The sequence below is a fragment of the Haemaphysalis longicornis genome, unplaced genomic scaffold, assembly GCF_048455015.1.
Source record: "Haemaphysalis longicornis isolate Haplotype H1 unplaced genomic scaffold, Haemaphysalis longicornis Haplotype H1 scaffold_10, whole genome shotgun sequence".
NCBI lineage: Eukaryota > Metazoa > Arthropoda > Arachnida > Ixodida > Ixodidae > Haemaphysalis > Haemaphysalis longicornis.
Genome location: NW_027526204.1, coordinates 122,380,599 through 122,524,777, shown reverse-complemented (window position 1 = coordinate 122,524,777; position 144,179 = coordinate 122,380,599). Strand labels below are relative to the sequence as shown.

At 47.9% G+C, this 144,179-nt stretch overlaps 2 protein-coding genes and 1 pseudogene across 3 annotated transcripts; 2 read left to right on the top strand and 1 right to left on the bottom strand.

The window, feature by feature from the left end:
* Positions 1-23,946: 23,946 nt before the first annotated feature.
* On the top strand, positions 23,947-71,799 carry LOC144160061 (calcium-activated chloride channel regulator 1-like). Its single transcript, XM_077691677.1, has 10 exons — positions 23,947-24,102; positions 25,677-25,957; positions 29,275-29,285; positions 30,740-30,846; positions 42,793-42,966; positions 52,325-52,449; positions 56,473-56,587; positions 69,854-70,078; positions 70,822-71,121; positions 71,788-71,799. The coding sequence occupies exons 1-10, from the start codon at positions 23,947-23,949 to the stop codon at positions 71,797-71,799; spliced, it is 1,506 nt and encodes a 501-aa protein (XP_077547803.1).
* LOC144159201 (calcium-activated chloride channel regulator 2-like) lies at positions 71,747-142,142 on the top strand. 2 transcript variants are annotated; one of them, XM_077690542.1, is made up of 6 exons: positions 71,747-72,273; positions 94,689-94,907; positions 95,079-95,355; positions 133,004-133,198; positions 134,533-134,823; positions 140,640-142,142. In XM_077690542.1, the coding sequence occupies exons 1-6, from the start codon at positions 72,097-72,099 to the stop codon at positions 141,341-141,343; spliced, it is 1,863 nt and encodes a 620-aa protein (XP_077546668.1). In that variant the 5' UTR covers positions 71,747-72,096; the 3' UTR covers positions 141,344-142,142. The 2 variants fall into 2 exon arrangements, with proteins under 2 accessions (XP_077546668.1, XP_077546669.1); XM_077690543.1 differs by lacking the exon at positions 134,533-134,823.
* On the bottom strand, positions 115,734-117,188 carry LOC144159202 (uncharacterized; annotated as a pseudogene).
* Positions 142,143-144,179: the final 2,037 nt, after the last annotated feature.

The following is a 144,179-nucleotide window of genomic DNA, read 5'->3' as shown; positions in this document are numbered from 1 at the left end:
ACGTTGATCCAAAAGCGAGCGAAAGGCGGATGTCGAGCTAAAGAACATCACACAATTTTTTTACCGTATCTATTTTCACCGTAGCTGGGCTCTCTGCTTCAATGCAAGCTTTGTTGCGTTATCACCTTCCCTGCCGCCACCGCCGCCACGATATCGTCTGCTGCTATGTTACAGTTTATGGCGTGATCACAGAAAAAGACGGCGGCGACCATCCCTTCTATGACACAAAAGAGCAGCGAAGCGCTACGCCTGATAACCGCGGAGCGCACCGATGTCGCCGATTCACTCATTCGTCAAGCTCGACTGCAATCAGCGCTGTAATGAACCAAATAGTCACTTTTCTTTGTTATTTTTCTCTTGAGTTCGATCATGTGACCCAACAGATTACTAGGACGAGTATGGACAAATTCCATGCATTGGGTTCTCTTTGTCATGGATAGGCTTGTACTGCCCTCTTATGTTGCGGTTACGCCAAACAAATATTTTTTATTTTATTGCCAAACATAAAAGCAAAATACTGCACGTTATTTGTATGCTCCATGATCGCTGACTTCGAAGCAGTTGAAACTATAATTTGTTTCAGTAGGAAACATGCTTTAAACAGCGCGCATGTGAAACTGCGCCTGCTGCAAATTGCCGCACATTTCGCGGCGCCGTAAGCCGGGGCAATATTGTGCCCTATTTTTCTTGTATTTTGCGACAAAAACAGCCGCCATTTTCAAGCTGTTACGTAGCATTACGTCACTTTTACGCAGGCTGAAGTTGCCAATGCATGACGTAATCGTTCCCGCCAACTGTTTAAATTACGTCACGCCTTCTCAGCCAATCACAGAGGGGGTGTGTATTACAAGCAGTATTGTTGTTGAATAGCAAAGACAGGCTTACGTTGTCATGTCCGCTGCATTTAGTCTGGTTTTTCATTGCCGGCCAAGAATTATGCGCCTTTAGTAACGAGAAATAAGGCAAACTTTAGAACTGGTGTCCGTAGACGACATGAAACGTCAAAATGACGACAGCACACACAACCCCTTTGTCAACCGGAAGCACGTGACCAAAATTGAAAGCCAATCAGAAAAGACTTCCGGAAAATTGCCTGAATTGCCGGCAATTTGTGCAGTCGAGAATAGGGCCCCAAGTTCGGATTTTTGCGGGCCCGCCAACCTAACGGCCCCGGCTGCTGCGCCACTCCGCGTGGCCCTTGAGAGTCAGGCGGTCTCTGTAAAATATGCATCCAACCATACCTGTTTGCGTTCGGGAACAAAATCATCACTTCAGCGGTAAAAAAAAAAAAAAAAGCGCTGTTGAGAAGCAGCGCGCGCCAGGCTACTTTGAAGGTGATAACGCGATGCAGAGCGGTGCATTTGGCAAAACATCCCTGCCGCACGTTATCCAGGCCCTACACAAAAAGTAATACTGCAGTCGTCTGACTTTTCTTTCCTCCATGGATATTAGGCTCGTTTTGTTTATAAAAACAGCGCGAAGTAAAAAAAGAACCTCCCCTGGCAGCACCTGTCGAAGTCTAAGGCTGTTGAATAGGAGTTTTCTACAGAATAAAAATCTGAAGGAGTCATCACTGCTGCTGGGGTGACAAAAATCAGCAGCAGCAATGGCTGAAGTCCCTCAAACCGCCGTCCGCTTTTGCAGAGCGCGCAATGAAACAGGACGCCATTTTCGGCCTACGCGCCACTACCTTGGGTTCAGATTTCGCTCGCGACGCAGCCTACCCATACGATATGTAAACAAACGGCAACGCAATTGAAAAAGGGTTTCCAATAAACCCGCCAGATGGTGTCAGTTGTCTGCATAGCGCCGTGTTTAGTTATTGCGGGAGGTCAGACAATCATCGTTCACCCGTGAACGATGGCCTATGGCCTGGTCACGAAAGTGAAGGTAAGTAAATACCATATTTACTCGCGTAATGAACCCACTTTTTTTTTCAGAAAATTTGCCGTGAATTGGGGGGAGGGTTCATTATGCGGGAAAAATTGCAACAGTTTTAAAAGATGAAATTTTATACAGTAAAGTTGCTAAGAGAAGCGCTGTTAGAGCCTTGCCATTTTCGTAAAAATACGTAGGTAATTATGTAATCAAATTATTTTTTATTCCCAACATGCTAGTGGCATCCTACTCGACATGGAGCTGTCCTCCTTGCGCCTCACATTTGTTGTCAGCCCACAGCGCACCGTCTTCCGTGTCATCAAGGCACTACAAAACTTTTCCCATACCCGGAAACTTCCCTTCTTTTGGGCCCACGAAACACACGGTGATCCCTGTTCAGCGCCCAAAAACCTCGTTTTCACGCGTAGCGGACACACAGTGGGTCGACACTGAAGTGCCGCCCAGCCGCGCGGTTTCCATGTGCATCAATGCATGCTCCATAACCTTTAGTTTAAATCTGGCTGTGTAGCTCATGTACTGGCCCATTGTACGGCGCGCACCAGGAGGCGTCGCCATTAACGGACGTCGCCATTACGCTCCATGGCGACGTCGCAGAACAGCAAGAGCAGAGGAGTGCGGAGTACATTTAGTGCTTTGTTCGCACCCTGCCAAAACCAGCCGGAACAGCAAAGAGCAGGGAAAGAGTGCGGGGTAGATTTGGTGGTTTAATCGCACGCCGCAACGTTTCTGTTGCATTCAGGAGCCAAGGCGGGCCGAGCACCCCCCCTGGAAAATGGAAACTCTTTGCCTATGGAGGCTGGTATACAAAATTTTGAGGAAAGCTGGAGTTGGTCGTGTTTTTATTTTATTAGGGTTTTTTGTGAAAATGTGCCGTTTCATTATTTATTTCATGAATTTTTAACTGCTACAGGAACATTAATTTGTAGATGCAGTTTTTTTATGTATTTGGTTTTCTATATTTATTTATTCAAGATACCCTTATGGCCCTTCGGACATTAATGAGGGGTGTGGTACCTGAGCAGATTGAATGGAGCATAATAACGCAAGATAATTCTGCCACGCGCGTACAAGGAAAAAATAAAAGAAAACTGTACAGCAGAAACGTCAGTGTCCATACGCATACTAAAAAACGTACACGCAAGAAACACAATAATAGTATAATTTGTTTAAGCTATTTGGTCATTTGAATTTTGAATGAGAGGCTATTTAGGAAATAAGTGTAGTGCTTGACCAGTTTTCAAATTGGTATTTCGTTTTTAGTTTTCAGTGACAGGTCTCAACAAGCATCTGGATGCACCTAAAACATTTGTGCTGGGCGTCTCTTCTATGGCTGTGAAACTGGGAATAAACAAAACTAAGAACTGTCTCCTTCCTTTGGTATATTCCTTTTACATTTTTAAAACAAAATAGTGCGGGAACGTGGAAATAACATGGAGGACAATACACGAGCACTTGAACCATCCCCTCATCGCTTATCTGGTATTTGTGCTGCAGTTTAAACTACAGGTAGTCAACATTCACAATCATTTCAAGATGCACCTGTCGAGCTGAAAAGTTGTAATTCATTTGTCCGAGGAACATTTCAAAGGTCATCACAAGAGGAGATGGCAACACCAGTTTACGAAAATTTTGCATATTTTAATACTGGCCTTCACGTATCTGCTCTTGAAGCCTGTAAAAAATTGGAAGCAATCTAATGCTTGCTTTACATCGGTTGTGTCACAGCTATGACACTACTCCTTGATCCTGCAATAACACAAACTTGCATGGTTAGATCATCTATCGCCAATAAATGTGCATGCTGGAATGACCAGATCTGGAAACTGTCTTGGAGGGGCAATACCAACGTGTTCTTTGGTGTTTTTTTTTTAGTTTAAGAGTGGCGCAAGTAAAACCGCTATTGCGATTACTGTTGTTACCTGGTACACGGTTCCCCTCCCCTGAGCACTGGGAGAGAGCACTGTCCAGCTCGGACCCTGATGACCAGCTTTGGCTGGTGAAGAGAGCCCAAGAAGCCGGACGGTCTCAAGGGGTCCTGGAATAAGGACTCTTCCCCAAGGCGAACTTCTTCATAGGGACGTTTATTCCTCCTCCTCCTTCTCCCTGGTACACGCGCGCGCGCTTAGATCTTCGAAATCTCGCAGCTCTGCACGGAATTTTCTTTTTATTTTCTCATCGTTCTTACTTGAAAGAAACAAGAAACTTAAACGCAAAGGTAATTCAGTGTCATATAATGAAGACAACGTCCTCCAAGTCTGATGATTGGTTGGTGCGGCAGCAGTAATAATAGGGTCACACGAAGGGGGAAAAATGACGTTATAAGAATAAAGGAACCAGCGCAGGACAAACTCGGGGCAATACCATGGACACGGTCTAGGGTTGCCATCTTTCTCCCCCAAAAAACCGGCCTTCGGGCGGGGGAAGGGGGGGGGGGGCGTGGTATATAGAATGTTTAAATTGTATTGAAAAAAGAAGCCATGTTTTGGAAATGCAGTGTCATTTATTCTAGCATCTTCTTAGAGAGAAATCAGCAGCAAATTTGTACTGAAAGTGATTGAGAGCTTGGTAATTGCTCTATGTGCTTCACTGAATAGTAACCTCAATTGCCGACCGTGGCGGCAGCATTTCGTTGTTTTGTTCCTCCCTTAGGTCCCCCTCCATCTCAGGTAGTGCGCTCGTACGCGTATTTTCTCCGCTTGCGTGTCTTTGCACAGCTCGTCGACACATATTTGTCGTCTTCGTTGTTGAACTGACGCTTATAAAACGCAAAGACGGACATAATCATGGCATGAGGGCCAAAAAACCGGCCAATGACGGCCGGTTTTGAGTACGGACCGGTAACCGGCCCGCTATTTAAAAAACCGGCCGGGCCGGTCCAAAACCGGGCAGGTGGCAACCCTAACACGGTCAGGCAGGCTCGCTCCGCATTTGTAATATATATATATATATATATATATAGTTAAGGGCAAAGGTTCCTGGCTGTGAGGTTAGCTGTACGATAGAGAAGTCAAACGGAAAAACATAACATTTATTCTAACGGTCGGTCCCCAGTCGAAACGTTAGAATAAACGTTGTTATGTTTTTCCGTATGACTTCTCTATCGTATATATATATATATATATATATATATATACATATATATATATATATATATATATATATATATATTAAAACAAAAGCAACAAAAACGCGTCAAAACAAATAATTACGAAATTACGAAATGAAGCCTCCGTTCCAGCCGTTTCTTGCGTCGTCTGCTGCTAGACGCCGACAATCAGCTTCTTACAGGGATTTCCCACCTGACGTTCAGGAACGGTGGACGAGCCTTACTGCGCATGCGTCAACTAGACATAAAAAAACAAAGAAAGCGACCTTTTTTTTTGCCGGATGTGACGTCATGATTTAAGAAAAATGGCAGCTGTTGTGCGGTTCACGACCGTCTATATTTTGTACGACCTGCGCATGCCGCCGCTCCCCAGTGCGCGCAATTTGTTTTTGCTTGTCTTGTTCTTTTTAGTTCAACGGAGTGCCACTGCAAGCTACGGCGCTGCGTTCGATCCTCAAGTCCATGACCGCATGCGGATAAAAGGAGGAAAATATTCCACGTTTTGATTGGCTCCTGGAGCCGCTGTCAGTTGGGGACAAAAGTTAGGGACATTTAGGGAATGTGTTGTTGCAGCGAGTAGGTTTATTGTGGCCTCGCGCGTCGTCTTCTAGGGAATTCTAAGTGCCGGCGTCTAGCAGCAGACGACGCGAGAAACGGCTGGAACTGACGCTTCCTTCCAGTTTTGACGGGCGTCTTGCGTAACGATATTTTTTTTATGAATGCGGAGCGTGCCTGCCTGACCGTCTGCAAGGTATCGCCCCGCGTTTGTCCGGCGCTAATTTCTTTATTCTTATAAGCTTCATTTTCCCCCTCCGTGTGGCCCTAATATTGCTGCTACCGCACCAACCAATCATGAGACTTGGAGGATGCCTTCTTTATTATTTCTCCTACACTGAATTACCTCCGCGTTTAAGTTTCTTGCTTCTTTCAAGAACGTGAGAAAATCAAAGAAAAATTCTGTGCAGAGCTGCTAGATTTCCTAGAAGCGCGCGTGTGTACCTGCCGGGGAGAACAGTCATCGCAATAGCACTTTTACTTGTGAAGTGTGCCACTTTTAAACTAAAAAAAAAAACAACGTAGGATGAGATATTGCCCCTTAAAGTCAGTTTCCAGATCTGGTCATTCCAAAATGCACATTTATTGGCGATAGATGGTAGCGTAGGTTATTTAGTGGCTCTAAGTCTAAACAAATTAATTTGTGTTATTCCAAGATGCTTGATTGCTATGACACTAGCCCTTTGTAGTAACCGATGTAGAGCGAGCATTAGATTGCTTCCAACTTACAGGCTTCAAGAGCAGATGTGAAGGCCAGTATTAAAATATGCAAAATTTTTAGAACCTGCTGTTGTAAGTGAATCTGCAGTGTAGCATCTCAATCTTTAATCATGTGCTCTTGTGAAGACCTTTAAAATGTTCCTCAGACAAATGAATTAGAACTTTTCTGCTTGAAGAGTAGAACTTGAAATGGTTGTGTTGGCTACCTGGCAGTTCGTTGTTTAAACTGCAGCATAAATACCAGAAAAGAGACCAGGGGACGATGACGTGCAAGTGCTCGTGTATTGTCGTCCACATTATTTCCACATTCCTGCACTATGTAAAAAGAATATACGAAAGGAAGGAGACAGTTTTTAGTTTTCTTTATTCCCAGTTTCACAGCTAAAGATGATGACAGATATAAGAGGTGCCCAGCACAAATGTTGTGGTGCATCAACTTGTTGAGCTTGGTTGAGCTTGTTGAGACCACCATCACTGAAAATTAAAAATGAAATACCATTTTCAAAACTGGTGAAGCATTTCCTTATTTCTTTAGGAGCCTCCCATTCAACATTCAAATGAACAAATAGTTTAAACACAGTATACTATTATTGTGTTCCTTGCGTGTACGTTTTTTAGTATGCATATGGACACTGACGTTTCTGCAGTATTTTTTCTTTTATTTTTTTCCCTGTACACGCTCGGCAGAATTCTCTGATGTTATTATTCTTCGTTCAATCTGCTCAGGTACCACACCCCTCATTAATAGCCCGTGGGGCTATAAGGGTATCTTGAATAAATAAACATACAATACCAAATACATGGAACTACTTCTACAAATTAACGTTCCTGTAGGAGTTAAAAATTTATAAAAGAAATAAGAAAATGGCACATTTCCAGAAAAACCCCCAATACAAATAAAAACACGGCCAACTACAGCTTTCCTCAAAATTTTGTGTACTAGTGTCTTTGAACCAGGCAATAAAATTGTAAACATCATGCGTACAATTTTGTTTGCACATAAACTGCAGGCAGTAGTGGTCCCAGAGATTGGTTTTGGAGGGGGTGAATTTTGGGGAGGCGAATTTTTTTGTGGGGGAAGGTGGTGGGGGGGGGGTTGGGGAATAAAGAACCGCTCCCCTCCTTGCACCAGTTTTTCGGAGGAGGTGATAACCATGCCGGCATGCACGCGTATGCAGAGTAACCCGCTTGCGCACAATCACTTAGCGGCACAGTGGTTTTTGGCCCCCCTTAGGCGGTACAACGGCTGGCTTGAGCCCACATTTGTGACGGTCGCAACACGTTTGTGACCTCGCACAAGCGGGATTCTTAAAAAAAAAGTAAAAACCTGAGGACCCCTTTTTTTTTTTGGGGGGGGGGGGGGATTGCCACTGATTGCAGGCAGCTTAACTTAGGTGTCGCAGAAGCTGTCGTTCACTGATGACTTACTTGCTCGTCTCTATTTTTCTGATTTTGCCCCTCTACAAAACAAGTCACATCCTACAGTCGCCATGAGGTTGGTCGACATGTTCCAAAAAAAGCTATTGTATAGTGCTTTTTTCTAACAGTATTTTAAAGTTCTCACTCTCACTTCTGTGACACCTAAGGCTGATTCGGCTGGAGAGCACTCCTCTGTGGGCAGCAAGTTCTATGGTGGTCCTAAGTGGCAGACTCAGCAAAACAAAACCCTTTCTGATGTAAGGATGATCCTCTGCCAGGTGAGTGCAAGGGTTGAGATTGCTTGACTTTTGCACAATATTGCCTTAATCACGACTAAGTTCAGTTAGGTGTCCTCAACATTTCAGAGAAGTGCAGAGCAAAAAAATGTTTTGAAGAATGACTTAGAAATACTGATGGCCAGAATGGGCGGCCAGAATGTGACGGCCTCTCTCCTAACTCCAAACTCAAAACGTCAGCTTAAAACGACTAAAAAATACCTTAAGGAGTAACACCACTATTAAACGTCCATAACATGATTAGGCTTTAAAGGAGTACTGAGACGAAATATCAAAGCTGAGATAACTATGCAAAAAGTTTCCTCTGTATATGAAGATTTTAATAGCAACCGTTCAGTATAACATATTTTAAATCAATTGTAATCTTTGCATCCATCAAAAAGCTCAGAATATACACCCTTTTGACACTGGCGTAAGCAAGACGCGTGGGCTGACTCACCATGCAGTTCTCCACAAACTGCCGACATCAGGGCTCCAGTGACTTAAAGGAGCCGTGAGGACAAAACACAAGTTCGGTTCATTCGAAAGATTGCCTCGATAGAATCATGCTGACACCACTGTTAACGCCCACTTCGCTCAAATAAGCTACATAACTAGGAAAATAGAGAGTTTTCGCATAGCGGCTAGCGGAGGCTCACGCTACGGCGGCAGACTACCAGGACCCGGCGGCGTGTTTTCAAACGCTTCGCTGTACAGAGCACCCACGTGACACGTGTGATGTCACTGCGTGCGCTATCCTTTTGAGCGCCTGCTAAAACGAGCCCACCATTCGAGCTCTGCAGCCTCGATGTAGAGTACTCAGGCGCTCACGGCTTGGGTTCGAGCCACAGCAGGTCTGTCTGTTTCTTTTTCATTGCGTAATTTTGTTTTTCTAAATTTTTTTTCTAAACTCAAATTTACAAGCTTTAGGTTTGGGGCGCAGCACCTGACCACGTTGAATTGCTAATTCTTGCTAATTCTTCGCAACAGGGCAAGTGCCCGCTCCCCCTTCGTCGTAATGTGCTTTATATGATGCCGCCAATCAAGCTTATTCTCATAAATAATACCCAAGTATTTTAAAGTTGTCACTTGCGGAAAAATTCCCTCGCACTTCCCCGAGGGGGAGAGTGTGTAAGTGCGAATGCACGGTTGTTGATTGCGCGATTACGGTGGATATCGTGATCTTGGAGTGGAGAGGAGGCGCCCAACACCCGCAGTCACTGAGCGGAGAGAGGAGGAGGAGAGTAGCGCCCGCCGTTACGGCGAGGGCTACACGAGCGCCCTCACGCGTCGGAATGCGGAGCGCCCGCTACGCGAGCGAGAGCTCTCCCGCCCCAAGTGGAGAGGAGGCGCCCAACACCCGCAGTCACTGAGCGGAGAGAGGAGGAGGAGAGTAGCGCGCGCCCATCTCCCCCCGTTGCTAGGGAAGACGAGGAGGAAGACGAGGAGCGCGCGCACCCGCAGCTGTTGCTATGCGGACGACGGCGGGGGACGATTCAGGCTCGCTTAAGAAGTGCATTCGCACTTAAAACGGAATGGCCATGCGACCCACTAGCTCATTTCCCGCAACAGAACCTATGATGTCACATGAGCCCAGCTGTGCGATTGGCTGAGGACGTAAAAACCAAACGCAAATTAGGCACGGCTTAAAAGCTTTCCGAACGAACTATTTGCGCTTAAGTGTAATGCATGTTCATTTTACAGCAGTAAGAATGGTGCGGTAAACAATGAATGTTACGAAAACGCACGCAAGCATAGAAGTACCGATGCGCACTGCTGTTGGTACTGGGCGCACTATGCTTGTTTTAGCTGCACAGCACTCCGCCGCTTTAAGGTTGTTTTACAGGACACTGGCCGATTGGCGTAAGCGGCGTTGTCTTACGTGACCCTGTTTGTCGAGGATACCCCAGGTTTCACGAGATGATCACTTTTTACAGTAAGAAAAACAATCCAGGTGCAAATACGCTCAAAAACAAAGCAACGGCGGACAACGGTTCATGTTGATGATGATGATTAAAGGCCTCCCCTTTGAATCGGGGTGACGGCATGCGCGATCTAGCCTATCTTAGTAATTTAAATTTAGTAAGCCCTCAACTCGGATTTCTTTTTAACTCTGCCCTGCCGCTACCCCTGCCTGGGATGACACTTAATTTTCACCAATACTCCAGCCGCTGCTTAGTAATACCTACTGCTGACCAGTCAACGCTTCCATCAACTGCGAAGCCCAGTGCCTCAGGAAGTAGGACTTTCCCCCCAATTCTAGCCGGCTGAATCATTTGGCATTATATTACTATGTGGTCGATTATGGCAAGGATATGTGGCAAGGATAAAGAAACTTTATCCTTGCCACATCCCACACATGTCTCATCCTGGGACGACTATTTGCTCATGTAGGTTCGAGTTCTCAAGCAGCCAGCCCGCGCCTCAAAGAGCAACGCGCTACCTTTATTGTTGTCATGAAAGTTCTCTTTCCGGATCTCTTGTTTGCTTGCTTTATAGATTCCCAGTGATCTCTTCTTTTCCATCCTCTCTATCCACATGAGCGTCTCTGTTTCCTTCACTTGCTTTTTAACTGCTCCCCCTTGTTTATTCGCCGCGGTCAAGTTATATTTAGTCGCCAGCTTTCGCGTCATGTTCCGCCATTGGGTGTCCACACTTTTAAGGTACAGGTACCTGTGCACTCTGGCTGCCCAGTTCTTATCATCTAAATGTCTAAGCCGCTCCTCAAAGCGTATTTTACTTTGCGCTTCCCTCGCCTCAAATGAAGCCCAGCCCATATCGTCTTGTACCGCCTCATTTGTAGGCTTACTGTGAGCTCCCAGTGCTAACCTGCCGACTGCCTTTTGGTTAAGCTCCAGTCCCGCTAGGACATCTGACTTTAAGCATAATACGGCATTAGAGAACGTGAGCGCCGGCACCATTACCCCTTTCCAGATGCCTCGCACTACCTCGTACTTACTGTATCCCCAAAGTGTTCTATGTTTCATTACTGCTGCGTTTCGTCTCCCTTCAGTTTGAGGTGTTCTTTATGGGCATTCAGGTAGCCTTTTCCGTCATTAAGCCAGATCCGCAAGTATTTGTACTTATTTAATAATGGTATGGCTTCCTGTTGAATCCTTAGTGGTGCTGTATGCGCTTCCTCGTTAAACACCATGACTCCAGATTTCTGCGGGTTAAAATGTAGGCCTAGGTACGTTGCCCGGTGTAGACGCAAGCCTTGTTGCCTTGTTGTCCAACTATCTCCTTGACCGGTCCTTTTATGTAGATGTTAACTACCAAAAATCTAGTGTTTACCCTGCAACAAGTGGTGTACCTCAGGGTTCCGTGCTGGGTCCATTATTGTTTTCTATCTTTATCAATGATGTGTCAACAGTGTTAACAAACTCTTCTTTTCTTCCCTATGCTGATGATAAACTATTTAGGCACATTAGCGGTGTTCAGGACTGCTGTGCCTTGCAGAGGGATGTGTCGGAATTATCGGTCTGGTGCAGGAAAAACTGCCTAATTTTAAACCCCGCTAAAACAAAGGTTGTCACCTACAGCCGGAAAACCCACCATCTGCTGTTTTCCTACAGTATTGAGGGAGCTCCTCTGCAAAGGGTTGAGGAGATTAGGGACCTAGGGGTACTTTTCGAGAGTACCCTCTCTTTTTCTCCTCATATTAGGCTCATCACCCAGCGAGCGCTCCGAAGTCTTGGAAATGTGTGTCGGATTACAAAGGAATTCTCTTCTCCAGATCCATTTCTAATGCTATACAATGCAATATGTATACCACAGTTAGAATATGCTTCTGTTGCCTGGAAAGGCATCTCCAAATCTAGTAGTGAATTAATAGAACGTGTGCAGAAGAAGTTTTTATCCATATTCAAGCACCGTCATCACAATCACCGTTTTCATCCTGATTCTGACTTACCCATAGTCCCTTCCATCCCTTCCTTGAACTGCAGACGTATGCGTGCAGACCTTACATTTCTTCACAAAATTGTTCATGGTGACCTTTCTTGCGCAGACCTGCTTAACTGTTTAGAGTTTAGTGTACCACAAAGGCCCACCAGGTCGCATCGCCCGTTCTTGACCGCTGCGCGCAACTCCAATCATTCTCCTGTGCGCAGAATACAGAATTGTTACAACCGCTTCTTTGAACGCCTTGACATCTTTCAGAAATCCTTTATAATTTACCGCACAGCGCTGTTGAATACAGTATGTTAAACACCTATGATATGTCTGTCGTTCTTTTTTTTTTCTGGAATTTGGTTTCTCTGCGGTTGTGTCTATCCAACTGATAGTTGCCTATTTTTGAAACTGTTTACTGTCATTTGTTCGTCTTATCATTTGTCTCTACAATCTTGCCGTTGTTTTTGTTGTATTACTCTCAAACTTTGTTGCTCTGCCTGTCATGCGGCCTTTACGACAGGCAGAGCAACATAGGCATCTTCTTTTTTATTTTTTACCTGTACCCAGGCTCCGCCTGTGCTTTATTTCTGTCATTTTCACTACTTCAATTTGTGTGTGTCTTGTCGCTTGTTTGTTTCTTGCTATATGTTTCTTGTATTTTGTTTTCATGTAACTACCCGTGCGCCAGCACTCAGGCCTCTGGCTGTTCCTGGGCACGTAAACATGATTGATTATTATTATTGTTATTATTAATTTTATTATTATTATTATTATTATTATCGCTTGGAATGGAACCTGCCAGTCCAACCACCAGTATCTTGAACGAGTGCAGTAAAAATTCCTGTCAATATATAAACACCGGCTAGGACGCGGTTCTGTTTCGTCCTGTAGTCAACATCAGCTTCCTAAGCTTATTCCCTTTAGTTCTTCTAGGCGTGATCGAGCTGATCTTCTTTTTCTGCACAAGCTACTACACGGAGTCATTTCCTGCCCAGAACTTCTGACCCAGCCTATGCTCCGAATTCCCCAGAAGCGCACGCGATCGCGCTATCCATTCCATACTGCTGCAACTAGTAGTCGTCACTCGCCTATCCACCGACTGCAAAACCTGTACAACTTTCTTGGTGACAAATTGGATGTTTTTAATGGCTCCCAGGCCCAGTTTCGTGCAGGGCTGAGTAGTACTGTTTGTAGCTAACGGTATATGCCTTACTCCGTTCACACAATCTTGCTATGCCTCCTTCCTTTGTTTGCTCGTTACTGCATTTTATTCAACTTCTCGTTTGCATAGTTTTTATTCTTACCTCACTATCTTCTAATTGGCTGTATGTTCAATTAAGCAGTACATTATCTGTGGCTAACTCTTCCGTCCACAGAGTCTGATATCATTGTTATTACCGTTCTTTCTGCTTTTATTGGTGTGGCATACTTTTAGTGATACGTGTTGTATGTATTATGTCATTTTGTTTGTTTTTGTTTGTTAGTGTACCAGCACAAAGACATCACCGTCGTTCCGGGGCACTGAAAATAAATTGATTGATTGATTGATTGATTGATTGATTGGTTGATTGATTGATTGATTGATTGATTATTATCGTCGTCGTCAATATGTTGAGAAAAGGCCATCTGGCTGTTTTGGGAAAGCGAATGAGTGATTTTTTAATTGATTGTTCGCTACAGTGGAAGATAGTATATGTATTCATCGTACCATAAGCCAGAAGTCCAGAAGGCTCGAAAGAAAAGGGAAAAAAGAAACGGACCTTGTTGGTCCCCAGTTCCCGTTTCGCTTTTCACAAAATAGGACCATCAAATGTATTGCTCAGTTGAATGCCAATGATGCATTAAAATACTCATCCCGGTCATCCCTGCTGTTTCCTCGTCGCATATCACTGCCGTTTTTGACGCCAGTGCTGAGGCTCATGGTCAGGAAGTTGCCAAGAAAACAAAAATTGTCTCCAATCCACGCTGGGAAGGTGGTTGGAAAGCCAAACTTTAAAGGACACCCACAACAATTGCCCATGCGACGTCACTTCGATTCACACACGTGGCTCTACAAAGAGTGAAACCAGAGATTCTACCAACCGTTACCTAAAATTCGCTGGGGCAGCGTCACGAACGCAGCAGCGTCGGCCACGGCAGGGCTAGAGTGGCGGATGCCGCCGCTGTAGCTCAACCCTGAGTCGGAGGAAAGAAAACGGCGAGGAGCGCCTTTCAAAGGGTGAGACATCGGAACCTAGCCATCCTGATGTGCTAGCTCGGGGCTGCGGCGGGAAATAGAACGCAACCGCGCAAGCTCAGGAACGCAACACCTTCCACTGAGCATTCGCGGCGGGTATAGTTTTTGATGGAACACATATAAAAGAGGATACCTAAAATCTACTGCACGTGGTTCACTTCGCCGTGTAAGAATACGTGCAACGAAATAATCTAATTGTAAGGGTGCAAATTTTAAGAGCGCCACCCACCCCACCGCCCGCTTCTGGAATACAAACGAAAACAGAAAGCACATGCATGCATACATGCAGCACGCACACACACTGGGTATCATCTGGGCCTGCCTCCTGGACTCCGTACCTAAGTATTCACACATTAGTGGCGCCGCTTCGTGACAAGGAAAGTAGTAAGGAAAAAAGAAAGGGAAGCAGAAAGGAAAGAAACTGCTTGAACAGCCACATTGCAGCAAAAGAATAGTGCTGAGGAAGACTAGGACGGATACAGGGGGACATATACGGGGCCCTATGCCTGAAGGTGCGCGGGGCGCTGGCGCCCCGTGTGCGTTCTGCGACATTGCGTCCCATGTGTGACACCCTCTTGTCGTCCTTGTCTTTCTCAGCGCTCTTCTTTTGCTACAATATCGTGCCAACGAGCCCAAACTGACGCTCTCAACAGCGACTTCTGCGTCAGTGCCGCCCCGCTGCAGTGACATACGGTAACCCGCTGCCGCTTTTTTCCCTCGGGCAGATGTTGGGAGGGCTCGGCTCGGTGCCCCCTCCCAAGTGGCGCCCGGGGCACTTGTACCCCCTTGCCCCCCCTTAGTTATGCCACTGCCCTCACGCGACCTGGAGGTGATTGTAACGAGCCTTCGATGTCGTGTGCCCCAGTTGAATTGATACCTTCACAGGTCTCGTCTGGCGCAGTCTGCCATGTGCAGTTACTGTAATGAAGAAGAGTCTGTCGACCATTTTCTTTTGTCCTGTCAACGATTTTCAAGCCTCAGACGCCAGCTCCTTGAGGTGCCGTTTCATCGCCTGGGGTTGGCATTATCAGTGCCGGCTCTTTTATCATTTGTGGCTTCAGAAACGGGATATTGCCGCCGGGATGTTTGTTCTGCTCTTCTGCGCTCCATAGAAAATTCTAAAAGATTCAAAACCTAATTCGTATCTTATTCTGGCACCTCACCAAAGCCTTCCAAAAGCATCCATTTCTGAATATTTCCCTTTTTTTATAGTTTTCCTCCTCCTCCGCCACATTCTTCTTCTTCTTCTTCTTTATTTATTTATTTAATTTTTTGTTTTTGTTTCAATATTGACTAGTTTCCAAATTCGATTCCTCAAACACAAGAAGACAAAAGCTTCAAACTTTTTCTAAATTTCCTCTAATCATCCACCTAGGCAGTAATCTCATTCGAATTCACGACTGATGTTTGGCCGATCCCCTGATTGGGTATGCGCCAATAATGGAGGAACAACAACAACAACCTAGAACAGAGCATTTGCTCGCATTTATTCCCCGAAACAATCGAACATTTTTTTTCTCGACTGTCGCCGTTTCTCAACAGCTAGACAACTGTTTTTGAAGGAACCGTTTAAGCGGTTGGGGCTGACTTTATCGATAACACTTATATTATCTATTGGCGCATCAAAGCTGGCGTTTGCAAATAGAAATATATATAATTGCATTCAAAATTTTCTTTCGGCCTCAGGTCGTTTGAATTGCTAAACGGTGCTGATTAATGGGTAATTCGGGTTTCATTCACAACTAAGTTTCCTTTTACAGCCTCTTTCTGGAAATAAGTATTTTGAAGTCCCCACTTATTTAACCGGTTTAGCCCTGGCCAATCGCCCCTTGTGGGTACGTGCCAAAATATTTGAGGACATCATCATCATCACCATAATTTATTGTGAGAGAGATACTGTCTAACCAGGAATCTAAATTATTCAGATATGAGTGCACTAATACATACAGTTCGTGTATATCAGAAGTTGACGCGAAAAACGCGATATCGTCGGCATAGACGTAAGTATGGACACCCGAGACCACAGGGACTGAGCTTAATAGGATATTAAAAAGAGCCGGCGAAAGGACAGCTCCCTGTGGTACACCTTTTTTTCTGCTAGTGCGGAGAGGAACAAATGTTGCCTCTCACACACCAGAACTGCCTGTCCTTTAGGAATTCACACAGCCCTGCTATAATGTATCTAGGGAAATTTCATTTCTGTAAGCGAGACATTACACAGGGTACTCAACGCTGTCGTATATCCAAGGTCACTAGAGCCACAACCTGTTTATATCGACGGGCAAGTTTTATACGACTTTCAAGGTCGATGTGGGCACTCAAAATAGAACAACCTGCGCGAAATCCAATTTGACTTGGGCTGAGGATATTATAACTAGACAAAAATTCTATAATGAGCTGAAGCAAAATCCGCTCAATTAGTTTTACTACGTTCGAAGTCAGACAGATAGGCCTGATATTATCAACAGCGAGGCCCTGAGCAACATTCTTCGGTATAAGAAGTATTTTAGCTATCCGCCACACATCGGGTACCCATGCATTCCGGAGAGAACAATTGATCATACTCGGCAAGTCATCCGGTGCATGATCGTGTAGTAGTTTTAACATTTCAGTAGTGATGTCATCCGGACCAGGGGCCGCAGCTGGAATTTTCGACATAGCATCAAAAAGCTCCGCATGCGTAACTTCTACGAAGTCCTCTGCCACTATAGATGGAGGAGACGAGGTAGCTATAGCAGACAAAAAACGAATTTGCAGACCTCTAGCAATCAGCTCTAGAGACTCTGAGATTTCACTGGAAGATAACACTATAGAGTGAATTATCAGATTGGGGGACCACGTTCCTAGACCGAAGAAATCGCAAAAGGGCCCGCTTATTAGTGGGTTGAGAAATAATGGAGCAGCGTGACAGTCATAGGCATGTTTAGCATTAGAAACTGTTCGTTTGAACATCGCGGAATGATGCATAATTGCTCCAGTTCAGCGGGCAATGGTTATAGTAAAGCTGCTTCCAGGCTGCCTTCCTGCGTCTAAAGCTGCGTGTACATTCTTCGTTCCAACAGGGGCTATATATATATAGGTGACACAGCTTCCTTAGACCGTACTTCAAATAACGAGGACTGCGCCGAAGGGGCTAGGGCAGCAAAAGACCCGTCGCCCGTTCAGTTGTGTCTTCTACGGGCAAAGAAGATATGGCCTCCTTCAGAGAGATTTGGAATTTGTTATAATCTACAAAACGCAACTTCGCACTGCTCGTATCTTCTTCTTCACCTTAATGAATTGGTTCGTACTCTCAGTGTGGCGGAGGGGGTGGGGGTCGAGATTTGCCAGGGGCTTGGAAGCGGCAGCAATCTAGTTAAGTACTAAAATGGTAAATACGGGAGTAAAAAATAAATATAACCGCAGTTATTTCGTAGGGTAAGGTGAGAGGAAATGAAATCATTGTTTCATATCTCTGTTTTATTTCGTTCACATCGTCGTTGACATCCGGAGATAGATCTTTCGCTGATCTCCTAATTGCCGTTCGAACTCATAATAAGCCAGCTCCGAACAGCAGAAGAAGAAAAAAAAAACTTCGGCAAACAGCCACGAAATAGTCTTAACAATAAAGCCAAAAGCAAACGCCCATTGGGCAAGTGGATTTGGCTTATTTTGATGTGTGAAACAGCAGGATCTAGGTCATTTTATATACGTACTGTGGTGTCGCGTCGGCGACGGCCCCGGAGGGCGAAGCAGGAGACAAACGCCCGGTGAAAGTGTCAAGCCAAAAGAGAATAATTTATACAGTGACGTCATATATATAGCCTGGGGTTAGCTCCCTGGTGGTAGAACTACCGAAACGTCGAGATGCGAAAACACCGGATACTACATACTCCTTCCCTTAAATTTTTTTTTGTACTTCAAGCCGTCACTACTTGAAAATAAAACTTGCGGCCTGTTCGGCGGCTTACATGTTACTGCAGGAATATCGAGCGCTTACATTTCGGACGGTTCTTGAGTCGGCTGCGCCATTGTGGTGTCGCGTCGGCGACGGCCCCGAAGAGCGAAGCAGGAGACAAACGCCCGGTGAAAGAGTCAAGCCAGAAGAGAATAATTTATTCAGTGACGTCATATATATAGCCTGGGGTTAGCCCCCTGGTGGTAGAACTACCGAAACGCCGAGATGCGAAAACCCCGGATACTACACGTACTAAGCGTTTCCAGGGCGTTATCTCAACTATTTTTTTGCCACCAATTTTCAGAGGAAAGTTGCCAAGTTGTTCTTGTCACTGCAGTTTCATCTGAGTTAGTTTTGGTTTCTGGATATGGCTCATTTCGAAAAAAAAACCCCGCCTAAAATGGCTTTAGCAATGGGCTCAACCAATAGCCAACCATCAATTTTTCCCGTCTACCACAAAGACAATTTCGGTATTTATAGACCAACCTGGAAACTGTAGGCTCCGCCGCGCAGAGGCGATCATGGTCGTCCCAAAGAACAACTAGTTCCTAAGATTACACTCATCCTGATAAAAACGCGTCGCAAAAAAATTGTAGCCATGAATATGGATGCTCAAATCATTGGTAAATACCGATATTCGTTGCCACTTTTTTACACGAAAAGGTTGATCGTGCATTTTTAAAAGAAAACTGTAATTGTGCCGTCGCTTTAGATTACGAGATATTGGGGCTACGGTGAAAATATGGCTGTAGTGGCGTAGCGGGCGCCGTAATTTTACGGTTTTTTTTCTAACAGTGTAGAAACCTGTTCTGTTAACCCATTCAGAACGTGGTCTTTCCTCTATTCTCCCAACAATCATCTCTACTGTTATTATAGACTCTGTAGTCGTGTCCCCACTTCAAGTCTAAGCAATGCATTTAATATTGGTATGATGAGGGTGGTTTAGCCCCAGAAAGCTGCCTGCTGTGTTGGTCAATCCCCCACGAGTGTATGTGCCATCAATGGAGGAGAAACAACAATAGTCCGAGACACTGACGTGGCGCCAGAAGAAGACGACGATGGGAGCGTGAGGCGTGACAAACCAGAGAGGGAGAGAGAGAGAAAAACTTTATTGTCCCAAGCAGTTAAGAGGGCGGGGTGGCCGGTGGCATGAGCCTGGCGGCGACAGCGGGGGCACTCCATGTGGGCATGTCCTAATGACAAACCAGACGCACAGTTCATTTTCCGTCTGAGGCCTGATGTTTTTCAAAGCATTCAGTGGCCGCGGTTCCAGAGACCCCAGATGGATCTAGTACAGTCATGGCTTCAGCCACTTCACACAGACCTTTTTCGGCTCCCCTCTACGTGTATTAGTGTGTCATCTGTTGAAATAAACTTTGATAACATCTTCCCCCCGAATGCAAAGATGTTGCCAGCCCGAATTCTCAATGGATTGCTGGAGGATCATTTGTCAACCCTCCATTCCCATATCGTCATTGCTACCGATGCCTCACAAGTTGACGAGAAAGCTGGAGTCCGGATATTCTCCCAGTACCTCAATTGGTCCTTTTCGATCAGGTTACCTGATTACACAGCTATTTTCCAGGCGGAATTATTGGGAATAATTTTGGCTCTCCAAAAACTTCAGCATAGATTTTCCCATGTAGTTATACTTTCTGACTCCATCTCTGTGTGTTCCGCATTAACATCCCAAAAAGATTCTCCAATTATCCGCACATTCCGATCATTTGTTCCTCATCAGCTTTGTGAGGTTCGGCTAGTGTGAGTTCCAGGACATGCAGGAATCTCATGCAATGAAGTGGGTGATCAATTAGCCAGCATGTCTCTTGGTGGCCCTGTGGTCGTGCAATGTCCAAATGATAGTTTTCTATTGGGGGCGAGATTTAAACGTCTACAGCTACTCCAGGCTTATAAGCAAGACGTCCTTCTATCTTCTAGAGATTATAGCCACCTTCGTCATGCATGGAAGCGGATGTTTTGTGAAGCAAGGCTATGCGAGGTAGCAATCACTAAACTTCGGTGCTAAATTCCCCCACTAAATTTTTATCTTTATAAATCTCGTCTGGCTCCATCTCCGCAATGCCCTTTCTGCGACGAACTGGGAAATATAGAACATTTCCTATTTAATTGCCGCAGCTTCTCCCCAATGCGACGCACGCATCTGAAGTCAACCTTTAGACGCCTTAACCTTCCGCTATCTAGTTCCGAGATCCTGTCACTAGGCGCTTCCGCCCTAGGAGTCTGCCACAGGGATGTTGTGTCTGCCCTCCATTCTTATGTTGCGGCGACAGGCCGGTTTTCCTGCTAGTCAGCTAAACGTTCACACTTATCTCATTTTTCTTCCTGAATCTACTTTCATATTACACATATTTAAAAAATTCTGTTAGGTATTTCCTTTTCTAAATTTTGGGATCTAAAATAATATAGGTCACATCCTCATTAGGTACAAAACTTCTTGGCCAATCCCCCGCCTGGGTATGTGCCATGGTCTAAGGCAACCAACCAACCAACCAACCGACAAACCAGTCTCGTGCCGAACGAACGAGGCTTCGGAAGGCTGCCTGCCAGGTGCCTGCTGTGCGGTAGCGGTTGTGTCCCGAGGTCGTCGGGAGCTAGAACGGCCGGAAACTCACCCAAACGGCGTGGAAGAACCTTCGGGCGCTTCAGCATCGCCTGGAACCAGAGCACGTGAGCCGTTTATCTATCACAGGCATGTTTCGAATCTGAGCCGGAACCTGCTGATGCTTCTTGTTTGTTTGCTAAACTCTTTGCGTCTTGAGGTTGGGGCCTCCTCAATTGTCAGTCCCGCATCGTCCGCGGACTGCCCGAGGCGCGATCTGGTGCTCGATTTTTCTATGTATGGGGCTCCCTGTCCGAACGCAGTCTGCGGACCATCCAGGACTGGTAAATCGAGGATGCCCTTTATTGTGGCCGCCGTAACGTCAGCCTCTGTGATTTGTCTCGTCCCGATAAACGCGCTCGTCTCCATTTTCTTCGCCTGTCTTATTTTTGCAACGCGAATCCCGAATCCCGACTAATGCCATATTAGACTGACTTTATATGCACGACGTCGTGTGGTCTGGCGGAAGCCATTATACGCACGACGCGACTATGGCGCCAACGCGGCAGTTGCTGAAAACTGAAAGCGCCCTCATCCTATGCCTCATCGTACGGGTCGGCGGGTTCCCCAAGCCCCTTGGCTGCTTCGACGGAGGCGGCATGGCATTCGAAGTTGGGGCACGATTTAGTTGCTTTAGCGATTTCGATCCCACCTTTGAGAATTTCAGCTCCGGAACAACGCCTTTTTTCGTAGTGAAAGCTACAAAAACAGTGGACGTCGTCCATTCGCGGCTAAGTGTACGACTTGAACGACTGCAAAAGAAACTGAAGTACACAAACGCGACAACAGACTCGGACATCACGATAACAGAATCGGACAATAGACTTGGAAATCGCCGTGAGTGTTAAAGCGCCCTATTATTTTGGTAAGGATCGGTGCAGTTTGTTCAGTGTCGCGGTTGCTCGCATGACTGTTATGTTACACGCTGACACTTCTACGCATGCCGTTTTGTTTTAAACTGGTTCTTTCTGTTTCTTGCGTGTCGGCGTCATTTCGTCGAGGGGGGTCAGGCTCGCGAACCCTTCGCACATGAAGGAAGTTCCTTCACGACGTATACATAAACCAAGCAGTTCTTGGACCGTTCAGCGCACAGTTGGTTTCTAACTTTTAGTGTACGTAAATGGATAATGCCCAAAGCAAACAAGCTGTTATCATTGCTCCACACATGTGGATGTGCTTTAAATGAAATATCGTGGATATTCATCTCGAAATGGTGAAAATTGGCTTGCATGTGATCACTGAAATCCGTTTAAGAATAAAATGAAATGGGGGCGCATCTGACTTCGTTTTTTAATAATTTGTTGCAACTGAACTTGAACCTGTAACTTTCTTAACGCGCATGAGTAGAACAATTTGCCACATCGTTTAGGCTATCGGTCAACGCAATCCTCCATATACGTGTTAATTCTAAATATAGGACAGGTGCTTCCGCCCCGCGTACTAATTCGGAGGCTGGATAAGAGCACCGCTACCCGTTGTGGGTTCGATGCGATCGCAACCCGAGCGCTTCCGAACTGCATTGACTATGCAGATTGTAAGCCGAGATAAAAAATACGTGAAAATTATAACCTAGGTTATTTTTAGGGAGCTGAACGTTATTTAAAAGCCCCAAATTTCCCATCGGTAATTGGTGATATGGTCGGTCTGTCAAGGACGTAATGTGGCACAGAGCATGTTAAATAAGTCGCATAGCTGCAATCGTAGGTGAAATAAATGCTTTATCCGGTTCTATGTATTGCTTTGGATCCATAACATCAGCTGCGCTTTTTTTTATTGCGATACGGAGCGCGAAAGCTAAACGAAAACCCATTTCGAGGAGCGTTGTACGGCTGTCATTTGAACCATCGGCTTCGCGACCCGTGGCATGGTACCCGTGGTGCGACGGAAAAGGGCGATAGAGCCGCTTGGAAACAGTGCGGCGCCGGTTGCTTTGGCTGCCGCGTTGGCGCGTCACTCACGTCGTGCGTATAGTGGCTTCCGCCAGACCACACGACGTCGTGCGTATAAAGTCAGTCATGCCATTACGGAGTACCGTCTTGCGCAGCAATATGCGTGGTAGAATAAGAGAGTCGGGCGCAGTCCCAAATTTCGCACTACTCTTTCAAGACCCCTCTAATATCGGTTATAGTGTAAGTTGCGAAATTGATAAAGGTAGTGTATTATCCCGACAACCGTTAAAATTACCGTCAGGAATTTCTCATGGCAGTCGGCTCCGATTAGAGTTCCTGTATATAGCTCCCCTAGGGGAGCCGAGTTGCTCGTCCATTCGCCATCTTGAGCTCCAGGTCGTGCGGGAAAGCCACGCGTCTCGCATGTAGGAGCAGGGCCGGACTGGAGAGGCGCGCGCTCCTCCAGTCAGGCCGTGGTAGGAGCTGCCGCCGGGCCGCCGCGCCAGCGGCAGCGGCGAGGAGGAGCGGCGAGAGCAGCAGGGATACCATCATAATTAATATTCAAGGGATCCATTGCCGAGAAGGGATCCATTGCTGGGTGTCAGACATATACGGCTTCGCAGCAAAATGTCACTAATTGACGAGAGTGTTCAGAACCGTGCCAATGCCTTAATTTATGCCCTAACGTGTTAAAAGTAATAATTGTGATTTTAATGGCCCATATTCCTGTTATTTTCGGCACAATAGAAGTGGAAACATCATTTGTAATCACCACTCAAGATTAACAAGTTCAGTGGAAAGTGTGAATACTGAGCACTCAATAATCGTACTAATAATTTTGAAAATATTTGCATCAACCTTTATTATTATACGTAACTTCAATTGTACACACAACAATAAAGTAACCAGTAGTGATACATTATTACGTAATTATTATGACAGTACTAAATAATTTCAATAAATCACTTATTAGTAGGAATTAGCTTTACACCACAAACACCAATAGATGGCCGTCCATGGCTTTGTTTGAGACTGTTCTTTTTTTTTTCGGCTCACACTCAAAATATATCTGTTTATGTTCCAATATCGAAATGAAAACCACGGGCCTTTCTTTGTTCAAAACATGAGTAACCGATAGATGAATAAACTGATTCAATTAATCGCATTTAGTCGACAGCCCAGTTACAGAAACCGTTAATCATCGCATAAATATACTTGCATGTTAGGCATAATTATTAACCGGCCCATCAGCAGTATTCAGAATTGTGCACTTAATTGCGCTTTTAACTTTTCCTGATCATTTTGGTTGTCTACTTTCCCCATTTCCTCAGCACAGTTACGTCGCCACGCCCTCGAGCAGCTCACGGCCTTCAGGTCTCCTTCCTGCTGGGACACAATGGGAAGGGCGCTGGTCGTCGCGATTGCGTTGCTTTGTTTCCTGAGCACTGCCTCATCTATAAAAATCAACGTCGCAGACGGCGGCTATGAAGACATCCTGGTCTCTGTTAGCCCGGACGTCCCGTACAACGAGTCTATCGTTGAAAACATCAAGGTGAGCGCAGGACCCGTGTTCGGCGTGGAACTCGGGGGGTGAATAGTAGTAGAGCCACTTAATTTTACACTGGGTTCAGTGTAGGGGGGTGGAGGAGGCCCAAAGAGCCCCCGCGACGTCCAGGGCTGCGAGGTCAGAGCTCCCCAGAGCCTGTTCCCAGTGAGAAGGGGAGAGGAAAGGGGGGAAGGGGTCACGCGGACACTCACAGAGCGAGTGGAAGAGAGTGTCCAGCGCGCCACATGAGGGGCAGTGAGGGGAGGTGAATTGGTGTGGGTGAGTGCGCACAAGGAGAGTGCGGTGTGGGAAAGTGTGGGTCTGTAAGAGCCGCCACATGTGCGCTGCCGGCGGAGTAAGTGAAGGGTGCGGGGGAGGTAGGTTCCTGCGGAGGAGGCGGTAATGTTGAGTTATGTCCCTGTACGTAAGTAGGTACGCGGGGTGAAGAGACTGCGTTTTGATTTTTCTCCTTATGTGACGCCGCGTGGCCCTTGTGGCATCGAGCGTTATACCCCGTGTCGGTGCGTTTGAAAGTGGGGACATCCTTGCTCACGAATCAATAATAAATGTGCAACGGACCGTGCGTCTTTTAATTCTAGTATGCAAAAAAAAAAAGCGTGAAAACGCGATGAAGAACAAGCGTGGTTTATAGAGCAAAGGGGCGATGGAAGGGGGTGTGGTCAGCCTCCTATATGCCCAGAAGGCCGCGAAATCACGCAGCCGTCACCGCCCGGTGTACCAGAATAGATTAATCTTCGCGGTCATCCCTAGTGTGAGATGCAAAATAAGCACTGCAAAGCGGAATAAGGCAGATGGGAATGATAGATGAACACCTAAAAGGCAGATAAAACACAGGAGTGTGCAACTGAGGCTATAGGAATTTAACTTTTGACCAAATACACTGGGAGGAGCACTCCTCGCCCCCCCCCTCCCCCTCATGTAGTCGGCCTTTGTATGTTGCGGGATATGAAATATTCTTCCAAGAGTAGTGCCGTGAATGCGGCCAGTGCATTCGTGTGACTTAAGTATGTTCGGAGGCTGTCCGTATTTCATAGAGCAGATTCGTGCCACTTCTACTGCGCTCTCCAGTCCACAAAACCTCCAAAATTGCATGAGAAATTGGGAAGCCATTGCAACTGTCAATCTACAGGTGCAACTTTGAACAAAGGCAAAGATCCTGAGACGTCACGGAAATGTTCATCTTTGCAATACAGTGCGGATGAGAACTGACACACTTAGACATTACCGCTTGCAGAGCTTTCCGTTGTAACCCCTGGCTGCTTTTTAACGTGCTGGGAGGGTTCACAATGCCCACTTCATTGCCCATGTAAGCGAGCCACGTTGTCCCAATTCTCTTTGTTTCGGCTGCTAAAGGGCTTTCGGGCACATATCAAGGTGGAACAGCGCTCTGACGGGACACAGGAGGAGAAGACAGGCTCTGTGTCCCGTCTAAGTTTGGTCCCACCCTGACAAGCACCTAATCACCGTAGTTCAAACTCTCCTGCTTTCAGGTAGCGCACCAAAAAATTCAAATGCGTGGTTACCCTATTCCAGCTTTAATATGTTTCCAAAACGCGCAGGCCCTTTTCGAGTCGTCTTCTGAGTTCCTTCACAAAGCCACTCATGGACGAGTCTACTTCAAGAAAGTGATCATCGAGCTACCTCACACGTGGCCCAAGAGGGCCAACGCGCGGGCAATATCTGAGAGTACGTTCACGAGGAGCGACGTACGCGTCGAGTTGCCCATTGCAGCCTGTGGAGACAAGCCGTCCACATCACAAGTGGATGGATGCGGCTATCCCGGTGATTTTATACATCTTACACCAGGATTCCTGGCCAAAACACAAAACATGGCGGCACAGTCCAAGTTGCTCGGAGGCAAGTTGGAATATCTCGCGCTTTGTGTATCCTAACTTTATTTAGCATGTGAAAGGAAGTTTTCTTCTTAAACAGTGGTTGTACTTTGCTTGGGAGTTTCGCATTTCAAATTTAGCGGCGCTCTTCGTTTACAACAAAACTTGCATAGGGCATCTGCACTTATGTGCATTTTACAATCTTGGCACACAAGCGCAATCGTGCTCTTTTTTACTAGTACCTTACGTTCCCCTCTCCCTCCTCGTTGGTGTGACTATACTCGGTGGCAACTTAAGAACAGCACCGATGATGATGATTTGATGATGATTTCTATTGGTTTCCCCTTTGTATCGGGGTGATGACATGTCATTTGACCAAAAAGGACTAATATACCTATGTTTTACACTTTTGGTTCAATACTAGCGCTGCTTAGGGCAGGCACAAAAAGCTTATTAGGCACAAAATACTTTTTTTTTTCCTGTTACAGGTGGTAACTGTCCTAGGCAATATTCCCCTCTCTGCTTTTCGTCCACCAGCATTCTAATCTTCTTTTCGTCCCCTCGACAGCCTTGAAGTTAACTTCCTCTGTGATACCCTTAAATCCTAGGGCTTCTGAAAGCCCAATATTCCCTTCATGTAGATTTGGATGGATACCCTCACAATCTAACACGATGTGCCGCATAGTTTCTGTTTCTTTTCCGCAGACCGGAAGTTGCCGCTGTGCCTTATCACCGTAGCCGGATGTTTCTCCGCGCGGCGCAAGTAGGGCGTTACTGGGAATATTTTGAACATGGCGTGAGCCGTTCTCGTGATTTTTTGGACTTAATATGCTTATAAACGACTCCAGTGACGACAAACTGCGTGAGACAAGGCAGACGATATCACGCATTCATAGCAAACCCCTTTCAAAACTCGCGGGCACTGACGTCACGGGTCTGGCGCTTTGGCGGAGTGATACACTACATGAGGTTGTGCCGTTCTTGAGTTGTAACCGAGTATAGAAGCCCCAATCAGTCGCCCGTGCTGAGGCTTAACATTTTGGCGCCAATGCTTTCATCCTAAAGACTGGACAAACCAACGGCAAACACAGTATCGAGCAGCGGGCGCAAGTTGAGGACGTAAGATCCCAAAGCAAAACGTTGGACCCAGCGTCCGTCGCATACACGGCAGATGATTTGGGTGTATATCTGTCCTTGTCTCCTCCACCCCTCCTTAGTTACTTCTCCAGTCACCCTTTTCACTCGGATGCCTAATGGCCGGCAGGCTTGAATTTAGTACTGTCGTGTGCATAACAACGTGAAACCTATTGGCGTCTATCTTCGGGCGCCGGTTTACGACGTAAGACTTCAAACTAAATCATTACGCCTAACATCAAGTGTGCGGTTGTTTCCGCCTTGGTATGAAGGCGTTATTACCGGGCAGCACTATAGGTTTTACTCTGGAATCACGGAATGCTGCCCAAATAACGATTTCGCGTGCACGTGGAAAATGTGGTACGGTAAATTTCTTGGTCCTAAAGCCCCTGTTTGAGGTCTACCTGCTATTTCAAGATTTTTTTACGTATACTTGTTCAGTTTGTTCTATCCTAGCTGTTTTCACGTCTGAAAGAGTTAGCAGTGCGTATCCATCCCGGTTCGACAGCAGTTTCGAGCTTACTGCAAAACAAAATTACCCCTGCCGACAGTTGTATCTAGAAGCCCGGCCCGCGTCATTCGTAATACCACACGGAAACGTTTCCCCACACGGCCAATATTCCTCTTACGAAGTGGTTCGGTACCTAACCATCCGCACTTTCCTAGTTAGCCTTCCTGGCTGTCCCGCTAATGACCCGTGTCTGCTATGAGCTTTCGCCGCAGGATTTTGTTCCTGAGTAGATATCCTTCGAGCGCAAGGGGGAAGACACTGACCGTGACTCATGGCAGCATTGCACTGCCCGAAAATCATCACAAATTTAATTTCGCGTTGGCGTGGCTGTTCCTGCCATCCTCTGCAGTTTTGTGGATTGAGGCACTGTGCAAATAAAGAAAAGGTGGCTTCGAGGATGATGTTTTTACCGCATTCCATCCGTGCAGTTTTCCAATTTTCTTCGGTGGTGTGTCTAACTGCAGTATTCCACAAAGGTAGGGTCATACCGATTGACTGACTATACAGAAATCAATGAAAATGCAGAAATCGCGCTACTTGCAACACGCACCGTTAGGTGAAGCAGCCATATATTATTCTTGTAGAGACAACCGCCTTTTGAGTGAGCCTGAACATGTGGGAGCGAATCACACCGAGAAAATAGGACGGTCTGAAAGGTCCGAGCCCCTGTCAACAGCGTTCCCCCATTGCTCGGTGTCAGTTGTGTGGTTTTAACAAAACCTTGCAATTAAAAAGGTTGTCAAAGACATTTTTTTCCATGCAAATTGACGGGGTCGACCCAATGAAAATACAAACGGGGTAAAAATAATTTCGGCTGCATAAAGTTGCGAAGGCGAATTTTGCTTGCCTGGTTATTATTTCTTAATTAAGCACGAGGAAAAGCGGAAGATAGGACAAGCCCGACGGGAGTGCTCGCGCCGTCATGTTGCTTCTCTGTCGTTGTGTCTAGCGCGCTCTGGTTGTCAGAACAAGGTTTTCTTCAAAGTTGAGCCACCATGTCTTCCGCAATCGCCGTGGTAATTTCTACTTACGAATTGACCAACGTAGTGAGTGTGCCTTGTCGTATTATAGGAGGAAGTTCGGGGCACTTCATCATTTTGAGCGAGTTCTAAATTATCAGCGCCCAGCAGTAAAATTTGGCTCGTGTGTTTTCTGGCTAGGTAACCCCAGTACAGCACGCCCCCATGAAACCTGTCTTTTTTAAAAAGGGTCTCAGACGCCAAAGCAAAAGTTTCAAAAGCCTGTGGGCGAATGTTTACAGTTTCAACGCCTTGTTTAGCGACACGAATTAGGCTTGTAAGCAGATCGACTACTAATACGGGTGCCTGTACTTGTGTTAAAGCTCAGTCTTCATTCCGAACAAACACCTCAACGCAATGAGCACTTATTGCAATTCGCATATAGTTTTTGTGAAAAGGAGGACATTAAATCCTCCGGGCACACAGTGGCAGATGAAATTACAGAACTCTCTCTGCAACAAGTTGTGACGCGCATGATTTCAAGCATTAATACCGTTTCTCTGTTTATTGGCAAGTGATTGGCGGCTTACTAGAACAAGGTAACAATTCAGAGCGAAATATTTTCAGTGGATCACTATTCTCACTCAGTTCCATGTAGGCTCGAAACCCGTATTCATAAGGCAATCGAAGGCTGCGTTGTCTTCTAGTTGGTCCTCGCGAGGACGTTTCCTGGTAGTCATTTTACACAGCTGCCAACGAATACGCCATCTTTACACACTGTTCAAAAGCATCAAAGTTTAAAATACTATCATATTTAGGCCTCGATATAACGAACTTGACAAAAATTCGCAATTTTTTGTTACATGCAGGTTTCAAGTTAAGGCTCGCGTGAATGAAGTAGAAACGAAAGCGAAATGCTAGACATCCCTTACGGTGAACTCACCCTTCAAGGATTTATTTCACTGTGAAAACTGCGTGATTTCCGCCTACTGCTTTCCCACGAGCTCAGTCGCTACACGGCACTCTAAGGTACAAGGTTACTTACCCCCATATTACCCAAAGTATCACTTCTGCTTTCGGCACTTTCCGGTGCCCTAACACGATTCAAGGACCAAACCTATGCTGAAAGGACGCCTTTTCGCGAACGTGGTGCTTTTGCCCGCACTCAAAATTGGTGAGAGGGTACTAGCTGGGAAAATGTGCCGGGCGGCGACGTTCTTCTCTCTCCCCGGCGGAGACGGCATTTACACTTGCGAGCTTGTCTTGGAAAGACAAATGTTTTCGGTTTCTGCAGTAGAAATCATCACCGATGGTCCGACAGCACACATAGCAGGCAGGCGTAGCACCTAAACGACTCCCGCACTCACCCCTAAAATGCACGGTATTTTTCGGTGCATGCAAAATTCCCTAATTTAGTACACTTCAACAGCTGATTTTCCAGAAAAAGTGCAAAAAACAATAGCTCATAACAATAGCGTAGCGAATTTGCCCCATCAAGGTTAACCATCGCAAAGCCTTCGTTACATAGAGGTCACTAACGTACAGGTTTCAATGAAGCTGGCAAAGGGGAATTGAAAAACTTCGTTAAATTTAGGAATTCATCACACAGAAGTTCGTTACATCCAGGTTGACCTGTATTTAGGTGTTTTGAAAAAGCACCATTAAAATGTAACTGCGCTGGCAAGAAATGTGTCGTACTTAAACCGCACCGTGCGCTACGCTGTCGAAACAACATTGAGAATCAGAATTCGGTGTTGTGCCCGTTGCAAAAACGTCCATTTCGACTTAGCTTCGAGACTTAAGTTAGGGGCACTCGAGAGGCCTGACTGCACCACTAAAGAGAAACCACCGCTCGCTTTTCAGCCTTGCAGCACTTGCTTCTCCTCTTCACGGAGGGAGTGAATCAGAACTTCCTTGCAGTGCATACCGTGTAAGGGTCATGGAATGTACAAAACTGAGAATCCCGCCGCAAGCGAGTGACATAAAATGGCATGCGGAACAAAGTGACGAACCTATTCCCTTTTTAGTGAGTTCATCGTCAAAGGTATACCACTGGAAGCCTGAACCTATTTAAAAATGCATTGTTCCATTGATTTAGTCTATACATTTTCTTTCCAAAAAGTGCAAAATGTCAGTAGGTGGAGCTCAGCGAAGTGTTCTTTCTGACTCTGTAATTCACCTTTCAGCTTACGTCTTTGTGCATGAATGGGCACACTTCCGGTACGGCGTGTTTGACGAATACGGAAGACCGGGTCACAGCAAGTATCCTCTCACATATTGTGTCGGCGGGAAGGTGAGCAAATATTTTGAGCTGTGTACTTTATCGGGATACAAAACGAATGAAGCATACGAGTCCGTTTTTGAAATGGAGCTTAAAGGTAACCTGTACGGGAAACTTCACAAGGCAGTTGGAGGATATGAACTGAGGGAAAAGAAAATTCAGCTTGGCTAGGTCAGGTGAAGAACATTTCTGCTGTGAGTCAACTACCCAAATCGCCCTGGCAGAAAAATACAAATTAACCCCACGCTTCGAAACGAATTAGGATAATGGCAGAATGACTAAAATGAAAGTATTGTAAGCTGTATTGTATTGTAAAGTATTGTAAACCTGTAAAGTATTGTATTGACTGAAACCTGTTGTAAGCTGTCATGCTGGAGTCTTTCTTGGGGTCGAAGCTTGAGGAACGAAGTGCGTATATTCAGAAACATTTCGGTAACTTTCAATGGAAAGTTACTGTGAAAGTTACCGGAAAATTACAGTGAACACCCGCATCAGTCTCAAACTAAAATTGATAGCTTTTGTTATCACAAGCGACGAAAATGACCACACAAACGGCCATTTTTTAACTCTACCGTTGGAGAATCGAAGTGGAGGTTTCAGCTTCTTGATAGAAGAGAGCGTTAAAGTCGAGTGAACACTTGGTGTCTTTCTACTGATAGGAGCACTACAGTAGGCACAAACTAGAGTCTTCGAAAACAAACGTTGCCGACATTGGTTGTAGACATGGAGGAAATAAACATTATGTTGGAGCGCCACGTGATAATCCTGAAGCCTAGTCAAAAACAAAAAGGAAAAACCTATGGAAAGTGCCCGCCGCAACGTGTCAGGCAAGCGGTAGTTCTTTGCGCCTAACGCGGTCTCCCGCTGGAGCTTCATGCGTGCATCTGTAGGGTGCACGCATGGATGCACGCATGCAGCTCACGGCCTGATTTTGGTGTCAGTCGACGCCCTTCCGCTTTCGGCTCACACCGGGATCTTCGTGCTATGGCTACTTTCGGCGGAAAAAGCGGTCGCACGGGTGATCTGGCCCCGCTAGGCCTAACCCCGCCACTTCGCCTTTCGGCACACCACACTTCCCGACGCACACGTGCTTGTGCTCGTCGCCGCCAGAGCCAGTGCTGCAGCCAGCGCCCAGCGGGGGATCCAGCGTCGGCCATTCACAGCTCCGAGACACTTTACAAGATGCTCCAATTACCACGGACGCCCGAGGTGGCCCCATGGACACCACGGCCGAAGGCGATATCGGCCTTACCGGGACTTCTACCACTACTGCACACGACAACCGGTGAATAGAAGTACGTCGACGCTAACGAGCCCTTTGAACCCGTACTGCCGCCGATCCTGAACGCTATTCACCCACCGCCACACCGCGCAGCAACCACCTACGATATGCACCGCCACCAGCCCCGCTTCCGCCAGGAGACATCAAGATTGTCTTTCGACCCCAATTGGACTGGACCTAAGCTCCCACGACCCCATCACCCTAGCCACCCTCCTGAAAACGCAAGCCTTCCTCCCTCCGCATCCGCAAGATCGAATCAGGCTACATCTGCGTACCCACTTCTTTGTTATCAGCACTCCTCTGGAAGACCGCGTCCGTCAATATGGGGCGCTCAACAATCTCCGCATCAACAAGCATTTATACCCATTTGCAACACACGTGGCAGCATCAGCACACCCAACTGCCAGAGTACTATCAGATCTTCCATTGAACAGGAACGCTAATGACATACTCAGCGACCTGATACACCTTAACCCCCATCTTCTCATCCTCGATGCGCGATACACGAGCTCCTCCACACTCACACAGGTTACCTTCAATGGAATCAGGGTTCCTTACTGTACACGCTACCACATGGTAACACTACGCTGCACTCCCCTGAAGCGCAAGATTGAAGCCTGCCTGCGCTGCTGGGCCGTTGGACACCGGGCCGACGATATGCCCCTCACCGGCAGTCGACAATTGCTGCCCCATATGCGGCCCTCTCAACCCTTCCCCGCAACACACGTCCCATCCTCGCTGCATAATTTGCTCTGGCCCTCACCCGATTGGCGACCCAGCTCGCCCACAGCGGTAACGGAGATCCCCGACCACCCACCGCCGAATCGTCGTGGACCGCGACAACCCAGCGTTTTCGGCCACACAAGGCCATTCCTCCTCTACGAAGACGGCTAACTTGACCAGCCGACCACCCCAAACAGACTTGGGAGCCCATTTCCAGCCAGCCACCTTCATGCCGGATACCAAGCCACCCCCACGGACATCGCTAGGGCGCGCTATTTCCCAATATTCTGCAACCCCAACCTTCGCACAGGTGAGCGCGAGAAGGCAGACACCACGCTGGCCTTCTCCACCCCCCCCCCCCCCCAACCCGCAGCACTTCCCCCCATTCTTACTCCCTCAACACCGATCCTCTCTCACAGAGAGATACGAGCAATGCGAATGGACCGTTACTCCGAACTCGAAGTAGTGAACTCAAACAGGAACTAATGAACCCACCTATGAACGCACCACCTAGCTGCAAAGCGCCAGGCCACCGACCCCACCACTCCCTCTTCCTCCACCATCCCACAACTTAACCTCTCGCATAGAAGCTTTGGAAGCCCAGTTAAAATCCCAAGCCTCTACCATCACCGCCCTCAAAGCTTTAGAGAACCTCTCCTCCCAAATGTCTCACATGCAAGCCAGCATCCAAAGCCCTCTCCCTCCAATCCTCGCAGCCCCAACTTCTGTCTACCCATGATGACTCGATCCTCCCCAAAACATTTAGGTATCTAGCAGTAAAACTGCCGAGGCTTTAAGTCCGAACGCGCACTTCTCACAACATACATTGACCACCACGCCACACAACCCCACATCATAGCTCAGCAAGATCCGGGACCATACGTCAAATGCACGGGATATAAGACACTCCAAAAAGAATCAGAAATAGCAATAATGGTCCACCGCAATCTTACGGCCAATATTGTGGAGCTTAACACTACTTTCCCTCCCTACACTATCGTAAAAACTATCGCCAACGATTCGGCCCGAACGATGCTATACATCAACATTTAAAGCACCCCACGATTGCAACACCGCTTTCCTAAGCTCTTCAAAACTGCACTCGCAGAGGCAGCTAATGTCCCTCTTCTCACCGTAAGAGAATTCAATGCACCCTACACCTCAAGGAATTACCCGCGCACCACCCGAAAAGGCCGCCTCCTCTGGCAAGACATTCACACTACCCGCCTCGCCCTAGAGAACGAACCACACATACACACGCGCCTTGGGAATAGTGTACAACGCGACAGCGCACCGGACCTAACGCTCACACACAACATCAAACGAACAACACGGCAACGCCTTGAAGACACCCTGAATAGCGACCAGTACAACATACAAATTCTTTGCCCCCCCCCCCCTTCCCCCACGACCATGCAGGCCCACCTCATGCACCCTTGTTAATTGGCCGCACCTTATTTCGCACCATAATTCCACACCTTAAGCAGTGCGACTGCTCAACTAACTTTCCTCTCGCAGACATTTCACAGCAATGCTTGGAATGAGATCCTCAAAGCCGACATCAATGCATACATGACACAGGCTCCCATTACAGAAAACTGCACCGAACCCAGCCGTGCACACGGTTCACCTCCTGCAAGCACTTGCTAGTCTAACCCAGCACTGAAAAAAAAACAACGTTACATCCGCCGCCTACACCTCCGAATCGCAATACTCAAACAAGATGCAGGGAAATACGCCCAGCACCTCCGTAATTCACGATGGCAAACCGTCTGCGATTCATTACACAATGAAAACAGCCTGAAACGCACCTGGAACCTCCTTCGCCACCTCCTCGACCTCACGACGACCAGAGCAGAAACCGCATCTCGGCTAGTTACGCTAGCACCCCACCTATCGAACTCCCTCCCGAATTCCCTTGACACCCTGCGCGACATCTACATTGGCCAACCACAACCTCTTTCCGCCACTCACCCGCAATACCACGCACCGCCTAACCCCAAACTAGACGCTCCTTTCACAAAAGCCGAGATTACAGCCGCCCTGCACCACCTAAATCGAAACACCACCCCAGGCCCAGACGGTATTAATTATTCAGCTCTCGGAAACCTCCACACCGCGTCCATCGATACTTTGCACGAACACTTCAACGACTGCTGGACTCAGAGTGCGCTCCCAGAAACCTACGCACAGCCACTGTTACCCTCATCCCGAAACCACATGAGTTTCTAAATGCTCAAAATCTCAGACCCATTTCCCTGCATCGGCAAACTCCTAGAACAAATGGTCCTCTCCAGATGAACTCAGCAACTTGATGACATCGATGCTTACCCCCACAACATGTTCGGCTTTCGACGTCACCTCAGCACCAACGACATTCACCTCGAACTCCACCACCACCTATTATCGAACCCAACCAAACGAGACACTTCAACTATACTAGCCATAGACGTAACTAAGGCTTTTGACAATGTTCAATTATTTACAACCTGAGCTCTTTGCAAGTCGGAGAGCGCTGCTATGGTTACGTACGAGCTTTCCTCGCGGACCGCACAGCAACTCTCTTACCTGGTCCTTTAACGTCCTCTCTGTGTCCATTACCTGCCAAAGGCACCCCACAGGTCTCAATACTGCCCCCCACTCTTTTTAATGTAGCCTTAGTACAACTTGCTCGGGCTCTCCTACAAATACCCACACTACATAGCGCTTTGTACGCCGACAATATCACGATATGGATGTCACGAGGCAGTGACGCGCATATCTAACACACACTCCAACTAGCGGCCTCAACATTCACAGTGACAGCGGCGGCAGCAGGACTATCCTGCTCCCTCCACAAATCAAAGCTCCTTTTACTCCCACAAACCCACCGACCCAAACAAAAGACACACAACATCCAACTCGCTTTGGCGGGCTCTTCAATAGCACTAGCAAACCAAATCAAAGTACTAGGGATCTCTATCCAACAAAATCGACTCAACACACACACCATCCACCTACTCAAGACCCACGCAGACCAAATACCGGGACTCCTACGGCGCGTCACCGCTCAACGACATAACCCTTGGGAGCCAGATCGCCACCCACGCCCTTTTCACCCCACGCATTACGTATACTCTACCATATCTGGCCATGACCCGCACTGAACTGACGCGAACCGAGACCATAAAATGCCGACTATATCGCCGTACACTACAGCTGCCCCCCAGCGCTGCTGCCGACGCTCGCCTCCACACGGGCACCTTTAACACACCATCCGAGCTTATACAAGCACACTGACAGGCCCAACTATACTGCCTTGCGCCAGCCCACACGGGTAGAACCGCCCTATTCTCCCTAAAAACTCACCCGCCCATCCACCACTCTCCAGCAATCCCCATCCCTCCAGAATATCGAGAGGTTCTCTATCCCCTCTCTATCACCGCAACATGCACTCCTTTTATCACACAAACCGTCGCCGCGCACGAGCACAATACCATGCCCAAAACGTCCCTCCCTCCTCGGACACGGTATAGGTTGATGCTGTAGAACAGCAACCCCGCCATACATACATCATAGCAGCAGTGAACCACACCCCGACCCCCTCTATCACAGCCCCCATCCGCACTGCCCATCCCCACGATGCGGAGGAAGAAGCAATCGCCCTGGCCACCACCCTCAACCCTACCCTTTACCTTATATTAACGGATTCACAAACGGCTGTTAGAAATTTCTACAGGAATCATTTCGACCCTCGCCTACAAAATTCTCTGCTCCCACCATCCTCCCTAACGCACCATCTCTCTTCTGGGGACTCTTGACCATATGGGCTTTGGCGGCGCGGATAAGGCACACGAGGCGGCCCGAGCTTTGATACACCGCACCCCTTACAACCCCCTCCTCACCTAGAGCCACTGCTAACCTTCTGTGAAATCACCCTCCATCACAGGCTATCACGCCCCACCCATCCACCCCCTCACCCCTCAGTATCCCCCGTTAAATCATCCCTCTGGAGACAGATCCAAACCCATTCCCTCCCCACTCGATCCATCCTCACCCACATATCGCCATCCCTCTTTCCCACCCCGCTTGTCCACACTGATGGGACTTCGAAGACACCCCCACGCCATCTGGCACTGCCCCGCCGTGCTTCCTCTTCGCCTACCCAAACTTCCGACTCCTGGCTGTCTACCCTCGCGCTCTTGGACGCCCAGTCCCAGTGCGCCGTGGTCGACATGGCTCGGGCCTATAAAGCTGCGCTTCTTCGGCTCAACCGCCCGTACCACCTGGCCAAGAATAAAACGTGTTTCTCTCTCTCTCTCTCTCTCTCTCTCTCTCTCGATGGCAGTGCCGCGTGTCTCCACCCTGTGCAGCAGAGCACGTGAATCGAGACGCCCTAGCACCTGTGCGATGTAGCGCTGTCTCGAGTCACAACCATATACGCGCAGTGGTCCGATCGGCAGACCCAGTGGCCGGACGGAGGGGTCGAAGGTTATCGCGCCGCGCCCGTAGCGAAGTGTTGTGTGCCACCGCGCAAAAGTGCGATGACAAGTTACGACAGCCACGCCGTTACTTTTATTTCAAAAAACTCACCCCACTTATTTTGGTTTTGGTCATTCCACCTTTTCAAATTCCCGCTCAGGAGGTTGGACAGTCCAGAACAACCGTCCCTCCCAGGCACCTATCTCATGGATGGAGCACTCCCCTGACAACCACCCGCGTACTATATACAGGCTGTTGCAGCTTACTTTAGCCAGAGTTCGGGAATATGCCAACGCGCTTTAAGACGACTCGACCAAATGTGTGTTACTCACTCTTGTACGCGGTATGTCACGCGATTTTTATAGTTTTTCTAAGTAGATAAATAGTTCAGCTTAATTCGTCAACTTCTGAAGCAACGAAGCTAGGAAAAAAATTCTAAATAGAAAAACTAGAAAGTTGCAGAGCTGTTTGCAAAACGTTCGAATACACAGTGTTTGTCTTTCCATCTATTAAGCATTAGTGTTTTTCAGCTTACTGATGATGCCTTAGAAATACAAAATACATCACGTGACATGCCCGCTTGTGCGTCGTGATTGCAGTGCCCACAAATGCTCCGCTACAGCGTACAAACCGCCACAGGCACGCTGCCACTTAAAAAAAATTACGCCCGCCTCCCCTTGCGGGAACCCTGGTGTGATGCGACACTTAGGGGGTTCAAGCGCACGCGGTGAGCAACCGTCGACCGAAAGGCCGCCGGAGAACGGCACACCGGTTATATGCGCAGCGCGCCCGAAGGAGAGGAGACCGCGGAGAGAGAGAGAGTACTGCACATGCGCAGCACCGCGCTCAGCGCCGCCCACCGGCGGAGTGAGAGCGCGCTGGGCCGCACACCCGCAGATTTGAGAGAGTGTGTTCCTCTCACCTGGGCACGCGCCGGCGCCAGTGCGTCTGCCACGGCTATGACGCAACGCAATCCAACACAATCCACTTTAATCCAATCCAATCCAATCCAAGTCACGCCAAGCCAAGCCAAGCCAAGCCAATTCAATCGAATCCAATCCAATGCCCCTCACGAGAGAGTGTTCGCTATCGGAGAGGAGAGGGGGAGAGTGGAAGGCTGCGTACAACAACGGACGCACGCAGGAAGGACAGACAACAACGGACGCACGCAGGAAGGACAGGGCCGCCGACAAGAGATGCTCTTAGCGTCGCATCTAAAAGGCGATATGGCTGTGACGAAGGCTTTGGCTGTGGCATTTGCGCCAGCGATGTGCAGCTGCGTCTGCTTATCGCCATGTTGAAATGTCGCAAGAGGAGCTGTAGCTGGAGTTATCAACACAAGATATACTCCTACGCCTAAGAGGACGTCCTTGACTCTAATTTCTGCACCCACGGGCTGTTGTTGGAGTGTACATACAGAATGCATTTGATGGTGTTCCGCACAGTACCATCATGACGAAACCACATGCCCTTGACACTAGAGGAAAAACGTACAACTTCATAGCGGGATTTCTAGAAGGGCGAAGCTACCAAGACGAAATTGGCCAAGGCGCCAGTGCTGTAAGAGTCAACCAAATAGGCATTCCGTAGGGCTCGGTGATCTCACCCAATCTGTTTAATAAAGCTATGCACCAGCTACCAAGACGCCCTGCGGACGTACCGGGCCTCAAACACGCGGAGTATGCCGACGATGTCACTGTGTGGACGCATCAAGGATCCATCGGGGAGCAGGAGAACGTCTTACAAAGAGTCCTCAACTATATTCACGACTACGTGACGGAAACAGGTTTACACACAGCCTCAGACAAAACCGAGTTCATCGTCATTCATGGTGGCCGACCCACCCCTGTCAATCAGGAAGAGAAGCGGTCTTTTAAACTTTACATCGGTGATCGACCCATAACTCGGAAATCTACTATTCGAATACTCGGTATGCACCTTGACGAGAACCACACAGCGAGCACTTTGTTCGAACGCGTTACGAGGACCAGCAAACAAATCCTGCACACATTACGCAGAATCTCTAATCGCACTCGTGAAGTAAACGAACGTGAAATGCGGCAGTTTGCCCAAGCATTTCTCGTCTCCCGTATCATGTACGAACTGTCATATCGTCCGGTTAGGCGTACGCAAATGCTCGCGCTCGATCGGCTACTTAACGAGGCCAAACGCATCGTTACTGGACTTCCAAAGTACACACGCCTCGATGCGCTCAAGAGCTGTAGCAAGCTCAACAAGCTGTCTGAGCTCGACGACATGCACATCCGTACACAGGAGACAAGGCTTCGCGCGACAAATGCCGGGCGGTACGTGCTCATGCTCCTGGGGTACACAAATTGCCTACTTTGCCCAACAAAACGCCGCCATGTTACGTCACTGTACTCACCAATGACAAGCCACTTTCACTTAATATGGACCCTACTCAGCGAGTGCGGTGCCTTCCCTATGCGAAGAGGCAAGCTATGGCTATGATCTCCGTCCCCGTGAATGAACGCACTGTATACACGGACGCTGAACTTTCGGTAGACGGTACCAGCAGCACTTGATATGTAACTGCGTGGTATGACCAGACAAACGGATGCCAGAACAGACGACATGATGTATAAACAGTGGCGATGTACAACACCTGAGAAAGCTAATGACTATTGTAGATTATTTGGAGTGGACCCTCGAAACTTCATCTGAAACTGACCCCGTTCACCATCGTGTGTACACTCATTCCCAGGCTGTCCATCGGGCATGCGCTAATGTTCTTTACATAGGTCATGTACTGCGGAAGATCCGGCACCAGGCGTGCTTACTCCATTAACGCAGTCATGACGTTACCATCTTCTGGGTCCCCACGCATTGTGGTATCCCCGGAAACGAGAAGGCTCATAGATTAGCACATGATCACCTTTACACCACGCTAGCCAGAGCCTTCGATACTCCTTTTCCTCTCCTAGCTACCCCACGCGAGCTAGCTGATCTTATGGCAGACAAGCATTTGGCCAAACAACAACGTACTGCCTACTTCACAGCAGTTGGCAACCCACTCTCGATACCATCGCTCCCTTTGAAGGTATTAATGCGGCGTGAGTCTGTCCTACTTCGGACAATTCAGACAGGCACACTTCTTACTCATTTTTGGCTGAACCGTTTTCACAAGGGAGACACACCACCACCCGTAACTGCCACCTGCTCCACGTGTAACTGCCGTGCTGATCTCTACCACCTGTGTTTGGAGTGCCCCCTCTACATCTCACCTTGGCTTCGTGCCCCGGCCACAATAAAACTGGGACCCTGGCCTTATTCTCTCCAAAGATGGGCCTGTCTGGATCCCAAGCCTCCGGATCAATCCACCGCGATCTGGCGAGCTCTCCTTTTGTTCCTTCAAGAACCGGCGGTGCCACCGGTTGGTGATGGGCTCCGCGACAGCCACAAGATTCAAGCGGCCGCCACTTTGCTGCTTCCTAAACGTCCGTTAATAAAACGGAGGCATCTTTACCCTTTCCCTCTGCTATAACACCATCTTCCATACCACCGCAGTGCCTTCGGGGCATTATACGTGGAATAATCGTTGTTTCCTTCATCATTCATCGCCGGAGTGAATGGCACAGCCAACGCCTACGTCGCTGCCCTTTTGCCATGTAAGTGGCAGCGTGCGTATGATGTTTGTGCGCAGAACGTTTGGAAGCACTGCAATCACGACACGCATGCGGGCAAGTCACGCGGTGTTCTTTGTATTTCGCGTTTGTTGTTCAAGATAACAATGGCATCCACAGAAGGAAGCCAGGAGGTTAGGAATTGGCCGCGTGTCTGCTCCGTTCATTGCAAATGTCGACGAAAGACGACAGTTGACTGGCGCCCCTGCCAAGTAAATGCCTCCCTTCTCTTTCCCGCTCACCTCTCATGCAGTTCGTCACCAGTCTCGTTCCTCCCAAGATAACAAGCTAGAGGTTTGCTCAAGTCAGTTTAAATTTACCGCGTTTCACTGCTCCAAGTAGGGTATATCGATGCCAGCGCTGCCGTACGGCGGAGACACGCGGGAATCGAGGCACCCTACTACAGTGTTTATAGAATCACGTTGCCCTACTCCACGAGCGTTCCAAGTAGAACGTGGAACCTGTTTATGGAACCTTTCGCTGCTGTTGCCGTTTGATTTGTTTTTGTCGCCAAGTAGCGCGAGCAACAACAGGCGACGGTTTCTGCAGTTGATGTAGTATTTTATTTGCTATCGCCAAAACCAAGCATCCATGAATATTTTAATGAAGGAACACTGCAAATATCACTCATGTATTAATTTTATGCCTTATATTTGCGTAATGTCTTGTTCTTGTTCAACAATGTTGAAAAGTATGAACATTAGATTTGGCTGTGGGTGTATAAGACAATTTCGCAGTTTCTGCTTCTCATTGGCCGGGTTTCTGAATCGAGTCAGAGACAGACATCAGACATGCAGACAGACCAAAATTTCTGGGTCTAAGTAGCCCAAGAAAGAGTATCGCCTTCAAAAACCGAGAAGGTACTGGAAAGCCGTGAGTAGGGCTGAAAAACACTAATGCTTGAATTTTTCTAGCTTCGTTGCTTCTGAAGGTGGCTAATTAGTTTTGACTAATTATCTGATTAATCAGAATACAGACAGACAGACAGACAGACAGACAGACAGACAGACAGACAGACAGAATAACTTTATTTGGCCGCAGCTCGGGCGATTAAGCCGGAGACGTCTTCGCCGTCGTCCGTCAGGCAGCAGGGCCCCTTTTAGGCAGGGGTCCGGCGCCGTCGGACGAGCAGACCAGGTCTTCTTGTGTATGGGGGTTTGGGTTACGCAGGGAAGCCTCTTAGTGCCAACACCAATCTCCGCAAACCTCCCGTGGGCGGACCGACATAGCAGGGTGGTAGCGTAAGAGGGAGGGCGGGATGAGACAGGATGGCCAGCTACGTGGGAGGGGCTCCGAATGTTATCGTCATTCGACGACATTTGCAGCAACACAAGCTGATGCGTGGCCAATTTTTTTTTCTTTACCGAGCATTCTTTACCGAGTCCACTCATAGCCAGGGCCGTGTAACGCCATGCATAAGGAGGAACACCTTTGATTGTTATAGTATACCTAAACGAAGAAAATTGGCCGGACATAATTTTTGAAAACCATAAAATAGGTAAAAGAGAATAAAAAAATTGAAGTACAATTATAAAACATTTTATTGATATTATTTTTAATAAAACTAAAATAAAAATATGAACCTCTAAAAGAATGTTGGAAACCCCTAAAAATGGCGTAAGCTGACCAACTCTGCAGTAGGCCTAGCATCTACGGTTAAAAAAACGTAATTAGGGAAGTAGAGGCACTTCACTGCTATAACGATATAAATGTACGTACTCGGCGGAGCCATATTTGGCTGTGAAGAACTCGCACTATAGCCAAGCTGCATTAGAATGCTACGCATTAGTAGACAGTTCCCTGAATTTCTGCACATTTTTTTATCCAAATGGCTCTTTCTCTGCTCAGGTTTCCCTCAACGCCTGCTCAGGGAGGATTTATTTCACGGCTAGAAATACCGACGGCGGGCGATGCTCTGTAGACGGCAACTGTCGCATCGTTGGAGACTGCACGGTCGAGATCTCCCAACCTGCGGGGACACCCGTCGAGTCCTCCATTATGTTCGTGCCCTACGTTGCCAATGTGAGGGCATTTCTGTGCTTTTTATTTGAGTGATCCGCGCACACTTTACTGCTGCAAGTATGACAAGTAAATAGATGTACAGGTAGTACCCCGATGAACCAAACCCGCATAACAAAGTTTTCAGATCAGCCAAACAAGCGTTCTGTTTACTTGCCCTCAGGGAGGTGTATCAAAAATGCATTCTCCTCTCTGGACATGCGGTCAATTCTTTGTTGTTGAGTGTTTATTTAGGCACGTGAAGACAAATTACAAGTTTAGTTCATTAAAAAAAGTGCGTTGCCCCGATAACATTGATACCAAATTTGTCGCAAACATCAAATAGGAGGGATATTAAGGAAAACAAATGGCCCGTGGCGACGCCCCAGCTACTCTTCGGTGATTTTTCAATGGCGCCACAGAAACTTGTTTTTGCATTAGCAGCCGCCAAACCAAGCCACCGCCAAAAAAAGGTCACTGGGCAATTGCAGTGGCGCCTGTCTTGTACCACTTCTATAGGGACCGGGCGGCCGTTGTATGGCACCACCGTCGTTTCAGCGAACAGCGCCCCCCGTGGCGAACTGCTCGTCAGTGGAATGCCGGTGGCGGTCAGCGCAGCGTAGTTGTGCATGGTTTTCTGTCGTTTTTCTGCGGTGCGGCTTGCAAAGCGTACGAAACCCCACGTGCATTTTTCAGATCGGTAAATCTGGAGCGTGGATGTGACGTTTACGAGGCATGCCATGTGTGTTATTTACGCCCATACTCAGTATTTACAAATAGCAGACGACGCTCAATGCGCCAAGCTGGAAGTCAAGCTGGAAGTGAAAGTTCGTTGCTTCATGCAATTTTTTCATGCCTGCATGCAGTTTCGCGAATCGAGGAGTATATTGCCGCTAAATGATCCCACAAAGCCGGTGTGTCCAACCGATCTATGAATGCTGCGGTGCTGGCCTTTGGCAGTTGATGACGAAACGACGTCGACGTCGTGCACAAACGAAATACAAAGTTGGGGGGTGTCTTCCAAGATTTACCTCAAAACAGAAATTGCGACGGACGACGCTTCCGTAACTTCATTACCTACTGCTGAAACGTGTTTAATTTCACAGAAATGCTCTTACTACAGTAATCGGGAATCGTTGATAGAATAAATACCGCATGATAGTAGAACGTTATTGCTTGTCGTGGAGAAACATTGCTTTACAAGAATTGCAATGGTTGCTGGCTAGTTGGCAAATGGTTTTTCAAAAACCAATTCCTGCGTGTCTGAAGGACGCAAGACAGGAGGGTGCCCGAAACGTGTGCTCAGCTTCACAACTGAATGCTTCGGTCGGTTTACAAGCTGCCACCTACGCTTGAAAAATCATGCACACCTTCGTCTAATGACGATGATGGTTATCGCAAAGCTCTCTCGTATGGGTTTCCTTGGTTGCCTTCTGGATTTAAACTTTGACTAATTGAGCGTCGGATTTGACCAGCACGCAGTTTGGTCTTTTGATCGCAGCGTCTTCGACTTTGACGATTTCCCATTCAATTTCGCACGAAGAAAGCTTTGTGTTCAACCATCAAAATCATTAGAAAAAGGGCTAGATGATATTGCTGTTTAATTTTGAACTTCCATGACCCTTCTTCAAATCTAAACTTTTTCTAGCGTGTCGGAAATGTGTCTGTGGTGGAGGACTCGGGCTCATGTACCCATATTTGAGGCAACTATCGCGCGTTTTTGGTGTCTTCACCAGGCATTACACGATTTTTTAGGTACTCTGTAAATACTACTTAAGCATTAAAAACACCGGCTGACGTTAACACTGCGACATTTTTTAACTATCGGTGCCAGCCTTTATTCTACGCAGGTGGTAAAACGGGATGAGGAGGAGGGATGGTTTGTAGCTTGGGCTGTTGAGTTGGTGAATAACTTTGGCTCTTGCTAAAATGACCACCACAAATGTGGGATTTCCACTTCGGCTTTCAGGCTCCCATGCTGTCACAGTGTCGCTCACCAAAACCGAAGGTACAAAGCTCACGGTTACAGAAAGTGTAAACTACTGCAACATTTCTACACGGTAATCCATCTCGTATACAGGTGCCTTGCTATTTAAAGCACACGTATCGAGGTATCCCAGCGCTAAGGCTGGCGTGGAAACCGTAGTCATTGAAACCAGTGAAGATAATTTAAAGTGGTAAAAATGAATTCTAATATTGCTAATAGTTTTATTCCTACTCAGATCGCGCGGAGCCAGGCGTAGAGCGCTGCAAAAAGCGCTCGTGTCAAAGTAGCCCTTCCCCAACCTTACAAGCATCCAATGAGTTTGCGTAGCTGTTTGTGCATTTAGGAAGGAAATAATACTACTAATAGTAGTTTTATTCGTACTCAGAATGGGTGTAGCCAAGCGCAGATCGCTGCAAAAAGCGCTGATATCATTGTAGCCGATACACAACTTTAGACGCGTCCTACACGTTTACGTAGTCATTACTGCATCTAAGAACCCAACACATCTGTCTAGACTTCGTTTCATCTCACATGTCTGCTCACAACGCCACCAAAACATACAAAGCACCGAAGCAAACACGACAAAAACAACGGGAGGCTGTGTAGTCCAATGCACCGGCTCATTCCACTGACGAGGGGAGCGCCGAGTGGTGGCGCCACCCGTCCAGCTGCCCGGTCCCTATTAAGGTCCCTGAAAGAACTAAGGTAGCGCCAACTGCTCCCTCCTTCTCCGCTGCCCTCCTCTTTTTTCTCTCCCCTCACCCGCGGCGCCGCCGTCCCTTTAACTCCGCGGCGGGGCCGCCATATTTGTTGGCCACTTGAGAGCAGACGCCCCTCGCTACGCTTCAGGGCGCTCGCTGCAGTTTGCTCTTGTTTTCGCGCCGAAACCGCTCTTTGGTAGCATTTATAGGATTTCTAGAGCCCCGTTAATTTCTAGAGTATTTCTAGAGCCCCGTCTAGAGTTAATTAATCATGTAATACGTTTTTTCACCGGGCGCGGTCGTTTACAGCCGTTATTAATGGAGGCGCCTGGACAGAATTGTTTTGTGCTGGGATATATTCTGGCAGATTTGCACATTGCACTAACACAGGGATACACCCGAAAGAAATTCGAAAGAGGACCAATGTCACGATGATTATCAAGAGAAAACAATAAATCACAAAAATGAATTGGTGCCAGCAAATAGATATTTTATTGGAACAAACGTCCGTAATGACATGGTGACTAAACAGCGCAGAAGACGAAACACAGAGAAGAGCAAAAACAGGACGAGCGCTGACTATCAACTGGGGTTTATTGGAAAAGAAACATATTTATATACAAGGTCACAAGTAAAAAGCGCGTGCACTCCGTTGGTATCACCTCAGACAATCAGAAAAAGAGTGAACAAGCAGAATCAAAACCTTTATCGGCAATCAAGAAAAGCTACTTCTTTCTCTTGCAAACATACTGAGGCATGACTAATGCAAGCGTCACCGAGCTTTTTTATGTGTGAAGCCTCTATTATTTCACGTTTACGCTGATTAGAATGATTAAAAAGAATGACAGTTTTATCAAGTATGGGCTCGCATGAAGGCGTGGCGCATGACCGACAGTGTTCTGACATGTGGGACGTCGGCGTTCCCTTCAACGCATTGAAGTGTTCTCTTAAACGTACATTAATACAACGGCCCGTCTGGCCGACGTATACCCGTCCACATGATAACGGTATTTGGTAAACAACACAAATACAACAAGTGACATACTTATTATTGTGTTTAACCGAGCAATCTTTGTAGTTATTGGCGCCGGAACCTTGCTTCTTTCGGTTAACTAAAGCACACACTCTACCGAGTTTATTTGGGGCAGAAATGGCAACCTGCACCCCATATCTAGACGCTATCTTCTTCAACCTATGGGTGGTCCGGTGAATATACGGAACAACAGCATACTTTTTTCGTTGATCTGGTTCCCTCTGAGTGGCGGGCTTTTCACACCCTTTTACTACTTTGACCAGTTTATTACACGCTGAGGCCAAGGCACAGTTTGGAAAACCCGCCTCCGTAAGTTTTTTTACCTGTTCTTTAAAACTGGCGCCCATTGAGTGCACACAAGATTTAAACAGGGCAGAACGTAGGCTAGAGAACGCTATAGAGTTTTTCACAAGTTTACTATGGCCTGACTTATAGTTTAACAAGGGCTTAACTGATCTGGGGGCGAATTTCCAGCAAACATGTTCTTCGCCGAATTTTAGGGAGAGGTCAAGAAATTGAATGCAATTTTCTTTCATTACTTCAAATGTGTACTTAAGTCCCATACCATTTTCTTTAAATAACAGGTTTTAAAGGTTTTAAATAACAGTTTTAAAGAACAGGTAAAAAAACTTACGGAGGCGGGTTTTCCAAACTGTGCCTTGGCCTCAGCGTGTAATAAACTGGTCAAAGTAGTAAAAGGGTGTGAAAAGCCCGCCACTCAGAGGGAACCAGATCAACGAAAAAAGTATGCTGTTGTTCCGTATATTCACCGGACCACCCATAGGTTGAAGAAGATAGCGTCTAGATATGGGGTGCAGGTTGCCATTTCTGCCCCAAATAAACTCGGTAGAGTGTGTGCTTTAGTTAACCGAAAGAAGCAAGGTTCCGGCGCCAATAACTACAAAGATTGCTCGGTTAAACACAATAATAAGTATGTCACTTGTTGTATTTGTGTTGTTTACCAAATACCGTTATCATGTGGACGGGTATACGTCGGCCAGACGGGCCGTTGTATTAATGTACGTTTAAGAGAACACTTCAATGCGTTGAAGGGAACGCCGACGTCCCACATGTCAGAACACTGTCGGTCATGCGCCACGCCTTCATGCGAGCCCATACTTGATAAAACTGTCATTCTTTTTAATCATTCTAATCAGCGTAAACGTGAAATAATAGAGGCTTCACACATAAAAAAGCTCGGTGACGCTTGCATTAGTCATGCCTCAGTATGTTTGCAAGAGAAAGAAGTAGCTTTTCTTGATTGCCGATAAAGGTTTTGATTCTGCTTGTTCACTCTTTTTCTGATTGTCTGAGGTGATACCAACGGAGTGCACGCGCTTTTTACTTGTGACCTTGTATATAAATATGTTTCTTTTCCAATAAACCCCAGTTGATAGTCAGCGCTCGTCCTGTTTTTGCTCTTCTCTGTGTTTCGTCTTCTGCGCTGTTTAGTCACCATGTCGCAACACCAACTCGCCCAACTTTCCATCCTGCTGCAGTCCGTAATGACGTCGTGCAGGTGGCTTGTGCTGCTGACGTGGCTTCCCGTGAGAAAAAATGTTTGGAGTGGCATTTGGGTTTAGTTTTTTTAACGCCAAGCTTCTCCAATATCCGTTGCTCAAATTGATCCGTGAAATAATCCTATTGAGAAGGGAAAAAAAATGTCGCCACCGAGTTTGAGATGCGCCACAAACACTCCGCAAATATAGGCAATAATGCATTGCAGAAGGGAGTTAGTGACTGTTCTACCGTAGATGGTCAAATTCGTGTTCGCGCATCTGCTCAGTGCCGCGTCCGCTCAACTCGCTACACTAAACCCGTTTAGCAAGCGCTTTGCTGGACAAAAATACGTCTGCTGAAAATAATATAGTCGCCCAGTGTGTTTTGGTTCAAATCGCAATGACCGAATACGCTGCGCCATTGACTACTAAGATGAAGTAAGCGCGCACACTGCAAATGTACGGCATCGCGTGTAATGCAAACGTAAGTCGTAATTAACGTTCCTCTGTGCATACACGGAAGAAAGGGCGTACAGCCGTTACGGTGCGAATATGCATTTGAAGTGCTCATTCAAACGTGCGCGAATTTAATAAAGCGATAACAGAAATTGCGCATCAAACGTACGTCAACGGCGCGGTCACTATATTAGCTGACCTTAAATTGTTTTACCTAGCCGCAATTTTTTTTTCTCGCAACAGCCTCAATTTGCGCCGCACCGACCAAGCCCATATTACGCAGCAAATCACTCCGATGTCATAACAACGGGATTATAATACCACCCGGGTAGCTAGCACACAAAACATGACTTCACGCCAAAAAGAGCGTACACGCACTCGGAACGCGCACGATACATGGTCAGATGCAAGCTGCCGTCGGCCAAAACAAGCATGAATTCAGGTGAACAATTCTCGCGTCACGAAAACCTTACGACAACTGACTGAACATGCTACGCCGCTGATATTGATGCTGGAAGTTAAGCGCGCACATGACAAATACACGGCCTCTTATCCAAACCAAAGCTTACGACGGGACGAACTCGGCGCTGCGCGCAATGCCTACTCAGAACAAAGCGTGGACGACGGTCGCGAAGGGAATACGCATTTATTCGTAAGTGACCGCTCAAGCTCGCGCAGAATTTAACAGAGCAAGAACAAGCATTCAGAAACTTACCTCGCAAAAGAGTGATGGTAGCGTCGGCCTGAAGTATGCCCGTTCAAATCTATGCAACCAAACTTTTCTCCTTTCTGCGTCGCGTTTCCCGGACGGAATAACGAAGTCTTGTGCCCTGCCTGACGATATTCGCGCTGCCTAAGGCACAACACATCGACACCGAGAAGCAACCTAAAACGACACCGGTGCGACATTTTTTCGAAACGAGCAGCTAATTCTTACTTTGCTATTAGCTGGCGCCTACGATAAAGCCGGTACTGAAGCACGGTGGCGACGGTGGCTCGGAAGCCAGCAATGGCGTCGCAGCGGCGGCGTTGCGCAATGTCCCAGCCGGCGAGGCATCGGCGAGGCGACCCGGCGGCGGAGCAAAAAAAACAAAACCACGTGACTTTTCCCTTGGCCAATGGCGCGCGGCGTTCGCCGGCGAAAAAGAAAATGGCAAAAAACGAAGTAAGAGAGGAGCGCAGGCGAGGGCGAAAGGCGGCGAGATCTAAAGATGGCGCTACCTTAGTAATTTTAGGGACCTTAGTCCCTATACGCCTCGAGCGCGGCCTGTAGGGGCGCCACTGAAATCCCCCTAGCGGCCCGTTTCGAAAGCAGGCGCGGGAGTCCCCGGCCCGCTCCCCCCTGTCGCCGTTGCTTTTGGGGCTCGTTCAAGACAGCGATTTACCGTTTGTCCGCGTTCGAAATACCGAATAACGTGGAGCAGGCACTCTGTTTGCAAGCCTGGTGTGTTCACGAGAGTATAAACGTTCATCACGCGATCTTAGGAAGATCTATATGAGAGCCGGGCGTGTGTCCCAGGCCGGCGTCCTGAAGCGAGCATTTGCATGCAGCTGATTGCAATTCCGCTGCCCTGAAATTTGGTGGCAGTGTCTCCGTAACCAGTGTTTCCTCCGATGGTCATATTGCGGCCATACGCACTATGATGTAAATCGACTTTGTGCACTACAAAATCCAGCGGAGCACTCATACCTGACAGCACGCAAGTTACGCCTGCCAATATCACATATCAGATATTGATCAGTACCCTGAACAAGCCAATGCGGCATAAATTTCGCAAACATTGTACCAAAGAAGTACGATGGATTATGCAAAATTACAGTCCGGAGTCAGCACACGACGACAAATTTAATGCTGGATCGTCTTGTCCCGAGGTGAGCGCTCGAAAAGATTCATCTGTTACATTTATCCTCCACGAGAAGCGCGAAGATGGGCTTATAGAGTAATCCGCGTCCGCGACCAAACTCTTCTTCGAAACATCGTCGTATGACACAGGGAGAGAATCTAGCATAAACCAAAATCAGAAACCCTTATCAGATATACGACACTATTCCAACGAGCCCGTGTGTACGAGATTTCGGCGCACGTTAAGGATCTCCAGGTGGTCAAAATTAATCCGGAGCCCTCCACTACGGCGTGCCTCATCGTCTCCGTTGCGTCGGCGCGTTAAGCCCTGCAATCAATCAATCAACTCTTTCAACGACACCTCGTATTTCTTGTGAACTGCCTACCCTGTATGCTTCAAAAAATGCGTCCGCCGAGTGATCAGCCGTTCGTTGAAGGCGAAAAACAAACGAAAAGTGAACACGCAGCTTGTGTGTGTGATTACTAAAACGTTAAATTTCGCTCCGCATTTGTAAACAACGATAGTTGAGCGTCCTCCTCCTCACCCCCCCCCCCCCCCCCCATGTCTAGCGAAATACCACTGAATTTCGCATCCAGTTGGTCTGGTGAATACTACCTTGCTCAAACAAACGTCTTTAGCATTTCAGAAGCTGCTCTCGGCTTTTTGTTTTCATTCCCGTACGACTATTCTATTTATTCCTGACTTGCAGACCATTCATTTTCCTGTGGTTTCATCACCTTGGTTCTTACTATAAGGCATGAGTGGGCACATATCTGACAATTCACAGTTTTTGAGTGTACTTAACATTTTCCCGTGGCTTATATTCCCATAAAAGGCACAAATTTTTGTCAGCCATTGGGTTATCACATCCCCGAAACATATTTTTCTACGACGTACATATTCGAAGCAAAGCCGCATTTGTTGCTGTGCTGCAAAACGAACCAAGCTCTTACAGTGCCAATGTCAGGTCTAAACGAGGTGACAATAAATAGAATTCACTTGTGCTGACGTGTTCGAAGGTGACAGCGGTGATATGCTGCTGCCGTCGCCGACGACCGCAAGAGCGGCCAAGAAGCGCGCAGAACCGCCTCCCCGGGTAGCTCTTGTTGGCGTTCGAGCGCTCTACCAAGACGCAGCTGTTTTTTTAAGCGCCCTAAACATGCAGTTAGCTTACAGACGTCACCATAACAAGTTGTTTAGTGCGCGGAAAGGCAAAGAGAAGCGAAAGAGAACTAAAACACTGCATGACCACCTATCAGCCACGCAGGGCCAATCCCTCAAACGCCGCGGAGAAGCGGCGGCAGGCGGCGCAGCGATCGCGAATCTCGAGGCGTATACAAACCTGCAGTTGAGACACTGATAACTGCGTTTTAGTTCTGGCCCATATAACGTCCCTCTTGCCTACATTACGTCACTGCTTCGCAAAATTTGAGCGTTTTAGTCCTTCTTCCTATTTTTTGGTTAAAACAACGTCTTTCACACCTTTGTCTTCATGGTCCCACTAAGCATCTCCCACTTTAGGCGCTAGGGAGCGAAGTAAATACTTCTTGTGGTGGCAGCTACCACTTATGATAAGCCGAGGCAGCTCAAATTGGTAGAGATAAACAAGATAGTAAGAAAAATCTATGAAGTACAACGCTTTAAAGCACTAATAATATATTGCCGTCATGTGAGTTTTTCATAGGAGTTTCCCTGGAAGCAATTTTGTTGCCACTTGTATATGGTGGATTTGTGACATACCAAAAATTTGGTTTTTATTTTATTCTAGACAGTGATTTTGACCGTTCACTACCGATTCTTTATTTGAAAATTTCAACACACGGTGAAGGTGTAGCTTTCTTGGGGTTTTGCTATTATTACAGGTGAGCAAATTTTGTGAAAAAGACGGACATCGCCGCCATAATCGATTCGCCCCTAACATGCAAAACGAGATCTGCAACCAGAGGTCCACGTGGGAAGTGATCAGCGAGAACAACGACTTCGAAGGGTACGTGAACGTCATTGAGGTACTTAATCCCGCAATACGAACTAATAGTTCAAGTGTAGTTTGACAATAAGTACGTGGCACTTTCTTTCACGCTGCTGGCATTGCGAGGAAAATACCCGCTGCACTATCACAAAGTGCAAAATAAGGATATATTCGTGCTCTTTGTGGTACGATAAACTGCATAAAAATTGGTGTCCTTCCACGTTGTGAAGAAGGATGACCTGGGAAGCTGGACGCAGTATACTCGAAACAAAACACGTTTGTTTGTAATTGGCGATCGAGCAATTAGCACTTAGCCCAATGAAACTTTGAAGGACTCTGGATTTATTCCAGTGGACAAACATAGAGCTGTCTATTTCCATTCCGGGTAGTAGGCATCTTACTGGTTATGTTGCACACCAACCCAATCCTCTCGACCACTGAGGACAACGGAAAGTTCGCATTGTACATGTTCGTACACGTTTACACCTCCCGCCGGCACAACGGTCGTGCAAGGCGTGTGATCAGTGAGGGCATGAAACATATAACTGCGCGTGCACGCCCCCCTCCCCCTTCCCTCCACTCGCAACTCGCGCCTGCATTGGTACTCCGGCAACCAGTTATGTGCGCGTGCTCAGGCGGTAAAGGCACCGCCAAAATTGTCGCTCTGAAAGCCCATCAAGCTGAACAAGAGATACAGTTCTAACTATTCGAAGTGGAACTTGCGGCGAAACCGAGGCGGCAGCGGCTTTCTCTTTTCGCACCCATTCGTGCTTCTGTTCCGGCAGACGCTCTTTCGATTCCAGCAGTTCTTCCTCCAAGCGAACGGCTCGCGTCTGGCCAAAGGCAGTTAAATCCTGGAAGGACTGGAGCTACACGGGCGAAAATGTCGCGCGGAAAGCCTTTCATGCCGAAGAACAATGGGATCCCGTCGGCGTTCAGAACGGGCAAGTCGCTCTGGTAACGCCTGATAAGGGAGCTACCGCCGTTATCAGCCCATTGCGCACCTGTTGAAAGAGGCATCGGTGGTGGCAAGAGGAATAACAGTTGTGAAAGCGGCGTCGGCGGTGGCGAAAAGGAGCCCCTGAGCAGCGCCGAGTAAATCTGCTTTACCGGATTGAGAAGAAGGGGAGGTGGATGGGGGTAAACATATACTGCTTTGGAGTAAAACATAGTGCTTCGTTTTGATATCAGGCGCAACCGGACGGCAGTAACAGCGTATGTCGGCAGAAACGTAACGGTCCAGAAGGCTTGCTGTAGCCCCACGAATGCAGAAGAGATCTTTCACAAATATGCCTTGACGCTTGCTTTTCAGTTCGTTCACAAAACGCGATCTCGCTCCCTGGCGCAGAAATTGATTGATTGCGGGGTTTAACGCCCCGAGGCTACACGGGGGCTGTGAGGCGGGGCTTATTGAAGGGCTCCAGTTTACTTTTGGCCAAAGGGGGACCTTTAACGTGCACCGAAACCTCCTTACACGGGCGTTTCGCTTCTCGCCTAGCGCTGAGATTGAAAATTTCGGAAATGGTTTTGGGGTTTACTACTGAAACGCTGTTGGAAAAACCTTGTGGTGCTTAAGTCGTGTGCTCGAAAACGCTCGTAGCCGTTCCTCAGTGTCCGGCCAACTTTAGAAATCGGGTACCTGTGCTATAGGCTCGTTGACGTGGGTATAGTGTGCGATTTCTTGTTTTGTCGTCCACTTCCTTCTTGATTCAAATGTAAGCGGGGTTTAGAACGGCGAACTGAGCGTTTTACCAATGGCTGGCGTGGACTGTTTGTACAAAGTCGTCCTCAAGACCAACAGCTTTCGAACGCAATGACTGCGAAGACAAACGGCCAAACAAAACTGTAGTATAGTAATTATCCACCCTGTCGCAAGCTCAGGCGTAGACACCAGACAAAGCAAGAACAACACCTGTTTCCTTCCGAGACGAGGAAAGCTGCGTCCACTTAAAAACGCATCCTGCGTGCGGCCCCTTTCATGCCTTGGAAACGGATCTCCGCCGCGATTCGGGGACGGTAAGCGGTTTGTCCCCGGCTCTTTTTCTCTGGAACGAGTCTTCGGAGGGCGCGGAACAAAGGGTTGCCCGGAGATCTGGTCCCGCTTGGGCGTGGTGGCAGGGGGAGAGGGACCCTGAGGAAGCGCGGGAAAAACAGTGGACGCGGGAGACGCGTTGAGGACTCGAAAGTGAGAGGTCGACCCCGAATGGCCTCCGTCATAGAGAAACCAGTTCTCCTACCCGAATCAAGACGTGTTTCCACTGCCAGTGACGATCAAACGACAACCCGACCGACAATGAACGACTGGCTACTGGACTTTTGTGCGCCACCGACGGGAGCTGCATCGCGGGGCTGAGCAGGGGCATTCTAACCCTAATTAAATGTTGTCTGATGCCATTTCTCGTACTCACTTGTCACTCTCTAACCAAAAGGGAAGCCGTAATGTGTAACGGCTTGCCGACTAGCAGGACAATCACACTACTGGAAATCAGGACAACACGTTCCATTAGTGTTCTTCTCATTTCACTAACCGTTTAGTCACTAGTAAAGATTGAAGTGGTTCGTTTCCCCGAAGTCCGATGTCGATCAGGAACCCAATCGCCCGGGCTCCGGTATATTTGGCAGGAGGCTGGCAGGACGATGGTGTTGAAGTTCTTGGAGATGGCGGTCGAATTGACGAACTCGAGGCGTTGAGGTTGATTAAGTGAAACGAAAGTTTATATACAGCTATTTACAGTAGGAAAACTGGGTACATGAGTAGAAAAAGGAAAAACTTCAAACTTCAGCTAGACGCTAGCTCCGAGTGCGCAAAAATCACTCGAGCTCCTCAACTTCGTCTAACTCTCCTATTCTCGGAGAGTACACAAACTGCTCGAGAAACGACGGCCGAGACTCTGTCTCGCCGCAAGATCCGTCTAGTTGCCCGGTACGGCGCTGTACCCTAAACCTCCGACGCGATCTTAACCTCTAGCCTAGGGGGCTCACAAATCCCAACCTAACTTTAACGGTCGGGACTCCTTGTCCCGCCGGGGACTGCGCAGCTCAGCGCTCAGACAAGAACCATTTCCAACGGCCAAGTTCGGCCTTATAACACCTCGAGGTCACACTCTCTCTGGAACGCCCCTGTAGCGTTCGTACACGCGTAAGGGAGTGCCGAAATTCACGTAGACAGCTGTCTCTCAGCACGCTATGGAATATTCAATGAGGCGCCGCCATCTTTGGGTCAACGGCACGCTCGCAGACGAGCAGGTGCGCGTGACCCCGCGGGGTGAGAGCGAAAGGCGGCGACAGTGCACTATGCCGGCCGGGGCGCGTTAACAATGGTGGCTCGCGCGGCGCGCTTCGACGCCGATAATCCCACCACCTCCGCGCGTCACGTCGACGTTCTCGGAAACCGGCCGCGTCGTCCGCGCTCTCAATGGGGGTAATCCCTGTGGTATGCGGTGGGCCAGACAATCAGTCTCCCGTGCGCGCCGTGACGAATTGGCGGCGGCTGCAGCGTAGAGTCTACAGTGCTGAGCCCCCAGACAGAGCGGCGGGTTCTCACGCGCAGCCCGGGCGCCTGGCCGCTGATCTCATAAGTGGACCTTACAGTCCCTGATCCTCATGTAGCACCTAGTCCACCTGGTCTGGACATGCCCTTTCTATAACGAGCGAACAGAAGTGTGGAATCCTGGGAGATCTAATTACTCAACCATAAAGCAGAAGAGCAACGCAAAGTCATCGGTCTGGCCCTGACCGCCGCCGAATCCCAATGGATTCCGGCCGATGGTTAGGGGGTGAACGGGGGTCTAGTCTAATGCCCTCTCCCTCGTCGTTTTAGACAGGTGCATATAAAAGTTAATTCTCTCTCTCTCTCGCTCTCTCTCTGTGTCAAGACACGAGCGACGACAGCAGCTTCAAACTACTGCTTGCAATTATTTAAATGTCCGAGAATGTTTATATTTTTTAAGCGAATTTATACGTTTGTATTGAATTTTTAAAGAAGAGAAATGCACTAGTGACAAAGAAATTGCGGGATTTTTTCTACCTTCGCCTTTCCAGTCTACCGAAGCCGGATGTGGCGAAGCAGATTCAAGTTACATTCGAGGAGAAGCAACAGAAGGACGACCTTGGCCAGCGCGTCGTACTTGTCTTGGATTTGTCGGGAAGCATGGATGTAAGCATTACTTTTACAATGCTTCGAAAGGTTGAGCACGTAGGCACAGAACAAATTCGGATAAAAATGGCGGGGTAGCTCTGTCGCGGACTGCGAAATTCGAATGTTAGTCGTGGCAAATAGAAAACGACACGATGAATATTGTGGGCAAACCGGTAGTCAAAACCTCGTTTTAACGTAACGGGACATTATACAGTCATGTCTCGTTAATGTGGACGCCTCTGTTCCCCCCCAAAATCGTCCATAATGTGAATCGTCCATACTAACGATTCAAGGTCAAAAACACGAACATTGAGGAAGAATCGTTCAAGGAAATACCACGGTTTATTCAGCCAAAAAACGAGATGTGGGTTTGCACTAATGCCTTCGATCCTACTGTAGTGTCTAGAAAGTGCACCACGTCCGCTACTTGAAGTGCGCGTTCTGAGTGTCCCTCCTGTTTAATGTACGCGACAGCCGTCTCCAAGCCACGGCGAGCTTCACGTGGGGTGATGGTCGGTCTGTCTTCTTCATCGGCTGCTTATGTCGGTGAAAAGCTCTCCTCGAGTTGCTGGGACTGTTGAGAGGATCCGCCGACAAGCTCCTTTTTCAGCTGAGCGGAAAGCTCAGTCAGTTTGCGCTTAACCCCAGCCATTGCCGCCGCCGAAACGACACCACAATGGCGTGTGGTGCTGGTGGTGTGGTTGTGGCGTGGCGTCCGTGTCCGCATTCCCTTCAGCATTTCTGAAATAGATCACCAGGGGCAGAAAACAATCCGAAGCGACGTGATACCCGCTGGATCCTTTAACCGAAGACGCGCGGTAGCATCATGTGAGAGACTGCGAGCGCGCGAACGTGCGCAAAAGCTGCATTCCGCCACGGAAAAGAACAGTAGTCGTAGGTCGCTTAAAGTGGAAGCAATGAACCTATAGTTCTCCACATCAGTAATTTTTCTATGTTGTTCTTTGTGCATCCGTGTCCATAATGACGAGACAAAAAGGCCTGTAATTATCCGTTTCGTCCCCAAAATAGCCGTCCATATTCCGGACTGCGGGTTTCTATATTAACGGGGCAGAATTGCATGGTGAGAGACCGGTCGCCGAAAATTTTGTCCATATTGCGGGGTATCTATATTAACGGGGTCCATATTAACGAGGCTTGACTGTAAAATAATGCATATAACGAAGCAAACGATATTCCCTCTGAAATCTCTATAGAGAACAATACATCTTAAATCTCGTAACGAAGTAAAATTGCCCTGTCAATGAATATAACGAACTATATTAGTCTCCCTAAAAACATTCCGGCCACCGTGCGCGAAGTATTCCGCGGAGTTCGACAGTCGTTCGGCGCGTCTGTTTTAAAACTCCCGCGTCGACCTCACGGCCATGCAGAGCCACGCCACGCGCGGCCGTGCCAGCCATCGTCCTCGGCATTGGCGGTGAGCGAGCCATCCTGCTCGCTCTTCTGCAGAGCGAGGAGCGCTCAACGCCGATTCCGACGCGGTAACTATGGAGGAGCCGAACGGCGATGCTATTCGCCGCAAGATGGACATATAGGTGGCGACAGCATCGCGCTGCCAGTGTGGATGTTCTCCTGAGCGACCCGAGAGAAGCCATACTGTGGGCGCGCTTCGCGCCATAGTAGACAAGACTGCTATGCTGTAGTTCGGTTCCTCAGCGTTCAATGTATCGCACGGAAGCGGCAATTAGTTTTCATTACTACGCCGAAAAAGAGGCGACCCGTCGGGAATCTCAGAACGGCCAAACTAGACAATGAACTTGTACGCCGTGGCTCGTAGCAAGCTCGATCTTGCCCGACTATGGCTTTGAGGCTTCAATAAAAGCATAATTAGAAACAAATCACGAAGCCTCGATCTCTGGAATTCAGTTTACAACAGCAGTTTCGGTCCATTTCATTGGTAGCGTGACACATTCTTGCATTTGTGGGATTTTCTGGCACGGCAACACCACTTAAGTTCCACGACATTTTTTCCAAGAGCTTGCGATATTTTTTGTGTTTGAAAGGCAACATAAAATTACTGAATTTTAAGCAGTGCAGCGATATAAATGACACAATTAAAACGGATCTTTTGCGGTAACCTTTGCTTAAAATAAATTTTAGCGATTTTCGAGGCAGGTTTCATGAATAATGGTGTCGGGTCACTCATTTTAAAACTTTCATCGCAAGTGAACTTGCGAAATAAATTGCTAACTCACACATTAAAATCAACATCTCACGTTTAGCTAAATTTGTGCAAAGATACGAGCAGGTTTACACTGTGTAAACCAAGCTTCTGGGACCTTACAATGAGCACAGTTTTTCTGTTACGGCTGCACTGTTGACCATTCGTGTTCCTTTCAAATTTAAGAGATGCCTACAACAGCGAGACGTGTTTGCATGCTGGCGTAATGTCGCTTGCGAACCATAAAGATGACAAATAAAGTTGCAGTTAGATTTCGCCTCCCCATCTTCTTCGTGAATGGTGAAGACGAAATAATGAAGTTCTTTTGATGCTCGAGCCGAGAGCACGATCTCGACTCGCTCCGATGACCGACGTCTGATGCTTGTAGCAGGTGAGGGATGAGGACTGTCTTTCTTGCTGGATATTAGGTTTACTTACAGAATGACGGTTACCTTGTCTCTCTGTCCGAAGCAGCCTGTTCGGCCAAGATATATATACTGAACTAGCTCCCTATCGACTGACCGAGCCCCAGACAAAACCCGACACTTTGATTTTGATCCCAAAAACCACGCCTCCAAAGGGGCGTCCAAGAAAGAGCGAAAACCCTTTTCAACATGATTCATATGGACCACGGATTGGCCACAAGAACCAACCTATCCTAAACATGTCCCCACCTGCGGTCACAGGACTCAACGCACTCTCTCATGCAACTCCTAGTACGTTTCCCGCGGACGTTATTGCAACCGACAAGCAAAGAGAAGACATCTCCTTCCCAAAGTCACAGACCGCGCGGTGTGGTCACACCATTACGTTGAGCGGGCGGCATCTGCTCAAAAGCCAAAGCCGAACGCTTAGAACGGTCTTCGCGCGGCTAACATCTTGCAGTGTCCTCGCCTAGCCGCCTCGCACTTGTCCGCGCGCACGCCGGCGCAATGAGGGAGTCGTGGCTGACCCATTCCCTAGACTAAGGGACGCCGCTCCCCGCCGCGTGACTGGCGGGAAGAGCTGCTTTAAACCTAGGCGAGCGTTCTCGAGCCGAATGATTCATAAACGAGGAGCACCTACACTAGCGTCACTAAATATGCTACGCTTAAGAGTACCGCCACTTCGCGCACCCGGTGGCGTCTGGGGGCCATTTTGTTTCTGGCTTGCCGTGTTGCCATCTCTCCGTACGAAACCGCCGCCGGTTGTGACGGGCAGAGTGCGACCGGCCGCTCTAGCGCCCGCGCAGCCGAGAGAGAGAGAGGAGAGGCGCCCAAAAACAAAAGGCAGTGTCTGGAACCCCGCGCGGGGCACGAGATTTAGCCCCCTCGCAACGGCTCCTGCCCCGCGTGACGTCATAAATACGTCATAGTGACGTCATATAGCCGCGTATCCGAAAGTGCCGAAAGCCCTGAATGCCTGAATTTCTTGGGTCGACAACGTAGATGAAGCAGAGTTGATAAGAGTTAGAAGCACTATCAGAATGTGCGAGAACGTTGCCGTATGCGGGGACTAAGCCAGCCTTTGCCGATGGTACCTGCCTCTATGCTGATGGTACCTGCGTTAGATCTACGACATCGCGCAGCCGAGTGGCCCCGTTTGAACAACCCACATAAGAAGACACCGTCCGAGCGTGATGTGAGCCTGCTGCGGCATGTCCGCGCGGCGGCATCTGCTATCAACAGTTTGCACCACGGCAAGTTCAGAATGCTTAAATGGGTGGCCTGAAATCGCGGTGTGTTTTCAAAATGACAGCAGCGCGGAACAGTGCTCAGGATGTAGGCTAGACGCGGCCACTGATATTTTACTGGTCGCATGTGCGCATTACAAGTGATACCTAGAATAGCTAGAAAAGGTAATCATTGGTGTTCCCACACATATACCGCGTACAACCCAGCACAGTAGTTTCCCCTTTAAGGAGATTAGCAAAAAAGACCCGAAAATCGGCAGTTTGTCGCGTTTTTTGTATATATTTTCGAGTGGATTGAATTGTGGCTTAAAATTCTTTACCCGAGATACGTTTTGTGCGCGGAAAAGTCTGGTGATCATGAGCTTCTTGCATCATAAATGCATGGTATTCAGCGCTTGAAAAGATTTTTCAGAAGAAATTATTGTAGCTGTAGTGGTGAGCCATTTCACTACAGTAAAATGTGGCAGAAATACATCTGCGATACAAAGGATGTGAAAGAGTGAGAACATTGGCAGTCTCGTATCCCGTGGCCCAGATTGTGGCTGGGTTGTTTCCATCATGCATTCAGCTCCTCACATTGGCACACACATGATGCTATGACAAATTAGGAACTGGGTCCTCCAAAAGGTACACTAGCTAGGCGCTTCATGCCATAGCTGCTGCATTGGCATAACCTTCACGTCTCTGTATATGTGGCTATGTTGGCCAGATTTTACTGATTCCCCTCATGCAAAGGGACTTAATTCAGGACACCCAGCCGATAGGGTCAGAGAAGAAGCTGTACAGACGGTAACAGGAAGGGTATAACACTTGGCCGACCATCATGTCTCCAGCATATGAAAACCCATGGGTTCTACGCAGGCACAATAGTCAACGTCAAAGAGAATCTGAAGGTGTGCCTGGGACGTGAAAGCCTCAGCGGATGGTTTGTGTCCATGGGTATGAGCAGCGAGCACACTGCAAATGTAATTGATAGGCAAAGGTCAAGGCTGTAATGGTGCGAGTTTAACCAAAAGAAATGGTGAAAAACATCCCAATTTCAAACTGCATTGATGTAATATGGGCACGAGTGACGTCATATGGACGTGCACTGTAAATGCAGTTATCTGTGTGTTAACTGTACGTTAGCACTCAAGTGATGCAATCAAACGGAATGGAGGCCCCACTGAAATTGCCCAGTTATGCTTTTTTTGCGGTGGGTTAGGTTGGTGGCTGTAAATTGCACAAACAAGATTCTGTGATGTCATAGAGAAATAGTTGGAAAGTGTGTATAAAACTTCCACTGCTCTACACATTTTCTGTACTATCTTATTTGTTTGAAGTTTACAATAAAATTGATGTCATTTGTTTTTTGGGCAAAGAAGTCTTTTTAATGAACGAACCTTGTATTTTTTCTTCGTAGCCTCTGTAACAGCCTGCCTACTGTGCCCCTAAACAGTTGTCGCTAAACAAATGCCCACTTGCCAGCCAGCTTCAGGGGCTTGTAACGATTTACTAGGATTTTTCATGGCCAACATAAATTCCAAGGAATCCACGGTGGTACACTCCAGGGCAGTGCAAGTCTCAAAAGAAGTTTGACAGCAGGACTGGACACTAGCACAACCAACACCTAGGCTTCATAGGTGGAAACCAGAAGCCCACCCACACAATGCCATGCAATAAACCCATGCAGTGAGTCTCTTGATTTTTATGCGAGGCATTCAACGAGTGGGTTGACTAGTGAGGTTAGCTGGCCAGTTTGGGCACAAAATACTCACTTTTTTGATTTCAGACAGCTCTCAAAGGCCTATCTAGATGTCTTTGTTTTTTTTTTCGCAAAAAAAAGTGCAAGCTCACAGTTGGGGATCTTGAAAACATTGTTTAGCCTCTCCAGCAATTGTGCGAGCCTGAGGTAATCCTGCCTATAGGTGATCCTCATGTTTGCTAGCTCCCACAGCAAGCAAATGAATGCAGTGACTGAAAAAGATGGTGGCCAAAGGGAGAAAAGGTGGTGGTTCCTGAACAAACAGCCCTTGATCATCAAAACAGCAGAAAAGAGCGCTGATGACTCCGAGTCCTCGGCTGGGGTGTCGAAATACCTTCTGGCCTACGTGTACAGTGCATTCACAAACTTTTCTTTAAAAATCTTGCGATTACACACACTCCCTCCATGGAAGGGGTTTGTTTCCGGCAAGGTGGTTGAGTTGAAATTTGTGATTAGTAACAACATCAACTCGCCATTCGTCCCTTTCATTTAGCATGCTTCCGAGCTTCACTTCAAAAACCATACTTTTTCTAATTTACGTATAAATGGATTGATTATGGAATATTCTCTTATTTACCTCTGCTCAAATAAAACTGTGTTATACCTTAAACGCTGCTGTGTCCATGCAGGCGTAACATTCTTCAATGGTGTTGTGTGGGGTACATTAAGCTCAATACTAATAAACTTAAAACCAGGGCAAGTGAAGTTTCCCCTATTGTTTCAGGGTATCCAAACTATTTATAAATTTTTGTAAGCATTCTAACTGTCTACCAATACTTTGGGGGTAACTCAACTCAGCTCACCCTTTTTTCCCATGTCTTTATTATTGTTGTGCTCTAGAAACACATTCCCACCTGGAACATGCCTGCTGAATTTAGGGCCCAAACCATTATTTTGCTATTTCACACGATTGCAGCTGTATGAAACATTGCTTCTGTTTAGTTTTAGCCTACGATTTCCAACAGGTCACTTAACTACTGTCAAAACCATATTAGAACATTAATTGCTATTTATAACAAACAGTATTCTAACATTTTACATAAAACATTTGGTTATTACCTCACTTGACGTTTTTGTTACACAGCCAGCCTGGTTCATATTTATCTAGGTGTGAAGGACATGTACACAACAAATGCCTTACTGCAATACATTCACATGCCCGTCTTACAGCAAATCAGCAGTGACAGAAGCCACACGTTTTGGCTTTCCAGCAGAGCTTTGGTGTCAACAAAAAAGGAATCTTTCTTGGCTTCTCTGCAGAGCTTTGCACTCAAGCAAAAAGATCACTTGGTTGTTTGGCTTTCCTGCAGGACTGCAGTGTAGTGCTAGAAGGCATCACTTGCTTATTTGGCATTTTTTCTGTGTATTGTGCCAAGAAACCCTTCCGTTTTGTTTGGAAAAGGAACTTCACACCACAGACTGTGCAGAGAAAGTAGAGCTACTCACTGACTTTTTTCACAGCCAGGGAATTTTGATAGAATCGCTTGTCATTGACAAACACCATGTTTGCTTTCTGTCTGAAGGTGTGAATCTGGGCGAGTTGGTTTATATTTTGGGGAAAAATACAGCGACAATAACAGTACTGAAGTACAAGGAAAGGTGCTGTGATGAACAGTGTCCATGTGTTCGCAGCTTTTTTGTCCAGTTCCTTTCCTGTGTTTTTTCATGAAGACTTGCTACAGTGCCTGATCAAGCCTGTTTTTGTCTAGCAAAAATGTCAACAGCGAAGCACTTATCAATGCTCACATGCTGCCCATTGACACCAAAGCAGAAGTACGTTCACTGGAGTCATTTTATTGTTGAAGCCTTCCAGGATACATACAGCTTTCAGCTGTACTGCAATATTCACAAACACCAATAAAGACATTCACGTCCACATAGGTGTCCTCGGCTCCAGTTCCTGCACAAGGTATTAAGTACTCTCGGGAGAGGATAATGTCAAGCTGTACAAGAACCATTCCCTCGTAGATGTGCTCCATAACCTGTTTTTTAGGCTTGTTAGCTTAAAAAATAGTTTCAGTGCCCTGTTTTTCTTCAAGCTAATTACCACGACCAGAGAATGTGCTTTCTAGCAGTTGGGCTCTGCTGGGTATGCATCGTTGCAAACAAAATATGGGACACTGCATTATGGCCCTTACGACTAAGTATAGTCACTTAAGCAATTAGCCGAAACAGTTTTTTACACAGCACAGAGTTAAAAAGCAAAATAACATGAAATATCTCTTTGCAATTAGAAACTTTTACTGTTCACCCCCCCTCCCCCAAACACAGAGCAGACAATTACCAGCTGTGAACACAAGTATTAACGTCGAGTTGAATTCCACAGGGTGCTCCGGATGGGTACATTGATGTCACAGTCAATCAGAATTCGTGAATCCTCCGAAAGCCTGCGAGAGAAGCTCTCACCATTACTGGCCATCCAACTGAGTGGGCATGAAAGTATTGTTGTTGGTTATGTTGACTTTCAAGCCAAACACGAGTAAACAAAAAACTAGCGTACCAAAATACATAAACAGAACAGATGCAGGATGAAGTTTTGTTGACTAACCGGGTTGAAGAAGGTAGAAGGCAGTGGGGCAAACGTTAGGGAAATAAAATCCATGCGGTAATTGTGAAGGAAGTTATGAGACGCTGCCAGACGATCAGCTGGTGAGGAGGAAGGGCTATCCTATCTATCCCTTGCTACCTCTTTACTATAATTGAGCAGATAGCAACCTTTCATTAAACTTGCTAGCTGGCAGTTCCACATACCCTGTGTAGAAAATTTTAAGGTAGACAAAACGTTGTTTCCTGTGCATTCAATAATGGCTGCCTACAGATTGCTTAAAATTCGCAGCTCATTTGAAGTCTTGCATATCATGAAAGCACAATAGTATTATTCGAAGCAACAAATTCGAAAAACATAGATGAACAACAAGAGCCACTTGTTTACCTTGAGCACACCAAACTTGAAAGCACTATTTAACACAAGTGTCAAGCTTGGCACAAACGGCGATCTTATCGGCTTGACTTCTCCCGAACTTGCACATTTGGAGCTTGAGCCTCCTTGCACAGGAAGCCAGCCAGTGAGCGGCTGGTTTCAGCGATAGCTAAGTACCTATGTTGCCCATGGACGGGCGGCTGCTGGGCTCTCCCATTCACCAGGCCACCCACTAAAGTGTAGCTGCGCTCCCTGCATGCAGCGTGCACGGATCGTTTCGCGGGGTAGTAACGTTTCTTGCAGTGCCCCGCGAGAAAAATTGCAGAACAGGCTACATGCGAGGACGGATTGCGTTCGACGATGCCCTGCGCTACCTGACGATACTTGATTCGTGCACACTGACGCCGCTGACACTGCGTCGCTCGCGTTATCACGTCATCAAAGTCAGCTACCTCGTTAGCCACGGCGCAAAGCGCTGGAAAACTGATCCGCGCGTAACACGTTTCACGCCAGAATCAAAATACAAGGCTCGGAATGCAAGTAGCGATCGGAACAAGTAGACAACGAATGCAGGAGCATAAAGCCGATGGCACGCGAACTGCAAGACAATATGAAGCTAGCAACATATTTAACAGCAACAAAAGGAGCACGGAAAAAAGCGGGGCGAAGCAGCTTGCCAAAATAGGATGCGTTAGGCTTACCAAGACTAGCAGCAGCAAGTTCACGAGAAATACTCAATAAATAACTGCAAACAATCCTCCCAACAAGAAAAAAGCGCCGCGAGGCAGCCGCTGTGCTAGGCGATAAGGATGTAACGTTGCGCAGGCTTGCGGTTGGAGCCAAGGCCGGAATCCCGCATGGCGCGCACACACGCCGTTCCTTCAAATGTGCAAAAAAAAAAGTGACGCCACAGGAAGTCACGTGACTAGTTTAGTTTGACGTCACTTCTGCGGGGCAGGAGCCACCGCGAGGGGGCTAGATCTCGTACCCCGCGCGGGGCAAGAGACTTACCCAAAACAAAATGGCTGCGCCCATATGTGAACAAACATCACGTGGTGCCGACCGACCAATGGAAATCCCGGTGGCACATAACAATGAGAGAAAAGAGTGCCGATACTCTAAAAGCCTTTATTTAGTGACGCTAACCTACACCGCCTTCGCAAATCATCAAAGCCTATGCCGCGCGCCTTTTCGACACTAAAGCCCCTGGTACATGGACCCGACGAGGGAGGGTCGAGTCGACTGGTGGGTTCAGCTACCTCGACCTCTCCCGCGCTTATATGAACCCCGTTCAAAGAATCGAGGTGAGGGGAGCGTAGGGGCCCCCGGAAAAAGAGTTCCCGTATTTTCACGATTCTAATGTGTAGCCTCTTTTGCTAGAAGGTGGCCTAAATATTTGCGTGTGCGTTATAATCGGGCTCAAAACCGAAATGGGCTTTCAAGCTTGCCATGCGGCGGACACGAAGTCCCCCGAAAATCCAACTCAATCCAATAAAAACAATCCGTTAACGCCACGTGAAGGAATTTCGGCGCACTAATTCCTCAATGGCATGCCGCGTGCCTTGGTCAGCTGTTGCACATTTTTTTGTGATTCTGAAATTAGCCCTTAACACCTAGAATTAAGATCAAAACACTTGAAATCGCAAAGAGCTTCAATGCTCCCCGTAGAAGTTTATTTCCAGCAGGAGACCGATGAGCAATCTTATGAAGCACAATCCTCTTTGGCTTCCACAGCTGCATACGCCAAATAAAATGTCCTTCTGCTAGGTACGTGGTGTCATGTCTTTCGTCTGCTCAGTACCGTCACTGTAAATTTTTTTTTTGTATTTTCCTTCGTGAACTTAGCCGCGCGTTACGATGGGGGTGCGTTAGAACCGCGCAAATACGGTATTCTGCTCCCCGCGGCCCGTCGACTCAGCCCGACGAAGGAGCCAACCCACCCCCTGCCTCCGGGTCGACTGGACTCGCCGTGACGGCTCTCCGAACCAACCCGTCCGCTTATACATGGGGGTGTCGAGTTCAGAAAACCTGTTTGTTTCGACTCAACGCGCCCTCGTCGGGTCAATGTAAACTGGGCTTAAGAGACGGCATCCTTTCGCTTCCCGTCAGCTCGTCCACCTTGATGAACGACTAAGCCACTTTCCAATATCGGCAAGCCATAATAGCGGCATGCGCGCTGTCCGAGAGGGAACCGCGCGCCGGAGTTGTTTTCACTGCTGGGCACCCATCCACCGTTCACTGAGACTGCCTGGTCGAGCTGACCGCATACCAATGCAACAAAGGTACTCCGGCTAAGTCTTTAGCCACACAAGGAAGGTACACAAAGCACGCACTCGGCGGCCCCCAACCTCGCGTCCCTGCGGCTGTATGAAAGGAACCCAGCATGGCTGCTACAAGCGGAGGCAACGCCGATACATGAGCCACCCGCAGCTTTCATTAATTAAATGAGGAGCCCGAACTTAACAGTTAATTGCCCCGTTGCAGATGTAGTAAAACGTTCCTATTTATTTCTCTTTACGAAATAGCGCAACGGGTTCTCGGTAACTGCCTTGTGTGTTAAACTGAACCTCGCTTTCGTCTGGGCATTTAGTTCTTCAGGATTGGTTAAAAAAGGCACGGATAAAAGTTTCGTCTTCTTTTTGTTTTCGTTTTCGAGAAACCATGTAATGGGAAAGACCAAACGTTGACGATCAGTAATACTTGCCATTGGAAGTACGCCAGGCGTCGTGTTCCGTAGCGGTGAAAAAACAGTATTTGGACAAGTAAGCACCACTATTTTGAAACCTGATGCCCCCCCCCCCCCCCTTTTGGCCCAAGATTGTCCAGGAGTTGTGGCGCGCCTTTTCGATAATGGTATTTGAAGCGAGCATTCAGGCACTCGATGTGGTGGACCTTCTACGTCGTTTCTTCAGCGCCTATGGCGACGGTGAAAACGGCCTCAACGCAGTGGCTACCGCTGAAAAGGAAGTCTTTTCCTTGCGATGTCAAAAACGAAGGAGCAGCACGGACTTTTTTCGAGCGGACAATAATATAGGCGGCATGCATGGTAGCGTTGCGGCACAATGGTCCGCGAGGTGGTTTTCTTGTTTGCATGCGTTTAGTTGTGCACACAACTGACCACACATTGCCTAAACTGTTGTAATTGACATGAGAAAATAATGGATATAACGAAGTAATTACAGCTCTTCTTCAACTTCGCTATAACGAGGTTTGAGTACCAACGAATCAGCACGGGGCGGGGGACCTCTTTTGGAGCACTCTATACTTCTCGGTATTCCTTGAGGCGGCTCTTTTGAGCTGCAGGGTCCCGGAACCTCCTATACACTAATATTTACCATATCAAAAGCTGCCTCCATGCTTGCCATAAATGCCGCGAGTCCAGTGCATCGTCAGTAACTGCGCTTAGCAATTCGTGCTCAACAGTTTCGGACACATTGCGGGGGTGGGGGGAGCCCATTACAGAATATATGACATGAAACACGTAGGACGACAGTAACGGGTTAGAAGAGAAGGCGTTTTGTTGTTCGCTTCTTGGGCTGACTCACTCGTCATTTAAACGTCAGTGGATTCTCAAAAAGATTAATAGGGGGCACCCAAGTTGTGCCGCCTGCGGGTTGTTTCTCCCACGAAATTGAGCTCCCACGAAATACAACACCAACTCGCCCAACAAGTCCACCGCTACAGAAGCTATAGTAGACCCGCTTTATGAAATGGGTATTGGGAACACTGCGAATATTTGAACCGTAACTCCACCGGATACTTCACAGACAAGTCTGGGCAGTGTGGATTGCCAGAAGTCTAATTACACAGCACAGTGTCAGTTAGCCCTTGTGCAACTACGCCAGATGCCATTCCCTAGTGGGTTCAAGCCAGACATTTTTTGTGGCCACCTAGTGCGAAATAGTGCTTTGCTTGCAACCGTTCTCTCCTTTTAACCGATCTGTTAAAACAGCTGTGCTGTACTTACTCAGAAGCTTAGGAAGTACAATCTTAGGTCTCAGAATAGCCGCACAGCCAACATTTTTTTCCAGAACCTGTTATTTATTTTTTTTGCAATTGCTCTCTTGGCTCCCATTTCGCGAATTCGTTTCGCAAAGAAAAGTGGTTGGTGTCTTCTAGCTAGACTTAGAGGTGGGGCACGGCATAGCCACACGTTTAATTACGTTTGACATCGCAGCTTAAGTGGCGTCCTGGTGCCTATATTGGAACGGCATACTGCGTTGGATTAAGTACCTCTTGACCTCGATACTTGACCGAAAAAACTTTTCCTCCCACTGCTAACATTGCAAGGACATTTTGCGGAACACACAAGAAGTTTTTGCAGTTAGTCGTAAACGTAGCGTCGGAAGTTTGATGTCCTGCTTGCCCTGGCTGTAATGTCCTGTGACGTGTCCTCGTACCCTGATGCTCACGGTGAACGCTCTTATTCTGTGAAAACAATCCAGTTTTTACTCTTGAGCAAGAAGTAGTTATAGAGATTGGTTGCTACGAATGCGTTTGTAGAAGGATAGCCTCGTGTGGTAGGCTGGGCGGTTGGTTAATTGTCCGCTTACCTACTCACTCTCGCTCTCTTACGCAGAAGTTGCGCTTGCGCCCATATTCCCGCGCTCCCGCCCATACGTCATGCCACCTTTGCCAACTGCGGGGAGTCGCTGGCCATTATGCGCACTTAAGGCCGGATTGTCCGTCAGCTTCATACCGGGAGCTCTGGACGAGAGGGGCCCTCTGCTTATAAAGTTCCCCCTCTCTCTCTTACACACATGCAGGGATACAATAGGCTGAAATTCCTGCAACTGGCTGTAACCCGCTACATCAGCGACATCGAAGACAGCTATCGACTGGCCATAGTCACCTTCAGTAATGACGCAGAAATCCGTCACCCGCTGATGGCAGTGAATGCAACCACACGACAAGGGTTCTTGGACACGGTAAAAGACCTAGCACCTATGTCGAAGACCTGCATTGGATGCGGTCTTCAAACGGCTCTCGCGGTAAGCTGATGCTTCGAAGCGGGCACGATTTTGAAGAGTCGTGCTGACGTAGCATTTATTTTGTCGGGTATGACGTGAGCGTTTCCTGTCGGTGTCAGTGCAGATTGCTTGAATTAGGTTGTAACAGTCAGCAAGCAGGGTGCTCTGCCTCACTTTTTGTTGCGTGACGGTTGCTGAACAGGAAAGTTAAGGGCTTGAAAAAGGGAGATGGAAACATGGTCGGGAAAGGTGCCACAATAAGGGAACTTGCATTAACCTGCAAAACTGCATCCAGCAGAACCATGACTTTCACAGAATCCGGAGTAGCTGTGGCATGTGTGCGAAGTTCTCCCGCGCTTGAGTTGGGCTTGATCAAAATAGAAGCGTCGTCCTACTTGACTCAATGGCTTCCTGCCACACTTGCGCAGTCAGTGACGCAGGGTGACTATTTCGAAGCATTATTTCTGGCCGAAGGCCTGTTGCTTTTGAGCCAGCAACACTTTAAAGCCGCAAGTAAGAAATGGTGACTGTGTGCTTTTTTTCACACGTTTAATTATACTTGTGTGTCCACTGGGAGGGGCGTGGTGCGCGCAGCGGTCATGTTTTAAAAGCACAGAGGATGCTTGCACGGCTACTACTGTATAGGATCCAGTTTTATTTACAAAGACGTTGTAAGAGAAAATATGAGGAAATCCAAGTTTTCGTACCTGTATTTTCCACATATGTGATCACGAAATGCTGCATGTTTGTTCAACTGGTCGCAGGTGCTAAACACCTCGAGCGAGAAGCCAGAAGGGGCTGTGATAGTCCTGTTCACCGATGGCATCGAAAACATGCGTCCCTATATTGAAGACGTGAAGTCCGACATCCAGGAAGCGAAGGTCACGGTCAGCACGGTGGCACTGGGGGTCCCCGTTGACCTCCGTCTTCAGGAACTCGCAATTTCAACGAAGGGAAAAGCATCCACATACGAGGACCTCGTGGGAAACCTTGGTTTGCAATTGGAAACGGCCTTGGTTAATAGCGTGACCACACAGGTGGACGATAATGTGCCTGTGCTAACGGTATGTGTACCACGCAGATTTTCAATTTGGTTCTGCAGTTACTGTGTCCCATCTGTATCTCACAGTGAGGGGATAATTAGAGGGAAATGAACCCCGTATTTAAGTAAACAAGGAAACGAAGAAAATATATAGCGGCAAGTCTACCATATACAGGGTATCCCAGCTATCATGCACCAAGATTAAAAAAGGCCAATGGCGTTACTCAAACAAAACCTTGGGCATACTGTTTCCACTGCAGTGGAGCAGTGGACAGTAATTTTTTTGTTAAGGAAATTTAATTATATATTATAATTATCTAACACGAGAAGCACTGCCTTAATCATTGAAGTGTCAATGATATACTTGTAGGTAGACAGGAGAGGAATCTAACTGCTGTATTTTCATCGACGCACTGATTGCGTACTCATTTATTCTGATTAAAGAAACCACGCCATATATGAAAAACACCACGTGACGGCGCTCTCGCGCATGATAAACCAGCGCCCTCAAAGAATCGGATTGAAAGCAACTGCTTTGCCCGTCACGCGTGTGAAAAGAAAGCGCAAACACCTTGATAAGGGCATGCATGGAAGGGGCATCCTCGGCAAGTTTCGCGGAGCACGTGTGGGAGATAAGGCCCAAACTTGGTCGCGATTTCTTCTTTCGTTATTTTCTGTATTTCAGCAGGTAGCGCTGTGATCGCCGAAGTGAACTGCCACGATCACGTCGCCTCCGCATTTTATGACTCATTTCGCTGAGCTAATTCGCTGAAATTGAAGTTTTATTTGTATCAGTGTGTCCGTAAGCTCAAGGGGCACCGACCGATGTCATCGAACCCCGGAAGTAGGCTTTTTTCACCGAACGTCTGGACTCTTTCACCACCGCCGTGCTCACTAAGCCTAGGCGTGCTCAGCGAGCGCCAGACATCGCCGCCGTCGCACCGCTGCGGCTCGCCACCTCGGTGATTTCCACTTCTCTCCGAGATGGATCTCCGAGATGGAGGTCTCCTCCGGAACAACGGTCTTCGACACCCAAAAGTGCGTTCAAGTAGAAGGCCAAGAAATTACACCAGAAGAGTCCCACAACGGCGCCGGATGGACGCTCGCGGGTGAGCGAATGTCGAGCCTTCGCCAGCGAGACCTCGTTGACAAGCTCGCCGGCGACGGAAATCAAGTAAGCAAGATGTCGAAATTCAACAAGAGTGTAAGACCTTTGGCCATCAAAGTAGCACTATGCCACTGGAGGAGAACAAGATAGTCATCAGACCTAGAGGACTCGATCTAACCAAGATAGGTACTACGACTGTCGCCGCGGCCGTTTTCGCCGCAGCTAAACTCACGAGCGAGGGGAGGGCGACGGATACCATTTGCCCGAATGCGTAGCAAAATATAATGGTCGTCAGTACGCCCAAGGACAACAACGCCGCCCGGTACGCGAGAATTCAAGAGATCCTTACACACAAGACAAACCCTTTTGAGGTCATCGCGTACCGCATGGCATCTCACGACACCGTGAAGGGCATTATCCGAGGGATCCCCGTCGCCTAAAGCGTCGAAGAGCTCGACAATAGCATTGTCAACGAGAGGAACCCGCTTGCAGTCGGTGCGAAGGAGGAGGAGGAGGAACAAGTTTATTTAGTCAACAGTCATTGAGTTTGATTAACGATGGGCTTCTTTTGACTCCCTGAAGTGGCCAGAAGACCTTGCTTCATGGCGACTTCTAAAGCCCAGTCCACGGCCTGAATTTGAGTCTCAGGCTCGGAGCTGGTCACCGCAGTCTCCCACTCTATTTGATTAGAGAGATGCCAGTCGGCTTTAGGTTGGAGCTAAGGGCATTCATATACAGTCAAACCCGGCTATAACAAACCTGGATAGAGCGAATTATGCTATATATCGAACAAAAATATTTCAGTTACAGAAATACATGGGAAACATATTCCTTATAACAAAGTTCACATCCGATATATCGAACTCTGGGCGCCTAGAATGGCCGCCGAAATGCATGATCTCGAAGCGGCGATTGAGATGTGGATTGGCCGCGACCACGGAGCAAGAGCCGCGACTGAGACATTACGCCTCGCACGGAGCGACGTGACGCCCAATACTTTCCGGAACTGTTTCCGATGCGCGGGACTCGCGACGGAACCCGCCCAGTCAGTGAGTGCGGACCAAGACAGCATGCAGCATCGGTGAACTGTGGGAAGAGCTCGCCAACGTTCCCGATGATGTCGCCAGTGAAATCCGTCCGACGCTTATAAGGAAGCGCTTTCGGCCGTCGATATGCTCCGCCAATGCGTCTTAGATTTTTCAGGACACGGACTCGGAACTGGTGCAAACAATGTTTCGTGTAGAGAATGCTATGCTAGTTGAAGCCGCCAAAACAAAAGTGCAAACAAAAATCCCCCCCCCCCCTTTTTTTTGCAACGTGATCAGTTAAGGCGGAAAGTAGCTTTGATACTTGCAATAAATTGATTATTTTGGTCTGGTAATGGCTACTGTTGTGTGTTCGTTTCTGCATACGCGGATGGCGGAGTTGGGGAGGGGGCGGGTGGCTCTCGCGGATTGCGAACTCGTAACAATAAGCTCGTTATAGGCGGGTTCGGCTATATCGAACTATTGGATATATCGAACTAATCGCGGTGCATATTGCAGTTCGCTATAAACGGGTTTGACTGTAGGATGTGGGCTAGGCCGGCTTTTTCGGCCTCACACATTCTGCACTTCGGGGTGTACAGACCTGGGTACATTAGGGCCAATTTATAAGGGTTCAGAAAGGTATGAGATTGGAGTTGCCTCCATGTCGCTTGCTGGAGTTTCGTTAGGGAATAATGAGGGGCAGGGTAAACTAGTCTTTCATTTCTGTAGTGAGATGTAATCTCTTTAAAAGTAACCATACGCTCCTTAGACCCTCGCAGGCACGATTGGTCCACCGCCCGGTTGACGAGTTCGCGGGCAAAACTGTGGGCCGCTTCGTTCCCTGGATGGAACGAGTGCGCAGAAATCCAGATAATCTGGATCTGGCGTGGTTCAAACTGATTTATAATAGAATTTGAGATGCCGCTTCGTTAATTTTGTTTTTCGCAAAATTGCACACAGCCGCTTTGGAGTCACTGAAGATAAATTTTGCTTTGGTATTTTCAATTGCAACAGAAATTTCAGCCTCTTCCGCTTCTTCCGGTCGCCTGCCATAACCAGTGGTTGCGGTGATGTGCTTGAGTTTGGTATCGACGGCTGCAACTGCAAAGGCATCCTGCACTTTGTATTCGGCTGCATCCACGTAGACTACCTCCTCGCGGTGTTTAAACAGTTTTTCGAGTGCTTCGGCTCTAGCGTTTCTCCTTTTCTTGTGATGAATAGGGTGCATATTTTTAGGAAGAGTTCATAGTGAGGTACTTAAATATATCTCTAGGGACCGGGTTCTCCCTTATTTGTGTCCCTTCATAAGATATACTTAGATCCTTTAAGATGTACTGTCCTGTCGGGGTCTTCGATAATCTTTCATATTGAGCGATTCTATGGGCCTCTATTAATTCTTTGAGGGTGTTGTGTAGGCCCATTTTCAGGAGTTTATCAGTTGGAGTGCACCTCCGTGGGTGCAAAGCTGCTTTGTACGATTGCCTAATCAAACAGTTTACTTTCTCCTTCTCCGCCTTGTGTAAACTGAGGTATGGAAGGGAGTAGACAAAGCGACTCAGAACAAAGGCTTGAACTAGCCTCCTGAGGTGTATTTCTTTCATCCCCATATGTTTGTTCGCTATGCGGCGAATTAGACGGTTTGTCTGATGCACGCAAGTCAGTTTACTGAGCGTGGTGGCATTGTTGCCTTTGCTTTGTAAGTGCTCCCTAGTATCCTGATCGTTTGGACTTCGGATACTAGTGCGGTATTGATGCGGATTTCTATGGGGACTGGTGTATCCTTGGCTTGTCTCCCAGGCGCGTAACGCATTACCAGGAGCTCTGACTTTTTAGGAGAGCAGGATAAGCCTGTAGCCCTAGCCTGTTCCGAGACTATGTCAGCTCCGGTTTGGAAAGTGTACTCTATTTCTCCGTTGCTGCCCTTCGTTGTCCACAACGTAATATCGTCAGCGTACAGGGAGGGGGACAAATCAGGTACTGTCGCTAGCAGCTTGGTCGTGGGTATGAGTGTGATGGTAAATAACAAGGGGGAGAACACTGACCCCTGCGGTGTCCCCTTGCTGCCTTGGGTTAAAAGGTCGGACTTGAGCCGCCCGAAATGAATCTCAGCTGTCCTGTGGGACAGGAAAGCCTTGATGTAGCTATGGGTTCGCTCACCGACCTGTAGGGCTGAAAATGCTGCTGTAATCGCCTCATGATCGATATTATCAAATGCTTTGGTTAAATCCAAAGAGAGGATTGCACGGGTGTGTTTATTATGTAATGTATTAACCACCTCTTCCGATATTCTGAGAATGATATCTTGTGTTGATAGTTGTGGTCTGAAACCTATATCAGTGTCTGGGAAGAGATGGTGCTTATTCATGTGTGTTTGAATCCTATTAAGGATAACATGCTCAAAACGCTTCCCTAAACAAGACGTGGGGGAGGTAGGTCTGAGATTTTGAATGTCAAGGCTTTTACCTGGCTTAGGAATAAAGGTGACTTTAGCATGTCTCAAAGCAGGCGGGAGTTCTCCTTTTTTCCAGCAATGATTGAAAAGTTTAGTGATCGCCGTAATTGAGCTATTATCTAGGATTTTTAGAGTTTTATTTGTAACTCTGTCTGGCCCAAAGGTAGAGGAGGTGCGGAGTTTGTGCATTGCCGCCCTAACTCCCGCTGTCGAGATCTCGTCATCCATCTCTGGATTTGAGGAATCCCTGTACCCTGGAAGTTCTATAGGACTAGATGTGTTTAAGTATCTGTTTTAGAGCGCCTGTAGGAGTTTCTTATTTCCCAGCGGATGACCATAGATGATTCGCTCAATGTTCTTACTGTGTGACGATTTAGTTTTCCGGGTCTTGTAGGAACCTAAGCAGGTGCCAGGTGTCTTTAAGATGTAGGTTGCCATTCATCTAATCACAGGTTTGACCCCATTGCTGCTGTACTAGGTTTTGCGCATATGCTTCCATGTCTTTTACCAGACGCGCGATTTTGATTTTGAGTTTCTTATTGTCTTTGTTTGAGCCATCTTTTTTGGAGACTCTCGTGGGCCTGCCACATATGTTATAGTCTATCAATGGACTGCGTCTCCGCCGTAACCGGGACTGACTCAGTTGCCGCTTCGACGTCGTTCTCTAGCTGGTTAATCCAGTCGTCGAGATTTTGAACTTCCTCGGCAGTTTGTGAGCGTAGTGTCCTAAATTTGTCCCAGTCTGTTATCTTAATTTTTTTCTTCCCTTTTTCTTAAAGGGACACTGAAGTGAATTTGTCAAGCTCCCGGTTTTGCTTGCACTGCGTAGACTGGCTCAAATTGCCCCACTTTACATCGTTTATCCGGTTGATAAGTCGGTAATTATTCTATAAAGCGGGGTGGGAAGGAGTTGGAGCGAATTCTGCGGTGCCTTCTTCCTTTCCTGGAGTTCGATCTTAATTGACTTCTGGACTGGTGATGCTCTCCGCTCGTCCTTGCTGCTGCTGTCCGCGTTGCCACGGGTTCTCGGTACTGGTAGACGTCCTTCCCTTGAACTTGCCGGGTATCTCGAAGCGCTGCTTGCATTTCCTGGTGCCCGTGAAATGACCTCCATTGCACAGGATGCATTTGGGTGTGCAGTCCGGTTGTTCTTTGACGTGGTGCTGCCCATGCGCGGTCTGTGGCGGCCGCACCAACTAAAGGCTGTAACGTCGGAAGGAGGTGGCACCGTGATCGGACGATGTCCAAGGTTAGCATTCAAACAAGTTTCGGTTCTGTAAAACATGCTTGACATCCGACGGCAGCGTTGGATGGGCATTCTCGATATCTCAGGAGTCAGTAATCGTCGTACCGCGCTTCTCCTATGTTGTCGGCTGTAAATATGCCTGAGATAAGCCTTCCAGGACGGCTTGGCATCGTAGAAATCACTAGCCGAGGCATACTCAGTGGATGAACGCCCTCCGCGTCACCGCAGACGCTCAAATGCCATGCGGTCTTCCCGCATATTCGGAGCTTGCCTCACTCATGCCTGTATCGTAAAGAGCGTGTTAGCACCAGGCCAGCGGTGTGCTGATTCTGGCCTGTGCCCACTGCAGCAAGCAGTCGGTGCTTGTGGCACCAGCACGCCAACGAGAACTGGCTAGCGCGTCTGCGCGCGTTCTGCGAACTCGCTCGTGGAACGTAACGGCGCCCAAAAATGGTGAACTCAGGTTAGAAAACATCGGCCGTAAACGAGAAAATAAACTTACAAAAAAAGCATGCACTCTAGGGGATTCGAAATTGCGACTTGCAAAACAAAAACCCTAGCGCTTCAGACCACTCGGCCACGAGCCTGCCTCGCCGAAGTGGGATATACAAGGTATATAATGTAGAACCAGTTTACACTTTTATTTAGCTTTAGTATTTCAAGTAATTTAGGTGACTATTTGTTGTATAGCGCTCGTGCAGTAAACGTCCCCCGAACTTCCACAATATCTCACGTCTAGCAATTGTATTTCTTAGATGGGAAAGCGTTCGCAAATGTGTGGTCGTGCTGCTGTCCGCTGTGCTTGTTCACCCAGCGCAAAAAAGTGCTTCCGGCTCTCTAGTTTTGCGCTGTACGGTAAAAGTTTGTTAATTTTATTTCCTTTGTACCTATATTGACTTCGCCGACTCTTCTCCCGCCTTCAAGTGGGATTAGATTTTCCTACTAGCGTAAAATCAGTCAAGCGTCACATATGCACTTGTGCAGCGCTTGCGTGGAGCGAGCCCGATTCGGAGCTTGATACGGTGTACAAACTAACAAAAAAAGAAAGGCACATTCTTCCATTCACAAACGTGTTGTGGCTTAGTTTCAACTGAGCGAGCGAATTGCGACGACCCGTCGGCGGCCGGCGGACTAACCGCTGGGCCGACTGACTCGGTGGTAAGGTCGGCGAGCCGTGCAGTAGCGCAGCCAATTGCCAGCTCATCTCCTCCTGACGTCACACGAAAACGCCACAGAAAATAGGCGAGGGTGCAGAGAGGAGGACAGCATTTTCGAATTGATTTTTGTACTAAATACATTCGCGTAAACGCGCTCAGAGTGGTCGAAACATGGCCGATGGACTCCGGACTACAATTTGCGCTAGTAATCCCGCAATGTTTTCAAATTACTTCAGTGTCCCTTTAAGGGACGAAACCGGAATAACGGTTTCAATTATATAGTGGTCGCTACCGAGGCTTTGCGCAGTGTTTTTCCGCTTTCCATGTCCAATATTTTTACATAAAGTGAGATCCGGGCTAGTTTCCGCCTGTACACTGTTTCCTATCCGGGTGGGTTGCAGCGTGTCATTAAGCAGGCAGAGACCCTCACCTTGGATACAATTCAACAATGCGGTTCCCTTTTTGTTGTTTTTTCGGTATTCACAACTCATGTTGCACGCGTTGAAATCTCCCGCTACTTCTAGAGGTTTGGTTCCGCAGAGTCGGGGAGTCCTGCTTATGGCCTCGAGGATTTGGGGGTGGTGCTCTTTTGGGGAGCCATATACATAAGGAGGAATAAACTAGCTCCCTCTCGTTTGTGGTATTATGTCGACGAGGAGGCAGTCTACGCCTACTATATCAATGTTGTACTCAATAGCTTTGATTCCTGTGAACGAAGACGGCTACGCGTGGGTTTTGCATTCTCGATATTTCATGAGCTTTATAATTTCTAAGTTTAACTCTGGCTAGATTTTCTTGTAGAGCGATAATGTCTGGGGCCTCGGAGTTGTCCAAATTTTGAATGTGGAGCTGCAGGTTATCCCGCTTAGGGTGGAAACCTCTGCATTCCACTGCCATATTTGGACTCATTTATGGTTCCCCTCCATGATGATTTACTCTCTGTATTTGAGTATTTGTGGCGACGGGGTTGACGGGAACTGCGAGGGTCTCGTCGTGTTTTGCATTCGGCTTGGCCGCTATGGTAGTTTCCGTCTGGCTTTGTCTAGCTTCCATCTGGCTTTGCCTGGCCTCAATAGCCTCTATGCGCGTGGACAACGCACTCATCTACTTCTGGGTTCCGGCTCTGTTCCTGTCAACGTTAGCCAGCAGTCTCTCCTCAGTCTTTTGCATAAAAGTGAATAAATCCTTTAACGTGGGGGTTTCATCTGCCTCCATTACCTCAGTAGTTTTTCTTTTGATTGGGGTACCGCGCTGCGGTGACGGGGCGCGCGAGGATGTCGCGGAAGGGGGTAGCGAAAATATTTTGCCTTGGTGTAGGCGAGGTTTGAATTACAGGGGGAGGTGACCTGCATTTCTTTAGTTTTTGTTATTTCCTTCTCCTGCCGTCTTAGTTGTGCCCTGAGCTCCGCGTTTTCTATCTCTAACTGCGAGCCCTGCGGCTTGCAGCTCACCTGGTTTGGGCGTTCCTTGCTCTCGGATCTCCGGAGGGGTGGGAAGGAGTTTGAGCGAATTCTGCGGTGCCTTCTTCCTGTCCTGGAGTTCGATCTTAATTGACTTCTGGACTAGTGATGCTCTCCGCTCACCGGTCCTTGCTGCTGCTGTCCGCGTTGCCACGGGTTCTCGGTACTGGTAGACGTCCTTCCCTTGAAGTTGCCGGGTATCTCGAAGCGCTGCTTGCATTTCCTGGTGCCCGTGAAATGACCTCCATTGCACAGGATGCATTTGGGTGTGCAGTCCGGTTGCTCTTTGACGGGGTGCTGCCCTCCTCACATGCGGCACAAGCCTGTCTTCTCCTCCGGGCACACGTCCGCCCTGTGTCCTGCTCCTCGGCAGTTGAAACAGGTCTCGAATTTCGCCTTGAAGGGGTAGCAGGTGTAGATCGAACCGAAGATGATGGTTTCTCTGGGTACCTCCTTCGTCCCGATGAAAGTTATCAGGAGCGACTGGGTTTAGCCTAGTTGCCTGGCATCGGCAATTGTGTAGTTCCTGCTCGTGTTCAGGTTTATGATTTCTTCGAAGATTTCGTCTTGGGTTTGGTCGTAGACCGCATTGTAGATGATGCCCTTGATTGCGTCGCCAGGGGCTGCCACGTATACACTGAGTGGGTGTTGCTGGACGTTGATTTGCAGTTCTTGAGTTTGACAAAGCGCTTCATCCGTTCTTCGGACGGAGTGCTGATGGTGAAAGAGTTGTTGAAGGGGTTGATACTCAACTTGTCCTGTGTGCGAGAAATGGCGAAATCCACGTCGGCACACCGGCAGACCGTCTGCAAGAGCATGCCGCCGTTCACAGAACGCAAGTCCAGGCCTCCTCCCGGTCTGTAAATTATCTTATAATCGGACATCAGAAGGCGCGGTAATGGTTGTCTTCTCTTGATTGGGTAGTTGACTCTTTTCAGGGTTTCTTTCTTGGCATTTTTGCCCTGGCCGTTCACGGTTCCGCGGGTGGTGATGCGGTGGTGTCCGCCGATCTCTTCGCGAACAAGTGGTTGTGAGCCTTGACGCCGCGAGACCACAGCTTCTGGTCATTATATTCCTCCGTAGAAATATCTTCCCCTTCCACGGTATACTCCATCTTGCCTGGCACCGAGCGCCGGCGTGGCGGCGGTAGGAAACCCGACCGGTGGGGCTAGGCCTGCCTGGCGGCAGCTGAGCAGCCCTATCACGGTAGGCGACGTTAGGCTTAATAATAATAATAATCGTTATTTCAAATCACTGAATACATATTTGGGCCAGCCCAAGCCAAAAAAGGCTTGTGGGGTCGTGCCCAGCGGTTGCTGCCCGTTACGGACACCGCAATACAAATATTATCGTTTTAAAAAAAGGAAAAGGAAATAAAGAAGAAAAAATTAAAAAGCCGGTACAAAAAGAAAAGAAAGAGTCTGGGAATAAAACAAGCCCCAGAAAATACATTCAGCAGCTTCCACCATTCAACATTCAACCACCTAACACAAAAACGGCGTCTCTAACTTGAGCACGAGAGGTAAATGAAAAAAAAAACAGTTCGGAGGGAAGGGAGTTGAGGATAGAAGGGACATAGAAAGTACGCAGCCGCTCACCATATTTAGTGCGAACCCTCGGCACAACAAAGCGATCTCGTAAGTGGAGGTCACGTTGCGGCGTGTACAATATACAGTGTTCGTGGGACCAAATATATTTTAAAGGAGCCATGAAGAGAAAACAAAAGTTTGTTTTATTCGAAAGATTAGGTGTTTCATAGTACCCCAAGCGCTTTCCCGGAAGCAAAACGTAGCCACTTGCTTCGCCGAGGTTGATTGATTGTAGGGTTTAACGCGCCGACGCAACGCAGGCGATGAGGCGCGCCGTAGTGGAGGGCTCCGGATTAATTTTGACCACCTGGGGATCTTTATCGTGCGCCGAAATCTCGTACACACGGGCGTTTTTGCTTTTCGCCTCCATCAGAAAAGCGGCCGCCGCGGCCGGGAACCGAAGCTTCGCCGAGGTTCGTCGTTGGGCAGCACATGAAAGAAGATCTCTTCACCGGCGGGGATGTAGCACTCCCTCGACGATTTGCCCGTACTACATGGGCATTTCAAAACGCAGCTACGAAATTTCATTGTGAAGTGCTCGAACAAACTGAAGTTTCCAGTGGTTGTAAACTGGAAACGAGCTCGTAACGACAGCAGCAAGCCAACACCATTCGAAACTTCCGCGACGACTGGCACTATCTCGTCGCTTCTTGCTGTTCCTTACTCCCCTCGTTTCTATTTTTACCTTTACTGGTTGGCGATATGACGGCCAACCTCCTGTAAAGGGATTAAGATACCAAGCAAGGTCGCGGCTGTACGTGCTGGAACGGTTCGTTGGCCCCTAAGAGCCTCGAACCCGAAAATTCGTCTGCGCGACGGCGAGATGTCGAGCTCGGCCGGCGGTAGTTTCGTACGTATTGGCGCACACGCTTGCGTGTTCGTTCGGACCTTCAACCGTTTACTCCACCGTTCTTTGTCATAAAAAGAATGTGCAGTATGTTTCGCGGGCATATAGCTCACTATGGAAACTGTAAGCCCTGCCTAACATGCGTTTGCTTTTGCCGGCCTCCGCCAATCGCAGAGCATTCTCGAGTGACATCATAGGTTCTGTTGCGGAAAATGAGCTGGTGGGTCGCATGGTCATTTCCTTTTTTCCTAATTATGTAGCTTATTTGAGCGAAGTTTGCGTTATAAGTGGTGTCGTTATGGTTTTAACGAGGCAATATTTCGGTTGAACCAAACTTGTGTTTTCTCTTCATGGCTCCTTTAACACCACAGTTTGTTTAAACAACACAAAAAAATCGGGCATCCTTGACAATTGAAAAACGTCTGCATGCGAATCAAGCGATGCAGCGTACATTACAGACCTAAGAACGGATTTCAATACACAGTTAATTTTGTTTTTCCAGAAGGCGGTACAAAAGTAAAAACTGCAAATGCCATACCGCGAGACGCTGTAAGCAAGTGCATGAGATATTTGTTTACGTATGTACACCGGACATAATGATTTAATAGAAAACAGGAGACAAGCAACCTTTCTGAGTTCGGTACATACATCCGCTGCATGGCTATTCCAGGACATATCAGAATCAAACAATAAACCTCAGTACTTAACAGTAGATTGTTGGGAAACAGGTGTACATGCACATTGGACACAATTACTTGTATGCAAATAAATTGGAACGTGGTGAGGAATAAGCTTAGCTGGATTATGGAAACAGACTAGTTGTGACTTATTGTTGTTTATTGCAATTAGATTATCGCTGTACCAACGCATTACATGCGTACAGTCATGCTGCAGGTATTCTGTTGCAAGTTCATAGTTATTATGTCTGAATACAAGTACCGTGTCGTCCGCATATTGGAACACTCTGCAATAAGTGCAAGAACTACTGAGGTCGTTAACGTATATATTAAATAAAATTGGAGCAAGAATAGACCCTGAGGGACGCCTGAGGTTAAATGTTGTGGATTGTTCTTGATCGAACGCAACACAACAATTTGAGAACGATTGGATAGGTACTGGTTAATTAAGGATAGAAACGGGCCTCTGAAACCATACTGGAACCGTTTATCAGATAAAACGGAGTGATTAATAGAATCGAATGCCTTGGATGCATCCAAAAACATGGAACAGGCAAATTCATTATGTTCTAAAGCATTGTTTAGAAGATCGCTAAAGAAGATCATTTAGAAGCTTACCCAAGTGCAGTTCACGGTCAGAAATGAGGAAATGAGAAATGACCAAGAACAACCCAAGTGACAACAACGTCAATGCTAAGAAGGATGACAAGACCTCGACAAGGAGCGGGAAATTATTGAAGCGTTGAGGAAGAAAATGCGGCTCTACGTACCACTATCCACAACCTCACCAAGGAGATCGCGGAGATCCGGAACGAACTCCGCAGCATCGAGCAACAAAGCTATAAACCAAGAAGCAACAGTAACAAGACCGAAGACGTCATGGTTAACCAAGAGTCGACCGACAAGGAGCCGGCATCGTAGAAACAAGCCGGGGAGCAACATAAACACAAGGGTAGTAAGAGCATCGACAGTGGCCACAACCTCGAAGTCAAATTCGCCAAGCTCGAAGACCTGTTCACATAAATGACCCGAGCCATCGAAACCTTCCCAACGGAGAACATGAGTAGACTCACCTGCCTGGAGAGAGCCCTACAACCGATTGCAAGTCACTCGATGTTCGCACCCGTAATCGCGCAACTAAACCAACGAACATAAGCGCCCTTCTTCACGCTAGGACAAGCATGGCGTCCAACGCAACAGGCGTAACAGTGTGGCAGTGGAACTGCCGTGGCCTCTGCAAGAAAAAGGCAGTCGGTCAACAGCACATTGAGCACGCCGCGCGCAAACCGGATGTGCATGTACTCCACGAGAATCCGACAGATGCACCGTCCCTTCCCTGCTACAGAGTGCATGCTGGCCCGCCCAACGGCAGGGGCCTCTGCACCCTGGTCATGAAGGGACTCACCTTCGTGAAACACAGCTTGAATAACATCAAGATTGAGCACGCACTCATTGAACTTATCAGAAATTCAAAGCCCTCCTCCACATAGCCAGCACCGCGGCGGGCTGCAACACGCTGATCGCGTGCGGCGACATGAACGCGATGGACCCCGCCGGGGGCTACGACAAAAGCACAGCGAAAGGCCGCAACCTAGCTCAAGACTCAACAGAACTCGACTTTACCCTTATATCGGGCCCATCACACCCGACGATAATTGGGAACTCTGGGTCCCGTGACACCACCCCCGATCTCACGTTCGTGAAGAATAACAACCCGGTTACGATCACGTGGAGGAATACAGGGATGGACCAAGGCAGGGACCCCACAATCGTGGAGATTGTGATTCCGGAACGCAGCGGCACCAACGCCAGCAAACACACGCACACACACATACACACATGGGTCGACTGGAAAGCCTTCAAAGACATCAGAAGTGAGAACAAGAAGGGAGCGAAATCGAGGACATCGAAACCTGGACCACCGGGAGCAACAAAGGCATACGGAACTCTACCAAGGAAACGGACGTGGAAACCAGCAGAATGGATAGCCGCCGAGCTCACCTCGTCAGAGCTAACCAGTCGATACTGAACAGGTTGAAAAACAGCGTCTCAATCGCAAGCTAAGAAACTTACAGAGCTCAACCGCGCAATCGAGGAATACTGCAGCACGCTATGTGTGCAGGAGTGGAGCGAGATCTGCAACGTAGCCAAGGGTCCGATGCTTAGCGGGAAAACATGGGACCTGCTACGGCATCTGCTTGACTAAACCAAGACAAAGTCACACCAGCGAGAAAGACTGGCCTAGCTCATCCACCTGGACGTCTCGAGGCACTGAACCGAAAATGTAATTAAACGCATCAGCGACAAATACCGGCCAACAACACCCACTGAACAACAGTGACCGTACGGAGGAATACCAAACGAAAGATTCGACAATGACATCGACGTGGAGGAGGTCCTCACGACTCTGCAAGTCCTCAACAGCAGGTCGGCGGCCGGCCCGGACCTTGTCACGAACCAGGCGCTCAAGAACCTCGACGACAAGTAGATCGAAAACCTGGCGAACTACTTCAACAAATGCTGGAGAGTAGGCACGCTGCCGAAGCATTGGAAAAAAGCCAGAAACATACTGATTCCCAAGCCGGGAAAGCGACCACACACGGACAACCTCCGGTCCATCTCGCTCACTTCTTGCGTGGGCAAGGTACTGGAGCACGTCCTGCTCAACAGGTAGCAAGACTACCTAGAATGGGAGGACCTTACCCGGCGACAATCACGGGCTTCAGACAGCGCTTAGGCACGCAAGATGCAATGATACAGCTGAAGAAACAAATAATCGACGGCAACACTGACGGCAACAAAACAATACTGGGTCTCGACCTGCAGAGCGCCTTTGATAAGGTGAAGCACGCATATTTGATTTGAACATGTCCTCTGCTGTGAACGCCTCTGTTGTGAACTCCAGAGGGTCCGGAGCCCTCGTCAGGCACTCAATGCCTTTAGCTCCTGCCCCTTCAGCAGGAATTGTAACAACGTCTGCTGAAAAGTAAAGTCTTCTTCTTCTTAAAAACTCAGTGATCCTGTCCCAGGTCAATACATCAGATTTCCTTACGGGCAGAACCGCTGGGTTACGAGCAGGCGACCTTAAAACGCAAAAGAAGAAGCTCGGCAGCACTGGCACACCACAAGGGTCGGTCATCTCGCCGATGCTTTTCGACATAGTAATGATCGGGGTGGCCGGGAGGCTTGCGAGCATCGAAGATGCCAGACATAAAATCTACGCGGACGACATAACGGTGTGGGTAGTAGGTGGCAGCGACGCCCACATCCACTACACTACAAGCGGCAGTCTACGCAATTGAGGATCAACTTGAGGGCACCGGACTGAGGTGCTCGCCGAGATAATCGGAACTCCTGGTATATTCTCCCGTCAGGAAACGCAAACCCAAGATCAACTCACAAGAATGCGGTGAGGTGAATATCACAACTAGATCAAGCAACGTAATAGCAAAGGTCAGCAAAATCAGAATACTAGGCATGGTAATAGAGACGCATGAAAGAAACGGCGACACCATAGCCCGGCTCATGGCGAAAGCAGCGAACGCAAAGCGACTACTCAAACGAGTAACATCCGAAAGAGGCGGCATGAGAGAGGACAACCTAATCACGCTCGTTCACTCGTTCGTTATAAGCCACGTCGCGTACGTAGCTGCCTATGACAAGTGGCTGCAGTACGAGTGCGACAAGATAAACATTCTCATCCGAATAGCGTACAAGACAGCACTGGGGCTCTACGAAACCACGAGCACAGCTCGTCTTCTGCAAATAGGAATGCACAACACGCTATAGGAAATGGCGGAGGCACAACGCACCACGTAGCTCGAGCGGCTTGTGTACAGGCGGGACCCGGAGACAGATACTGGAGGACCTAGGAGTAGGATACCCAGACAGAGCGGAAACGAAGCTCACCGTTCCCGACCAGATCCGGCGCAACATCCGGGTGGACCGAATGCCCAAGAACGTGAGCCCCGAGCCAAACAAGAGGACAGCGAGGGTTAAGGCCTGACCGACCTGCACGCCAATGACAGGCACGCGCGCTACGTGGACTCGGCCGAGTACACTAATCTGAAGAAAGGCTTCACGGCAGCCGTCGTTGACACGACCGGCGTCTTGGGGACGGCCGCCAGCGTGAGATGCACTAAGTCTGAAGAGGTGGAGGAGGTGGCCATCGCCCTGGCCATCTTGGACTACGACTGTCACACGGTGCTGTGTGACTCACGACAGGCAGTAAAAAATTACGCCAAGGGCATGGTAGCAAAGAAAGCGGCACGCATACTGCAGACGGTTACCGAAAACGGTAGAAAAATGAGAATCAGGTGGTTCCCGGTGCACGCAGGCAATGCGTCCAACCACAACGACAACCACAACGATACCGCACATGCCCAGGCGCGAGCACTCACGGACCGCACCTCAGCAGACCGCCCGACGTGGTTCAGCACGAAAGATCGTATTACCGAGTACAGCGAAATAACGAAGGTTTTACACCTGGCTTGCAGGGCTCTCCCGCCCCCGCGCCCGAGGTTGAGTAGACAAGTCGGTTTATTTAGACAGCTCCAGACGGCTCGCTGCCCAGCCCGTCACTTATGCATCACATGTACACTGAGACGTACCCGACCAACAAGTGCAAATTCTGCCGCGGAGTGACGGCAAGCTACACGCACATCCTGTGGGATTGCACCGAACACACGGAAGAAACCAAGCCAGGAAGGATCCTACCGCGACTTGAAGCCGCCGCTGGGAGCGAAAGCCCGGAAGATCAGCACTGGTCCGTCCAGCAGGTCATCGAGGCGCTAGCACGGCAGGGGCCCGGCGAGCCGTCGACGGCGAGCGGGGACCCAGGCCGCGCGGCCGGCGCCTCGAAGGCGACGTAGGCCCCGTCGGAGCACTGAGCGCTCACTGCAGGCACAAATAAAGGTTTTTCAATCGAATAGAAATCCAGTATTTCATGCTGGCTAACTCAGACGCAGCCTGTTCGCGGGCTTTGCTTTACGACGCCCGCGGGAGCGCCGTGACGTTGTATTTCTCATATTAAAGCAAACCTCTTAGATGCAGAGCATCTGATTCACTCGCCTTGTCTCTCCGGCATCGTCGTCGTCGTCGGCGTTGTCCACCTCTCCCCCATTCTCCTCGCCGCGCCAGCTGCGCTCTCCGCCGCTCACCCCATCTCTCCGATAGCGAACACTCTCTCGCGAGGGTAGAGCGAGGGGCATTGGATTGGATTCGATTGGATTGGCTTGGATTGATTGGATTGGCTTGGCTTGGATTGCATTTGGATTGGATTGGATTAAAGTGGATTGTGTTGGATTGTGTTGCTCATAGCCGCGGCACGTTGCGTCATAGCCGCGGCAGGGGGTTCACGGCACGTTTCACGCGATGGGAGAATCAACCTAACGGAAACAACAACGGAACCCCCTATGCGTCGCATCTACACAGGGGTTCCCGCGAGGGGAGGTGGAAGTTGTCTTGTAAACCTTTTTACGTCTATCCCCAAAGGATTCTTTCGCGACCGGATGTGTCAACAGAAAACTCCCGCGAACAAGTTACTGACACCGCCAGGAATCGAACCTGGAATGAATAAAGAATCTGAGCGATAGCCTGGTGCCTTGCCGATGAAGCTACGAGTGCACTCACAAGAGTGAGAAACAGACGGTGTACTTACCGAGCACAGCGGCGGGTTTACTCCCTGCGCTCTCGCTCAAAGCCACGTGATAGCCATGATAGCGTCACGCGACGTCTCGCGCCGTTGTGCGTTGCCGCCGCTGCTCGTGTAGCGGCCGTGTGCGCGCCTTTCGCGTGCGCTAAAAAGTCAAGGAACCTCACACCAACGCGTGGCATATCACGTCTCTTCTGTGTCTTCCGCCGATCTCGTCACCTCCGTCGGAGGTGGCAGAGACAGGAGAAGTGAGATTGTCTAACATTGGGTTTGAGCCTCCTTGAATTTCACACAAAAAGTTTCCACTCACGTGCTTCACCAATACATCTCAACCAAACACTATTCATGAATCATGCATTGATTTAACCGGTGCGAAGAATATCTTTTTGAAGTTATAAAGGGTGTACATTTCGCTTGTGTCTACTCTTTCTAGAGCCACGTGTGTGATGAGTGAGTGAAAGAACTTTATTGAGGGTCCGGCGATGACGCGAGCTCGTCGCGCACCCGGCTAGTACCACGTCGGGATCGGCAGGTCTAGCCCACCGGTCCGGTCGCGGGCACGCTGGACTGCCAGGATTTGCTTGTCTAGAGCGGGGCTACGCAGAAGAGAGTCCCACTCCTCCTTGCTGAACTTGGGGTGTGCGGACCCGCACTCCCAGAGCATGTGAGCTAGAGTAGAGGTCTGTCCGCAGGACGGGCAGGCGTCGTCGCGATATACGTCGGGGTAAACTTCGTGTAGAACTGCCAAACACGGATATGTGCAGGTCTGTAATAGTCTAAGGGAAACGGCTTGCGCCCTATTCAACTTGGGGTGAGGGGGTGGAAAGACCCTTCTAGACATATAGAAAAATTTCGTGACCTCGTTATAAGTAGCGGGAGCATCCCTGTGGCCGTAAGGGGGAGGCGAGTCAGCTCTCCTTACAGAGGAAGCGCGGTCAGTGAGGTCGCGCGCAGCCTCGTTAGCAGACTCATTGAGGTTCGGGGGAGCACCCGCGAGAGATCCTACATGAGCGGGGAACCAGTGAATTGAATGATGCGTGAGAGCATCTGTACGCCAAACGATAAGAAGGCGAGCAGCTTGCTCAGCTATGCGGCCATTCTGAAAAGCCCTCACTGCCGTTTTGGAGTCACTGTAGATCTCTGACCCACGACCGTCTAGCAGGGCGAGGGCGATGGCGACTTGCTCAGCGACTTGGGGGTCTGATGTGCGAATGGAAGCGCAGTTAGAAATATTTCCGCTGGAGTCGACCACAGCGACGGCAAAGGTCTTCCCATTGCTGTACTCCGCAGCGTCAACGAAGCTTGCTATAATGTTTTATTGCTTGATCTGTTTGAGGATCGCTGCTGCTCTTGCCTTGCGTCTGCCGTGCATCCTGTCAACAACGTGTGTGATTTCAAGTGATGTCACATGGGTAATCGTTGTGGGTGTCGTTTACTACTTTGCTTTTCAACGACCTTCACAGGGTGGATTGGCACGCATTTTTTTCGCTGTTTTTTTTTCCAGTCATAATAAATGAGTACGCACTCAGTTCGTCGCTGAAAATACCGCAGTTAGATTCCTGTCGTGGGTACCTACAAGTGTTTCATTGACACTTCAATGATTAGGGCAGTACTTCTACAGTTAGGTAATTTTAATTAATAATTAAATCCCGTTAACGAAAAAGTTACTGGCCACTACTCCACTTTACTGGAAACATCATGCGCTAGGTTTAGTTCGAGTAACGCCATTCATTTTTTACATCTTTGTGCATGATAGCTTGGCACCCTGTATGAGCTGCTTCGTTTCAGGCAGCTCTTGGTTGTCTTCAGCACGAAAGCCTCCGCGCAATTGAGTTCTTCATAGCGGGTTGCTGTTCGCGGTAACTCACTATTGTGATGTGTCCCAAGGTCTTCTATGTCATTGTGCTCCACGTGACGTAGTTTCAGTCCTACACTGCTGCCCAGCCATTTCGGAGTGAGGGAGGAGGAGGAGGAGGAATAACTTTATTTTACGCTGGTTAGGAAAGGATGTACCAGGGCCCCTGTAGCTCTGGCTGCACTCGTGGCCCGTCGTACCAGCTGTCGCTGATCTTCCGGGTCCGAGCTGAGCAACGCAGCTTTCCACTGCTCAAGGGTTGGGTTGGGTATTCGAGGAATGTTTGGAATGTCGGGACATGCCCACGTAATGTGGTAAAGGGAGGCATACTGTGTTGTGCAAGAAGGGCATTTGTTCGAAGGGTGAATTGTAGGATACATGGCGTGGAGCCTTCCTAGGTGCGGGAAGGTGTTTGTTTGCAGTTGACGCCAGAATGTCGCTTCTTCTCTCGTTAAGGATTTGTGCGGAGGAGGAAAGGCTTGTCGGGTGAGTCGCTGGTGCTGTAGAATTTTGTATTGCAGCATATACGTCTGGTTAGAGGTGAAGCTTTTTAGGTGTCATTTTTATGAGGACAACTTCATCTCATGCGTCCTAAAGGCTACAATAAGAAAATGGCCCTGACTCTCATTAAAAAAATTACGTCCACGTCCCCTCGCGGGAACCCTGGTGTGATGCGACGCTGAAGGGGGTTCCATTGAGCGTTTCCGTTGGGTCGATTACTCGAATTGCGTGAGCAATCCTCGAGTAATGCGAGAGAGAGAAAGAGAGCAAGCGTAGTGCGGACGATCGTAGACTGAGAGACCGGCCGTAGCGCGGCACTCCGGCAGGCAGCGCGCTGCCGAGTGCAGCGCACTCGGGCGCGCAGCGGAGTGCAGCGCGCCCGAAGGAGAGGAGACCGCGGAGAGAGAGGGCGCTGCACATGCGCACATCGCGCTTGCGCCGCGCGAGTTGTTGGGAGAGAGCGTTCGCTATCGGCGCTATCGGAGAGAGCAGAGGAGGCGAGCGGAGGAGAGACGCAGCTGTGCGGACGCGGACGACAACGACGCAGGAAGGACAGAACCGCCGGCAAGAGATGCTCCTCTCAGCGTCGCATCTAATAAAAATACACTAAACCTAACGGGACCATGCATGTCCTAACTGCCCCAGTAAATCTATGGGACTCACAATGTGGTGAAGCTCGTTAAATAAAGGAACCACAGCGCTTCGATGAAATGTGACCTATGGACAAATCAACCGAAAGTAGATGCATTCAACTGCGTGGCAAGGATTATGCTATTGCGGCAGCTAGGAAAAAATCAGCACCCGCCACGACAATTTCCAAACAAAAGATCAATGTGACTCATTTAGTAGCGAGATTATGCCTGCAACGCGTGAACAGTAGAGGAAACATGCTTTAGAAAAAAAAAAAAATATTCGGCTATTCCACGCTGTCGAAGGGGCACTGAAGTGAATTTGTCTAGCATACGTTTTGTGTTTGAATAACGTAGGCGGCTTCACATAAATGCATTTTTTTTCGTGAATCAGATCACAAAGCCAGTATTTATTTTTTAGCTTGGAAGGAGAAAATACCACGCGACGTCTGCAGCGGCCGAATAACAGCAGTGATGCGAAAAGACGCGAACTCTTCTTGCGATGCGATTAGACGATGTCCGAGATTATGAAGTTGGTCTAAACGCATGACATGGTGTCAGTTACATTATTCCTTCAGGAAAACCTTAGTAGGATTGGCAGTCAGCATATGTGTTGTAACGTCGTCGTTGTGGTTCATTTTTCGAAAGTTATTCAAGCGCGTTTCGGTTTGAATCCGCGACCTGTGACCCCGCATTAGCGATGCTTTAGCAATCGTCATGTCTCTCTATTTCCATCTGGTTTGCTGCAAAGTGCCCCAGGTAAACGTGCAGTAGGCTCGGGTCAACCAAGTATAGTACCATTCAGCTCCAAAGGACGAGGCGAGGTGCACGAAGTAGCTTGATGACCTCCGCGCCATCGGAGATGCTCAAGTTGGAGGCGTTTCTTCCGCACCTTCTGGGCCCGCCTGTCTGCTCGCTGTGGTACCAACCGTGCCGTAACAGGCGCATGGTATCAGGGCCGACTGTTGGCCAATTCGAAGGCAAAAAAGAGAACCCATCCCGGGTTTGGAACTCGCAATGTGAGAGTTATGCAGTGCTCCATATGAAACTGTTTTTTTGCTACTGAGCGACGGGAACATGCAAGATCTCTCACAAAGAACCGATATAGTTCCTAGAAGCCTACCCGACATGTTCAATGCTGTGTACTTGTTGGATTGCAGCACTCCGAGCTGCTAATCTGAGCTTGAATGATGTTTGAGTAGTGAGCTTCTCCCTAGCCCCCCAAAATATCTGCATCAGCAGCGACTGTGGTCATTGAGGCAGGAAAACGATCGGAAATGTGGGGCCGTGCTGCAGAAAAGTCGTACAGTTCACCGTGCAAAAAAGTTTCTCTTACCTTGGTTTTACACTTAACTGCAAAAGTTTCAAGTGATTTTAATTGCCTATTACGTACATTAACTTCGCTTACTCTTTCCGGCCCTTAACTGGGCAAAAGGTTTCTACAAGCGTAACAGTCGTAAAGGCTTATGCAGCTTACAACTACAATGTACTGAAGTACGCGAGGTGTGATAAGCCAAATACGCATTGCATATGCGTTAGTACGGAGGTATTTTGAATTGATCAACTTTATTAGGCTTTATGCAGTTTAAAACAAAAAACCGGGCCGTCTCCACGAACTTGTATAAGTGTATTCAAAGATAGCAAGTCTCTCTCTCGGCGCACGGCGCCCGCCGTGCGCCGAGATCCCAATTACGAAGACGGAGGGGAAGCAAAATTCGAAATGGAGAACGGCAAATTTTTAAGTTAAAGTAAAGTACGGAGCGAAATAGAAGCAAGCAAGCAAGAGGGAACGAAAAGCAAGTGTCCCGGTGTGTTTTTTTAGTACGCGTTACGTTCTAGCGCGTGGTGTTGGAAAACGAGTGTCCGGCGTTTTAGTACCGTAACCACATGAGAATACGTCGACATAAGACGACCACGACATGAGACGCCGACAATCCGAGCCCTTATGGTGCTTCGCCCCTAATAAAGCCACGTTCTTCCGTGTACAAATATTTTTGGGCGGAGATTTAACACGAAAGTGTTTTATGCCAGGGTAAAGCAAGACAGCACCGTCGTCATATCCGTCATGGAAAAGATATCGCCAGAAAAGTTACACTACAGATTTCGACCCCGCGGTCTCTCTGGCCGCAGCGGGAGGTGTGAGACACTCTGCCAAATGGGCTATGACTCACGCCTGTTTAGCTCTAGGCACGCGCTTTTTATCTTTCGTTATAAGGTTTTGTATTCGCACAGACTTCCAAATAATTTCACTGTCCCTCTTTTAGCCTTTTAAGAATTCCGTGTTCCCCCCCCCTCATCCACAAACAAAGTGGGAAACAATACCCGCTCCAGCATAGCCTTGCTGGCAAAAAAGTTGCATTTTTTGCAGCCGCCCCCTTCCATAGGGGCGATTTCCCGAGCAAGGGAGGCCAAGTTCCCAAGCGTTGTATTGCCAAAAAAGGGCCGGGCGCCAGGCGGGGGAGTCGCTTGTACCTATTTTCGCGGTAGGTGCCCCCCGCACCACGGCACACGAATACGCATGGTGTCTTCCACAGCCACGGTGGACGCCCAACTCGCGACCGCCTGTGGCAGCACATGCCGCAAGACTGTCTCATCCCCGCAATGCGGCAACGCGGCATGAAGGCCGGGGGCCCCGCAAGGTGGAAAAGGGTCCGGGGCTCCTCCCGAGGGTAAAAACAGCGTTCCAGGCGTGAGTTCTCCTTTCAAGGGTCCGCACTCGACCAGGGACACCTGAACCCATTAAAGAAACCGGGGGGTGTCCGGCGGCACGTGAATTCGAACCCGGTGCCTCCCGCATATGAGGCGAGTGCGGTACCTCTGAGCCACCTCTAAGGTCCAAAGTTAAGACCCCTTCCCGTGGGGCCTTTCCCGACAAAGTCGGGTGACTTCCCAAACATGAGATCCCCTGTTCAGGGGGTGCTTGTACCATTTTTGACTTTTTGATGCCCAGCCGTTCTGAAGTACCTACCACTTTCTTGCAACCCATGAAACGGTCCGACCTGGTGTTACGGTTTACAGGATCCCCCGCATGGTAGGCGCCTTAACCCATTGTTATTCTGGTGGGTGACCAGATTTACAGATCACCCAAATTTACAGATTTACAGGCTATTAGATCGCCTAACTTTACAAATCACTTCTCTGTCCCTCTAAGGGTATTGATTAGTAAAGCTGTACGCGAAGGTACGGCAGTATGAGTACATATACATTAGATTTTGAAGAATGTTTCCTGGCCGCGGCTTCGTCGTTGTCGTCTCTCTATCTCTTGCGCTCAGCGTCCCGGTCTCGCTGTTCCTACCGCGCTTTCGGTTCGATGCCACAATTGCGCTCGCGCTCTGCGTTGCTGCCACATGACCTAACCTGTTTCATGCGTTATTTCTGACCACGTAGGTGGTGAACACAGAGGAGACATTCAAGAACAAGTTTGAGAAAGAATTCTTAATCGATGGCGGAATAGTAAACAAAACCATGGTCGTCATTCAACCGAACAACCTCCTCCCCTTAAATGCGACGAAGTGGTTGGTGGATCCCAGAGGACAAGTATGCCATGAGTGCACGGAAAGAGCTGAAGGTGGCGGCGCCGTCATCTCCCTTCCAAACCCGGCTAAGGTAACATAAATTTTGATATACGTCTGTGAGGGCTGGGTAGACTTTTATGTAGGATTTCAATACCGCTAAACGTAAATAGCCACGTTTGTGCGGTGTCTGAGGCATTCGTGGCGTTTTGTTGTTGATCTATTTCCGTTATTTTCAACGATTGTGTTAACATACTCTTCATAGGTAGGGACCTGGACGCTTCACTTGGAGAACCACAGCCCGGACGAAGTGATGGTGACCATCCAAGTGAAGTCCAGAACTCGAGGTGGCGAGCCGATTCGCCTCTTTAACCGGTTCTCAAAAGCATCGGATAACTCGTCGGATAACCCAACCGTGCTTGCAAGAGTTACGAAGGGCAAGCAAGTCGTCTTGAAAGCCCCTGTTTACGCCACAGTCACCGGCCCCGAGGTCAACGGCCTTCCTCACAAATCGACATTCCGCCTATACGACGACGGAAAAGGTACAGTGGCCCAGTTTGATGTCCACCCTTCACCCGGATTGAACAGCACAATTCTTTCCGGCTACTATTCCAATATAAAAGGGTGCGCTTGGCATGCTCTAATGTTATTACCAGCGTATACTACAATTTTTAATGCCGAAAGCGTCACAGAAAAATACCCCGAGTGATAATCTGCTTTCGGTACTTCATCTCTGCCATAATTAAAAACGCTTTGAGCGCTTGCGTAGATCGGTTTGAGTGGCATCAATTCTGCCAAACCTGCTTTTGTGAAACTCGTGGCTGGCGGTCCGCCGGAGGATCAGACTATCAATATAATGATTGTGCGGACGAGTACAAAGGTTTGATACACAGGCATAGTGACGAGCAACAACGGAACCGAAAGCCGCAACCGAACCAGAATTTTTGCCCGGAACCGGAACAGAACCGAACCCGTATTTTTCCGCCATTTTGGAACTGAAAGGAAACTGGAACGAATCAAAGAAACCGTCCGGGACCGGTTCAGGGAGGGATTAGTGAAAAGATTCTGGAAACGGTTAGAGTGATCAGGAAAAATAGCGAGTCCTTCGGACCAACCTCGATATTTTTACGGTCGTTGCCATTTGAAAATTTCGTGCTGCTCTCCTTCTCAACCCATCAAAAAATTAGTTGCAGACGAAAGTCCCGCCATCTCCACGAAGTGAATGATGATGAGTGGGGCGAAGCTCCAATGCTTATCGGTAAAACCGTCAAACATCCGCCCACACATCATATAAAGACTCGACACGTTATAGGGGTGATTGTATATACACTTATATACACGATGTTCATTATTTACATATCGATGTAGTTATCCCGCGACCGCTCCGATTTGGAGGGTGCCTCGATTCACGCGCGTCCCCCGTACACGAAGGTGCCGGCATCAAGGTGCGAACTGTCGGCGCTCATTAGCGTCATGATGCGCCACTTCGCTTCGCCTCTTCTTGACGGCGCGCACTACCGGATGAGTGAAGGGCATAAGGCGCGTTCGTAGCACATGCTCCCGTCTCGGTTTGTAGCGCAGTGGGAAGAGCGCCACGTACCTCCCGTTGCGGTCAGAGAGTCGTGGGATCGAAATCGGCGCCGCCGCGTCAATGGCACTACTTTAGTGGACACGGCGACGGCGCGACGCGGGACTTGCCCCGTGCAGAGCAGAGGACGAGGGAGGTTCCTGTTTTAACCCATTCCCACTTGATCCTTCCCGCGTGTTCTCTCCTGTTTCAACCCGGCACAAAACGACCTTCTCTTTTCGCCCTTTCCAATTTCGCCTCTTCCCATTTGAACCCGTTCCCATTTGAACCTTCTCGTTTGTTCCGTGCCGCTTCAACCCGGTGTAAAACGCCCTTCCCGTTTCGTATTTTCTTATTTAGCCCCTTCCCGGAATAACGAACCCAGTTTCGACTCGGGTGACTCGCACCGAGGCGTGCGATTTTCGAAATTATACTTACTTCCGACTGTATTTTAACCTCATAAAAAAAACGTTACGGCTGGCGGACCCAAAGTATGCAGACGCCCTATTAACCTGCAACCTTTTCGCAATGGTCGGGTTTACGATACGCGGCGCCAATTAAAAAACAACACGTAGATTGCTGAGTTACGTCCGACCCCGTACAGCGTTGGTGAATTACGTACAGCTGAAACCACACCCTTCCGTCTGCTTTTGCATTGGTCGAGTGGTCTGGAACGTGTTGCTCGCATGCGTACTCCGCGGCAGCGGTGATAGTTCCAGCCCCTACGGTTGCATATACGAATGCACATGCACTTATATGCAACACACACAAAAAAGAAAGGACGACAATTAACAAAATAGAACCTTTCCGCGGTCGCAGTGCCAGTTTGTAGTGTCCGGACCTCTTGCCGAAAATGAAGTTGGGTGTTTTAACAAATGCAACTATTAATTTATTAGGGGTAGTACAGGGCTGCTGTTTTATTTCTACGCAGGAAAAAGATATCGCGAAATATAAATAAATACAGAAAAAAACGTATTTTATGAACGCGGTAACTATTATGGACCAAGCCAGTGGTACGGTCCATTTTAATGTGTGGCCAAGGGTAACTTTATATGCACATAACTGTAAAAAAATGGCCATTGAAGTCTAAAGCTGAAATTTTTGCTTGGAGGAAATGGTTCGCACAAATTTTTCATACAGGCGTTAAGAACACACCAAGCTGTATTCTCTTGCGTGTACCTTTTACGAATAATAGGCAGTTTTAGCATATCGGTACCGTATTTGCGTTACCGTTTACCGTGTGAGTGCACAGCGCGAGAGTTACCGCGAACGGTAACTTGCCGGCACAGGCTTCACCGTCGCCAGCGGGTTCCGGTAACACGGTAAACGGTTACGCAAACACCGTAACGATATTCTAAAACTGCCTAATATATATACAGGCGGGCACGCAGTACATGGAAAAGCAAAAGCAAACATTTAGGTAGTTATCCATCGATAATATAGAGTTTTAGCATATCGTTACCGTGTTTGCGCCACCGCTTACCGTGTTACAGGTAAGGCTTATTAGGCAGTTTTAGCATATCGTTACCGTGTTTGCGTTACCGTTTACCGTGTTACCAGAAGCGCTGGCGACGGTGAAGCCTGTGCCGGTAAGTTACCGTTCGCGGTAACTCTCGCGCTGCGCAGTCTACTCCCGCAAACACGGTAAACGGTAACGTAAACACGGTAACGATATGCTAAAACTGCCTATTACAGGTTAGTACACGGTTTGCGGTTTGCGTATTCCGGCCGCCGCGGCGCAAGTAGAGACATCTAATATGTTAATTTCAGACCAAATCACGCGTAATTTTGTTGCTGTAGTTCACAATAACTGTAGTTGTTTTGAGAATACTGTAGCCATCGCCTGTAGAGCTATAAAAAGAAACTGTGTCGGTGGCGCCATCTACCGAGTAGAGTTAGAGTCAAGGTGAAATTGAATTTGCTTCCGCGCTAAATAATTAGACAAGAAATGAGTAAAATATCTTGTAGTACTTACTCAATAACCTACACTACCTTGCCGAGCGCAATTTTCGAGGCTAAAAGCGCACTGCGAGCTCAGAAAGTTATCTGAACTATTTGAGGCGGTCGTTTTGGGAGCGGGTTGAAACGGGAAGGGTGTTTTGGGAACGGGTTGAAATAGAAAGCGGTCAAACGGGAAGGGCGTTTTGGGAACGGGCGCACACGGGAGGGGCCAAACGGGAAGGGCGTTTCGAGAGTGGGTTCAAGCGGGACGGGTTCAAACGGGAATGGGTTGTTTCGGGCTACACCCGAGGACGAATGCCGGAGAGGAGAGGAGATGAGACAAAGAGAGGAGAGGAGCGGGAGGAGGATGCGCATGCGTAGCGACGAGAAACGGCGACCACGACGACACCGATCCATCTCCTGAAGAATCGAGGACAAAGTTTGCCATCGTTCGTTCTGCACTTCCTCTCCTACAAGTCGCGTTGTCATCAGCAATGACATGCAACAATGTGCCTGAGATCACCACATGAACAAATGCCGTGCTGTGATATGGCGAATACAGCGAGGTGAAGATGATTGTGTTCATCGGGGCGTAGAGATCGACGTACTGCCACATTCGGCTTGTGATTGCCGTCACGGCGTAGTACATGGTAAATGCGCGAATTAGGTGTGGTCGAGTGCAGGGCGCGTTCTCTGTGCTATCGCCCTTCATGTCGGCGCATTCGGCGGCTAAGTGCGATGTTTGTTGGGATTGTTGCAGGCAGCCGTTGCGACCAGTGTACGGTTGCTCTACTCAGCTACGATCGCCTTGGCGTTTGTTTCGCGCCCGAGGTTCTTTCTTTCAACGTAGCTGCTACCGGCGTAACATTGATGGGGAAAAAACGCGATAATCGCAGGGCAGTGATAACCTGAGCGTTCGTGTGTGGTATATTCTGTGCAGTTAAACAACGTCATCAGACCTTGGGTTCTTAGTAGTGTTCTGCGGGTGCTTGCGCTACTGCGCGTGTTAACTTTTGGGATAGAGGAACAGGCACAGGGCCAAAGCGATACCCAATCAAGTGCTTATAAAATGTATTGGTTTTGAAAACAACACGAGGGTACGCAGAATAATGCTCACAGCACAAAGTAAAAACAACTAATGGAAAAGGAGAACAGAGAAGCGCTGTTTGCTGTCATTTAATCTGCCCGTTATTTTTATTGTGAGCATTATGGTTTACCAACTAGCTCGCCCCCTGATGTCCTAGCTATGCTAGATGAGGTGAGGTGCCAAAGACCCTTCGAAAACACTGCGTACGAAAAGTCAGTCTTAAAGTTTGGTTTAACATTACAAGCGCTCCATTTTAAAGAACTTGCGTTCATGAAAACTGCTGTTGTATGAAGCGATTCTGATTCATTTCAACAACACACAGCATTGCCACATTCTTTCTGAGTAGCGGCACATTGTATGCTCTGCGGTTATGAGCGCGTTAAAGCATTATAAATGTGGTATTCATGGCTAGAGAGAGAGAGAAAAAAAGTGTACTATCTAGGCAGCCCTAGTCCAGGCTGGCTGGCCGTCTTTTAATCTTCATTAGGAGACGGCCAGTCCGCAAATCTCTCAGAGTCCCTCACTAACCCAAAGGCAGTGCGCTGCCAGACGTTCTTGCATCGACTTCTCGTCCATTATCTGATCCGCGTTCAGCCAGTCTTCACAGGAAGTGATGTGGTAGCTTTGGTGTGGTGGCAGGTATGGTGGATGGCACTCCCATAAAGGGGTCATACTGATGGGGTGCCAAGGGCAGTTGGGTGTAGGGCAAGTAGGGCAGGAGGATCCCATTTATATAGTGGACACGGGGTGGGCAAGAAGGAAAGGGGTTTGTGCATTTCGGACTATAGATGCGGCTTCCCAGCACAGGGTGGGGTGCGGGCTGGAGAACACTGCCTACTGGCACTAGCACATGTGCAATATGTGGCCTTGGATATACAAAGCTTCTCAACAAAATTGTACACAACTCAAGGTCGGCTATGATGCCAAAGAGGGCACTGGCAAGTATTTCATCACACGAGTGCTGGGTGTGTCACATTTTTCTCTGTCGTTGTTCCAGCTACGCTGTTTTTTTTCTGTTGTGCAGAATCAACACACTGTCACTGTTGTACATTTTATCACATAATGTGGTATGTGTTGACCCCTAGCCAACAATTCTCCGTTTGTGCATCATGTGTAGGTCAATGTACTCTATATGGAAATGAACGAGCTAGAGCCAAAAGCAAGCACTTCAATGCTAATTCCAACCAGTGCCGCCAGTGTATACATTCACTCTTGAGAAGGGGAATTATATCATAGTCATCACAGTGTGCCTTTGAGAGTTCTTTCCCGAGAGGATGTATCCATTAATCTTTTATATTATGCGTGCATGAAACGGCACACCTATTAAAAGAGTAGTTATTCACAATGTTCGCTTCTTCGTACGAGGCTGAACTGGACATATCTCTTTAGACCATAGGTAGTGCAAGTGTCTCAAGATACGTACTCTATCATGCTGTGGTGTTTATCAATTTCTTTTTCTTGGGTTGGTGTTTTTCCCTTTTTTTGCACCGTTTACTTTGTGTTTTGATTCAGAGTTTACATTAATGATTTTCTTTTCAAATGTACTTTTTACGTACGGACTCTGCTAGCAGCATTCCCTTGTTTCTCGTTTTTATTGTTTCTTGTTTGTGTTCTCCCTGCTGTACCCCTAATTTCCAACATTCACCACTCATTGTAGTCTGGCATTGCAAGCCCATGTGGCCTAGCAAGCCTTGTCACTAGCAAGGCTGACCTCACCAGTTCACATTACAGAGCCCCCTCCATCTCTCTTGGTGACCATGGCGTACATCAGATGACGCTTATATTAAAGTGTCTCTCTCGCCTTTTGAATACGTGCAAGGATTGATTGTTTCAAGAAAGATTACATACACAAGAAGCTATTTGTATAGTTGCTCAAATTGGAAATTTAATGTCAGTAGTCCTTTAAAGGCAAAGGGTAAGCCGAATTTGTTTAAAAAGGTGACTTTTTTGTCTTTGCAATTAAGAAAGTTCACCTCCTTATGCACATATCCAAAGTTGTATGCACATTTTTCAAGGTTGTATTTCTGGCCAAAAAACAGTTTTCCGTGAGCAAATAGAAAGTGACCATGTCCGATTTTAGAATGTGCTCTGTGTTTATTGTAATTTTCTATCAAGAAACTCCGAGCTCCACATCAAAACGCTAGTCTGAAATGAGCTATATTAAGAAGTTGACTGGCAGCCATTGCATAGCTGATGTTTCAGCCAAGGCAATCCAAAGACGCTGTGCATCATGTTTTTACCGCATTTGTGCTTCAAAGCCGCGCACGAAAAATGTCTTTGTTGGGCTTCACCCTCTCAAGATTGCAACATAGGGGGCTGCTCTTTTATTCAGCGGTAATAGCATCACAAGAGCCAACATTCGAAATAATTCGGATTGAACCCTGTGCGCAACAGCACCAACAGGTGGCTAAGAGGTTGACCCTGTTCACAAAGATACTTTGTGAACACAGCTGCACAACAGCCGACTAAATAGGCAACGCAGGACAGACGACTGGCTGTAAAGCGAAAACATGATTTCGACGGTGATTACGAAGCTGGTGCTTACTAAATAAATGACTTGAGTGGTGTTTGTGGCAAAAAAGTAGTTTTTCTCCTCATTTCGTATTTTAAACTCAATTATCTCAAAACTGTTTTTCACGTAGGTACCATTATTGCCTGTATCTTCCAGGAGAACCGGCTGATTCTTTTTTCCTGTCATCTACATGTTGTGAAATCTGCTGTGCAGAAATGAAAATACGCACCCAATGCTTTTCTTGTCACAAAATGTTTAATATGTAAAGTAAGCCAAAATTTAGATACTGACAAAAAAATCATAAAAATTGTAACTTTAGTCTGGTACCTAGTAATTCTGGTACAGTTAAAACAGCCCCAAATTTGAAAGCAAATCATGTACGCATCCTGTAGATGCCTTCAGTAGATGCCGAGATAAATGTAACTCCAAATGGCCAAAAATGCATGGGAAGTATAGGGCTTACCCTGTGACCTTAAATCGCCTTTATTCTTCACAGGGGCAAGAAAGATGAGAACAGGGCTGGTGCCTTAGTAACGCCCACTCTTCACTCAGCACAAAGAAAAAAGTAAACACAAAATTTTGTTCCAGGCTGCAAAACAGGACCATTACCTTGTTCATAATTTTGTAATGAAAAGGGAAATAGGTGACATCGGTGCCAGAGATAGGTGCCCAGAGGTTGTTTTCATACATGTCAAGTACAATTAGAATGCAGTAGTTTTTAGTGGTATTATGCAAAAGGAGCGGTAGTGATGTGGAGTGATATGCGAATGTTAAGCGCATGATTGTTGCATTTTATTTAGTGCAGGAATCGCCACAGTTGAAACATCTTACATTATACAATTTTAATGTCGAGGCAGTGCTGTTACCCAACTCACCGTGCTTGCGATGTCAGCTTGTGAAATGAGAGCAGCCTTAGTAAAACTTTGCTGAAAGAAATGCTGAAGATATTACTAATCTCTGAAATTTGCTTTCATTCGCTACTAACTTTTTTATGCAAGAAGTTGAGCACAATAAAGTATTTTAACAGCCTATTGTCGTTTTCAAATTCTTTTTTGTGGATCACACCTTTTCCCCCATAGATCTTAACTCAGGGTGGTTGCTTTTAGCCTGAACTGTAGTTTATGGCCTGCTTTTAGGTGAAGCTGTGCATACAGTTAGAGGGTGTTTTTTGGATGAAATCGGTGCAAACGAAGCAAAGAGAGGGGAAGAAACATAAGGACGGCCGCTGGCCTAACAACTCGTGTTACACATGCTGGATTTATCATGTAGCAATAGCTTTAGCCATGAAAACATTCTGGCTTTTGCATGAATGACAAACTGCCCCCTGCACTATAACTAACCTGAAGTTGATATTGGAAAATGTTCAGTATCTTTCAGCAGGCTATTCGATCAAAAATGGTACACTGGAACCTGCCAGAGGCAGCGAATTCATACCTCGTTTCAGTAAGCCTGCCAGTGCAGAAGGAGCTAACATGGGACCAAGTGTGAAGAATATGCAAGATTTTCACAGTGACAAATATTCAGTCTCATCTATATACACTAAGTTGACTTAATTCCTGAGCCATATACTGAGTCTTTACAGTGACATTTCACCTGTTGTCCACGGGTAGTCACAAGATTCTCCACACCACAGGAATACATGGAGCAAACAATGTCAGATTGCCTCTTGGGGAGTTCGTAGAGAGTCCAGGACTGATAATTGAAAACCCCTACCATTGTCGTATAACGACTTCTGTTGACCACTATTTGGCTTCCAAGTTTTTTCTACTCCCCCTACCCATTTTTTTCTTCCTGCCCAGGTTTCCTTTTAGTGTAAAAACAGGGAGACCTAAAAGAAACTAAGAAGGACGTGAGCAGCAAAAGGGTAGAAATGGCGGTAAATGAAAGGGCAGTGAAGAGTAATGATAGCGGGAACGGTGCAGTAGTATATGCAGTGCTATCAGCAGTCCCTCACACAGGCCAACAATCAATAGACTACTGTCACTGCACACACTGCCAAGAATGGTCTTGCTCCCACAGTGGAGGATCAGCACCCTCCCCCAGCCATAGGTCGGCCAGTCTAGACTGCCTTTGTCTGGGAGAAGCTTCCTCCTGATGGAAACACTGCAACGCAGGGAGCCGATGTAGCAGGACATTAGAGGGCAAATATTTCTGAGCTACATAAGGCAACAGGACCTGATGACAGTTACTTGGCAAGGATTCACATAAGGCGAAGGGAAAATGTGGTCGGCAAAGCGGTTACAAAAATTCAGCCTGTGCTCTTGCAACTACTGTATAGAGATCTTGAACACGACCATGGAAACGCGGGCCGACTCAAAGCATCATCCTGTTACTTCAAGTGCTTCACTATGTTGATTGAACTAGCACACACGTTATCTTGTGTTGTACAGGTGTTGTACAGGTGGAACAGAACGAGTACAGGTGACATGACACCTGGATGAGTGAGGCTTGCGGAGGTGATTCACCCTCCTCTGAGTGGAATGGCTGCTTCTGTGTGCAACGCAAAGCGGGCCTGAGAAATAGTAGCAATGGCTGTATAACACCACAAGGGAAGGCGAGACGGTCAGAGGAGGCTCGCCGTGAAAACGAATATAGCAGCAAGGCCACTCGCAACTGGAGGAACTTCGCTCTTTTTTGCTCTCATTTACAAAGTCCGTGATAATGCTGAGCTGGGTGTGTTCCTGCACAAGGAAATAGACGGACACCAAAGCACTGTGACAGTGCGGATGGCTTATCTGTTAATACCGTCATCCTGTGCCATTACTGGGTGTAATCAGTCCAGGTAGGGCAGTCGCAGCTGCAGGAGGTGCACTTCAGATTGGCTCACCACTTGCTGAGGCGATACGCCGCGTGAAGTGCAGATATAGTACCTCACTTTACATGCTTTAAAGGGGCCATGACGACATGATACAAGTTTATTTTATTCGAAAGATTTCATGTTTTATAGTGCCCCCAGTGCTTGTACAGAAGCAAGCGATGGTTTGTTCACTGCGAAATTAATCAATTTAAGTTGAAATGTTGATTGTCCCACCAAATTGTGAGTTTTAACGACGTATTCTATGGCATCATAAGAGCGGGTCTTCAAGCTAAACTTGGTGTGAAGCGGAGACTTGTTTACTGTTAGCCAACCTAGATAGCGCCAGCATACTGTAGCGGGCCGTTTTCTGCCTTTGTTTTGTGTTTGACCATATTTGTACCTAGCTTGTTTTTGTTAAGGGAGAAAATAATTGTTCCGTGACACATGGTGCTCGCTCGACAAATAAGGCCCGTAATACGCCGTCGCTTACACCAATCGGCCAATGTTGTCTGAGACAACCACGAAGAGCCGCAGTGCTGTGCAGCTAAAACAAGCACAGTGCGCGCAGTACAAACAGCAGTACGCATCGGTACTTATACGTTTAAATGTTCTTTCGTAACTTCCACTGTTTATCCCACCATTCTTACTCCTGTAAAAAGAATGTGCCCTAAATTTAAGCGCAAATAGCTTGTTCCCCAAACTTATCTCTGCCTAGTTTGCGTTTGCTTTTGCCGGCCTCAGCCAATCCCAGTGCTGGTGTGTATGACATCATGGCTTGTGTTGCGTGAAATGAGCTTGTGGGTCGCATGGCCATTCCCCTTTTTCATATTTATATAGCTTATTTGAGTGAAGTTTACGTGAAGAATGGTATCAGTATGTATCTAACGAGGCAATCTTTTGAGTGAACCAAACCTGCGTTTCTGCATGGCCCCTTTGCGCTTCCCGCTGATCAAAGTCGCTGCCCGTGCGACATAAAGGGCGATAGCACAGAGAACACACCCTGCACTCGACCACACCTCATTCGCGCATTTACCATGTACTACGTCGTCACCGCAATCACAAGCCGAATGTGGTAGTACGTCGAGCTATACGCCCCGATGCACACAATCATCTTCACCTCACTGTATTCACCATATCACAGCACGGCATTTGTTCGTGTGGCGATCTCTGGCACATTGCTGCATGTTATTGCTGATGGCAACACGACTTGTGGGAGAGGAAGTGCAGAACGAACGATGGCAAACTTCGTCCTCGATTCTTCAGGAGATGGATCGGAGTCGTCGTGGCCGCCGTTTCTCGTCGTCCGACGAGGGCTTGGCACGCCGGATTCACCCGTGAGCTGGCTCAGGATTGCACGCAACGTGCAGCCGAGCGTTAGCAGACCGGCACTGCACTCGCTTTAAGTAACCGGCCACGACAACGTAACAGGCGGATAGCATCCAAGTTGAGAGCGGAAGAAACTGGGGCGTCCATAATAACACACAAAGAAGAAACTTGGCACACGGAGCTGCATTCGGGCTCAAGGCGTGCGGACGATTTTAAGTTATCCGTGCGAGGCGTGCGGACAAATTTAAGTTATCCGCGCGAGGCATGCGGACAGTTTTAAATATTATCCGCGCGAGGCGTGCGGTTAAGGACAGCCGTGAATCTGCGCGCCGTTCGCGCAGCGTTCCGCGCGCTCCCCAAGCGCTGCGAAGCTTCCAGTTTGCCGGGCAGCGCGAAGCGAGCGTTTACTTTTCCGTGTATTTGGAGCGTTCGTAACAAAACACCATGCTATATAAAAACTACGCAACTGCGTTTACAATGCACGCGTTTTACAATACCGAAGTAGATAAATTTGTGTCGTAAACCTCGTCGCCTGCTCCCGCCCGCCCGCCCGCCCAACCTATTTTTTATTTACTTTGCTTCTGAGAGCAGAAATATCAGAAAGTTTGAAACCCCTTACCACACAGCCTGCATTCGGCCAGAGATGAAGTGAAAACAAAATAGCAATGGCAAGTATGAAATATAAAACATTATGGCAGCGACATTTAAATTAAGCGACACCTTCGATTTGTTTTAAATATACATTGATATTTGTAAATGTCTCCAAAAGGTGGTCTTTACCGAAGATATAATTAACAACCTACACTTCACCTATTACGGCATTAAATATTTACACAGAACATGCATTAGGCTTTAAAACTCCTGTCGTAATAACATTAATATTGGCGTTTGAAATCTCAAAGCAGCTATTGTGCTTCAGAAGGCAGAAAATTAAAAACATTGTTATATCTGCTGCTTTAAATTGTTTTTCATGAAGGGGCTGACCAACAATATAAATCACGATTTATTATACGTTTACCGATCCTAAAAGTTTCCTCGTGATTCAACTAACCTACTCACCAGATAGCTCAGTGTGATGTTAAGAACTGAAGCACTGTGTTCAATGCAGGATGTAGAGGCTGGTGTATGCCAAAACAGGCCAACTGTTTAACCTGTTTTTTTGCATCCTAAAAAACAAGCTTTTTCTGTCAGACTTTTTTTACACCACTGTCTAAGTGCTCTGTCTCAATGAGTCGGCCCACTGGCAAGTGTACGAGTTAGATCTAGGGGAATCTGGAAACTATAAAAATGACCAGACCAAAAAATATGAACACAAAAATCTGTCCAAATATGCAATAAATTTACTGCTGACATGAAACGAAGTACTTTATTTGCAGAACACTTCACAGAATAATTGAAAATTGATCATTAAAAAACCATTATTATCTGAGCGAGAGGACACTGGGTCTAAAAGCACAGATGGCCTTATGGAGGTCCTCAGCCCCCTGAACACTCAGCAACGTAAATTTCAGTACACTTGTCTATGCATGCAATCGAACAGAGCAAATAGTTCTTACAAATAGGCGAATAAGAAAAAAAAATTATAAAGCAACTAGGGAGTATGAGAAACGTTGTTGCAAAAAAAAAAAAAGAAAAAAGAAAACAGCCCAATTGAAAGAACTCTCCGTTATCGAATAATAAACAAAAATCAGTATTTGTCTACGCCTACATATACACAGTTCTACGCAGAAAAAAACGCGCTCAACTACTAACTGCAAGGCAAACAACGGTAATATTAAAAAAAAAGTGTAGATATCTCCGAGCAAACAAATCAGGTACTCAAGAAAGGAGTCAAACGAGAACTACTCAAGAAAGGAGTCAAACGAGAACTACACACTTCATACTACAGGCAGCGGTGCAACTTGAGGTGTTTTTGTCGCTGCCTTTGACCTATTCCTTCCTTGTTCAGGCACTTCGCAGTTTATTGCTATTATTAAAGATTGGAACTGCTTTTCCCCAGCTCCGAGGAGCCTGCAGGCACTGGGCACTGCAAGAAGTATCCGTGTAGTCTGGCTGGCACGTATTTCCCGATAAGCTTGGGCAGTTTTTTTTTCATATGCGAGCAACGAAGGCTGCTTTTCTGTGATGGACATGGAGAAACTTCTCTAATTCGTGAAAACTTTGAAGGTTCATTCCCAGATGTTTATGTTGCTGCTGCATTTTTTTTTGTGCTTGTGGGTAACGAATTTCACTGGCGAAGGTCATTCAGCAAGCTGAAATCGATCAAAAACCGGTTTGATCAGTGGTGATTGACAGCTGCCTCAGCGATTTGTCGCTGCTCAGCGTGGGTACGGAGTTTCTTGAAAGCGTCAATGGTGAGGATATCAACAAACTAGCGAAAGAAACGGAAACGCTTGTAAAAACGTGAGAACATTTTATCTTTTCTTAAAACACGAATAAAAAGAGAAATCAAATACGTACACATGCTCCATTTCAAGGTTGTATTTGGGCGAAACGCGCGTAAGGTATAGAAAATTTGGTTTATTTATTCACTAAAACTTAACAGCAAAAGAGCCGTATGCAATATGAATGTGGTTTTTCTGTTATAAATGTAGATATTGCCTGCAAAAATGTAATTGTGTTACCTGTTTAAAAGTGAACTGTGAATTATTATTGAAATATTTTTGTGAGAGTTCGGTATCCATCTCATTTTCTGTAACCGTCACTTTTTCTAAATGATTTAGCTCCCCGAAGGTTGAGAATCTTTTAATAAACAGTTAACCATTCAAATTAAATTTCGCGCTCAGTCGGCATATACCATATACTGCCTTAGGAGAGCTTAAATTTGGGTTTCTGGATGAAATCACAAAATAGCCAGACGATTGGTAGCTTATTTACTGTAAGGATGTGCGAACAATTTCTGAAAAAGGACTACCTGTGTACTTCGGCAGTGCTCACACGCCGCCGACCAAAGCACGCGACAGAGGAGCTTGGCGGCTTTCATGCACCCTCTCGGCAAACAGCGCCCCTTACAGCTTCTGCGCGCAGTCATCGCCGGCGGGGCCACCCTCTCCCGTACAGAATGCGCGCGCTCCACACACCAGCCAGTATATTCTAGGTACTATAACCATAAGGTGCATCGCCCCTAAAAAGCCGGAATGTGTTTGGTTGACGACATCCCGAGGTTTTTATCCCGAGGTTTTCTACACATATATTTATATGGGATACAATGAATACGATCGACTGGCTTGATACGATCAACTGGTTTGATGCGAAGGAAAATTAGATAGCATTTTTTAATACCTTCTCTCCCTTTGTGCTACCATTCTGTAGCCTTGGAGTACAAGCGAACACTACCGCTGCTTGAAAATTCACTCACCTATAGTCGCTGTCACCTGTCGCTCAAGTGTCACTGGCAAGTTGCTATCGCCGTGTTTCCCTATGGCAATTGGGTCTTTACAGCCGTTCCTTCCTTCCAGCCTGTCTGCTCGCAGGTAGAAGGTGGGGAGGATGAAATCCTTCTAAACGCCACCTCCCATACTGGACAGGTCGAGGCTGACGCCGACGCCGGGCAGTTTTCGACTTCGAGCAACTGCTAATGCTTCCGTGTATAGATAAAACGCCGTTCAAACTATAGGTACCTGGAAAGCGCAGAAGACCAACCAGTTTTCAATGCGGAAGCATTCCTTGCCTGATTGAACAAAAATATCTGCGTGCGCGCTTGCGGGTGTGTGCACGTGTGTGTTCGTGTGTGGATGTGCGTGCGCGCGTGTGCGTGTGGCGACATCTGAGGCCACATAAGATGCCGGACGGGCAGGCTCTGTGCTCTCGAGAAACGTTGCCTGCCAGCCGAAGAGGCTGTCCTCGGATGCATTATTTGGAGACGGGGTGCGGCCCGTCACAGATCGGAGACGGGAGTGGAGCACAAGACAGCACCGCGTTGACCACGTATAGCTTTTGCTGTTGTTTCCCTCAAGAAAGAAACTGCGGGCTATGAAACTGGGGTTTATGGGCCGAGAATGAATCAATGAATAAATTTATTTCACAAGGAATCTGCTGTGGTCGGAGAGGGAAAGACGTGGGGAAAGGAAGGGAAGATAGTCCACATTTTTAGGTCCCTTCCACGAGGTGTGTTTCTTTGGCGAATGCGTACATCGTGAGCAGCGTGTCTTCCACTTTGCCCTTTGGGTAGAGCCATTCGTTTAGGCTTCGTACTCGCGGAGGTTTGTGCTTGTATCGGATATCTTCCAGTTCCGGGCAAGACCAGAGTAGATGGCCAGAGATGGGCGGTTCTCTGTCCTTATTGGCAAAGGAGCGTGTAAGGCGGAATTCGCACGTTTTTGGATTGGGTCCATCGTGCCACTATATCGTCAGTCCGTGCTTTGGTGAGGAGCACTTGGCACCCCTCGGATTGTTGCGCTGTACGGGATGCTCTAATTTGGGAATGGTAGTTTTGGGCTAATTCTTCCGGATTCGTTTCAGTACTGTTCAAATGGGTTCGGAGGTAAAAGCGGGAGCGTTTCTTTGCGTTACATTCTAGTACTGCTTTTCGTGTCTGCTTTTCTCTGTCAGGTCGGTGTGAAAAACAAATTCATAATGTAGGTTTCTTTTATAAATGTTCACTTTGCCAACTTGACGGTACAATCCACTGCAAAATGTTTTCCATGGGAGAAAAGCATTCCTTTCTATGGCCGGATTTGCTTGTTAGTTCATTATTATACTTAAGTTGAATGCTTTTGGCCCAGTTGCAGCGGGCCTCAATGGGCCACGAAAAATTAACCTTTGTAGCAATGAGCTAAAATTATTAAACAAAAACCTGCGGCCACAAAGAGTAATGTTTAGCCACCCACGCACGCACGCACGCACGCACGCACGCACGCACGCACGCACGCAGCCTTAAAGGGGTCCTGAAAGGGGTTTTGCCGATACATAGCTGTTTACATTTTCATGCAAATGAATAGCCTATTAACTTATTTTATTTATTTTATTTTCAGAATACTGTCAATCCCGTGATGGGATTATTACAGTAGTGGTGTCACATTGTAAAAACAAACAATACACAGACTAAAAATACATGTTTCAAGCACTTGGGATTTCAAGCATATATCTCGGACGTAGTGCAAAATTCGGCGTAGTGATAGGCAAAGAGTCGTCATGAATATAAACATCGGTTGAATTGCTGGGGCAAGGAAATAAAAACAAATACAAAATGTAATTGCACAGACAGAGTTAAAACTTGCAACATCGTCAACTCAGGAAATTACGGCTACACAAAAGTCAGTACAGATTCACTCGCACGAATAACAAATTTGTCAACTGTCGGCTGTGTCAACACAGTGGGGTGCAGGGCATTCCAAGCGCGTATGGCTCGTGGAAAAAAAGAGTGGCCAAAAACATTGTTCTTGAAGGGATACTAATCAAGTGTGTGGCAATGCTTATTTCGTGTTTGTCGCTTACAGTTAGCCTTACATTACTAGCTGGATTTATTTTCAAAGAGTTGTGTAGCATTAGATCAAAAATCTCAGACTATGAAGCTTGGCGTGGCTCGCCAGGGTGGGCAGATCCGCTCTTTTCAAAAGAGCAGTAGGCGAATCAGTACGCCTATAATGGTTATAGATAAAACGAACTGCTTTACGTTGTACTCTTTCAAGTGCGGCTACATGTTTGCTTGTGCAAGGGAACCAGGCCACACTCGCATATTCGAGGATTGGACGGATAAGCATGGTATACGCTAGAAGCTTTGTTTGGGGTGTCGAATGTCGAAGGGTTCGCTTAAGAAAAAATAACTTGCTGAGAGCCTTCTTTGTAATATGTTCGACATGCGAAGTCCAATTTAGGTCGGACGATATCAAGATGCCGAGATATTTGCCGACAGCGACGTTGCGAAGTGGGACATTTCCCAGCGAATACGAAAAATTTGCCTTCGTTTTTTTCTTTGTTATTGACATGGCGACAGTTTTCTCAGTATTTATTTCCATTTGCCACTCTCGACACCATGTTCCGACCTTTTTTAGCGGCTCATCTAGTTTTAACTGATCCTGGTAGCTGTCTATTCGCTGGTAGATGATACGATCGTCTGCGAACAATCTGATATTTACTTCGGCTACGTCAGCGATGTCATTAATAAAAAGAAGAAACAACATGGGGCCTAAAACAGAACCCTGGGGCACTCCTGATAATACTGAAACCATTTCGGACACATGTGCACCATATTGAACAAATTGGTAGCGGTCGGTCAAGTAGATTTCTATCCACTTGGTCATAGGTCTGTTGCCCAGTATACTGGTAAGCTTTTGGATCAGTTTGGGATAGGAAACGTGGTCAAGAGCTTTTGACAGATCTAGAAAGACTACGTCAATCTGCGATTGATCGTTAATGCCATTGGCAAGGTCATGCAAGGTCTCAACCAGTTGTGTGATAGTAGATAGGCCGCGACAAAAACCGTGTTGATTGGAATGGAGAATAGCATTTTCTTCCACGTATTCAGTAAGGGACTTTAGAATAATATGCTCAAGCATTTTGCAGGAAGTACACGTAATAGAAATTGGTCTGTAATTAGACAGACAAGACGAGTCACCACTTTTGTGGATGGAAAGAATTTTTGCAATTTTCCATTCCGATGGAACCTGGCAATCTTTAAGCGATTTGGAAAATATAAGAAAAAGGTATTTACACACTGATTCAGCGTAACGCTTTAAAAATGCATTGGGAATCCCGTCGGGTCCACAACCTTTTTTACCATCAATGTTCAATAAAGTGATAGCAAACCCGGCTCAGACAATTGAGGCAAGCTTAAAGTACTTAAGTTTTTATCCTGAAACAGAAGGGGCGTATTTTTACCATTGTCAGCTGTGAAGACAGACTGGAAGTAAGTGTTAAATGAGTTAGCTTTAATTAATTCCTCCTCCGCTGAAACGACAGTAGGGGGGTTGTTTTTTGAACCAAGATATTGCCAGAACTTCTGGGGCGACTCTCTTATAAACTTACTTAGTGTTATGCTGCAGAAGTTTTCTTTGGAACTGCGGATTTTTACCTTCAATGACCGTGACAAGTTATTTTTTCTTGGAACGCATAGACTGAGCTTGATTTCTTTGATTTTCTTAGTCTTTTTATTTTACGTTTAGTATGAATAATGTCACGTGTGATCCAAGGGTTGTGTTTTTTGTTACTTTTGCAACCTGCGGAACAAAATTGGTCATACAATGAGCAATATTAGCTTTAAATTTCGCCCAAATTTCATCAATCACCAAGGACTCATCAGCACACATATTGAAGAAGTCGTGGAATTCATGCTCTAAATACGTCATAACTGCAGCGTCATCGGCCTTGTGAAACGCCGGGACAGACTTAACCGGCCCTCGCATGCGAGCAGAGCATGGCACAGGCAGGCAGCATGAAACGATTTTATGATCAGATAACCCCGCCAGAGTTTCTGTTAAGATATTCTTTGATGGGAAATGATCACTAACAAAGATGAGATCTAGTAAAGAACTAGATTCCCGTTGTTCACGGGTTGGCGTGGCAACAAGTTGTGTGAGATTAAATGACAATATGAAATCGCTTAAAAGGTCATTCATAGCTGTTCCTGTACTCAGACATTCCCAATTTACATCGGGCAGATTGAAGTCCCCAGCCATGATTACTGCGCCACCGGTCACATGGTTGTGCATGTAGTCAAATAAAGATTCCAGATATGCCATTTGCGCATGCGGGGGTCTGTATACTGGACCTATGGATACAGTGACACCATTTAGGGAAACCTTACACCAGACCACTTCGACGTCCGGAACATCTGGCATGGGTGTAGCCCGAAAGAACCCATTCCCGTTTGACCCCTTCCCGTTTGAACCCATTCCCGAAACGCCCTTCCCGCTTGACCCGTCCCGTCTGCGCCCGTTCCCGAAACGACCTTCCCGTTTGGGCGCTTCCTGTTTCAGCCCATTCCCAAAACGCCCTTCCCGTTACAACCCGCTCCCAAAGCGCCCTTCTCATTTGAACCCGCATCGTTCCATTTGAATTTCTGAAAATATGTGTTACCGTCTTCGAAACTGTTCCCCAAAATGTGCTTACAAGCAACGGGTCATGCACTAAAAACTTGTATGCACCAAATTTTCCGGAATCGACCGATATTTCTGGCCGATAAAAGTTTACGAATGCCTTAGGCCGATACTGCCCTCTTGACACAAAATTTGTAGCGGCGAAAGTGTACTATAAAGATACCCAATATCTTGAGGAATGCACGCATTGGATTTTTTTTGCAGTTTGTGTTCGTACGTGCGGCTGAAATTTATTTATCAGCCGCTCTTATGCTCATTGTTTGGAGTGTAGCTTTATCTTCGGGTTCGAGAGATCTATAGATCAAAGATTTCTTTAGGCGAGACTTTAAAAAAGGCAAAAACATGTGCAGAAATCTGAGAATTGGCTACTAATGCCTTTCCTACGTGAGTAATGGGCAGATATTTTTATTATTTACCGATACTTTACGGCCTGGTCGGGCTCATGCAGGAGTGAACATAAAAACACATCAGTATTGGTTGGCGTAGTTTAAAAACGCCCCACACAAATAAGTAAAAGACATAAATATGTAATAGACGCAAAGGGGTCTGAACAAGGATATGCATTCGTAATGCTTTCCAATTTTAAAATACGACGATTCAACCAGAGCACATATTTACAATACGCGGGGAAAATTCTTCTAACGATACCGTGTTCACTGTTCGTTCAGTTAACTTATTCCAGTAAGAAATTCCACGAGGAAACAAAGAGAACTTTCGAATAGTAATTCAGCTGATTGGCTGCCTACCAGTCTTACTATGATGTCTTCTCGGTGAACATATGAAAGGCCCTTGGAGGTAGTATCCCCACGACAATTTTAAGTTTCTGTAGTAAAGAAAATTTCGGCTAGAGACGACCCTGCGCTGCTTAAGTTTTTGAAGGTTTGCCCTATTATGCAAATTGAGTACGCTAGAGTGACGGGAATAAACAGAATCAATAAAACGTGAAGTATAGTATATAATTCTCACCGCTTCTCAGGACTACGATTTTTTATAGCCAGATGTGGCATATGTATCCAGATACATAGGGTTACTTTATTTTTATACGCCTTTTTATCTTTTATAGTTTTCATCTGTTTCTTTTCGACATGTACACTTGCGCTAATATAACGATGAAATGTGTTAGTCCGCCAAATACGATTTCTTTCAAAGTGAGCGCGTTTTTGCGATTTTTTATTTGTGCTTCCGCGGCGCTTTTCTGGGCTTTTTGATTTTATTATTTTTTGGTTTGTTAATTTAAAAGATTTGTTTGTTAATTTAAAAGATTTTTTAATTGGTATGACGAATTGTTACCAATGTCGTTGTCTCTAGATTCAATAAGTGAAGCCCAGGTTTTAAAAGTGGTCAAGGACTCTGGATGTACTGAGCATGCTATCGCAGTGGCTGTGAACAAACGGAAATAAATGAAAAACAATATAAAAATGTTTTTATAACGTTTCATAAACTGGGTACGTTATTCGGGGAACGGGCTAAATTGGAATATACGAAACGGGAAGGATCTTTCGCCCCGGGTTGAAATGGGAAGGAACAAACGGGAAGGTTGAAATGGGAACGGGTTCAAACGGGAACGGGCCAAGTGGGAAAGGGCGAAACGGGAAGGTCGTTTTGCGCCGGGTTGAAACGGGACGGAACAAGCGGGAAGGGTGAAATGGGAATGGGTTCAAACGGGAACCTCCCTCTGGCATGACTGTAAAGCTTATGCCTTGTCGTACAACAATGGCAACGCCCCCACCTCTGTGCTCTCTATCTTTGCGAACAATCACGTAGTTGGGCGGAACAATTTCGCGGTCCAATATTTCTTTGTGCAACCAAGTTTCTGTGACAGTGACGATGTCTGGCTGATTCGCGATCAAAATGGCCTCAAACTGGTCGGCTTTGTTCACAAGACTTCGCGCATTAACGTTAAGTAACGTCAGCGGCGTCGGCTTCTGGTGACCCGACCTTCCGTAAGCGGACGATTTTCGTTTTTTGACAGAGCAACAAGATCACCGCGATTGTTGTCCCAGCCATAGAGTTTCCCATTAATGCTCACTTTATCATGAACCAGCATCACCTTTCACCTTTGTCTCGATTTTCTTTTGTTCTATCCCAGAGTTTCTTCCTAACATCTCGCATGGTACTGGAGAAGTCGTCACTAATTGAGTAACCGGAACCTTTCAGTTTTGAGCAGTTTTTGAATATTTTCGTTTTGTCCTGGTTATTCGAGAATTTCAAAATAATAGGCCTGATCTTATTAACATCTTCAGTAGACTGTTTTCCTAAGCGGTGAATCTTTTCTATATCCCCGGTATTTACTTTTAGTATACCCTCAAATATTTCCTTCGATACTACACTTAGCAATGTTTCTGGGGACTCGTTTGGCTTCTCCTCTACGCCATAAATGATGAGGTTAGACCTATGGCTCCTGTTTTCCAGTTCATCAAGTTTTTTTTGTAACGGCTTGAAGGTTGTCCTCTAGACTAGCTATTTTTTTCACGCAGTCTGAAACCTGTTTTTCAAAACCGCGAATCTTTTCCAGTTTTTTGTCTATCACGCTTAGCCTTTGGTTGGTTTGGGCGTTTTTTATTTCTAGAATATCGGCAGCGATATCGCTAAATTGCTTGGCGAGCGTCTCCAAGTCAGGACCAGGGTTTTCTTCAACATCCCCTCCCAAAAGCAAAAGGAACCCCAGGGAAACAATCACACACTGAAACATTTCATACAGTGACCGTGGGCACGGCAGCATAACAAGGCAAAGGTTGCTACTTCTAAAACATCTTCCGTAACTCTTCCTCACCTGAATGAAGAAGAGAAATGGGTTGGACGACTCCATCTTGGCGTTGCCGCCGTGCCCACTGCCAGGAGGTCGCTGAAGATCTTCTTTTATACTGTTGTCCCACGGTGGTACTGCCCATGCGCTTAACCGCCCACCCGACGACACAGTAGCGCCGCCAGGCATGCAGAAATGATCCGTGAACGTCATCGTTGCTGAGATTCCTTCAGGATCCGTTGCTGCGCGGAAGCGCGTCGTGGACAGCTGGCATTGCGCATATAGCGCCGGTAATTCGCTTGATACGGACATCAATCCAAGCAGGGCCTGAATGAAGAAGAGAAATGGGTTGGACGACTGCATCTTGGTGTTGCCGCCGTGCCCACTTAATGGCCTCCTTCAAGAATTTGTTAAAGCGATAAGTATTCCTGGAGTCATTGCAAATGAAAACTTCGCATTTTCACACGCGCCGCAGTTATACCTCTTTTCGTCCACCTCCTCGCACCGCGCGAGCGTGACTGCCCCTGGTGCCCTCGCTTCTCGGTGACGTCTGCAAGAACATCCGGTGGCGCGCCTCAGCTGCTACTGCTATATTCTGGGCGGCAGCATCGCTCTGGGACGGGCAATCTGACTTTCGGCGTCCCGTTTGGGCCGTTTTTTTGTCATGTTGATTATGAATCCTGCACTCCGCTCACGCTGGGAAAGCTGATGGAAGGAACAGGGAGGGACTTTTGCGCTTCCGAGCATGCCCATAGATCACGCGAATAGAGAACGACCATGTCCCCACCCGTACGCGGCGACGACGTCTTGGTACATCTGGGAATCTAAGATATGTGAGCGAATGGCTAAATAATCACCTCAAAATCTGTCAGAGTGAGCACGTAAGCGCGTTCCGAACCGACGTCGGTTTATATATTGCTTAACTGGCCACTCGTTTGCGCCAGTGTCGAGCTTGGTCGTGTTGTGGAAACGTTATGCGCGCACGTACACAGGCGGTTGTAGTATTCCATTGCGTTATTCCGATCACTTCGAAACATTTATCACCGTAACAAAAAGCAGCCGAAGGGTTGCAAAGTACGGCACAGGGACTAAAATTTTTAGAGTGTGTCGTGCATTTTACTTCCTCCTCCCTCCAAGCTTATGTCCCAGAAACTCCTACGCGAACATGTTTATCAACTACTCTACTCAGGTACAACTTAAGAAAGGCAACGGAGGTTGCAGATATTCTTCATCACCGCAGACGGATGTTACTCCGCGTGGTGCCTGTTGGAAATAGTAGCGAGGAGGAAGAAGAAGAGACCGTGCGCTCGAACGGAGCGTGCACTACTATCATCATTATTGTATATTGTGTTCCATCCTGTCCCATTAAAGCGGCGGCTCCCGTTCGTGGTCCCGGCTCGGTCCTTTCCACGACATGGTGCCGAAACGACGGGAAAAGCGGCCTTCACAGACGTGAGACACCGTAACGAGCGCCGGCCCCATCGACCTTCGAGAAGAAGCTTCCGCCGGTGCATTTGTGTCGTCGTCTGGAGCCGCGCCAAGGGAACTCAACGGTTGAAGGTCCGAGCGAGCTACCAACCAACGTGAACGTGAGCCGTGGGGCGAGGACCGTGGAACCTGACGCAGAACGAGCTTGGAACATAAGGAAACGACCCGATGGGAACGAGCTTCAAGCACATGAACAAGAGGCAATCACGATCAAGGTACCACATTCCTGCCATGTAACGACGCGTGCTTGATCGTAGCCATCACAAGGAACGCCTAACGGCTTTTCCTGGACTTGTTCCCAACGATCCTTAGGACTTACCAACGTCGAGGAAAACGATGAAGAATCTTCTTTATCAACGACTCCAGGTACGTGAAGAAGTATCGGCGATTATAAAACGAGTTGAGCTGCATCTTTCATATGGACCGCCCTCGCTAGTGCAGCTCTCTAGCTGGAACCAGTCTTTGATAGAGAAAGAGCAAGCTCTCAAGAAAATGGACGGCAAAATCGAAGACCTCGTTGCCATTGACAAGATTGCCGAGGAAATCGAAAGGGCCGAAACATGGACAAACGCCATCGTAACGACAAAATTGAAGTTAGGGGGAGTTATTAGGGATTTGCCAGCGTCTATAAAAGGCACGATTCGCGAACGAATGAGGCGCAATCTGAACCATAGATGCCTACCTTCGTTTACACATTACGGCTCAAACAGTGAGAGCACGTCTGTCGGCGAGTCGGCGGCATTACTGATGGACGTAACTGACGAAGCATGCAACGATAATCCCAGCATAAGCTTGACTGGCAAACCGGAACAGGACCTTAAGCGAGAATCAGACACCGGTAATTTTACAAATAGCACTTTATTGCCTTCAGCACTGCCGGAAAATTTGCACCGCCACACCCCCAAAGGTGAATTAATTACCCGAATCCGACACAGGAAACGACCGCGCCACCCAAATTATGCTACCCCGCATGGTATCTGCTGTCATCGCGAACAGAAAGGCTTCAACGAACGCTGACGTTACTGATTGTAGGAGGCGTGCGAAACCTACTACCCAAGATGAATACAGGACGCGACTAAAGCACAAACAGGGAGAAAAAGGGAGAAGCGCCAAACACCAAGAAGAAAGGCAGAAGAGGGGCATCTTCCGGATTTTCTGGCAAAAAAGAACCGCTCTCACAACGGCAGCGAAGGTGCCCAGACGAAAAACGGGGAAACATTCCAACCAACGATATGCAGGCCAGATCCTACACCGCCTCAAGGCGTCTCAACGACTTCAGGCGTACTCTTCGCGCGAAGAGCTTACTATGCACTGTTTCGCTGACAGAGCGAACTATGTGCCCTACCTCACGTGGCTCGCTTCTACACTCGGGGCGGGCCATGTTGGCGCGCGGAGCTGCAAGACGTGCCTCACATCGGCTCCGTGGAAAAGACCAGCGAAAGCGTTTCATCGATCCCAGGTGAATTCATTTGTGCTTAGTCTGTTGCAGCTTAGCTAGCGGCACAGTTTGATACCGATTTTAGGGTGATAGGCCCCATTTTCGAGGACTTACGTGACTTTTTGTTGGCCGGGCGGAGCGAACTCCGCTAAGCCTAACGCCGGCCGACGAGCTCGGCCGGCGAAGGTGCGCCATGGACCCATCTGCGGCACCAGCGGGAGCCCCTGAGGGCTTCGTGGACTGCGGAGGGGAAGTAGAAGTGTTCCGAACGGCGTTACCAAGCGTGGATACCTCGAATAACACCTGCGGCAACGACATGGGCTCGACGGGGGCCTGCCCCCCGCTAAGCCTAGGCGTGGTTGGAGCCGGAACGCCCAGAGACCGGGCGGAATCCGGCTTCCCCGAAGTCGGAGCCCACTCGATGGTTCCCGGCGGTGCGTGCGCCACCACCGGGGACGAAGAAATGCCAGGTGAAGAAACTCTCGACGAGTGCGGGGACTGGGATCCCGAATGTTTGTGTGCCGGTTGGACCCTTGTTGGCCCCAGACGGCGAAGAAAACAACGAGCGGGAACGGACGGCCCGTCGCAGCGGGGCAGCCCCACCGCAGGTAAGCCGTTACAACATACGGCTAACAACGCTAAGCTCATTGAAGAGAGACGTAAGGAAGCCAAGGCTCAGCACATAGCCAGGATTAACAACAAGATGGTGAGGGACGCCAGAATGCCGCAATTCGGTGGCAAAGACGACCACAAAGTAGTAATCAGACCCCGAGGGGGCTTTGTGGCCAAGAATGCGGATCCGATGCTTCTTCGGAAAGCAATTATCGCAGCGGCGAAAGTTGGAGCGGAGGAGGCGGCTGCCGACAAAATAGCCGTCAACGTGGCTCAGAACGTGCTGGTCGTCAGTACCCCCAGCGAGAGCAGATCATTCCGCTACGGGGCCCTTAGATACCTGACGGTCGGGGACTGCACATACGAGGCGTTCGCATATAAAAGCGCGCCAAGTAACACGATGCGAGGCGTCATTAAGGGCGTAGGCCTGGACGACTCAGCGGAGGAGATAACCAGAGCCCTGGTTAACGACGACAATCCGAGTATCCTAGCAGCGCACAGACTTGGCCAGACAGGTTCTGTGGTAATCCTATTCGACGGTAATAGGGTCCCCTTCCACGTCTACTACGAGGGGGTACTCATGAAATGCACGCTATATCGTCAACATAAAGAGGTGTGTTCCACATGTGGACAAGTGGGGCACAGGAGGGACGTGTGCCCGACCCCCCTCGTAAAGATTTGTTTTGCGTGCGGGCGTAAAAACCCAGACGCTGAGCACAAGAAGTTTTGCAAGCCGCGATGCCGTCTATGCGGCGGCAGCCATACCACCAGGGCAGGGAGCTGCAAAAATAAATTCAAGACGCCATTGCTCATTAGACAAAGGCAGATGGAAAAACGTGAAAGCGCGAGACCGCCGAGAAACAACAACAGATGGCCGGAAAACAGCCCGGCGGAACAGGTGCGCACACCACCTGGCGCGGGAGCCGGCAGACAGGCAAGGATAGACAAGAACAAAGGAGAAGGCGGCTCGAACCCGTCTATAACAAAGGAACGTAGTAGGAGCAAGAGCGAAGGCAGGAAGCATGGACTCTCCTGGGCTGACATCACATCCGAAAATGGGAGGCGCAGAGAGCGCTCACAATCGCGTTATAGGTCAAAATCAAGAGAGCGCTCGCAGTCACGCAAACGTACGACCCCGGGCGAGGAACGCGTCACCGGCCAAGGCGAGGAAACGCGAACAACAAGGAAGATCGACGAGGCTCTCCCAAATATGAAACCGGGAATACCTCAAAGGATACAAGGAAAGAAGAGCAAAACTGAAGACCCGGCGGAGTACATCTGCGCCAAGGAGCGGGAGCTTAGAAACGTCAAGGCGCAACTTCAGAAATCGGAAGCGGAGACCCAAAGACTGGCGACGCTAGTAGAGTCTCTGCAGAAGACTGTTAAGCAGATGCGGCAAGAACGCCTAAGGGACAGCGGATGCCTGGAAAGCATGGGATGCTCCCAGCCAAAAGAGGACGCTGAAGAACGAAGCGAAAGGATGAACACCGACAACGAAGCTGAGGAACCGCCGCCGCGGGTGCACCGCAGGAAAAGGCCGACTAAGCCCACGGCAGAAGCGCAACTGTAGTCGCAAAACATGGAGCACCAGCATTCGGATACGGAGCACGCATATACGAACGCGACCCCGGAAGGGGATGAACGACCTATATCAGGAGAGGAAGAAAACCGACAGTACAGAACACCGGGATACGCAGGCCTGCAAGCAAGGCTCACGCGACTGGAAAACATTTATAAGAAGTGGGACAGAAATCTGGAGGAGATGGAGAAACGGATCATCAACAAAACTATGCACCATATGCAGCAGATGATCAATCAGGCTCTAGAACAGCATACAGAGAGAATTAGCGCCATGCTACAAGAACGCCTACACGATTTCCGCAACAGCATTCGCGATGGATCGAAACAAGAGTGTTAAAATTTGGCAGTGGAATATAAACGGATACAGGAACAGAAAGGCTGTCCTGCAACAGCTCCTCAGAACTATAAAGAAAGAAGAATGGCCAGAAGCTATTGTCATTCAAGAAACGCATCTGGAAGATTCGGAGAAAATAACACTAACAGGTTACAGGGCCTACCCCAGGCCCCCAAGTGCACGCACAGGGGGCAAGGGGACGGCGCAAGGTATTTGCACCTTCGTACGAAAAGGGGTAACAAGTATCGACGGTACAGAGAAACTACGCATGAACGACTCTGCCATAGAAGCCAACATGGTAGAGATCGTGATCAAGGGAAGACGGGAGAATGGTAGGGCAAGAAAGACCACATCCATTTACATCACCAATGTATACAGCAATCCACAGCACGGCAATCAAAGATTCCGACACCTAATCCAGGCAGCGGGCAACACTGCCAAAGGCGAAGGATCGGAGGCCATCATATGCGGCGATTTTAACGCCCCTCATGAAGAACTGGGCTATACACGCTCGACTGTCAAGGGACGAAGACTTCTCGAAGACGCAGCGGAAGCCGGTTTCGTATTGATTTCTGACCCGGCACAACCCTCAAGAATTGGGACATCCACCGTGAGGGACACCACCCCGGACCTCGCATTCGTGTTCCTACACCATAAGGGAACGGCGAAATGGAGGAACACGGGGTGGAACCTCGGGAGTGACCACTTCATTCTGGAGACCTTGATACCGACTCCCCACGGAACTGACACAAGGAGACCAAAGGTGGCAAGGAACATCACAAATTGGCATAAATTTCGCGAAGCGGACCTTGGCGAGATAGAAGACGTCGACAGATGGTCAAGAAAGCTAGTGGAAGAGACCAAAAAGGCCACGGATACGGTCGAAGCGGATAACGAGGACATGGTCGTCGACTCCCGCCTAGCTCACCTGCTGGAAGCCCGAAGATCCATGCAGAAGAGGTGGAGGAGGCAGAGGAACAACAAGACACTTAGGAAGAGAGTGGCAATCCTGGGAAAAGAAATAGAGAAATACAGCAGACACCTCTGTATGCAACAGTGGTTCGAGGCCTGTAATATGGCGGACGGGCAATTACATAGGGGAGGCACATGGGCCCTGCTCAGAAGCCTAATGGACAACACTAAGAGCAAGGAGCATCAAAGGCACAGGATGTCCCAAATCATTCACAAGGCGACCACACAAATGGGCGCCGAAAATGTACGCCGGGTTATGAACGAGAAGTACATACCGTCCACGGAGAAGGTTCAACACCCGGAATACACAGGAACGCCGAATCCAATACTGGACAGAAAGATCGAAGAATGGGAGGTACGCCGAGCGACAGGTGCCCTCAACTGCCGCTCTGCACCCGGCCCCGACGGGGTCACAAACAAAGCCCTCAGGAACCTCAGTGACAGCGCGATAGCGGCCCTCACGAGGTTCTACAACAAATGCTGGGAGAAAGGGGATATCCCCGGACAGTGGAAAACAGCCAAAACGGTTCTCCTCCCGAAGCCTAATAAGCCCCCGGGGATAGAAAACCTACGTCCGATCTCCCTCACCTCCTGCGTGGGGAAGGTCCTCGAACACGTACTAAACGACAGATGGCAAAGATTCCTGGAAACCCAGGGCCACTACAGCGACTCCATGCTGGGCTTCCGATCCCATCTGGGAACACAAGACGCCCTATTGCTGCTACAGAGAGAGGTGCTGGACCCGGTCGGAGGCATCCCACAGAAGGACAACAGAGCGGTCCTGGGACTAGACTTACAGAGCGCCTTCGACAGGGTCACACACTCAGCCATCCTCTCTAGCATGGTGGCGCTCGGCATGGGCAAAAGATCATATAACTACGTGCGATCCTTCCTCACGGGCCGCACGGCCTGCTTGGAGGTGGAGGGAGAGAGATGGGAGAAAAGAGAGGGAGGCAGTGTGGGCACCCCACAGGGGTCCGTGATTTCCCCTCTACTCTTTAACTTAATAATGATAGACGTCGCCCGAGAGTTAGACAAGCTCGGCCCGAAAATCCGTCACTGCATATACGCGGACGATATTACAATATGGGCCACGGGCGGCAGCGACGGCGATATAGAAGCCGGCCTGCAGCAAGCTGTAAATACTATCGAGAAGACACTGGAGGGCACCGGACTGAAATGCGCTCCGCAGAAATCCCAACTTATGATCATCCCCCCACCGGGAAGACAACGAAAAAAAGCCGCTGCAGAAGCGGAACGAAACATTACAATCAGCACCGGGGACGGCATGCCCATCCCTCACGTGGACAAGATCCGGGTGTTGGGGATGCACATTGACGCCCACCGCACCAACGGCACGGCAGCCAACCAAGTGGTAACAAAGATTGGCATCGCCACGAGGCTAGTAAGAAGAATTGCGACTAGAGCTCGTGGCGCCAGAGAGGCTAGCCTCGTACGACTGCTGCAGGCTTTCGCCATCAGCCACGCGGCGTACGTAGGCGCCTTCCACAAGTGGACTGCCAGAGAAGAGGCGCGCATCGATGCGGCCATCCGGAAGGCATACACCGGAGCCCTGGGCCTCCTCAATGGCACGAAGACGTCGGCCTTGCTATCTCTGGGAGTTCATAATACGCTCTCGGAGATCAGCGAGGCCCAACGCACAGCCCAGCTAACGCGCCTAGGAGACACGGCTGCTGGGAGAAGAATATTAGAGCGAGTCGGCCTAAAGTCCCCGAGGGATGGCGACTACACCACGACACCAATAGACGAGCAAACATTGAGAAAGCTGATCGTGTACCCGTTACCCCGTAACATGGACCCGACGAACGATGAACCCAGAAGAGCAGCGAGAGCCAGGGCGCTGCTCAAACTGCACGGAAGCGAGGACGGGACGGTCTTCGTGGACACCGCCAGGACCCCGGGGGAGAAGGCGTTCGTCGCAGTGGTGGTTTCGGCGACAAGAAAGACGGTGATCAACGCGTGCAGTGTCCGCGCCGTTGGTGCGGGCCAGGGCGAAGAGGTCGCGATAGCTCTGGCCCTGAAAACCGGGGGAGTCAGGACGATACTGAGTGACAGTAAGAACGCGATACGAAATTTCGGGCGCGGAGCCGTGTGCGGGGCGGCTGCGAGTTTATTAAGGGACTCAGTGCCAGCATCATCTGTGACACTGAAATGGTTCCCAGCCCATGCGGGATGGGACGTGTACGAACATACAGTGAACTGCAACGAGGTGGCAAACGCCGCGGCCCGTGATCTCGCAAAGTGCCGGGAAGTGGCGAACTATGCCGCCGGTGTTGCAAGGGAGACGACTACGAGCCTGGAAGACGAAAACCAGCAACTCACCAGCTACAGGGAAATCCTCGAATGGTATCGCGAACGCCGCCGGGTATTCCCCCCACCACACCGAGATCTCACTCGGCGGGAGGGGGTACTACTCAGGCAGCTACAAACTGAAAACGTTCTCACCCCCGCGTTGGCAAAACACATGTGTCCGGAACTCTATGAAAACGACACGTGTAGCCTGTGCAACCTGGACAGGGCCACGCTGGCCCATGTGCTGTGGGGGTGTGGCAAAAGGGGGGCGACGGACAGCGTGCTGCCGCCGCCTGTGAAACACTGTGTGGGGTCGGGGCATCCCGAAGAACAATTACGGGCCGTCCGGCAGCTCGAGGCTGCGCTGGCCCTCCAAAAGCGAAAGGGGGACACTCCGAGTAGCAACAGGAGGCCGGCAACCTAGCCCCGAGGTCTAGGCCCGGGTGCCACCGAGGTAAAGGTGGTTGCTAGATAGGGTGAACCCCGCGCCCTGCGCGGCCGGTGGGAATCCCGCATGCTGGAACGAAATAAAGGTTATTCTCTCTCTCTCTCTACACTCGGTCGTTTGGGCAGACGATACAAGCATCGGTGGCGGAGGAAGTGCGCTCGGCGCTGCCCCGGACTGACATAGGACTGCCCGACTCGGCTTTGTGTTAACCCCGAACATTGAAACTATAACGCTGTGCTTGATATTTTAGTTTGCCTCCTTTGAGATAGGGAGGATGTTGGAAATAGTAGCGAGGAGGAAGAAGAGACCGTGCGATCGAACGGAGCGTGCACTACTATCATCATTATTGTATATTGTGTTCCATCCTGTCCCATTAAAGCGGCGGCTCCCGTTCGTGTTCCGGCTCGGTCCTTTCCGCGACAGTGCCATAAGGGCTTCTCTGGGAATATTTTTAACATGGCACGAATCTTTCCCGTGATTCTTCGTACTTAATATGCTTGTAAATTACGGCAGCGATCACTACATCAAGCATTCATGGCAATCTCCTTACAAAACGCGCGCGCCAGTTGACATCCGGGTCCGTCGCTTAGGCGGCGTGATACCGTACGGTAGCTATTGGCGTTCTTAATTTGTTCGCGAGCATAGACAAGTACGCCGCAAAAGATATTACGAGTGTTCTCGGAAGAGTAGTGTGAGTGTGGGGCCTTGCGCACCTTCCTCTTCGTTCGGCTGTGGATATGATTGCACAAAACTATTCTTCCCTGGCTTTTTTCCAATGATGGCATGGAGCCCCTTTTCTCTCTATAAAAGCTGTTCGTTCATTTGTTCCGCGCTCAGTGCTGCCAGTTGCGATTCTCCCAGGTGGAGAGTTTCGTTGCTGGCCGCGGCGCTTTATTGCCCCCCCCCCCCCCTCCTCCATCCCCCAACTCTACCTTGTGTGTTAAGTGGATGGGAGGAAACTATGCTTGCTCTATATAAAGACATACCAATTGTGCGAAATTACACACATCAGTAATTCGTCTTCTGAAAGTACAATTGCCTTTTTATTTATACCAAGCACGAGATTAAAACTGACCAAAGCGTGCCTATGACTTAAGCGATGCATCGCCTTTGATATGGTGGTGCCTCAGTTCAACCAAGAAGTTTTGAGTTGGATTCGAGAATGCGATTCGTAAACGATGCCACTTGGAAGGCAGAAAAACGAACAAGCAACACCCTGCCAGGATTAGAACGCTCGACTTCGATAGAGCCGGCGCGAGGCTTTATTCCTTTTTTCTCCTTATTGCCATTCTCCAACAGTAACACAAGGCACCAGGTACAACGAAAAAGAAAAATCGCAGTAATACCACCATGCACCCCCCCCCCCCCCCCACCCTGGGCCGGTGTTGCAATTTGAAATTCCCAGGGGTTCAATTTTCGAAAACACCTCTGGCGAAGAGTTCTTCGCTCTCTGAACTTCAACAAACTGTGAGACAACAAACTGTGAAAATGCTGTCGCTTTGGTCGCGTGTCTAGATCCGCGGAGAGTTCTTCGCTCTCTGAACTTCAACAAACTGTGAGACAACAAACTGTGAAAATGCTGTCGCTTTGGTCGCGTGTCTAGATCCCAATAAACCCAAGACATGCCGGAACGCCAAATGCTGTGCAGGCTTAACTACATGATACTGTCAAATGGCACACCGTCCTCTCTATCAACGCACAAAAATGTGTGCCGTGCGCGCGACGTGGAAAATCTTTCCGAAGTGTCCGTTGAAGGACATCCCAAAGGGACACTGCAGCCCAACAATGAAGAGACATGCTCCACAGTTTCGGGTTGTTTACAAATAGCACAGTCGGTTCCCCATGGCACTCAGAGCCCCCTTTCCTCCATCCAAGTTGCGACTGAAAGTCTACCAGTGTGCAATTCAAAGAAAGAGTTTGCCTCAGTGGACATTGCCATTCGCTTCACTCGTTTTAAGACATCTTGTCCTGGACCAGTACTGTATAGAGCTCTGTATAGCAGCACGGGGAAGACTACGTCGCATACACCCTTACATAATTTTTTCCTGGTTACATTGGCCGGATAATGCACTGAAAGGCGGTTTGCCAAAAAATCGAATGACAAAGCAATTTATTTAAAGTATCAATAAACAACACTAGCACGCAACTTGAAGATTCAACCACAAATTCTTGCAAAGCACGCATCAGCCGAACTTGCACTACAGTGCGCAGAAGAGGGTGCTGTACATTGCGCAAAAACAAAAATCGGTTTACGAGCTGCCGTACAAACAGGTGAGTCAGCCCTAAACCGCCGTCACGGATTCGCCGAAACAAATTTGTCCGACTGCTCCTCCCCCACGCGGACACCCACACAAAAACAGCAAATACGCGATGTAGCTTCCGGACATTGAAATGTGAACAATGCAGTACTTGCATCACAAACCAAAGCTTTTCCACAAATAAAATATTACAAGTCATGGCTTTTGCTAACACCGACAGCCAAGTTGATTTCACTTTTTCTGCCTTCTCTCTCAGTGTTTGCACCTGCCTCCGCCAGTAGGGTTCACTGTCGCGATAGGGGTTCCCAAGTATTTACTGGGGTGGTGATCCAAGTTATATCGATGGCGTTGACAGCCATTCACCTTGCAAAACAGCTGGCATTTTCACCAATTCACCCGACTCCCCGTGACCTCACCAAAATGCTTTACTGTTTCCACGGCGAACACCACGCTTTCTGTGTTCGAACAAACAACGGCAATGTCATTAGCACAGGCGAGCAGTTTGACCTCAGTCTCCTGCAGTTTAAATCTACCTATTTTACTATTATGGATGATGCTCAGGCACACAGCTTCTATGTATAGACAAAACAATAAAGGGCTAAGGGAGTAGCCCTGGCGCACCGAACGCTGCTGCTCGATGACCGTTCCCAATTTCTCCTCCGTGTAGTGGAAGTTCCTGTACGCCAGCACCACTCCCTGTCCAATGACAGAACCAAGGTTGATTTGCTCTAAAACATGAAACAGGATCTTCTGACAGACGCAGTGAAAGGCTTTCTCCAGGTCCAGCTGGAGAATTCCACGCCCGAGTGCATTGCATAGCCACATTCCAGCACGTAACTCGCCATGTGGATGGATATTCGTAAACATATTACGACCCCTGATGCCACACGTCTGATGCATACCGACAATTTGCTGGATTACCATAAACTTTCCCCAGAAACTTCATTAAAATTTTGTAATCAACGTTTGTTCGCGAGATTGGTTGGTATGCTTTAACATCTCGCAATTTTTGCGTGTCGTCTATGTTCTGAAATTAATATTGTATGAGAGGTAGAAAAAGATGGAGGAAGCGCTTCAATTTCGTGGGCTTGGTTGTACGTGTCGGCAAGAAGAGAAGATATCAAAGATTTCAGATGTTTACAGAGCGCTGCACTAAGCCCGTCAGGACCTCATGACTTGCCCGGATTCAGGTTTCCGATGGCCCACTTAGCTTCCTCGGCCGAGAAGGGTTGTTCGAGTCATTCTTTTTTCGTTATCCAAGCGTGGCAACGCCCAGAAAAAAATCGCTTGAATTTTTCTTAGTCAGTTTGCGTGAAAGCAAACACTTCCTGATAGCACTAAACAAATGCGTGCTTCCCCTCTTCTTTTTCCGAAGTTACATAACCGTTTGTTTCTATTTCTTTAAACACGTTCCGTCTGGCTTGTATCTTTTCTATTTCTAATGGCCGTTTTGTGGGTGCCTCCCCGATCGTCCAATGTTCCGTCCTCGCGCGTACTAGCGCTCCGCCATAGCGGTCTTTATCAATGACTTCGAGTTTGTGCTTAATCTGCCCTTTGTCGTCTTGCAACATGCGTGGATTTTCGCTCTCCAGTGCAAACGTTTGTAGGTTCGCTCGCGAAAGGTTTTCTGTCCTTTTTTCCTCATGTTTTATACAGCTAGACCTTTCTATGGCTTTTAGTTTAGCGTCTTGCTTACACATTTCCCGCTTCTGCCCGATTTTACCGTTATGACATTCAGCTATTTCCGTTATTTTTTTTACTACAAAGCCCATGAACATTTAGTCTCGTAACAGATTTTCATTCAGTTTCCACAGATCCCACAAGAAAGGTGTGTTCCGTTTTTTCCTCCGTAGACTGCAGTTAACTAAACAGTGGCCCGAAAAAAAAAATTGGCTGTACATCAGTGACACTGATGATTAAATTTAGTGAAAAATGAAGCCTATTGAGCCGTGCGCGTCTGAATCCTTAATATGTGTGAACCTAACGTCTCTCGTATCCTCAAGGCATTCCACGACATCAATCAAGCCGAATTTGTCTACTATATCAACCGAAAAACTGGTAGCTAACAAACTGGTGTTAGCGTCTTAGTAGGTGGTTTTGATTGATTGTAGTGTTTAACGCGCCGACGCAACGCCGGCGATGAGGCGCGCCGTTGTGGAGGGCTCCGGATTAATTTCTACCACCTGGCGATCTTTAACGTGCGCCGAAAGCTCATACACACGGGCGTTCTTGCTTTTCGCCTGCATCGGAAAAGCGGCTACCGCGGCCTGGAATCGAACCCGCGACCTCATGCTCAGCAGCGCAACGCCTTAGCCACTAAGCCACCGTGGCGAGTGCTTGTTTTATCGCAGCTCGACAGTACACAGTTCAAATCCCCCAATAACATAAGCCGCCTTTGGTGTTTATGTGCTGCTTGAAGATATAAAAAATCTAACCTGGCCTGCAGTGCGTTTGGAGCGTACAGGCAAATAATTCTGTACTCGACAGAAATACACTGGCAATCGCCCACAAGACGCCCAGAACGACATGGTGACCGCTTGTATTTCCATGCCCGGCAACGTCTTCACGAGCAACACGCAACCCACCGACTATCCTACAGCGTGACTTGCACAAGCGTAAGAACTTGACGTGAAACGGCGCACCATGCCCTCGGTCTCCTCCTCCCCGTACACCTTCGTCTCCTGAACTTCAAGGACGTCGATGTCCTGGTCTATAAAAAGACGATATACCTGACTTTGCTTTCTCCTTCCAGCCAGGTCCCGGACGTTTAATGTTGTTACATTCAGAGACTCTTCCATTTCGCCTACATTTAAGCATTAGAAGTCCCGGGCATGGTGCTCTCCCTTTCGCGTCCGCGTTTCGCTAGACGCAACCATCCTCCGCCTTGGACACACAGGGTGGCTGTTGCGTTGCCGGTTACCTGGGCGTCAACCATAGTTATTTGTATGAAACTCATTACGGCACGAATGATGTTGTCGCGGCGCAGTTTTCACGCCTTGATTGATTGCCGACGACCGTTCGGCCAATCGGTATTGTCGGCGTCTTCGGTCAGCGAGCCAGTCACACCACGCGGACTTTCGATCGGCTTTCCTGTCCGTGTCGCCGTCGGCGTCATGCGACTCGGTAGTTGGCGCCATCATCGTGTCGTCGTCGTGTCAGCCTAGCCTGCGTGCATTAAAAATAAGCGTGGTAATATAGTAAAGAAAAATAACTATAGAGGGTGTCGATAGCGCTAAGAGTGCTGCGGGAAGTGCTAATTAACCAAACGCGACGTGACAGACGACGCTTCTCTTCGCGGAAGCGAGAAAAAGCCATCCAATTGCAAGATTACTGCATCGTGACGCACATAGGGGAATCGATACCCTGCATGCGGGAAGATGGCGGAGCCGTAAAACACACAGGAAGGGTGGGAACGCGGCAACAAACATTACAACGAAAGTGTGAGCTTTCCGCTGCACGTAAAAATGTTATACATACTTGCACAGATGACGTTGAGCACGCAACCTAACGATTGCGCTAGTTCATTTATGGTGCTCAAAACGCGTTTCAGGGACCATTTGAGTGTCCCTGTGAACGTTTTATTTCGCATCAGTTAGTGTCTTAATCATTGGCCTCCCATGAAAAACATGTTGCAGTCTATTTTACAGTCAAGATGGCCAAGCCTAGATTTACAAAAAAGACCTGCATTATAAATTTGTTTTTATACCGACGTGACAAAGAAACGGAGAAATGGAAACGCGGTATTTGAATGTGAAACAAAGAAAAACTCGTGCTTTTTTCTCCAAACCCACTTAAACCGGTCCGAGCCGGTTTGAACCGGAGCTGAGTGGGGCTCGAGAACCAGACCCGGGACCGAACCGAAAGCCCTTGAACCCGAAGTGAACCCGGAAAAATTTCGTTTCGACACCCTGTACACAGGATAACATGAAAGTGCCGGGCAGTTTATCAGCGCATGCTGCCTTCCCACTTTTTTTTTGGGGGGGGGGGGAATTGCCAATGGATACTTCCTGTTCAACCATTCTTTAAAATGTAGGCTGGGCGGTAGAATCAGGTGAGAGACAACCACTCAGACAAGCCGACAGACGAACAAACAGACGGACGGACGGATGTACGGGCGTCCGCTTGTTTAGGTAGCTCCTGTTTAGGCAGCTCAAGATAGACGATGATATTTAATATAATACTATCAATCACGTGCAAAGCAAAAAGTTGGTACAACTATCACCGAGGTGTTGCTTTTACATACAGTAAAGTTACCAGCAGGAATTACTTTGTCTATTTCCCAGGCATGTTAGAACAATTCTTAATACTGCTATAGGACTCAACATACTAATAAGCTGTTGTGTTGAGTCCTAGAAAAGTCATTCTCAATTGATAACCATTGTTATCTTCATCATTTACCTTTTTCCTATAGCTCCTTTTCGTGGTATTATATGAGCGGTAATACTGTAGCTTGAAAATCAACTCTGAAATTCGCTTGGTCGAAGCCATTTATATGTCGAGCATGTGTTCGTGTGCGATATCAGATTAACAAATGAGGTGACCATCGATCGAGAAAGGGGCATGTGATGACCTTCCATAGTTTTCAATTTCCAACAGCTAGTATATTTTTTTAGCCTGCGCCTACCCGTGTGCACGTTCACTTTTTCGAAAAGAAGGCTGCGTTGCGTTACGTTGGCGACGTAAGACATTGTTGGGGCAATAATTTTTTGACACCTGTTTCTCCTGGCACTCTAGTTCCTGACGTCCATCGCAACGACGGATGGTACAGTGGCTTTTTCATGGGGTATGCCGGCCACGGCACGTACTACGTTTCTGTCTCCGTGTCTAAGGATCCGAGGACTCGACTATCTCCTTGCTGGGATGGCTCTGGAAGCTCCTGGGATGGCACTGAAAGCACCTACGGCGGAGTCACGATTAGGGTGTCTGACGGTGAGTTGCAACCGAGGAGGAATACCGTGCTCGTAGCGCCTGAAAGGGTAATTTAACGTATCTTTGAATTTTCGTATCTTTGACATTTCGCGTGTCTCAGGAGTGTGTTGTACTTCTTTGAGATGATTCGACTAGCACTCATTTTGGAAAGTTGGTGGATGATTGGGTAATTAAAGAGCGAAAAGTGAGGCGGATAACGGGAATGTACTTCTGTTAGCTTCTGTTTGCAGCCTCTTTCGGCGTGCCAGACAATTTTTATTTAATATGACTGATATCACTAAATAGGAGAACCGTTTTTCTTCTATTTTGTCCCGTTTTCATGGCTGAACACTGTGCCATAGAAAATTTAGGGGCAGCACCAGAAACTTCACTTGTATGTAGCGCTCTGTGTGTCTGGCTTCCCCCATTGCTTCTCTTGGCTTGCGCTTTGCCTAGAATGTTTATTCTGCACTTTCATTCCCCGAGGAAGCTTTAAGGGCTGTATACAAGGAAGTAATAGGATTTTTTCCTTTTTGAGCTGACGTGGGCAGCTGACTTATAACCCCAAACAATTCTCCGCGTTTCAGCTCCCCGAAAATGCACTGAATGATCTGTGGCTTACATTCGGCATCCGCGAAGCCCAATCACCAAAACCACTGTCATCATCGTGATAATTGTCATCATCATCATCATCGTCATAATCGTAGCGCATTCATTCCCGCTGCCCGACGAATGCTCTCCCCGTTCACATCCAGTCACTTCGGGTCTGCGCTACACTAAGCCATTCTTCGCATCCCGCATAGTTTTGCACGCTTACGTACTTATCTAGTTTCCTGTATACTTTAAATTCGGTCTCGGTTAGCCCTTTGAAAACCATTGTGGTTCACCATGTGTCACGTTTTAGCAATACGTGCCGAGCCGAAGTTTCCTTCTTGTAGGGTCTATTTCACATAGAATATAAATAACACGCCCTTATTCATAATCGCTTCTTCCTGCGAATAATCGGCGCGAGACAGTGCTGCACAAGAGGAACAAACTTGCCAGTCTGATGTGAACATGGCTGCGTCGTCTCTGTCACTCCCCATGTTGCACTGTATTTCTGAACGGCAGTACGCACGAAAAACACCGAAGTCCAACCTTCCAGTAGGCCATTATCCTAGTCGTAAGGATCTCAAAAAAGGATTCAAATAAATTCAGAATATTGCAAAGATTTTCCACAAATGAGCCCACGTAAGCTTATCAGCTAGGCAGCTAAGCCGCGCAAAGAGGCTGGTAAGAATTTTAATTTTTTGCGTAAGCGGTGCTTGGTTAAGACCAAAGTCCTCAAGCTTTTCTTTTTGTACTTTTACCCCTAGTGCCTATTCCTGGTGGTGCTCCCTCGCACCACATCGATAAATTCCCCCTTGTCAACACAACGTCCGAAGACGAAGACACCGACACGGTTGAAGGGTCGGACCTCTTGGATAATTTCACAAGGACAGTGTATGTAGGGCAAATCGAAGTAACCAGTGATATTTACGACGAGGACTTGCCTCCTGGACCCATCCGGGACCTCAAAGTGGCTGACGTACAACCGGGGAGTAATGGGATGCTCCTGGTGCAACTAACCTGGACCTGGCCTGGAGCACACCTGATCACAGGGATGGGTGAGCATCCAAGCAATATGTCAAAAATAGAAGCAAATATGGAACATAACTCTCCTGGAAGCTTAATTTAGTGAAAAGTGTCAGTGCTTCGAAAGAACTAAGCCGCCTTTGGAGAAATCTTGGCGGCGGTTTGGGACTATGGAGAGGACACGTCGGTAAGCAGTAAGAACTATACGGAACAAATTACGGGGGTGGTAATGTTTGCGCACATACACACGCACGTATGCGAACACACATTTAAATAGGTTCGGTGAATTTGGATAAAGAACCGTACTTAAACGCATGCAGATACTTGCAGCATTAACGGGTAATTCGGCTGTGGTCTCGGTGAAGTATCGTATAGCCTAAATAATATAAAAACGACTCGAAACCGGTGCCACAACTACGCTACCCCTTTGTTTAAAATCACAAATGCCTGTTGCACAATTAAGGCGTGAATCCCCGGTGCAGAATAAACACTTGTGCAAAGGCAACACATGTAGCATTTTAAGACTTAATGAACTTTGCTATATATGTGAGAAACTTGTTCGCTGTAGTTTTTTCTTGCTAGCTGAGAATTCCTGGTTAGGAAGTATTATTAGCCAGGCCGCAAGATATAAAGTTGAAATGTTGCCGTCAACCCCTGTTTCGTTAAGTACCCTGCATGTGAAGAACTATATATCACAAATATGGCTGATGGCCACACTTTTTTGTACCTTTAGGTACTATTTATAGAGCTTGATTATTCATCTGAATGTTTGAGTTGGTAAAACAAAGAAACAAAGGTTTATATCCGGCACTTTAGGACTAAAGGGAGCATAAAAACAAAAAAAAAATCAACGTTAACGCGTCGATGCTGAGAATGGGTGGAGAGAATGGGATGGAGCGCAGATTAAAGGAAGCCACGTGTGGCCCCGTGGCGTGCAATAAAATCAATGTTCTAGTCTTGCACAATACCAACAGGAGTGCACCTTGGCAAGATAAACCTGATCCGAACAACAGAATTGTGGAGAACCGGGCTGCACTTAGCGAATTCAAGAGTCGAGTAGCCAAGCAGTTCCATTGATCGATCTGGCACCGTTACGCCGTAAAAACATCTGTGCAGTTAAGTGAATTAAGCCGTGGGGCGGTTAAACAATTGGATGCCGCATCGACAAGTCCGGGCAATAGAATTGCGTCTTTAGGTGTTAAACCAGTGGTTACAAGCGTAGACTTGCGACGGCGATTTATATTTCCCTTGTGCTTTATTTGTTGAAAATGTATCCCTATTTCGCCATGTTCAAGTCAGCAAGTGGTGTATCTTCAAATTTACCTCACCCTGTACCGCAAAATATGTGATTTTATTTATATTTTTTGTTGTTGCACCGACCCTGCCTGTAAACTGTACGTTATCTGTTCTGTACCTTTCCGATTTCCCCCCTTACCCAATGCCCTGTCCTGGGGCCTGTAAGGTTTTTTTTTAATAAAGAAGAATAAAGAAGAAACGCGTACACCCAGCGGCCTTTCAAGAGAATGCTGGGTAATTACAAGTTTGGCTATTAATGGGAAATGTATGCTTATTCTTTGACCGTAAAGACTTTTTTGGTAATAGACATGGCCGCTCCAGGATGTTTAACAAGGACAGATTGCGCACCAATATCGTGCTTTCGATTTAGGCAAAACTGACCGTCCATCTGCATGCTTAACGCCTTTGAGTGCGATTATGCGAAGCAGTAAACTTCATATATGCATCCCAGTAGCAGCCGCAGCATTCCAGTAAACTGATGGGTGGGTGTCACGCCCCGTATACTTGCTAGCGTACCCGTACGTTATTCAATAATAGCAAATCGTACATATAGCCCTTCATGAACATCTAGGAATGCAAGTGAGAGCTGCAATACTTGTTAAACATACTGTCACCGATAAGACGATGGGTCTGGGTGGTTTAAGTTTGATCCAATTGGCTTTATTGTCACGAACTGGATGGGCCCTAAAACAGCGTCTCCGGGCTTGCCGAGAGTGGACGACGTCGTCTTCCCCTGGCCGTCCGTCGATGATGATCGCCGATGGTGGACTGATGATAACGAGAGCTAAGCTCAAGAACAGATGACAGTTGACCGTTTGCCGTATCAATGAATACTATTGGTTGCGGCCTTATCCCCCTCTTCAAGAACGCATTGTCCCGATGTGACTGTATAGAAAAATTTCAATGCGTTACTCTGAAAATGACGTGGGCTTTGAGGCACCCATGTGGGGTTTGAGGCACACATCTACAAAGTCCGGACGTAAAGTTTGGCGAAAGGACGAACGCACTGTGTCGGGTAGTACCTTGAAGTTAACGTCACTGATACGGCGCAGTATTGTAAACGGCCAGAAATAGCGGTTAAGGAGCTATTCGCTAAGCCTCACGGCGCCGTACGGGTGTCCAGACCCACACCTCATCTCTTGGACTAAAGTGTACTTCACATGTGCGAAGATAGTGAGCAGCCTCAAGTGACTGTTGAGTGGTAATTTGGATTCTGGCTGATTGCCGGGCCTCCTCTGCGCGCTGGGAGAATAGTCGGGCGTCCTTGTGGGCATCATAATTGGGCAGGAGGGGCAACATGGCATCTAGCATTGGGGTTACTTGCCGGCCGTGAGTCATTTGAAATGGAGAAAACCCTGCTGGCTGCTGGACGGCGGCATTGTGCGCGAAGGTCACAAAAGGTATAAGCCCATCCCACGTTCGATGCTCTACGTCGACGTACATCGCCATCAGGCCTCTAATAGACTTGTTTAGGCGCCCTGGCAGTCAGTTTATTTGGGGGTGGTATGTTGTAGTTCTGCGAGGAGTGGTGTGCCTTAGGCGCAGAATGTCTTGCGTTAGTTTATTGCAAACGCAGAGCCGCGGTCGGTGGTCTGAACCTCTGGTGCACCGTGTGGTAGAGCAGTGTGCTGGACAAGGAAAGCAGCTACTTCCGATGTGGTTGCGAATTGAAGGGCTTTTTTTCCGGCGTAGTCCCGGGTAAAGTCCCGCAGGGCGTGTTTGGGGGGCTGGGGGGCCGCTTTCGCCATAGGCGTTCTAGGCATGTTCTATTGTAATGATGCACAACTTTGGCAAAATGAGGCCAGTAATACTTTTCCCTTAGTCGTGCTAGTGAGGGCTGTCACCAAGGTGCCCCGAAGTCGGAAAATCTTGGCAACTCTCAACCATCTCCTTGCTTAGGTTGTCCGGCCCGACCAGGAGCAACGACCGGCCGCCAGCCGCAAAGGTCTTGTGGAATACATTGTCCATATGAATAAGCACACGCAAGACACGTTTGAATGCTCTAGAGACAGCAATTGATTGGCCGTCTAAGTATGCGATCATCTACCAGAGATCAATGCCGCTTCGTTGACGTGTCACCAGAAACCCTCTCACGGAGGCGGACGGATATGTGACGTCAACACCACTTGACCGGATTTTCCGTCTTGGCGGCGCATCCACACGTGCGGAGACGAGGGCCGAGAACAGTGCCCTGCGGAACTCCGTAGAAAACGGGGGACATATCTGAAGCAATGTTGTAATAAACAAACTGTTGGCGGTTAGTCAAAAAGTCCTGGATCGAATAAAAAAATCTGAAGGTTTAAATTTAGGCGGGATAGTTTTAAAAGCAAGCGTTTGTGTAGTACTTTATCAAAAGCTTTTTCAAAGTCTAGGAAAAGGGCATCTACCGGTGTGTTAGTATTCATGCTAGAGGTGATATCGTCCACAAATAGCGCGAGTTGCGTGTCACAGGAAAGCCCCTTGTGGAAGCCGTGTTGGCGAGGGTGGAAAAATGTGTAGGCAGTTAGGAATGGGAGTAGATTATATGTTTTATGATTTTCGAACAAACACAAGTTAGTGAAATGGGATGGTAGTTAGTATTGAAATTTGAAGTACCTTTTTTCGCCACTGGGATAACTCTGCCCACCTTCCAGTTCAGCGGCACTACACCACATACAAGAGACTGCTGAAAAATGTGCGCCAAAATGATACTTGAGACATTTTTTTTGTGTTTCTGAGTATTTTTTAATTGATTCCGTCAATGCCAGAGGAAGATGATAGTGACAATGATTCTATAACTTTCAGAATCCCATTAGGATCAAACACTAATGATGACATAATATCGTGGTTGAAGAAAGGGGTTTCAGGCAACTCACTCACACGTTCTCTGGTAAACACGGAGCAGAAGGTTTTCAGAATTTTGGCGACATGAGGTGCTGGTACAGGGTGGTTATGATACGAATAGTGTTACGAAGTCAAAGACGACGGAGTTGTCTTCAAGGAAAACAAGTTCATTGAAACAAACGTGTGCTCCCCTAACAACTCAAAGAATACATAGGCGGCGAAGCAGCAGTCAACAAAGTGACGTGTGCAGGGGAGCTCCGGTGATTCAAATGCCGGGGCGTCTGCTCGGCAGGCTTTTATCTTTCGGCGCAAGTGTTTCCAGACTCGTCGATTTACATTCAGAACATTGTAGATGAAAGAAGATTATTCTGCGCTAGTGACGTTAGGGCGAATTAAACAGTCTGTTTATCTAAATGAGATAGCCGGTTCGGCATAAAAATAAAGAATGGAAGACGCGCTTCGCCTGGGACCCAGGTAACAGAGGCGAGCTTGGCCGGACAGTAAAGAAACAATAAATAAACAAACCGATACATGGTTTGCGGCAATAGTCTTCCAAAATCGTTTTGGCTTATTAGGTAACATTTCTGGTAATGTGGTAGAAAAAACTACCATTTAGCCTTTTGGGATTGCGCCATGAACATTTTGTCCACCGCACGATATTTGGCCCAAGCATGTGGGCTCTCATTAGCCGACCGGAATAGTCGTTAAATTTATAAAGTCATGGTTTATTTGCCGTGACCCAACAGTGTGCAATGAAAGCCACGGCCCTTTGCCAGCTGTTTACGGTGCGCCTGATATATAGGTTCTTTGTGTCTTTTACAGACCAGTTTGTTACTTGTGATTCCACCCGCATAGGTGGCGAAACGTCTTATAATTTTGTTTTAAACGCTGTTGAGTAAACGTTTTTGAAGCCCCGCCCGGAACATAGAACGCTGAGGAAGTACAACTTAGCGACTGTACATCGTGTTCGCAAATCCACTTGATGCCACTTATAAAGGTGCCTTCAATCAATTTTTTTAATACTGATCACAGGTCTAGTTGTAAGATTAATATGAATCCGGACCATGCACAACCAAAAGGTCGTTTTTTTTGCAATATTTTGATAGTGAAAATGTCTTACGGGGCGTGTTTGAAAGACACTCGTTTTACCCCGTCAGGTAGACTGGTGCATAAAATATAGATGACTCCGCGTTTGAGCTAAGCACAGATCCCAGTAGAAGTGAAGACGAGCTCATTGTTCTCGCATGTCTACTTTGTGCGCGACAGCATGGACATTATGGCTGGTGGTATGTGAAATACGTTCAGTGTGAAGCAGCGAGCAGTGGTCCAGCGTGTTTGGTGATTTTTGAAAAGAAGACCCTTATTTTTCTTCCTTATATATTCTTACTTCCTTACCACATGGGCCGCTATGACTCTTGATTCGTTTAATAGATACGTACCAGCTTGTTTTATGTCATCATCCTTTGTATGTCAGTTGCATCATTCCCAAACTGCAAATTAATTGTTGTGAAAACCTGCGTAGTATTCGCTCAATAAAGCAAACCGGAACGCGCATTCGGAAGAATTTCTTGTGGAGTGACATTCTTGCTTCCAATTACGTTTTTTAAAAGGCATCATGACTCACGATATGAGCTTATCATACAAGAAACCTTCGTGGGAAATTCTGAGAACACAATTTTGGGGCTACACGACGAGCAACGTCTCACCTGTGTTTTTGCTTTCTTTGTAGCTTCAAGTGTGACGATTCGAGCAAGTCAAGACTTCACAGGACTGACGTCAAACTTTGACAACCAAACGGCAATCACCAGTGCAAATGTTGTGGCCGGCAATCTCGACCCGCTTCCGGCTCGTACCACACACGTCGTAACCATCGCCCTGCCGGCAACCTTCACAAGTCTTCAAAGCGATGGACATGATGACTGCACCGCCCAAATAGCAATTCGAGTCACAAACAGTTATGGCCGAAGTTCTGACACTTCAAATGTTGTGTGTGCGTGGTACGCGGATCGGCCCGTTGAAACTGGGGTGACTGTCAAGACTGAAACTGAGATGACTGTCACGAGCCAAACTGGGGTGACTGTCACGACTGAAACTGATGTGACTGTCACGAGCCAAACTGGGGTGACTGCCCCGACTGAAACAGCAAACGACCGAAACAGCAACCGACCGACTGTCACGACCGAGACTGCAACCTCTTCAACAGTTAAAATTCATACTACGAAAAAGGTCTTTGCAGACGAAGAAGACAGTGAGTCGTCTGCGTGGTTCGTATTAATTTCGGTTTGCATTGTAATTTTAGTTTTAGCTGCAGTTCTCCTTGCTCTCTATATCACAGCTGTCAAAAAAAGAATTGAAGAAAACACCCGGGATGACCTCCTAACAGAAAAAAGTTCCAAAAGCCAGGCAGAGACTGCTACAGAAACGGTTGACTAGTCCTTCACGTTGTGTGCTTGTTTGGGTTAGTGTTCTTCCTTCACTTGTATGTTCCTTCACTTGTATCATCCTTCATTTGTATACTCCTTCACTTGTTCCATGTGTGTTCCTTCATGATGTGTGTGTTCCTTCACGATGTTCCTTCACTTCCTACTTCACCATAATAAAAAAAAGAAAAGCGCCGTTTGCTCACAGGGTTAGACCACTCCTGCCCTGGGCGAAAGATAAATACGCTGCTAGACTCGTGTCGTTGCCAGCTATACCCTACAAAAAAGCACAACTCGCCAACGATCCCAGAGTTTTCTGCATGAATAGTTTCTAGCACGATAATTGCACTGTTGCGTGCGTATTTTGCAGGGGTAGCTAGTAACTTGCATGCTTCGGTATCCGGAGTTTATTAAACATCAGAGTATGATGGGCGCTAGGAAATTCATAACTTAGCAATTGAATCACCTGTGGTTGATCGTAAAGTATTAATATTGCCTTGGACTGTGACATCCTTGTGTGTGAATCCCTAAGCGGCGTTATGGCAACAAATTCACTTTTGGTTTTCCGTTTGAGATATGCGACATGTTCTCGCATCTTTACCAATGCCTGCAGATTGTTCTTCACGCCAACCACATGCTAACTTGTTGAGAGGGTGCTGTAGTAAAATCTCCCGTTCCCGGATACTCCGGTGCAGTGGGACGAAGGGGTAGGCATTTGCAATCCCAAAGCGTGCACAGCTTCATGTGAGTGATTGTGTGGTTTTGTGCGGCCATTTCAGCTTAGTTGCTTCTCTCTGGTCGTGAAATAGCGCTGACACGGAATTAAAGACGGAAATTTACATCTCCAACTGTCGATAACAACTTGAAAGGTTCCCAGCAAAAACTAGATGGTCCCAGTTGGGACCCGCTAGAAAATTAACCATGAACAAGCTGGAACAAGCTTCATTTTCTCTTGAGTTGACCCCGCACGGGGAACTTTGAGTAATCTTTGTGACGGTGTTGGCCACACCGTGGACCCCGAGCTCCATACTCACGCGTTAACCGACCGTGGTAATGAGTTGTAAGGTGAAGGATAGAAACCTATAACAGTGGCCGTTTGAGCCCAGGTCAAGCTCCAGTGGATAGGCTCGCTGTCTACCAGGCAGGGAGCTCTGGGACCTCTCTCGGTATTAGGGTAACCCTAGTGCCCTGCTTTTTTACTATAGCTTATGGTATTTTCACCCCCCCCCAAACGTGATCAGTCCCTAAAAAGGGGCTGCACCGAAATTTCTTTTCTTCCTCTGCCTTCGATCTATCTTCGAAAGCCTGATAATTTCTCGCTCTTTTTGATAATGGAATCCCTGGATACGACAAAACCCATCACCACCCAGTCTGTCTGAGCTCCACGTTTCTCGAAAGCCTTATCGGAGAAGTCGTTCAAGGCTAAGACGCCCCAATGCATACTCAAAAGCTGCCAGGGCGTGATCTCTGATCGGGATCTAATAAATGAGACTGAAGCAGATCTGCTCGAGGGCCTTAGAGATGAGGGACAGGAGTTAGGCGAATCACCATACGCCGAAATGATCAAGTACCAACAAAGCACATAATCCTGAGTCGGTCAACGCAGGTTTCATGAGATGTCTGACCCGACCCTACGTACCAAACCCACGCCGCTGGTTCAAGTGTCAGCGGTTTGGGCCCGGCACAACCTCCTGCCGTGGTTAACGGTCGTGCGCAAAATGTGCAGCACATGATAACCTAACCGACAATTGTGCATCCGACAGCTTCACCTGTGCGAACTGCCAGGGACCGCACGCCGCCTATTCTAGGAGTTCGAAAAAGTTCAAGCAGGAAAAAAAAATCATTGCCTTAAAAGTCAACGAGAACATAACCTCCCCAGAGGCGCGAAAGAGGTTTGCCTCTTTCCCCGTGGGGACGTGCGCCGACGCGGCTAGCCGGGGGCGGAGCGGCGCCTGGTTTCGGCGGGGACCCAGTACGGCGAGTCGGATTTGGATGTGCGACCTTTCCTGTCTGCTGTGCAGCGGAAGGAGCGGGTACCTTCATCCAAACCTCCAGAGAAGGTAAAAAAAAATTACACCCATCTCCCCGAAGGGAGCCCTGAGTAGGATGCGGAGCGACATGGGGGTTCCGTTTGCGTTTCCGTTATGTTGGTTACCCAAATTTGGTGGAAATGTAGTGAACCTGCAAACGCTCATATGTCCTACTCAGGGTTTCCTTCGGGGAGATGGGAGTGTTTGGGCTGATTCTACCTCTTAATTGGGTCAGCCCACTCGCTGACGGGACTGTTGCTTCCATCCTACGTCATCTAAAGAATCACGGAGTCAAGCGCAGTCAACCGGAGTCAAGCGAAGAAAGCGCCGCACTGAACGCTCCCCTTTATATTCACAGCTGTAGGAGAGGAGACTACGAGAGAGAGAGTCGCGCATGCGCGCGAGAGCTGAAGCGAACGCAGGAGGAGCGCGCGTAGACGGTAGGAGAGTATACACAGCTGTTGGAGAGAAGGAAGGAGGAGAGGAGCGCATGCGCAGATGGCATGCGGACGCCTACATCGGTCGACACCGCCAAGTGACATACCCCCGAGCATAAGACGCTCCGCATGTAAAACCCCTTCCAAGAGTCCAAGCCCCGAAATAACTTACATAAATAGTCACACTCCAGTAGCTCTGAACACTTACTAACGAGAAGAGAAAATGGTAACCCCCGCACGGGGCACCTTGAGTAATCTTGGTGACGGTATTGGCGACACCGCGGACCCCGAGCCCCCATACTCACGCTGTAACCAACCGTGGTAATGCGTTGTAAGGTGAAATGTAGAAACTACAAACGGTGGCCGTCGGAGCCGTGTTCAA

Coding starts and splice junctions, on each gene's coding strand:
- LOC144160061 (XM_077691677.1), top strand. CDS start 23,947: ATGGGAAGGGCGCTGGTCGTCGCGATTGCGTTGCTTTGTTTCCTGAGC. Junction 52,450..56,472: donor GAGAACAACGACTTCGAAGG/GTACGTGAACGT, acceptor TCGCCTTTCCAG/TCTACCGAAGCCGGATGTGG. Junction 56,588..69,853: donor ATTTGTCGGGAAGCATGGAT/GTAAGCATTACT, acceptor ACACACATGCAG/GGATACAATAGGCTGAAATT.
- LOC144159201 (XM_077690542.1), top strand. CDS start 72,097: ATGGAGGTCTCCTCCGGAACAACGGTCTTCGACACCCAAAAGTGCGTT. Junction 94,908..95,078: donor CCCTTCCAAACCCGGCTAAG/GTAACATAAATT, acceptor TACTCTTCATAG/GTAGGGACCTGGACGCTTCA. Junction 134,824..140,639: donor ACACCTGATCACAGGGATGG/GTGAGCATCCAA, acceptor CTTTCTTTGTAG/CTTCAAGTGTGACGATTCGA.